The following is a 144179-nucleotide window of genomic DNA, read 5'->3' as shown; positions in this document are numbered from 1 at the left end:
TTGAGTCAAGTGCCCATCCCTAAACCAGTCAATTATAATCAGGAAAGGGAGGGTCACAATGCATGAACTTGGCTTTGATCATAACAATGAATGGGGAAGGGAGAATTTTCTATATATTGCTAAGAAGGCAGCTCTATAGTTGTCCAACATAGTATATACAATGATTTTTTCAGATGTCCAATGGTTGAATTTTTTCTTTTTGCTCTATTGTCTTTGTAAATCTAGTTCCTGAGACCATACAAATAACCTGTTAAATACTATATCTATTTTTACCTCATTACAAAAAGATGCTCAGTTCTTGATTTTGTACAGTATTTTAGAATTGCACACAAGGACTATGCAAATCACCAAATCAAGAGTACATTCACCTTAAAAAAATGTAATCTGTTGTCAATGCAGAATTGTGACCTTGGATTCATTACCAGTTAAATTTCAGTTCAATGTTAGCCTTGGAAACCTAGGTTGAGTGGCATATGGAAAAAACTTCTTACTATATTTCAAAGATAGGGCCAAATACGGAGGAAAGGAAAAAGGATCCTACAGATTTGATTGTGGGGAAGCATGGAGAACAGATTGATGTTTGAGAGGCACAAAAGGGAACCAAACAGCAATGATTATGATTAAAATAATAACAATAAAATATATATATAAAGGTTGCCTATAGAGCATTTTATAAAAACAGGTTCTATAGATTTGGTCTGTTTCACCCACTTAATGAAAACGTGTGTTTATCTGTTCTGTTTATTCATTCCTGCCACAGAGCAGGCACTTAATAAATATTTGTTGAATTAACAAATGAAAGAATGCAGGAGTAGAATGGAGCACAGCAAGTGTAGTAAAATAATAGCATGTTATGGTGTTTTGGATAGTTTCCCTTGAAAAATTCCTTCATGAATAGAAACTGAAAATAGTTCTCATCCAGGGTGGAAATGTTAAAAACGGATGAAATCTGTACTTCTAGCACTTCCTTGTCACTGGGGTCTCAGCGGAAATCTGAGCATGTCAACAGCGTGGCTTCACCTCTCTGGGGAAGATACAGTCAGAAGAACTCATTTCCAAAAGTACTTGCTGCTTAGAATTCTAAAACCTGAGGATGGGGGATTAGGGAGGAGACTTGTTTTTAAAACCTGGTACTTAAATCTTCTGTTTATCACCCTTGAAGAGTCTATTTGTTTTGACTGTTCCTTGCCCCTGACTTCCCCACACACTTAGGTGGATATTGTCACACTTGAGACATTTTAATCATTTACAGAAGGACCTAATCCTGAGGGACTGGCTGTGCTGCCCATGACTTTTTCATTAGCGTGCTTGTTTTGCGTTTTTTATGTATTACATCCTCGGAGCTCTTACTATATTTTGCTGGTTTATTTATTACTCATTAGTCATTGCCAGGATTTAAATTAGCAAATGTATTTTTAACCTTGTTTTTTCTCCCCCCTTGTCTTTCTCTGTGCTTAATTCTGAGCAGCAAACATATCATAGGGTTTTATGTTTTTGGTTCTAATCCGTTGACAACGTGGCTATAAAAACACGTGAATTCTTGTTCGTGCTTGTTTTGGTGAGGGTCAGTTTTCCACTATTCCTTTGTACGCCACAGTGTGTTGTGGTGAGAGTGGGGGTCAGAAGCCCTGACACTCATCTGGCTTATGTAATTTACCAGCTCTGTGAGTGTAAGCTAATCACTCAAACTCTCTGTGCTTTACTTTCTTTACCCATCCAATGAGCACAATAATACTATTCTTATAAGGTTGTCATCAAATCAACTGAAACACAAGGCTGGTAATATCTTTTGGAATGAACAAAGCATTTTATCAATCTAAAGCATATTGCCAGATGTCCCTTTCATGAGATTGGCCCAGTCACTGGTTTCGGTGTGCTGGCCCAGAAATATCTGCTATTCAGGACAGGAAGAATCATAGCCAACTCCCCTTGCGTTTAAAAAAAATTATTTAGCACTTACCATGTGCCCAACAATTTTCAAGGAGTTGCAAATACACTGGTCAATATACAGATAAAGTCTTTACTCCCATGAACTTATATTTGAATCAGTATTAGATTATAGGAAAAGGATAATTTGTATAGCACATATACACATATACAGGTATATTTTTACTTATACTGCAGAAATGATGGTGTGACACTCGTATTGCAAATTGTACATATAAATATTTTTAAGTCTGCCATTATTATTGTGTACATGCACACCTTATAAAATACATGCACATTCAAAAGAAAACCCAAATGATATTTAGAGTGGAGGTAGGGGAAAGCTTAGTTCCTGAGTCAGGGCCAAGCCATTGTAGGTACCTTCATCAATAACTGCAGGAAGGCCATTCTCATCTCAGATATAGCCACCTTCTCCCCATCCTGATCCTCTCTCTTGTTTTTTGTTATTTTTCTTTTTTTGTTGAGAGAAAACATGTTGCCTCTGACCCATGAAAGACATTTTTCTTCAAACTCTCCATCACCAAACTAAACAGCTGTCATACTATAAACATCTCCCATGTCCCTCATCCCACCCTAGAGACTGTTTATGTGCCCCAAAGATCCACTTGGGGTTTATTCAATATTTTTAGTAGAAAGCAAAAGCTAGCTCACGCTTTGCCCTTATGATGTGGCATTGTGGCAGAGAACACGTGGGTGCAAGGCTTGGATTCCAGGTGTGCATCTTAACAGCCATGTGAGTTTGTTTATTCATTTTTTAGAGAAGAGAGAGAGAGAGAGAGAAGTGGGGGAGGAGCAGGAAGCATCAACTCCCATATGTGCCTTGACCGGGCAAGCCCAGGGTTTTGAACCGGCGACCTCAGCATTCCAGGTCGATGCTTTATCCACTGCGCCACCACAGGTCAGCCATGTGAGTTTGGGCAAGAAAATTAGTTCTTCTGTGCCTGTTCCTTCAGCTGAAAAATGAGATAACAAGATTGCTCATCTCACAACATTTTTGTAAAAGTTAATGAGATAACGTAGGTAATGTACTGTCTGGTACAGAACAATCATTTAATTAATCTTAGCACATTTTTGACAGGGTAATTGATCTTAGTTTTTCCATAATCTAACAGAGAACCTGGTGACTCCAAGAAGATAAATAAAGATTTATTGGGTAAGTACAAACTCAGATTGAATCTTAACATAGGAAGCTACATGATATATAGATGCAATGTTTTGGACCCCGGTATCTGTAATTCCAAATAACATTTAATTTCTCTGGGGGATCATCCTTTACCCACCAATCACAAAAAAGGGTTAGCATTAGTTCTTAAAATGATCTGAAAAAAATTGAAGAAAAAAATTATTAAGAGGCAAAACTTGAGTGAGAACAGAATGCAAAAAAAGGTTTTGAGTTCGTGTAGGCAGGAGGAACAGAGAATAAGTAGCTTTTGAGTTGATTGACACAGCGCAGTGATCTAGACAGAAAAGGTGGCTGCAAAGGTTTCTGGGTCATGGAATAGCACAATTAGCTCTAAGTGTCATCATCCTGGATTATTGAGTGGATAAAATGACAATTAATTTTAAAGCATTTTGAAAGATAAAACTACTTCAAAAATGTAAGACCATTTCAATAACGAGCAGATATGCTCCTCTAATAATAGGTACTTAGGACTAAAAACAGCTGTCTGTGCTCATTGCATCCCCAGCCTGTTGCTTTTGGTTGATTTGTGGTATGGTATGGTGTGTCTAGTCAGTCCTTCCTTGCTTACTGTACACTTAGAACCCCAAAGAACTTATTTTACTTAAATAAATAGTTTTGTCTTTTTTTTTAACCAAAAATTTTGACCTTTGCTGTTATAATAGAATTTAAAAAGAAAAGAAAAACATTTTTCAATGCAACCTTGTGTATGACTACTTTTTACTCATGTCATTCCACATTCTATAGGTTGAGGAAAATTTTTATTTGTTTGTTTCTGGTTTTTACTTGAAATAAATCTCTATAATGGTCCAAAGAACAGTAGGAGAGGGGCAAATGCCACAGGACACTGAAAAGACAAGACACATCACTAGATTAAAATACTTAGATCTGAATTTTGAAAGTTATACATTTACAAATTATCTATGTCTCAGATTCACTTTTATGTCTTTTATAATGGTTCAAAACATTGGCAGCAATGGTATGCAGTGAAGGTTGGGTTACAGCCAAAGAAGATCTAATTATGCTGCTTTTGCAAGAAAAAGTTTTCAGGTCTTAAGACAGAATCCTTATGCATGGCTATTAGGAGGCAATAATGATGTTTCCAGATGTCTAGAGGTGGCTTTTAGAAATCACGCAGGTATAAGAGGCCAGGACAGATTAATGAGAAAATACATCTTTAAAAATCTTATTTTGTTAAACTGTCTATTATAGTATTTCATTTTATTGTGTGTGTGTATTTTTCTTAAATGAGAAGTGGGGAGGCAGAGAGACAGACTCTCACATGTGTTGGACCAGGATCCACGTGGCAACCCAATAGAGGGTGATGCTCTGCACATCTGGGGCCATTGTTCCTTTTCAACCGGAGGCAAAGCCATGGAGCCATCCTCAGTGCCTGGGCCAACTTGCTCCAGTGGAGCCTTGGCTGCAGGAGGGGAAGAGAGAGATAGAGAGAAGGGATAGAAGGAAGGGTGGAGAAGCAAATGGTCACTTTCCTGTGTGCCCTGGCCAGGAATTAAACCCGGGACTTCCACAAGCCGGACCGACGCTCTGTCACTGAGCCAACCAGCCAGGGCTCCATTGCAGTATTTCTTAAAAATATTTTAGCCTGTATTATTCTTTGAGTTATCCTTTCATGTCCCACATTATGTCCTATTTCAGTTTAATACACATGGGAAACCAAGAGGGAATAAAAATTTTCCAGAACTTCAAAGTCATTTAGGGGGGGGGAAATAAAAGGATCATATAATTTGGGTCCTGTTCTCAAGGATCTAACAGTCCAGGTGGTGGAGGAGACTAGTACAGAACTTTGAGTGTCCAATGGTGTTTGCGGTAGGTGGCCCCTAGTGACGACCCCCAGTATTGGCCCTCCATATTGATATCCTTTCGTGGTCTCCTCCACATCATAGAGAGTCAGTCTGTGTAACCAACAGGATATAACAGGGGTAACAGTACATTCTTTCTGAAATAGGTTATCAAAGATAATGTGGCTTGCATCTTAGTTGCTCAGTCTCTCATCCTTTTAGATATATAACTCCCTAGGAGAGAAGTCAGAAGCCACATGGTCAACCTCTCCATAGGGAAGCCCACAAGGCCCTGAGACCTCCATCCAACCACCAGTGAACTTGTGAAAAGACCCTGCAGACCAGCCAAGCCTTCAGAAGGCTACAGCCAACATCTGGACTGCAACTGCCTGAGAGCCTCTGAGTCAGAGCCAGCCCTCCCCTCAGGAACAGGCGGGGGTAGCAAATGTTAGTGGTTTTAAGCCTCTAAGTTTGGCAGTGATTTCTTATACGGCAATGTACTTCTAATGCAGTGGTCTTCAGACTACAACCGCTGTCAAAATTAAGAAAAAGTAGAGGTCAGTGAGCCCTCAACTCATGTCCAGAGGTGGTTTAGAGAAGATGGGGCAACAGTGAAGCCATTTCAGAAAGAATAGATTCACCTGCCCCCACCACCACCACCACCTTCCACCCCCAGGCCTGTATTCAGGAAAGCCACTGAGGCTAGTTTCTTCAGTATCTTTCCAGAGTGTTCTGAGCATTTCCGATGTTGATTTTGAACATCATGGATCCACATAAATGTTGAGACTTTCTCCTTATGGACGTGAAAAGCATGGAAGCTGGTGAAAACTTGCACCATGTTTTAAAACCATCTGCAAAGAGGCTTTGTTTTACAATCCTAATTTTGAACACCCATTGTCTGAACTTGATTCTTTTTTGTTCTCTTTTCTATTTGGCTCAGACCCACAGAACAGACTATTGAAAGCTGCATTTGGACTTGGCACTATCACAAAACCACTAGAGTAATAAGTTATCACTTCCATTTATACCACAGACTGGTTTCCATTAGACAGTTCTTCCTCCCTTTCTGGAAATATAAATATTTATTTAGCTTTCATTATAATTAATTATTTGTTTGAATGGAGCTCAGCTGAGGGTTCTTGAATATTGAATTAACAGCCTTTGAGAATTTGAAGGTTCCTTGTTCTATATGAAACTCACACATTAATTACTAGGGTTTTATTCTTGTATATGAGCCTCACAAGATTCTGAGACTTTCCACACACAGTCCATTCATGAGTTACACTTTTCTTCCTGGGAACTGATTTGTATTAGATGTCAGCTTTAGAATCACATTGCCTACATTCTGGCTTTTTTCTTTTTAAGCTTAGTTTTTAAAAAATATTTTATATAAAAGACTATCTGAATTAACACTCAAAGATTTAATAAAAATGTATTTTCGTTTCAAGTACACAAAAGAGTTCTTTTTTACTTGCTAACAAATTTTTCTTTCAAATAAAACATTTCCACATTTGTTTATTATCATTTCCATGGTTATGTTTTATGTCATATGTGTAACCACAGTCTCCTAATTAGCATGTGCTTCACTTTATTTAAAATTGGCTATAGCCTGACCTGTGGTCATGCAGTGGATAAAGCATCGACCTGGAATGCTGAGGTCGCTGGTTCAAAGCCCTGTACTTGCCTGGTCAAGGCACATATGTGAGTTGATGCTTCATGCTCTTCCCCTCTTTCTCTCTCTCTCTCTCCTTTCTAAAATAAATAAATTAAAAAAAAAATTTTTAAGTTGGCTATAGGCCCTGGCCAGGTAGGTTAGTTGATTAGAGCATCATCCCAATATACCAATGTTGAACAGGTTCAGTCCCCGTTCAGGGCACATACAAGAATCAACCAATAAATGCATGAATAAGTGGAACTACAAATCAACTTTTCTCTCTCTCTAAAAATCAATCAATAAATAAAAATTAATTAAAAAGTAAAGTTGGCTACAAACTTTGTTTTTAATCCCAGACCACAAAATATTCACATAATTAAACACACACACAGTGATCAAAATAGTCTAAAAATCATAAAAGCCATAGCTTCATGTGGTTATATTTAGTTAGCAGAGTGTACTTGTTTTTATTTTTATTTTTTACAAAGGTTAGTTTTTGCCTTCAGCTATGTGTTTCAGTACTTTTCTCATTTTAATTAATTTGTAACATGGCTTTGCAGAATATGCAATATGACAAAATTCACATAAATTTTCTCTAGCTTACCCTCATTTCCCTTGCAATGGTATAACAGTAAGCAATTAATTCTGGGTTCTCTCTTAGTTTCCTCCATCCAAATTTAACTGACTTTATTATTTGTGTCTGGCCCCTGCTCAGATGGCCAACCATTAACAGTCTATCTACTGTCTATGCTTTTATGTTATCTGTCTTATCATTCATCACTGTTCAGTTTTGGTCCACCTAACTACTAACTAATGCACAGTGCAAGTTTATCTTTCTCTGTGGAAATTGCCTGGATGGAACACACTTTGGTGCTTAATAAATTAATATCTTTAAAAAAAAAAAAGTCAACTACAAAAGTCTAAAGGCTAACCTTCTAATAAAGAACTACTATCAGCACAAATCCATAGAACCTCACCCTGTTCCTAGAATCATGGAGGTTATCACAAAGATGGCAGCACATCAAGACAAAGTCTACAGATTCATTGTTTTCTGCCCCAAGATGAGCTTTAATCATGGCCCCAAAGATGAGTCTTAATCCCCAGAACCCGAACAGCATGAACATGAACAGGGCAAAAGGGATTTAAGGGTGCAGCTATGAAAATATACAACATTAGATCAATACAAACAAAGAAATCACCCTGATTCTTGACTGGAAGACATAATGTAAAAAGGAAAGTACTAAAAGTGTATTTGTGCAGACCACAGGCTGGACTTCTTGGTGAAGAATTTCAGTTTCCCGATTGTATGATTATCTGTATCGTCTCAGTTTTCATTTCCACCTTTCACTTGTGTGTTCAATGAATGTTTGAAAATATAATACCACATCATTCTTTTGGGCATTAGGGATAGAATGACAAAGAAGACATGCATGGTCCCCTCTTTCTTAGAACTTAAATCCAGTGGGTGTTACAGGAGAGAAAACAGAAAACTCCAATTTGTGTTATTAATTTATTTATTTACCCAACAATTATTTGTGAGTTCTTAAACTGAGCTGGGGCCGAGAAATAAAAGATCTGAGGCTGTACTTTATGTATTTAAATGAGAATGATGGGGAGCCCTTCCCCACCATTTTAATTTTAATAGAATAGGTTAAATATGCATAGATTTTGTAGAGCTGAATGCCATTAGTTACTGAGGGCCCACTAAGCAACTTAGTTTTTCATCTGAAGGTTCTTACAGACTATGAACTTAAGCCTTCATTTGTAGAATATTTTTCACCCTGAAAACTTAGAATTGTTTCCCAAATAAATAAATCAAAATCCAAGCCTACTTTGCAGCTAAGAAACTTTAAGAAAGATGGGTTCTATTGGCTACCCACATTAAAATTATCTAGGAACCCTGGAAATTTCTGCTGAGTTACAATTTCGGTATCTGACACTCTGGAACTTGCATTTTTAACATGAACCTCAGGACTAAAGTATGGTAGTCACTTCCTTAGAAGTTCCCCAGTCTGTCTCACACTCTCATTTTTCTGTTATCAGTTATGGACAGCCAGCTCTTCCAAACTCAATTTTAAAGTCAAAGGACTTCCACAGGGATTTTGTGTAAGGTTAACCTCTTCAACTAGCAAATCCCATATATGGTGCATGAGATGATATCTGAGAAGTAAATGAAGGGGTTGTTTATAAATGTTTGATCTGAGAAGAAGGGAACACTCAAGTTCAACCATGCAAGGTAACTTGGATGCGATTTAGATTGGCAAGAAGGACTATTTTAGCAATCAAAATATGAAAACTGAATCAATTACATTGTGGCAGGTCTTAGAAAAGCTTGTTAATAAGCTACTCATTTCTTTGAAATCTCTCTCTCTTTAGACTTACTGTTTTCTAAATTAAAAAGAAACTGACAGTGTTACTCAGCATAGTTCAGGAGAGAGACATTGGATTTGATTTGGGAGAGAATAAACATTTGATCACTAAAAGAAACCTGTTATTTTTTGAGTTAGAGATGAGTCTAAAGATGACTTTACTGTGAGCTGAAGGAAGAATTCTAAAGACTATCTCAAGACTCTGGGCTTTGGGTCCAAAATCAGTCAGTTTTCTGATGGGAGCATGGAGTCCACAGAGATGTCAGTACAAAGAGGGTGCCCTGGTCAGAAACCTGTGGATCCCAGTCTCCTTAACATGTATTTCTCATTGTAAGTTCACATGTTGACTTGTTTATAATTTTTTTTTCTCTATTGAGTCAGAAAAATATTGGTTGAGCCCCCTGGCCTCAACAACCCCTCTAATTATAGTGTCAAAATAATTTCTTGATGACTGTTGGGCAAATGAGTTTGTAAAATTTGTGTTTTTTGAGTTTGCTCACTTTTATTGTTTAAAATGGTGCTAGGCAGCCACCAGTGTGATTGCCTTCAGAGCAGGGTAGTTGATTCCAAATTGCAGATTACCTTCCTGCTTGGGAAGGGCCATTGCTATGCTAATGTTTGCTGGAGGAGGGATTTCACACCAAAAAGTTTTAAAAAGAAAAAGAGAAGAAGAAGGAAGAAGGAAGCCAAAACAGCAGGGTGCTGAAAGAGAAGCCAGTTTGTGTAGAGAGAAGAAGGGGGAAGGTGTGCAGATGGGGAACCAGAGGTGACTGAGACTGGTGGGGCCCTTTGATTCTAGGAAAAAATGGAGAAGATTCTCCTGGTTGTGGAACCAGAGAATGTGTCAGGGTTTTGGAGCCCTGTGTGTGTTTACTTGCTGGCCGGTGCAAGGCTAGAATGAAGGAATGGCCCACCATTTTTTGGTCCCACTGTTTCTTTACCGGCTGCCCAAATTCAATGAGAATCTGAATGTGAATGGCTGCGAAGATGGTAGTGGCTCCTGGCCTTACAATAGGCAATTTACCAGCTAAGAGTCTGTGAGACTCAGCCTAATTGAGCAGCAGGATCCCTTCAATAACATTTTCAGGTTGTTTCTCAATAACTATAAAATGCACTACACACTTTTTAGGGATCATAGGAGTCAATATTTTATTTTACAAAGAAGGAAGCAGACTTAAAAGATGAAGTGACAAGCCAAGGATGGATACAGGGCAAGGACATGGATAAGTGTTGGGCGGATAAAATGTATTATGCTCACTTTGTTAAAGATGGTGCTGCCCACGTGGAGGCTGTTGCCCAGGTGATATTAATGTGTGTCTCTGTGGGCTGTGGGCAGGCAGGATCCTTGTAGCCTGGGGCTTGGTTTTAGGATTAAGCCTTTCCCACCCTTTTTGATGTGGGGTGGTACAATCCCATCATGCCCGAGATAAGTGACTTTGTATTAGAGACTTCCCTATTTTGTATATTGGATTAAAGGTTATGAATCTACACTATAAAATGGGGGCAGAACAGGAGCTTGCTCTCTTGGTTCCTGAGATTATCATTCTAGGAGAGAGCAGAGAAAGGCCACGTGGAGGAGGCCAGGAGAAGCAGCCAAGATGGCGGAGTGTTGAGTGAGAAGCCAGTTTGTGCAAGGAGAAGGAAGGAGATGGGGAACAGAGGTGAATAAGTCTGGTGAGCTAGAAACCTTTGATTCTAGGAAACTCAGGTAAGTCAGTAGCTTTGTGAGCACTGAATGAGTGGGTTTTGGAGCCCAGTGAGCCCTGGCTACTGGCTTTACAATAAGCATAGACACAGAACTTTTGAATCTAAGGGCAACATTGCTTTCATAACATGGCATCTCTCACAAACAATGTTTGTCATGAAGACTTTGTTTTCATCCATTTATGTGCTGTAAAGCCAGTATCCAAGGCCACTATCACAGCCGCCTGGGCCATGCAGGTTCGCATTGCATTCGGACAGTCGGTAAAGAAACAATGGAGCCAAGAACTGGTGGGCCATCATCTTTAATCCTAGCTTGCACCAGGCGGGCAAGTAAAAACACACACTGGGCTCCAAAACCCACTCATTCAGTGCTCACAAAGCTACTGACTTACCTGAGTTTCCTAGAATCAAAGGTTTCTAGCTCACCAGACTTATTCACCTCTATTCCCCATCTCCTTCCTTCTCCCTGCACAAACTCTGCACTAACTAACTTCTCCTTTAGCACTCCGCCATCTTGGCTGCTTCTCCTGGCCTCCTCCACATGGCCTCTCTCTGCTCTCTGCTCTCTCCTCTAATGCTAATCACAAGGAACCAAGAGAGAGCAAGTTCCTGGTCTGCCCCCATTTTATAGTGTAGGAATCAAAACCTTTAGTCCAATATACAAAATAGGAAAGTCTCTAATACAAAGTCACTTATCTGAGGCATGATGGGATTGCACCACCCCACATCAAAAAGGGTGGGAAAGGCTTAGTCCTAAAACCAAGCCCCAGGCTACAAGGATCCTGCCTGCCCACAGCCCACCCCCAACACACATTCATATCACCTGGGCGACAAGCCTCCATGTGGGCAGCACCATCTTTAACAAAGTGAGCATAATATATTCTGCCCAACATGTGCCCACTGGGCTTTTAGTGATAGTGCGCTTTTGTTAGGAGGTAAACCCTTCCATGGATAGAATGACTTCATAACTATAGAAGTTTTGCTTAGAGCAGTGGTAGTCAACCTGGTCCCTACCACCTACTAGTGGGCATTCCAGTTTTCATGGTGGGTGGTAGCAGAGCAACCAAAGTATAAATAAAAAGATTTCACTATAGTAAGTTGTTTTATAAAGATTTATTCTGCCAAACAGCAAAAATCCGACATAAAGTACTTGGTAAGTAATTATTATTATATGCTTTAACTTGCTGTAACTCTGCTTTATAAATTTTATAAAGTAAAGCTACTTCCCTACTTTATAAATCACCATTACTATGGAACCGGTAGGTGGTTAGAAAATTTTACTACTAGCAGAGATATATAAGTGGGCAGTAGGCATAAAAAGGTTGACTACCCCTGGCTTAGAGTAACTTTTCCTGGGGCCTTGTTGCTTCCAAAACCAGCGTGTGTTACTGTGTGATGATATCCTCTCAAGCTTGGAGCATTCTTTCTCTCTTGTTAGTCCTCCAGCAGTGCCTCTGCCTAAGTGGACTAAAAATCAGATACAAGAGGCCCTGGCCGGTTGGCTCAGTGGTAGAGCATTGGCCTGGCATGCAGGAGTCCTGGGTTTGATTCCTGGCCAGGGCACACAGGAGAAGCGCCCATCTGCTTCTCCACCCCTCCCCCTCTCCTTCCTCTCTGTCTCTCTCTTCCCTTCCCGCAGCCAAGGCTCCACTGGAGCAAAGTTGGCCCCGGGTGCTCTGTGGCCTCTGCCTCAGGCGCTAGAACGGCAGAGCAACGCCCCAAGATGGGCAGAGCATTGCCCCCTGGTGGGCATGCCGGGTGGATCCCGGTTGGGCGCATGCGGGAGTCTGTCTGACTGCCTCCCTGTTTCCAGCTTCGGAAAAATAAAAAAAATTAAATTAAATTTAAAAAAAAATTAGATACAAGATAAAACTCCTTGGCTTGAAAATTTGGTCTTCCCCATTTTGAAAATAATATTCAAACTTGGACAAACTGTTTATGTTTGTAAGGCCAGGAGCCGCCATCGTGGCCATTCACATGCAGGTTTCCATTGGATTTGGGCAGACGGTAAAGAAATGACGGAGTTGGAGGATGGTGGGCCATCCTATTTATTAGTGTCTCACCAAGACAGGCAAACCACAAAAGAAGACAAGGGAAAAGCAGAAAACCAGCTTTTTCCATGAAGGGCAAGAGATCAGGGAAGCCCCTGCAATCGTGATAGCAGAAACTGTGTGAGCCAGCTCCTAGTCTGTCCCACTTTATAGTGTAGAAAACCAAAAACCCTTAATCCAATATACAAATAAGTAAGTCTCTGATACAAAGTCACTTATCCGAGGCATAATTGGATTCCTTATGAGAGTGCACCACCCAGATCATACAATCAGTCAAGGGTGTGGGGAAAAGTTTAGTCTCAAAAACTAAACCTTAGGCTACAATGACCCTGCCTGCCTATAGCCCGTCCCTCACACCCAATATAAATCACAAGCGAGCAAACATATATATCATATTTACAAACTTATTTGACCAACAATGTTCCATTAAAAAAAACACACAAAAAAAATAAAACCCCACAGTCATTCATTAAACTTGGCTTTATACTTAAGAGACCCACCAATAAGAATCAAAAGGGAAGGTCAGGATGATCCGCTGATGGGATTTACTTCCTTAAGCATGTTTAGACAGGCCTCTGGCACAGAGAAATACCTTCCAATGTAATAGCTATATAAAATTCATTTTTATCTGTTTTGCCTCAAGTTTGTTAGGCTGCCTTTGCTTAGGGTTAATAGGGCTAAAGAATAACAGAAACCAGGCCAGAAATCACTGCATTTGCCCTGGGCTCTAAATGCCATGTGTAAAAACAGTCACTGGATTCCCACTAGTCCATTGACTGGATTAAGATTATGACCTCCCCATGCATTTGATCAAAACTACCATGAAGGTATGAGCTCGACAGTGTTCTGAGACAGTGTGGGCCCACGCTCTGTAAACAGCCCATGCTCAGAACTCAGGAACATCTCACCAACAGCCTAAGAAAATCTCTATCACAAAACGACTTATAAGTTGGAAATAAACCATGCTTTTGGTCACTTTGTGAAGCATTTATGCGATTCATTACAGTTTTCTGAACTAGACGGAGATAACATGTTCCAAAGGATTATACGAAACACTTTAAAATCCAGAGTGTCTCTGAACTGGTGTTAGGCTACACCACTGTTAGAGATTTGACAATGTAGGCTATTCTTACTTCTGCCTCTTACTTCTGTCTTTCAAAGTTTACTTTTCTGTACATCTAAAACTATTCTAAAATTAAAAGGTTATTAAAATTAGTATTTAAAATAAAAAGACTAGAGAGATAAGATGGTTGTCAACTGGGTAAGGAAAAGAAAGAATGAGAGGACATAGCCAAGTAATGTGATTGAGAGTTTCTGTCCTGGGCTTACATTGTACACGAAAGGTCCTCCTAGAGACCTTTCAACAACGAGAGATGGTGCCTGTTTGCAAGTTAAAAGGTAATGAGGGAGAGATGGATGTCAGGAATAGAATCTCTGCCTCGGGATTCTGAGAGTTCCATTTACTGATGGGCAGTTCTAGGAGTATGAGCCTGATTCTGGGAGAAAGCTCCTCAGGGGTCCTTTGCATAATTGGTGAGCATCTGTTAAGCATCTCCTCTGTGTCAGGAAACAAACATACAGAAATGAACAGGATGAGGTCCAAGGATCTAGGTGTCAGGAATTTCATTGAAGAGTTGGGGTAGGTTGGCAGAGCAGTATGAGGATTGCTCAAATAGAAGTAAACGTGGAGTGCTGAGAGGCCATAGAAAATAAGCATCTAGATTAGCATTGGGGTCAGTGAAGACTTGATCTGAGTGTTGAAGAGTGACCTGAGGCAAGGGGAAGTAGTGGAGCAAAGTCATGGAGGCATGAAGCAGGACGCCCCATTTGAAGAAGGGCAATGAGATCTCTAGGCTTGTGTGAAATAGCAGCAAGCAATGAGTCAGAGTGTTAAAGAGTGGGCAGAGTAAAGGCTTGAGGAATGACCTAAGGACATGCAATCTTTCTGGATCAAGACAAACAGGATCCTCACAGCCTCTCCTATCCCACTTCTGGGACCCATGGGTGCTTTGGAATAACACACTGAATACTCAATTCCACATGACAAATGGAGAGATGAACACAAAGCTGACTAATGTTACAAGATGACAGAGTGCAGACTGACGTCACGCTGTCATTCTTATTGTACTGCACATCTCAATGCTAGCATAAGGCATGGATTTTGAAGGAAATAAAAACTCCTGTGATGATGAATGTGCAAAATTTGTGCCTTGTGATGATGATAAAGAATGTGTGTGGGAGAGATCCTAAACCAAAGTGTGCCATAGAACATTTTTAGAAATGCCTACTTGACATTCTTGGGATGAACATCTTGCTATCCATCTTATCCTAGGTTTAATTTTTCCATGGACTATGCACATTTTTTGCATGCCTTCAGGACACAGAACACTGTACTTTAACCCCAGCCCACCCTTAGCAAGAATACAGATGTTATAAGAATTGGGAATGTTTCCCTTAGAGAAGAGAAGGCTGAGGGGCAATTTTTTTTTTTTTTTTTTTCATTTTTCTGAAGCTGGAAACAGGGAGAGACAGTCAGACAGACTCCCGCATGCGCCCGACCGGGATCCACCCGGCACGCCCACCATGGGGCGACGCTCTGCCCACCAGGGGGCGATGCTCTGCCCATCCTGGGCGTCGCCATGTTGCGACCAGAGCCACTCTAGTGCCTGAGGCAGAGGCCATAGAGCCATCCCCAGCGCCCGGGCCATCTTTGCTCCAATGGAGCCTCGGCTGCGGGAGGGGAAGAGAGAGACCGAGAGGAAGGCACGGCGGAGGGGTGGAGAAGCAAATGGGCGCTTCTCCTGTGTGCCCTGGCCAGGAATCGAACCCGGGTCCTCCGCACGCTAGGCCGACGCTCTACCGCTGAGCCAACCGGCCAGGGCCTGACGGGCAATGTTTGAAACAGCGCTTGTTACCAAGGGGATTGTCACCAGTTGTCAGGGGACCTAAGGGTTTCCTAAGAGCTGAGCAAGAGCTTTGTCTGTCTCCTACACCCTGTATCCCCTGTTCCCAGCAGATGGCCTCACTAAAGCAGGTTCTCAATAAGAACTGCTGGGTGGCTGGAAAGATGGACAGACGGAGGAGGGGACAGGTGGAAACATCTGGGGGTGACACTGACAACTGCACAGAGGTAGCACTCTTAGCAGAAGTCTTGGCAGGCAGCTGCCGAAAGCCCACCTGGTACCAAAGTGTAGCACAGTTCTGGAGTTCGGGTTCTGAAACCAGACCCATGGGTCTGCTTCCTGTCTCTGTCATTTCGTAGCCTGGTAAGAGGTAAGAAATGTCACCTTTCTATCTTGGGCTCCTCACCAGTAAATAAGGGACACTAAAAGATATAAAAATAATGTTTTGGTTTGATCTCTGGTCAGGGCACATACAAGAATCAACCAGTGATGACATGAATGAGTGGAACAGCAAATCGGTCATCGGTCTTTCTCTCTCTCTCTTTGTCCCTTTTCTTTCCTCTCTCCCTAAAATTCAATAAATAATTCTTTTTAAAATAATGTATAGAGGCCCTGGCCGGTTGGCTCAGTGGTAGAGCGTCGGCCTAGCGTGCGGAGGACCCGGGTTCAATTCCCGGCCAGGGCACACAGGAGAAGCGCCCATTTGCTTCTCCACCCCTCCACCGCGCTTTCCTCTCTGTCTCTCTCTTCCCCTCCTGCAGCCAAGGCTCCATTGGAGCAAAGATGGCCCGGGCGCTGGGGATGGCTTTTTGGCCTCTGCCCCAGGCGCTAGAGTGGCTCTGGTTGCAACATGGCGACGCCCAGGATGGGCAGAGCATCGCCCCCTGGTGGGCAGAGCGTCGCCCCTGGTGGGCGTGCTGGGTGGATCCCGGTCGGGCACATGCGGGAGTCTGTCTGACTGTCTCTCCCTGTTTCCAGCTTCAGAAAATTTAAAAAAATAATAATAATAATGTATAGATAATATGGTTGTGAGCATTAAATGACTTAAATGTATCACTTAATATATATGCATACACATATAAAGTCAGCATATACACATACACAAACTTAGTTGTAATGGCATCTGGCACATGGAAAACACTGAAACACTGTATCATTTATGTCAAGGTGCCTTTCCTTTGTCACACTTAGACTATTGAATACTAATAACAAGAGAAAAGAAGAAATAAGAGAGGGAAATATTACATGACTTCCTCCATTTTTCACCCTCTGAGTACAGAGGATTTGAATGAGAACCATGAGAAACAATTATTGTTGAAGGAATACAATAACAATGCAAAATGAACCTATACAGCTCTGGAAAGTATGGCATGTCTAACATTAACCTGACTTTCTCAGTTTGGTCAGATGGGTTTATTTGAAGTTGAATTCACACGGACAGAAAATGGAAACAACAAGAGGTGGCAGATTTTCAACACATACCAGGGCGAGAAAAATACATTCTCACCTAAAAATGAATCCTCTCCCTGATTTCATCCTTGAAAAGAAAGAGGGGGAAAATGCCTGGGGCTGAAAACCCTGAGCAGAAGCTGCTCTGTGCTTTCCTCTCGGGGCTGAATTACTGATGGGCATGCTTGAATTACTGTAGACATTGTCCTCACATCACAAGGATTCCAGGAACTTCTCACGGTCCCCAGGAAGAGGCAAATTAGCTACAGCAGGCAGTGCCTGAGTCCACAGTGACACTCGGCACTAGACTATTACAGGCCACTCTCCCTGCACGGGGCAGCAGTCACTGGGTCCCCTTCACAGCCAGCTAACCTCATCGGTCCTGAGAGGCAACTTTTGAGGTGGAAAGGATCAAGATGGTGATTCGGTGTTGCTGACACATCTCTGATTCTTGGAATTGTTTGGTAGGTGGATTTGCCAAACAACTAATTTCTCCTAAATTAAAAACAAGATGAGAAAAGAGGAACAGCTGAGAGATGTCTGATGATTCCTGGACTTTAGAGGTGGGCCCTGCTCGGTGTGCAGCGCTGTGCTCCACGGAGGAGACGCTGTGTGGGCAGTGTGGACTGGATGCAGAGCACAGTGGGTCCAAGCAGGGATTTTCTCTGCATACTAGGGTTGCCTCCCAAATATCCAATCCATTCTCTTCCACTAAATATGTAAATGCATTTGGGAGAATTGGGGAACTGACCTTCATTTTAATAAGGTAGGTTGTTACACGTTTTTCTCATCCCCTTGATGAACTTAGAATCCTGGAGGCTGTGACTTCCCCAGACTTCAAAGGCTCAGCCATCTAGTAGCTTCGAGGGGAGTCAGCTGACGCTGTGGATGGACAAGTGGCAGAAGGACGCTGAGCCTTGGTGGCATTGTGGAGCCACTGGAGTAGACCCCAAGTGTACTCTGCCTTAGAATCCCCTCCTATGGAACCTAATAAATGTTCTTGTTACTTTGAACCATTTGAGTGTTTTTACTGCTAAAATACCTTAAAAATACAGAAATCTACTTAAAATATATAATTTTTCTTTAATATTGCTACATTTTTATATCAACATACAGGATCAGCTTCATAAGGAATGCAGAGATGAATGAATGAATGAATGAATGAATGAATGAATACCAGCCTAACATTCAAATTTCATTTGTTAATTTTTCTAAGCCTTAGTGTAGTGTCCATTTGGGTCTAGCACTTTGCTTGACAGTAGGGTAAGTGGATAAATAAGACCCTGTCCTAATTGCTCATATCTGCTAAAAGGTAACGATATAGAGAAAGAACATGGAAATGCCATGTAATAAATGTGATAATAGGTCTAGCAAATATTCCTGGGTTTCAGTGCCTTATAAGATAACTGGTCACTAAGTCAGATAGAAAGGAAACAAAAAAGCATTCCAGGGACTGAAGACACTATGAACAAATGGTAGGGCACCTGTCACTCAGACTGTAATGTCAATGATAACCCTTAAAGCTGTCCAATGTGCAACCTGTACTAGTATGTGCAGCAGCCTTCAACAAACACAAAGGAAAGTGGGAAATGGTGTGAAAATCCACAGAACTATAAACTGTCATTCTTCCAGACAGGTCCTCCCAGGAGATAAAGTTGAAGAGGTATTTAGAAACGTACATTCTTCTTATAGAGTCACCTTACATAACATGTTAAAGTAAAGGAATCTCAATGGCCTCAATGGCTGGGTAGCTCAGTTGGTTAGTGTGTCATCCTAATACACCAAGGTTGCAGGTTTGATCCCAGTCAGGGCACATACAAGAATCAACCAATGAATACATGAATAAGTGGAACAAGTTGATGTTTTTTTCTCTCTCTCTCTCTCTTCAATCAATAAATAAAATTTTTTAAAAGCTTGATCTCATGGGTTAGTATTTCTACTAAAGTATATGCATCAGCCCCACCAGGTGAACAGTTTTCAAATGCAGACTTGCTCACCCAACCCCCAGAGACTGATTTCATGAGTCTGGGGTGGGGCTAGGGACCAGCATCTTTAACCTGACCTCCAATGGATCCTTCTACTTCATAAAATTGAAGAAACAGCCATGAAGGTGATGCGACGTGGTGTCACTGAAGGAGGTCAGTCAGTGAAGCGACACAGTCAAATTGGTTTCAGGAAACACTTCTCTGGCTGCTATGGGAGGAGTGGACTGGGAGCTGCAGAGGGGAGGCAGTTAGGAAGCTGTGCAGTAAGTAATTGAGATGAACGTGAGGAGACAGGGCAGTAGGGATGGAGCGGAAGACAAAGATGTATGCTGCTCCCTCAGCAGGCCAGATTCCTCACTTCCAGAGGAGCACGTGACCGTCCCTTGTTTCCTGGCTGGAGAGCCTCATTTAGGAAACTCCTTGCGAGTGGACAGAGAATGCCAGAACCCTGTGTGACAGCCTCTGAGATTGTTGCAGTCACTGACTTGACGGTTCTGCTGAGGACATACCTCTTCAGGGGTTGAGGCTGAGGGTTCATTAGGTACTGTGGTCCCAGGTGCCCTAAGCACCTTAATGGACCAAGAACGAACAAATCATAAATATGATCCAAAATATTAGCAAAATACCCTTTTAAATGCCAATTGGGATGACAAAAACTGAAGTTCAAGTGTTGTGAAGAGTAGAGGCACCAAGTAAAGAAACAAAGAGAAACTGGGAGACAGGAAGAGGAGTGAAACCCACAGCTTTCGTCAGACCTTCGCATCCTCGTCCCCCAGGAATCTGGGTGCTGGTTGAGGTGAATGAGCTCGTTCAGTCACCCAAAATCAAGTGTTTAAACACAACTCTGCCACATACGACTGCAGGGGAGTTACTGGTATTTATTCCTTCTCTTCCTCTGTTTCCTCATCTATAAAATAGGAATAGTAATTGCACCATGTCCGTGGATGGTTATAAGTAATAAATTCACCTTTGTAAAGCTTTTAGGGGACTGTAAGCACATTGTGTGACAGCAGTACAACAATGAGCAAGCCCTTGGAAGTGATTCTTAAATTTAATTTAAATAAAATATACTTAGTGAAACATATTTAAGATAAACTAAATTTGAATTTGAACCCAATGTGCCCACTGTATTTGCAATGAGTGCCGAGGGCCTGTGTTGAGCCAGAGTGTCTGCAATCTAGCCTTCACTTTTCTGCTGGGACTGATGCGAAGGCTCAAAGGTGCTAATACCACATAGCATTTTATTTACCTGGTCAGGTCACTGGTTTATTAGAGAAGGGTATGACTCAGGAACAGTCAGAAAGAAGTGATTCATAGGGCATTGTATATAGAAAGGGGTACAGAGCTTTCATGCCACTCTTGAAATTTCCTCGTGTTCTCCAACCAAGAAGCTCTCCGAACCCTGTCCTTTGGATTTTTGTTTGTTTTTTTTTTTTTTTTTTACAGAGACAGAGAGTGAGTCAGAGAGAGGGACAGACAGACAGGAATGGAGAGAGATAAGAAGCATCAATCATTAGTTTTTCATTGCATGTTGCAACACTTTAGTTGTTCATTGATTGCTTTCTCATATGTGCCTTGACTGCACACCTTCAGCAGACCGAGTAACCCCTTGCTGGAGCCAGCAACCTTGGGTTCAAGCTGGTGGGCTTTTGCTCAAACCAGATGAGCCCGCGCTCAAGCTGGTGACCTTGGGATCTTGAACCTGGGTCCTCTGCATCCCAGTCCGATGCTCTATCCACTGCGCCACCGCCTGGTTAGGCTCCTTTGGGTTTTATAGGGACTTCATTACATAGTCATAACTAATAAACTAATTGGTCACTGGTGATTGATTCACCCTCCAGGCCCTTTTTCCTTCCCTAAAATCAGAGTTGGGATCAAAAGTCTCAACCCTCTAATCACAGGGTTGGTTTTTCCTGGCCCCTCCTTGGGTGGGGTTCAAAGGTCACCTTATTAACATAACAAGAGATGTCTTTTTTCTTTTTTTTTTGCTTTCAGCATTTAGGAAATTCCAAGGGCTTTAAGACTTCTGTGCCAGAAATGGGACTAACATCAAATATATTTGTTGTAAGTGACAGTGCCATTCTGACAAACTGGTTTCCATGGCAGCTGCATCATTCGCATTCCCACCAGTGATGCTCAAAGGTCGAATTTTTCCACATTGTCTCCAACACTTGTTCTTTTCTGTACTTTTTATTAAAGTTCCCTTAGTGTGTGGGAAGTGGTCTAATTAATTTTTATTATATTTTTGGATTCACTACGTATTTGTTCTTGTAGTCCCATTATATGGGTAACTCATTTTTCGCATGACATAGGAGGTCCTAGGGACCTGGACCAGATGAACTTCTTGAAGGCGTGGTTCAATCATCCTCTGGTGAGATTACATTTCCGAAATTATTATAGTGCTGTATATATTGTGAGCAGGGAAACATTTCTTCCTAACTTCTGATGTATCCTTCACGTAGAGAAACTTCCTGTAACTCAACGCTCCTAAGCCTGTATACCCTGTTAGATATAACTGATGAAATTGATGATTGAGCTTGAATGAAAGGAGGAGGCATGGGTCACTGAGATCCTCCTTCCTTTGTCTTTTTTCTTCTACCTTAATGGCCCTTGGAGGGTCAGTCTTGCCTCTGTTCATGTGAGAGGGACCTAACCCTGCTGTCAGGGAGTTCTCCCTCAGTCCCATGCTGATTGTGTGTGTGTGTGTGTGTGTGTGTGTGTGGTGTGTGTGTGTGTGTGTGTGTGTGTGTGTGTGTGTGTGACAGAGACAGAGAGAAACAGAGAGAGGAACAGACAGACTGGAAGGGAGAGAGATGAGAAGCATCAATTTTTTGTTGTGGCACCTTAATTTCTCATTGATTGCTTTCTCATATGTGCCTTGACCGGGGGCTACAGCAGACTGAGTGACCCCTTGCTCAAGCCAGCGACCTTAGGTTCAAGCTGTTGAGCCTTGCTCCATGCTGATTTGTAAATTTGCCTGATCTCGTGGAGAAATCCCACATGTTTATAGATGTAGGCCAGATTGTCTAAAACAGCGGTTCGCAACCTGTGAACCGCTGGTCTAAAAGAATCTCTTAAACAAGAGAGTTACTTTTGGTCTCTATTTGCTAATCTTTTTTGTCTTCTCTCAATTATTTTAGAACTTAGATTGGGAAATTGCATGTTCTTAATTATATTCATTACTTGAAGACATGTCTATAAAAATAATTCATATTATTGTATTAATTTTATTTTATGATTAATCTGATCTTGCTATAAAACAAGAATACATGCATTTGTTGAATAGATTCTATGGATGAGAGAGATCCACCTTATTGGTTGATACCATTGAATAGAGAATTAACTCTTAGGTGTTTAAGCAGTTTGCTTAATGCATTTAGGATCACATTATTAAAAGATGGATCAGGTTCTAACTTTGTACAAGTATTATAGTTGTTATTGTTTAATTTTTAAAAACTATTTTTGTAGGATTGGAGAAATAGCCTGGGGTGAGATTTTTTCTTCTCTAAAATGAAATGCTGCTTTTCTGAAATAAAATGAAGAATATGAAAGAACATTAAAAAATGAAAGCATTTATAAGATTTGTGGACAAGGAGAGAATATCTTGAAGGGAAAAGTGGATTTGATTAAATATTTCAATTATTCAGTTTAAACTGGCCCTTTATAATGTTAATTCTCAACACTATTGCAATTTTATAAGAATTGTTCTTTCACTCATTCCTTTTTATCATTATTTTTTCTCTTGCCACTGATTATATTTCTCTGATACTTTCATGGTCCTTCTGAGTTGATGAATAAGTGTTCATCTTTCCCCTTGGGCAACTTTTCTATTATGACAAGGTCTTTATGTACAAAGATAATTTGTTCTCTAGACCAATACTTTTCAACCTTTTTCAACTCATGCACAGATAAACTAGCTACTAAAACTCCATAGCACACAAACATGAATCAACATTTTTCATGTCATAATTCCCTAAACAACACAGGTTAACAACTATTTATATATTAGGTATTATATGTTATGTAGAGATGATTTAAGGTATACAAGAGGATGTGTGTGTATAGGCTATGTATAAATATAGTAGTTGCCACTTCATGTATGGACTTGAGCATCCTTGAATTTTGGTACCCAAGGGGAGTCCTGGAACCTGAGAATGACTGTACTTATGTAAACTGCTACACTGCATTGCCTAGTGTATTAAATTTATAAAAATACATCACTCCCTATCAATCCTCTATTTATTAAAAAAAAATCTCTGAAATCCAGCTAAACAGGCTTAATTTTACAAAAATTCTAACACTGCTTCTGTAGTATAGAACACATCAGTTAAAATGAAGTATAATGTAGCACACACTAGGTTGTTTCTTATTAAAATTTATCAATATTTTATCAAAGTGTCTAAATTTTGTGGACTTTAAACATTTTCTCTTAGCATATTTGCTAATAACTGGCTTGCTTGACTCTGGGTTATTGTTTCTCTTTCTTTTTTCCTCACAAAATGTTGTTGAAGCTTTGAAATCAAAATTACTGCTTATTTAGTAAGTAATGCTAATTGTAATTCTCATTGAGTGATAACTTCGGTTATACATCTCCAAGGAGAACTCACTAGTTATTTGGAATTCTTCTCCAAAATCTTTAAATTATCCTAATTAAATACATGCTGAAGGATTCATTAGGTGATTTCCTCTGGAAGGGAATGTGTAGTTCATTTATATAATGTGTGGTAAATGCTGTGGTTGATTCCATTTCATGTGACTCTAAGTTTTTATGAGTATGATCCTCTCCTCTTGGAAAGGCTGGGCTAACTTTTTAGACTTGCACTGTTGATCACAAACAATCTCATCCTGCTGGTTAAAAGGCTTGCTCTGTGTTTCAAAGCCTTTGGCTTGGCTTCCTGCCATGATGTCAATTAGGGTTTGTTTCTTCAGTGCTGGTGTCATGTCAGGGTGCCAGTTCATGACCAGGGAAAGAAAGCCTTTCAGATTATAAATGCTTCTTCATTGAGATTTTAAGATCATAGTTTTCCATTGAGTTTCCTATGAAGTTGTATCTGATTTACTCTAGAGCCAAAGCTCTTAGAGACAGAGTTCAAAAGGTTGTTTTGCAGAAATAATGTAATGATCAAAATAGGTCTGGCCCAACCTGAGGACATTCTGAATGCTTTGTTCGGCTGAGTTTCTTTAAGATGCCAAATAAACTCCTCAGGATAGCAGTACTGAAAACAGGTTCCAAGGACGTGAAGTAACTATGGTATCTGGGAAACAAAGGTAGCCAACCTGACAACTTGGAAACAAGGTGTCAGGTTGACACTGACATAAAGAAGATGAATCTCAACTGGCTTCTAATTCTGCAACTACAAGGAACTATCCTTTCCCACGTGGTCATTCCTCCCGGAGGCCACATGTGAGCCACATGTGCTGAAAGCCTGCTATACCTACTGTGTCCTCCTAGTGAAACATGGAAAAGGTGCTTTGCAAACAAATTGTGCCTAGAATTTTATGGCCTTAGAAAGGCTGTACTTGGCTCTCCTGACTACATGTATTAGCTTTATCCATCCTTGAGCTTTATATAAAAGCATTAATATATACTTTTTAAAAAATCTCATACTCGGTGGCTCTCTCTGAGAGCCTATAGCCAGTGAAAAGCATGGCAAAGGGTGAAAAGCATGGAAAAGCCCACGCCTTTCCCCATCCCTTCTTTCCTCAGGGCATGTGCGCTCTCTCTCTCTCTATCTCTCTCTCTCTCTCTCTCTCTCTCTGGAGCATGCCCAATCCTCCCTGCCCTTTTTTGTCTTTCCAGGTGTGTATCTCTCTCTCTCTCTGAGACCATTTCCTGTACAGCTCACTTCTTCTAACTTTGTGATCTTCTAAATGAACTTTCTCCTATAATTGAAAAAAAAAAGAAATTTCATACTTAACTAAATCATCATTTTAAAAGGAAAATGAATAGAGAGTTTTGATAAAACAGACACTTCTTCTAATCATTGTGAAGACTAATGACAGCCTGACACACACATGCGCAGCTAGAAATGCAGGTTGTGTGCCCTGCGTTATGTAGACAAACAAATCCCAACAGATATTTTAAAACATGCACAGAATCACAGCTGCTGTTTAAGTTGCTTCCTAAGCATGGCAATCTGTATCAATTTTACAGTGATTTTTGAAAGAGGAAAATATTCTTACTCATCACAGATGCTGGAGACTTGAACTCAGAACTTAGCCACAAGCAAATGAAACAATTTCAAGGTTAGCTGACTGAAGCCTGAGTCTTCCAGATACTTTGTCACCAAAAATGAGAAAAAAGAAATTGTAGGAACATGTGGAGTTTGGTTAGACTTTGCTGTAGCGTCACAATCCTTGGAAGGTAGTACTGAATTCAGTTCCTTAGAAGTTATACTGAGATATTCCAGCATGATTTTCATCACTGAGATGTTTATTGATTACTAAGTTGCAGTATCTCCCATTGAAAACCTTGAATGCCATTAGACAATGGTAATACCTAGTGAGACCCAAGATGGCCTCCAATGAACTGTACCTCCTAGTATTTGTGGATAGTGTAGAAATGACACTGTGTGACTTCCAAGGCTAGGTCATTAAAGACATTGCATCATCTGCCTTGCTGTCTTGGACCACCTGGGCAAAGCCCGGTGCCACTCTCTGGAGAGGACCCCAGGGTGAGGAGGTGTGGCCACCAACAACCAGCGTTAATTTGCCAGGCATGTGAGTGAGCCATCGTGGAAGTGGGTCCCACAGCCCAGGTCACATGCAGGTGATTGCAATCCTGGCTTGCATCTTGACAACAAACTCAAGAGAGACCCCAAGCTAGATCCACTCAGCACAGCTGCTTCTTAATTCCTGACTCACAGCAACTGTATGAGATAATACGTGTTTATTGTTTTAAGACACTAAGTGTTGGGGTAAGAGTTTATACATCAACAGATAACTAACACAAATGGGACGTGTATTGCTCTCCATCAACCCAGTTTATCAAAAATTTGCTTCTGGCCAATACTGTCTATAACACTAGAGTCTAGGTAGTAGACGAGGACTGACGGCAAAAAATGGGGATAATGAATTCCAGTCCCACTTTAGAAACATGGTCCCAGTGACTAGAGGAAATTGACTACCCCGGGAAATAGGACTTGACTTATCATGCAGTGCTGGCACTGTGGATCCGCACCCTTTGCCATGTCTTTCACTGGCTATAGGCATCGGAGAAGCAAAAACGAGAAAGGCTATTCTCCTGGTGGTTCTGTTTGCCTTTCCTTCACCCAACCCTGAGGCCTGCAGATGCACTGTAAGGACAATCTCAGCTCTTCTCCGTCTGGCTTTGTGCCCTATAAGGCATGACCCAGAAGCCTGCGATCCCTGGGCATCTTTGTCCCCTGGCTTCCCATTGAGTCTGGTGGGAGATTTGAGGGAATGAGGAGAGAGAATGGGTTGGTTTTCCCCTTGTTTCCTTCCTGTTTCAGCACCAAGTTCTGAGAGTATCTGTGAACATATCTCTTGCCAAAGCACTTTTTTTTCATAACTCCAGCTCTACGCAGGCTCTGGAAATGCAGTCTTGACACCCTGGACTCCTCATACTGAGGGAAATAACAACTTTCTGCTAGTGCTAGACCCCGAGAGGCTCCTGATCACTTGTTGGTCTCCTTAAGCTGCCCATAGCCTACATGTAGTCTTCTTAATTCCTTCTCAAGGTCTCAGTTGAATGAGCCCTTTGTTTCCTTCCAGGACGTCTGCCTGATAGAGTCACTTTTAAAAAACATTTTCCCCAAAGTTTTAAAAAGGTATGACTTTATATCACAGTTCTCAACCTCAGCCCTAGTGATGTCTTGGTCTGGATAATTCTCTGCTGTGACAGCCTGTCCTGTACACTGTAGGATACTGAGCAGCCTCCCTGGCTTCTATGCCAATAGCCACTCTACCCAAAATGTGACAACTAAAAATGCCTTCAGCCATTGTCAAATGTCCCCTGAGTGGCAAAATCACTCCCAGTTAAGAATTTCAGCTTTCTATTAGTCTTGTCTCTTTATCTTGGTCTTCTGGTTATATTAACCCATGTATATAATTAAAATCATAATTAATTTTACATAATTAAAATCACATATAACCTTTATTAAGCCAAGCATCAGTTCATACTGATGTCTCCAGCTCTAATCCATAGCCACATGGATCACTGTAGCCAACTGCCCTTTACCTGTATCCTCACGCTGCAACTCTGAGAAACCTGCCTCCCACCATCTGTCATCCATTTGCTTTATTGTTTACTTCTATCATGCGTGGATGGCAATTTTAGCACTGTGAACCCATACCCCGTGTGAACTAGTTCATCAGTGAGAGCACAGTGCTTATGTACAGTTTATGTTGCCTTTGATCTTACACACTCCATTCATTTCCAGAATCACATGGGTCAGCATTTCTCCTACCATCCTCTTCAGTGAGACTCTAATGCATTTGTAGTACAGTTAGATTTATTTAGCCGCATTGTGCATTCCACGTGGGATCCCCCGACTTCCTAAATGATTTTTAAAAATTTACATCATTTAAGGTACACTCCTTTTGCTGTAAAGTTCTATGGATCTTGACAAATGAGTAGTTGTGCATCCATCATTACAGTATTGTTGTGGATCGTAAATGGCAAAAAGCCATTATAGATTCGAGGCTTAGCAAAAGGCTAAGTTCTCCCCCCTCCATCTCCATATTTGGCTTTGATGCTGAGTATTTGCCTCCACTCTACTTGCTTCCTTGGGTTGCTGGAAGCAATATTACACGCCCATCCTCTGACTCTCTGTTTGTTTTCGGATGTTGGTAGATTTCACTAATGCATCCTGTTTTATGCCTTGGGAGAGTTCCTGTCTTAGCCTTTGATGTGCAACTTTGTATCAGGGTCCTTGATTTGCATATGTCTATATAATAAAGCGAACTGGGGCTTTGAGGCAATCGGATACTGCCAGGCATTTTGGAGAGTCCTCCCGGTCCCATCGTTTTTGTTTTGATAAGTGTTTCCTTAATTCCACACCGTTATTAGGAGCCGCACTGGTCCGTGGCACAGTATCATACAGAATGGTCTCACTGTCCTAAAAAGTTCCCTGAGCTATTAACGCTTAAACCTTCACAACCACTGATCTGTTTAGCCTTTCTGCAATTTTGCCTTTCCAGGTTTTCATATAAGTGGAATTATAGAATTTGTAATTTTTAAGACTGCCTTATTTACCAATGTGCTTTTAAGATTCATGAATAAAGCTACTATGAATCTTCACATGCAGGTTTTTCTATACACAGTCATGTGCTACATGACTGCATTTCGGCCAGTGATAAACTACGTATAAGATGGTGGTCCCACACCCTTGCTGGATAGCTCAGTTGGTAAGAACATTGGCCCAAAGCACATAGGTTGCTGGCTTGACCCCCGACCCCGGTACAGGGCACTACAGGTATAGACCAATGTTCCTGTCTCAGTCTCTGCTTGGTATTATCTGAGTTTCTTGAATCTGTGATTTGGGGTATGTTACAAATTTTAGAAAATTCTTGTCCATTATTTCTTTAAATATGTTTTCCCCTCCACTCCTTCTTTCTCCTCCTTCTGCTATTTCTATTAAGTGTATGATATTCCTTTAGAAATACCATACTGTTCTTGTATGTTCTAATCTCCTAGGTTTTTGTTCTGTTTAGTTTTTTTTCTTTTGCACTTCAGCTTGGGAAAATTTTATTGAACTATCTTCAAAGTCACTGATTTCTTTTTCCCCATGGCCATGACAAGTGTACTGATGAGTCCATCAAAGACATTCTTTATTTCTATTACTGAGATTTTGCTTTCTAACACTTTCTTTTGATTCTTTCTGAGAGTGCATATTTCTCTTACATTTCCAATCTGTTCTTTCATGTTGACTACTTTCTCTATTAGAACACCTAGCATACTGATTATGATTGGTTTAAATTCCTTGTCTAAATTACTATATCTAGGTCATATCTGAGGTTGGTTCGGCTGATAGCTTTAGATTATCTCTTTAGATTATATTTTTCTTACCTTTTGTCATTCCTTATAATTTTTTCTTGAAAGCCAGTAAATTCCAATGTTTTCAGCTGTCAGTTCTCAGATACTTTACTCAGCTGCTCTGAACTTTAGACACCTCATTTCTAGAACAGGAGGAAATGATGCCTACTTATAATTCTATTGTAAGGATTGATTAAAAACAAGATGTTGTACAAAGGGTGAGACTTGTGACAGTCAAGGTGAAGTGCATGATTTGACATTTCTTGGAGCTTAACCTGCTTGATCTTAGGAAGTGGCAACTTTTCTCTTTTTATCAGATTTTCTCCCCAAAGCCGTCTCTGTTTGGGGATAGCAGGAATGGAGGGCATGCTGAGCATGAATCCCCAAGTCATATGTACCTATGGAGGATAACCTAGCCTAATAGTTACGTACAAAGTATTCAATCAGCCATCATTTCTGAAATGGTATGTGTTTCCTCACACTAAGTTCCAGGTTATTTCTTTTTTATTTTTCTTTCAGGTTATTTCTTAAAGTTTTCAGAATGCATTTATTTCTGAATGACCTGAGGTTTTCTGTGGCAAAGATGAGAGGGCTATGATGATAGTTATGGTGGAGGATTTGGAGTCAGGAGAAAGTACCATATTTTTCGTTCTGTAAGACTCACTCCCCCCACCCCAAAGTGAAGGGGAAAATGCCTGTGAGTCTTATGGAGCAAAAAAATATGGTATTTTATTAAATATTTTAACACACCATTTAGTTCAGAATATTTTTTTCTTATTTTCCTCCTTAAAACCCTATCTGTGTCTTATGGTCAGGTGTGTCTTATGGAGCAAAAAAACATGGTAGATCAAATACCATCAGCCAGTCTATGATAATCTGAATCAGACCCTTCTAATGAAGAGTACATTAGATATTTTCCAAAAGAATGTTTCAAAATAGCTTCTCAGAAAACACAGACAACACACAGATACACAAACACACTCCACAATCACAGTTATTTTAATTTCAAATTCCTCAGTGTGAATCGAAGGAATTTTAACGTGCAGTTCTGTTCCTCTAGACTTTAGTGGGGGGAAAGCTATAGAGTTGTGGGCTTGTGGAAAGACTATAGAAATAGTAGGTTCCTTACTACTAGAGATCACAGTGAGTCTATCTTGTGTGTCAGCTTTCTTAGTGCTGAAAATAGTAGCTGTGATAGGCAGAATAATGTCTCCCTAATAATGTTTATGTCTTAATCAGGGGTCGGGAACCATTTTGGCTGAGAAAGCCATGAATGCCACATATTTTAAAATGTAATTTTGTGAGAGCCATACTATATGTTTAACATTAAATACAAGTAAATGTACGCATTTTATGTAAGATCAACACTTTTAAAGTACAATAAGTCTCTGAATTCTTTTTAATAACGTTGTTATGCTGTTGCTAACCAATGATGAATAAAGTACCTCTTACCATTAATGCAACTTCTGGTGCTGCATGGTTTTGCTGATGGCTTTGTAGTCTGGTTGATATGTGGTGAGGTTAAACTTCATGCAGGCGTTAAGACTTCCATCCGTTAAATGTGATCATAGGTTGGTCTTAATGTTCTTTAGATGTGAGAAAGACTGCGCACATGCATACGTAGAGCCAAACATTGTCAGTACAGCAATACTCACACGCTACAGTGTGTGGTATGTGACGGGAAGCGCGTTCCAAGTTTTGACAATCAGCTGGTCCACGAGTTGGAGTTTTTTCATTTCTCCCCACTTGTGTTTGCTCGCCAACTCTGCTTGCTGTCATGCAAGTCTTTCCAAATCTTCATTCAGTGACTTGAACTTATTAACCTACATATCTGAGGCCTTCAGGTCAGCAGCTTGTAGCTCAAAATCTCTGACAGAGACAATGGGATGCAACTCAGGTCGGTGCTGTCCACTGCACACTCGTTTGGATGGGTGATGAACTTCAAAAGATGAGTGCGCTCACGAAATTCTCCAAAGCACGCTTTGAATGACTGCAGGAGATTAGATGTGAAGTCCACTAGCTGCTGGAGATCAAGATGTTGAGCAGGGTCACTTGCTGTGCATGCATCTTTAAACTCTACCAGTTTTTCAAAGTGTAGTAAATGACCTGTTTCAATGTCAGCAATGAAGAGTTCCAGCTTGTTTTCAAATGCAAACTCTGCTTGTTGAAGGGATAAGACTGTATTTCCAATGCCTTGCATTTTCACATTGAGCTGGTTCCGATGTTCAGTCATGTCCACAAAACAGTAGAACTTCAGGAGCCACTTAGTGTTAGCTAACTCAGGATGCTCAAAGTTTTTCATTTCAAGAAAAGTCTGGATTTCGCTCAGACAAGCTGTAAAACGGCTGAGTGCCTTCCCTCTTGACAACCAACACAAATTGCTGTGCAGAAACAGACCGGAATAATTATTCCCAACTTCATCCAGCAGTGTTTTAAACTGGTGATCATTTCAAGCTCGGGCAACAATAAAGTTGACCACCCGAATGACCAGCAACATCACCTCACCAAGCTGCTTGCCACACATCTGAGCACAAAGCGCCTCCTGATGTAGGATGAAGTGAAAACTTAGGATGGGTCTCTTTTCATGTTCACAAAGAAGCACTACAAATCCTCTGTTTTTCCCCACCATGCACGGAGCACCATCAGTACACACCGAAATAAGTTTATCCATTGGTAGATTTTGTTTTTTAGCAAACTCATTGAGACTTGAATAAATCTTCCCCTCTTGTTGTCTCTTTCATAGGCAAAACAGCAAGACTTTCCTCACATAGTGTGTCACCAACAAGCATACCTTGCAATCACACTGAACTGGGATAAATGGCTTACATCTGTTGACTCATCCAAAGTGAGAGAAAAGTGTTGGAATCCATGGGAGTCCGAAAGACCAGAGTCACAGGCTTTATTGAAAGGAAGAAAGGAACCCTGCTGGGCACTTCTCCCGGGGGAGAAGAGCACCGGTTACAGACTAGGGGCGAGTTATATAGTGTTTGGGAGAACCTGAGGGGATACTGAGGCAAAAGTCCTGGTATGTTCGGAATGCTCCTCCTTGGGGGGCTTCAAGCATGTGGGTGTTGAACCAAAAGTCCTGGTATGTCCGGAGCCCCTCCTTGGGGCGGGTTGTCAGCTTTTTGGAATTCCTCTGTCTCAGGGTCAATAGTCCAGTAAGGGTGAGGTCTGACAGATAAGCGGAACATCAAGAGGGCAGTTTGGAATTCACGTATCTATCAAAAAGAATGGTGCTGCATTTATGTCCTTCACTTGTATTGCCTCAATTTGATTTGCCATCATGATGGTATGATCGTGAACAGTTCTTGCCGACAGAGGTATGTCTTTTATTCCTTTGATTATCTTGTCTTTATCCGAAAAGTCATCAAAAAGTTTATTGGCAACATCAAGCATGAATGCTTTGGCATACTCCCCATCTGTGAATGGCTTTCCATTTCTCACAATTGCTAAAGCACCAGCAAAGCTAGCCAAATTCCAGTCACCTTGTTGGGTCCAAACATGGAGTTGCTGCTGACTAGCTTGTACTCTACACAGTAGCTCTTGACATGCTTTCTTCCTGCTGTACCCCACTGGATATTTTGATGCAAATGTAGTATGGTGTGTTTCGAAGTGCTGCTTTATATTTGACCGTTTCATCGATGCAATTTTGTCATTATATATTAGACACACTGCAGAACCTGCTCTCTCCACAAAGGTGAATTCCTCTGTCCATTCCTGCTGAAAAGTACGATACTCCTCATCTTTTTTTCTTTTAGCCATCTTCTTTGTCAAAAGGTTTTCTGCAATTAGCTAGCTGACTACTTGATTAAAAGGAGGGAAGTTTACTTCCTGACCTCACAATGACCCATGTACGTTACGCATTATCCAATAAAAAATTTAGTGTTGTCCTGGAGGATAACTGTGATTGGCTCCAGCCACCCACAACCATGAACATGAGCAGTAGGAAATGAATGGATTGTAATACATGAGAATGTTTTATATTTTAAATGTTATTTTTTTTATTAAAGATTTGTCTGCGAGCCAGATGCAGCCATCAAGAGAGCCACATCTGGCTCATGAGCCATAGGTTCCCGACCCCTGTCTTAATCTCTGGCTCCTGTGAATGTGTTACCTTGCTCGACAAAAAGAATTTTGCAGATGCAATTAACTTAAGGAAATTGAGATGAAAGATTATACATAATTCTGAGTGGGTAAGTTCTAATTAAAGTTTCTCTGGTCCTTAAATCAGAGAAACTTCCCTGGCTGTGGTCAGAGGGATGACCTTTGAAGGATGGGCAGAGAGTACTGATGTTGCTGGCTTTTAAGATGGAGAAAGGAGGCATGAGCTAAGGAATATGGGTAGAAGATGAAAACAACAGGGAAATGGGTTCTCCTCTAGAATCTCTTGAAAATAATGTTATTTGTTGACACCTTTGAGTTTGGCCTAGAGCAGGGGTCAGGAACCTATGGCTCGCAAGCCAGATATGGCTCTTTTGATGGCTGCATCTGGCTCACAGACAAATCTTTAATAAAAAAATAATAACATTAAAAATATAAAACATTCTCATGTATTACAATCCATTCATTTCCTACTGCTCATGTTCATGGTTGCGGGTGGCTAGAGCCAATCACAGCTTTCCTCTGGGACAACACCAAATTTTTATTGGATAATGTATAACATACATGGGTGGTTGTATGGTTCTCACAGAATTACATTTTCAAATATGTGGCGTTCATGGTGAGGAGCCACTGTGCCACCTCACCCGCAGGTGTTGTAAAGTACCAAAAGCTACAGAATTAATATTTTGGGAGGCTTGAAGAACATTTTATTAATTTGGGTTAAGGTGTGCGAGAAATTGTGAGAAATAGTCCCTGTACTGTATGATTGGCATGACCAGGATGGCCCTTGGCATTGTATTGTAAATGCAAAGGGGTGAATAGCTAGCCAGGTACAGGGAGAGAAAAGCCAAAATAAACCTTTTCTTATAGCAATGAGCCATTTTTGGGCATTTGTCCCCAAGGAAACTACCTCTCCTATGTAAATGCATGTGGTTAATATGTGTGACTCTGGACAGAGAGATGGCGGATAAACACTAGAAAATATAGGAATGCTTTTTAATATGTAAAGAGACATCTTTCTACCATTGTGTTGATTTATAAATTTTGTTTTCTCCAAAATGATGTATGGCTTGCAAATTGAACATGGTCCTATCATGTTAAAGGACATATGACTATAACCAATAGTGGTAAAGGGCTCCTAATTACAATTTTTGCTTCTGTACTTCCCACTTACAAAACTATAAAAACTAGGTAAAACAATGGGCCAGTGCACTCTCTTTCAGACCTCTGTCGGAGTTGCCGCGGCTTGGCCAAGCTAGACAATAAAGCTTTGATGTATAATCGACGAACTTTGTTCGTGTCTTCAGTGTTTCGGGTCCCTCCGGATTAGGCTTAACAATGGCCTTCTCAGCCAAAAAGGTTCCCAACCCCTGGCCTAGAGAGAGATCAGTGTCCTATTTCTAACCTACAGAATGGTAAAATAAATTTATTTTCTTTAAACCCTCTGTGATATTTTGTTTCAGCAGCAATAGAAAACCAAAATAGCACACATTTAAAAAGCTAATTGCATTATTTGCAGCAGTTCTACCACTATTCAAACATAAAAGCTTTACGGAAGTTCTTTCTTGCAAATTTTTTAGCTCTCAGTACTGTATTAAATAGATTATCACTATGACATAAGTGTCCTGGAAGTGATACTGGCCATTATTTCCATTTGAATATTAAAAATCCTTTTGAAAAAATATTAACCCTGAACCGTATGACAACCTGCCTGTTCATCGGGAAAGCAGTATACATACAGCAGCTAAAATGATTTCCAATTTTTAGGAGACAGGACAGGTAGCCAAGACCTTATATTTTCAGAAATGTGTAGGCTCTGCTCTAGCTGGGATTTTTTTCTGTGCTGTTATTGGCTTGCTGTATGAGGCATTGCATTTCCACATCTCAAATAATCTCGAGGTTTACTGAAGAAACTTATAAAAGAAACATGGGAGTATCAGTGCATTTTTTTAGAGCTGAAAACAAACACCAAAGAAATAGACCCATGATCTCATCAATCACACCACAGATCAAAGAAGGGTAATATTTCAATGTAATTGAAAAACAGCATCTAATACTTACAGAGAAATGAAATTATAAGCCTTTATAGCAAATAAAAAAAGGAAGCTGTCCAGCATCTAACAGTTCAAAGAACTAAAAGTCAGAGTCAGACTCATCTAAAAACTTCCTTACTTAGCTGCTGGGGAGGGGGGAGGGGGCTGGGGGATGTTTCAGTAAAATCTACTTCAGGGAGAACTCAGCCAATTTAAATAAGAATAAGCACAGATGCCCACACATTAAATGAGTGACAGCTTCATTTGCTGTGAAGCCCCATGTAGTTGACATTTTTAAAAAATGTACTTCTCCTTTATAAAGATTTCTTTTGGAAGGCAGTTACTAATACAAAGACCTTTATGGCAATTGAAAGTTCCTGCTAGGAAAGATATTCTTTAGGATAATTTAGCATTGCTAGTTCCTTAGTTTTGCTGTTAGATATGTTAATTTAGTCTATTTTTGTTTTAAAAATTAGACAAAATCACATTTGAACTCAACAGAAAATGTGGTAAAATAGCCAGTAATTCTTTTTCCCCAAATGGAAACATGAAAACAGGGAAGCTTAAGTTTTTATAGCAAGTAAAAAAAAAAAAAGTCTTTCTTTGTTGAGGACACTCAAGCAAGTCATTCTCAATTTTGTATTGTGCATCTTTACAAATGTAAATTTTACTCTATGATTTTTAGTCTGGTTTTGAATCTAAATGTATGTAATAGTTTTCAGTACTATTAATTATATGTTAAATGATATGGATTCAGAGGTCTAAGAAAGCCTCTATCTTTTATTGGATAATAAACAGTGAAGTGTTTTGGATAATTTGTGTCAAAGATAATTAGAATTAGAATTCATCAAATTTAATACCACTTACTCAATGTCTGCCATGTTGCTTGACCTAGTCCAAAATGAATCATGTTGATATTCCAAGAAAAAAAAAACCTCACAAGCAAATATAGATCAGAAAACGATGCCAATATATTATCTGACCTGTAGGGGGTAGCAGAAGGAGCTTTCTTGTCAACAAAAACATCACTTGCAAAGCTTCAAGCTACTTCTATTCTCAGTGAAATCGTGCGGTTGATTCAAATGTAATCAGCAAGTACTGACTGAAGCTAGTGTGATCGCTAAAGAAGAACATCACCCTCCCCCTCTTTTTGACCCCCATACAAGCAATACAGAACTTTGCAGTTAATACTTCCTTTCGAGAATCTACAGTTGGGCTACAGAGATTTGCAGTTATTAACAATTACACATATATAAATGAAGGACAAACTCCAGAAAACATTCCCTTTGACATCTAGTAATTGCAAAATGAACACTTGTTTTTTTAGCAATGTGATTTCTTTTTTTAAAATTAAAGGGTGACATTGGTTAATAAAATTATATACATTTCAAGTGCAATTCAATAATACATTATTTGTATATTGCATTGTTTACCACTCAGAGCCAAATCTCATTTCATTACCATATATTTTACCTCCTTTACCCTTTACTGCCCACCCCTTTCCCTCTGGTAACACCATACTATTTATTGCCTGTGTCTATGAGTTTTTGTTTATTTATCTTTTTTGTTCATTTACTGTTTTTAGTTTCATATCCTAAATATAACTGAAATCATATTGTTCTTAACTTTTTCTGTTTGACTTGTTTCACTTAGCATGATATTCTCAAGATTTATCCATGTTGTCACAAATGGCTATATTTCATATTTTTTATGGCTCAGTAGTATTCCATTATATATAGGAACCGCATCTTCTTTCTCCAATTATCTATCAAAGGACACTTTGGTTGTTTCCAAAGTGCCTTGGCCACCATGAATAATGCTACAATGAACATAGGGGTGCATATATCTTTGTGAATAAATGTTTTCAACTTTAGAGGGTTGATACCCCAAAGAAGGGTTGCTGAGTCATATGGTAACTCTATTCTTAATTTTCTGAGGAAACTTCATACTGTTTTCTGTAGTGACTGTACCAGTTTACATTCCCACCAGCACTGCATGAGGGTTCCTTTTTCTCCACAACCTCTTCAACACTTATTGTTACTTGTTTTGCTGATAACAAAATAAACACTTTTTTTAGAGAAATGTAACACCTTCTTTCATGCCTATTTAACATTAATTGGACCTTTATTATGTGCAAGACTGCGTTCTAAGCACTTTATAAATACTAACTTCTCATTACTCATAAGGACCCTGTAAGGTAACTATCATTATTGGACTTTTCCTAGGAAGAAACTGTGGCTCAAAGTCATTACCATTTACTCAAAGTTATGCAGCTAATATATGGTAGAGCTGAAAGGTGTGACTATAAATAGTCTGTCCCAATTACCACTGGACACCACCTCCATGAGGTGGGGAACTCGTTGGCTTTTAGTAATGCTGTGTCCAATTTGTCTGAGCCACAGGGCCACAGTCATATATTCACAGGCAGGAAACCCACGGTAAAGGGAAATTACATCTGCTACTGGCCTCAAAGAACTCTGATATTTTGCATTAACAAATCAACATGGAAGTCCAGGGAACTGAGTGAATGAATAGAGCCAAACTTTCTGCATGTCCTATTTGCAATAGCAACTTAACCATGACAGATTTAAAGAGAAATGAGGCATTTTCTTTCTTTCCTTTATTCATCCAATAATTTAATAAACATTTATAGCACCTTACTGTGCACCAGATAACGTTCTAGGTTCTGAAGGTCCAAAGGTGGCTGAGAAACACATTCTGCCATCAGAAAGCACAAAATCTAGTAAGGAAGCCAGCAAAATATGTAGTTTAGAAAGATGTGTGACAAGTGCTATGCTATGCTAAATGACTGCAAGGGAGAGGACTGTCTAACCTACTCTGGGGGGCTAGAAAGGTATCTCAGATAAAACTAAGTAATTTTAGCTTCTGGTATTTTAAGATCCTTAGTAAAAACAACAATGAATATACTGAACCAGATTTTTGGAGATTAGTTATGTATGTTTTGCAGGCATTGATAAAAACCTGAGTTACTCAAATCAACAAGCACACTAAACTCCATGAGCCCCTCAAGGGGCAGGACTGTCTTAGACAGATTTCTATTGTCAGTCCTTAACATGACAGCTGCACCCAGTGGGCTCAGCAAAAGCTAATTGAACTGAATCTAACAGCATTGTGGAGTGCAAGCACCAGGTTTAAGAAAGACGTGATCAGCAGGGAAGAAGCAAAGAGCATTAAAAGAATGACAGAAGTCTACATACAAAGTCTTGACCCCCAATTAAAATGTCTAAGTTTTTTCTGCAGACCTGCTTAACTGCAGGAACTAAAATGTCTAGAGAAGTGGTCTTGTTCTTGAACCTGACCTGCTTCCTTCATCGGTCTTGGGGAATATTAAAAATACAGGTTGTGAGGAACAGCTGACTGGGTTTGTGCTTCCCATTTAAGTAAAGAATTCTAATGTAGAATGGAAGCATCATAACTCTAAAATGCATTTATAGAGAAGTTAAGAATCACCAGCCTCCACGTTCATTTTAAGGATAAATACTTGAGCTAAACAGTAGAATTTAATTTAAAATGCATTTTTTCAAAATGATAAAAATGTGTGAAGGCTTCTATTTGGTCTCAGTTCTCCAATTTTTCTGCCACTGAGAGGTATGGGGTCAGAAATGGAAGAAGAGGAAAGAGGTCAAGGTTTGAAAGGTGAGCTTGTACCACAGATAAAGTCTCTGCAAACTCCTTGCAGAATTTAATTCCTGCCTGACAGTAAACACTTACATGCAAGAAGCAAGCTCTCAACAGTCCATTAAATGCCTGAAGATCAACTCTGAAAATTGAGGACACTCTCTTGTTTTAAGTTTTTGCAAATAGATTATTTTAGGTGGAGGAGATTGCACACTATCAGTGGTGGTAGTGTTTTTCTGTCTACTTTCCAGTCTAGAGCTGTTGTTTAGTATTCTTTTCTCCCTAGCTCATATAAACCTTCGACTGTCCTGTGAGCAAAAGCACCATCACACTGTATCTCTAAGACTGGCCAGAATGACAATTTTAATGTTTTGGTTCCCTAATTTTAACAAGCTGCTTTTAGGGGTCAATAAAAGTCAATGCTTTTGTAACACCAGAAACTGAAATGGTGCAAAAGAAGGATTCAGAAGTTGAAGGTGATAGCCATTGCTTTGGGAGAGGTAATTATTTAGTTTAAAAGTAAAATAAAAACAATAATTGCTCGAAATGCATCATGAAATTGTGAGAAGAAGCTCACATCATTTTGTGTCAATGTTGTAAGGAGAAGGCAGGTAAAACCACTCTGGAAATTTTTCATATCTAAAACACATACCTCTTGTCCCTAGTAGAGCACATGCCTGTTTCTCCACCCTCACGTGTGTCCTGAAAAACTCCCCAAGTGATCGTGAGAAGCTCCCACTACGTCTCTTATAATAGACGTGGTGCATTTCATTGGAGGTAAGGCGTTAAGTGATTAAGGTGAGGGGAGCAGAAAGCTGGAGTGGTTACTTTGAGGTTATAAGGTATATAGAAGAAAAAGAAGGTAACCTCAGATTCAACCAAGTTGCTAAAATGTATTAAAGTTTATTATGTGTCAGGGAGCACATAGTAAGCATTAGTCATGCACCAGTTCATTCTTTAATTTACTCTCTGTTCATTCAACAAATATCTAACCATCCATTATGTGCTTTGTATACAATGATATCCCAGAGATGTGCTCCCTAGCTTCACAGAGCTTGCAAGGTAGAAGGGAAAGACATCACTCAACTAGGAAAAAGATGTAGTTAAAAATTCCAATTTGTGTTATAAATGAAAAGAAAGCAATGGGGTAGAAGAGTGCTGGGCCTTATTTATACAGAAGGGGATTTCTCTGAGAAAGATTGAGGGTACAGAACACCAGCCACATGTAGCAGACGCACCAGTGCCCTGTTCCTGTCTCCTCCCACTCAATTCCAGCACCAGGACTGTGACTTACAGCTGCCAGCACCTGAATCTCTCTCTCTGAGGATTTTCTCAGTCCATAGAGACCCAGAGTGCAGCAGGCACAAATGTTCAGGATTAACACCCACACACACAACCCCCAAAGTGTGGGACTCATACACACTTGCAATTCATGGACTCATGCAACTCTGATGGAAGTTGATATGTGAATACCTCAGGCTTTTCATCTCTGGGTGGGGTAATCTGACATGCATGTTCCAAGCCATTTTCCAGGGCTCCCCAGCGGGCATGGGTTCCAATGTCTCACAGCTGTAGCTGGCACATCGACGTACTCTTATTTGCTAATTGTCCTTCCTTGTCTCTGTCTCTGAGTCCCTTACCTGTGTTTCCCAAATACCTTCCCACATAAATGACTTGAAGTCAAGAACTTATCTCCGGGCCTGCTTCTCAAGAGCCTGAATGAAGACACCAGGAAAAGTCCTCTCCAAGCAGAGGGGCAGATGGGAAGACCTCGAGGCAGGCCGTAAAGAAGGCCAGGTGACCAGAGCACAGGGAGTAGGGGAGGTGCCTCAGGAGACCTAGAGGAGGTGGCAGTGGCCAAACCATGCTTCTACACCCTTGCATTGCTTCCTATCACCATAGGAACAAATTACTCCAAACTTAGTAACTTTAACAACAAAAATATATTACCTTATAATTCTGAAGGTCAGAGGTCCAAAATGGGTCTCATTGAGCTAAAAACCAAAGTACTGATAGAGATGTGTTCCTTCCCAGAGAATGCCTTTTTTGCCCAAATTCTTTGGTTCATGACTCTCTTCCATCTTCAAAGCCAGCAATGGTTGATCACTCTGACTCCCTTTCTTGTTCCCCTCTTCCACTTGTAAGGATGTTTGTAATGACATTGGGCACATCTGGATGATCCAGGCTAATTTCCTCAACTTAAGGTCCTTAATTCCTGACCTTAATTCGGTCTGCAACCTCAATTCCCCTTTGTCTCTCACCCAACATATGCACAGGTCCAGAAGTTAGAATTTGAACATCTTTGCAAGGGAGGCGTTATCATGGCTACCGTGGCCATGTAAAAGAGTTTGGGTTTTTCAAAGAGCTAGAAGCGAATGAAGAATTTTAAGCTGTAGAGTGATACAATATAATTTGTGTTTTAAACCCCCCCCCACTTACCTTTTGTGTGGTGAATCACACAGTTGGAGAGGCACAAAAGTGAAAATGGGGGAGATTGATCAGAAAACTATTGAAAATATTCAACGAAAATTAGTGGTGGGAACCAAGGTGAGGACAGCAGAGTTTTGGAGGTTCAACCCTCAAGACTTGGCTTCTACTTGGATCTGAGGAAAACGATAGAGAAAAAGTTTTTTAAATGATGCTCACCTACAAATTGCTCTGTTACATGGAATTAAGCAGTTCATGTTTTGTGAGCAGGAGGCATTGGACTTTTTATTAGTTTAGTTTCAGGAAAGGATGTCTAATTTTACTCTTAATCAATTAAAATAGATATTTGACTCTTTATATCAATTACATTTTAATAGCTCACTTGTACAATTAAAAAAAATAAGTAATGACATATTTTTAAGACATCCTACTGGAAGAGAGTGGAAGGAGGCAACTAGAAGTAGCCTGCATTTGGAAAAGTAGATCTAATATTTTAATATTCAAAGCAAAATAATGCATATATGAAATCTCGGTTGTAATAGCTTGACCAAGTCAGAAAAGGGGTCGATTTTTCTATCTGAAGTCATGTAGCACATACATGTGAGGCTCCACTTAAGAAAGAAATGACTCTTCAAACTTTTCTTATCCAACCCTAACATACAAAGGAGGAAAAAACTTTAATTATGTGGACCAAATGTAAAGGCTGCTGAAAATTTTTTAAAAGGAAATAGTGGTGGTGTGACTGGCATTAAAATCAGTAATACAAGCTTGGATAGGAAAATAGAGGATTCTGCATAAACATTAAATCATATATGGAAAAATAAAAGGAAAGTTGGGATAGGAAGAAAGAAAGTCACAAAGCCCTTTATATTATCAGCAAAAGTAACCAAGACATATTAAGGAGAGAGCATTGATGGGATAGGAAGAAAGAAAGAAAGTCACAAAGCCCTTTATATTATCAGCAAAAGTAGCTAAGACATATTAAGAAGAGAGCATTGATTTCAAAAGCTTGAGTCAGTGAAATGAAATAACTCACATGCTTTACAAAATGACAATTTTAATATGAAGATACTATACTATTGTATTATTTAGAACACTGTTAGATTTTGTGACAAATAAAGCTAGAAATGTAAAATGACCCTGTGAACAATAGAAATGGAGTTCTTCCTCATGTTTAGTAGGTGGGAAACCTGAGGTTGGCTAACACTCTTTAGCAGTAATTTAGAGACACAAGATGATGAAAGTCCTGCCGTCCGCAACAGGTGGCCAGTCCTGGGCCATCCACGACTCTTTTCTATTCCAATCAGAAGAAGCAGAAGAACGTGGAAGTGCACTTACAGAAAGTTTATGTGGTCCAGGTCTGTGATTGGAACTCATGTCCATTCATATTCTTTGACTAATGCTCAGTCACAAGGACACACTTAACTGCAAGGGAAATTTGGACATAAACTCTTGCCCAGGAAGAGCAAGAGAACACAAATTTGCTAAGCAGTTATTGTACATAAGTGTGAAATAGAATTACATTCTCTCTAGATTATTTCTAACAGAATAGCTCTTCACCTGACTGCAGTAGTATGTGCACAGTGCCATCCGTGTCGGAAGCAGGCTTCACTAAATGGGCTCTAAACTTTAGAGTCTAAAGGACTCTTCAAGTCCTCTGATTTTTGGAAGGACCCTTGTATTTTTGTTTATGAAGAAAAGAACAAAGAAGTACGTGTGTAAAAAAAGTATAAATGGCAAGTATACTAAAGTGAAATAAGCCAATCAGAGAAAAACAAATACCATACCATCTCACTTGTATGTGGACTCTAATGAACGAAATAGAAACAGAAACATAGATACATCGAACAGATTGACAGCTGTCAGAGGGGAGGGGATTGGCATTTGGTGAAAAAGGAGCTGAAGGGATTAAGGCTATATATATGTAAAACACACAGACACAGGCAACAGTGTGGTGATACAGAGCGAAAGAGGGTGGGGGTAAGTGGAGGTAGGCAAGAAGAGGATAAATGGAGCCGGAAAGAGACTTGATTTTGGACAATGGGCACAGGGTGCAGTGTGCAGATGATGTTTTGTTGAAATGTACACTTGAAACCGACATGGTTTTGTTAACCAATGTTATCCCAATAAACCAAATTTAAAAAAAGAACTAACAATAGAGTAATTGGGAAATTATATAATGTTTTTCTGCTGATAGGGGATGAGGAAAAAGGAAAGTTATAGGGGGAATTACAGCAAAAGAGAGAGAGAATAAGGAGAGGGGAAGGATATGTTAACAGTGAGAGAGAATTCTCTGATTTTTCTGTGAAGTGCTGAGAAAAAGGTTAAAACAAGAACAAACAATATTCCCAAAAGTTAAGAGAAAATATTACAGTTCATTCTATTCCACTTATTCTTAACTCTATAAATGTTATGAGCAGAAAGAGTTACTAACGTGCAGACCCCCACTTGGGAAGCTTCTGCTATCCTGGCCTCAGGGCTGTCCCCAGTGGGTAGTAAGACAGAATAGATATAACTTTGATCCAGTACTTATACTTGGTTAATATGTACTTAAATCACCTGCTTACTGAGACAATTTGAACTTCCTCTGAGCCGTGCTGTTTACCATTTCTACATCTGCTGGGCTAGCGCAGTATTGCATCACTCTTATCTGCTACTTGGTTTTTATTAGGCAGGCATCAAAATGATTATGTGGCAATAGAATCAGAATGGACCCTTAAAGTGCATCCTCAGACCATTGCTCTCTAGCATCTGGTACTTTCCTTCGATTGTCATCTTACAGCCCAGACATCATCTGCATCTCTGCAGAAACCATAAAACTTATTTTAATTCTGTCTACAACAAGAAAGCAAAATGGAAGACCGGTGGAAGATAGAAACTTTTATATGGCACTCCTTAGACCTATCTAACTTTGGCCTTTTATACTTTGGACAACGGCAGCCACTGCAGCCTAATTAGCACTGATGATATGACATTTCCTTGAAATATAAGAAAATGGATTACATATCATATTTCATTTGTAGATTAATACTACAGTTATTTAATAGAAGAGTTTTGTGTTTTGACTGAATTTTTCTACCTGTAGGTTTATAGAAGAAATTAGTTTGGTCACCCTTAAAAGTGAGAAATCAATAAATTAGGTATGACAATGTCAGTTTTGTTTTGAGCCATTTGGTCTCATAGATAAATGCACAGACCTGGTCTTTTCTGTGTATGCCTAGTTTGTGTGGCTCAGGAAAGGTCAGATGGGTAAACAAATCATTTATTTCTCTTTACCTTACGAATTTGAGTTTACAAAGATTGGATGTTGAGAGTTGCCTTTTTTTTAAATGAACTTTCTCACGGTGTTAATCTAAATTGCCATCAGAGGATGATATGGTATGCAGAATAGTGACCCCTCAACATTGTCCAGGTCCTAATCTGAAAAGTAATGAATTCATGTTGTTTCAAATCTAGAAGTCTGAGATAATTTGTTAAGGCAGCAATAAGAAACTAATACAAATGCTATAGGATATCAATACTTGGGGAGAAAAATTAGATTCTGGCCACAGTATAGACTGAGGTAACACAGCTAAACTTCATGCCACTTACTTTGAATTCTGCATAAAATATTACAGACCTTTAAAAATGTACACAACTAAGCTTTGAAGAAAGGAAAATAAAATCTTTTGGGGAAGGAAATAGAAAAAAATAGTTTAAAAACCAGAGGAAAAAAATCTCATAATGGTGGGATTTTGAACCAGATACAAATGTTTTACTGGTAGTGGAAATAAAATGGTCCAGGAAAAAAAAAAAAAGAAGGGAGAAGTTAGTTAAACTTTGAGTATGCAAGAAAGACTTATATAGATTGTTAGGTAAATTGGGCCCAAAAAGGGGAGTGGAATTTCACCAGGTTAATAAGCGAACGCAAAAGGGCACTGTAGACAGAGTTCAAAGACAGTTGGCGTGAGAATGGAAGGAGTGTCCCAGAGACCATGGTGTGCTTGGCCATGGGTAACCTAGAAGCTTAAGGGCAACATAGATGCGGTTCAGATTATGCAAAGTCTTGGATGTCCTCCCAAGAAGTTTTGACTCACCTGTGGGCCTAAGGTTACATTCTGGAGGAGGACAGCAGGTGTGTTTTAATTGGTTCTCACAGTATTCTGTGTTTATGTTAGGTTTTGCTTGGAATTTAAATTACAAAAAAAAAAAAAGAAAAGATTAAAAAAAATTAAGAGACAACATAAAATTCTAGACATTCAGCTTCTCTTGGGGAAAAACAAAACCAAAAACAAATGATTTGGCCACATTGGGCCTCATTTGACTGCAATGGCTAGAGCTTAGTAGTGACTGACCTTTTAGTCCAGGCATGTCTCCTCCAGTCCGCCACAATTTCCAAACCACCCATCGCCCCCTCCAGTACGATACCTGTCCACTTCACAAGCATTTGTACCTGCCGGACTTCCATAGGCACCAGAGTTTGCAGCCTGTGCAGTAAAGCAGGTAGTAACCATTAAGAAATTTTAAAGTCAAAGGATGACGTCAGAGTAATGGCGGGGTAGGAAGCGATACCGATAAATCTCCCCCAAAACTCAACAAGATCTTCAACCAGAAACAGAAAAACCTATACTTGGAGCTTCCAGATTCTTCGCAATACACCCAAAGGTATGATTGAGTGAAAAATTGGCTAAATATATAACCAAACCCCGAAGGAAATAGGGAGTAAGAAATGCTCCTCCTTCCTCACTAACCTAAACAGGGCGGCTTTCTCTGGTAACTGTGAATATAGAAACTGAGGCGGGCAAAGGGGGTGAATAGATCCAGGCCGCCGCGGCACAAACGGCCGAACCAGGCTGTGGCACGAAGATCCAAGCCGAGGAAAATCTGATCCTGTGGCAACCCGGGCAATACAAGCTAACACTCGCGCCAAACGCAAACAAAGAAAGACAAGCGGAGCGGCCATTTTACCCGGTCTCCTGGTTGGTGCGCAGTTGGTGGGCGAGAATTTCTTCCTGGGAAAGCCACGCACGGGAGGGAGTGAGAACTAATTCCAACGGTGGAGATTTTCCGTGCTGGAGGGTGTTTCACTCAGAGGGAACCGCGGCCGGCCTCATATCCTGGTTTGCGCGCGCAGATAAGGAGTGAGCAATTCCTCCGAGTGCCTCGGCAGTGCGCGCCCGTGTTATCGCACAGAGGGGCAGAGTCAGGGGCCTTTGTGTGGGCCAAAGCGGAATCTCGAGCCACCCCAGCGCCTTGCAAAAGCCGCGCACGGGGACGGAGTGAGACTCAATTCCAATGCTACAACTTTTCCCTGCGGTTGGGGGTTTCACTCAGAGTGTGAGACTGCTGGCCGGATATCCTGGTCGCAGACAGTGAGTGAGAGTTTCCTCCAAGCGCCCCGAAAGTGGGCGCCCGCTTGTGTTACCGGACAGAGTGGCAGAGCCAGAGGTCTTTGAGTGGGCAGAAAGCCCGCCTGATTATGCTAGCAGCTCTGACTGACTGAGCCTTACCCAGAGCCCTGTGCTGAGTGGAAATAGAGTGGGGAGTTGCCAGCAATTTGAGCCTCTTACTATCCAGGCAGAGGCAGCAGCAACCCCATAGCTGGATTATCAGGCTACTAATTGAGGAAGGAAAGACTAGGAGAAAGGCTCCAGGAACACGGACTCTCTCACTGTCGGAGCCTATAAATGCTATTGAGCTTCGACTGCCAACGAGACTAAAGCACAATACATGACATTGCCATAGAGACTTATCAACTGCAAACCTCTACCTGAGCGTGCCAAAGGGGCAGAACCCGGGGTACAGAGTCACCGACCAGGAAGAGGGAGAGAAAAGAAAAAGCAAGAAGATAACCTCTCAAAATCAAGAATAATCTGCAGACTTTATAACCTATCCCATTTTATTATATTTGTTCGTTTGTTTCTCTTATCTTCATTCTTGAGACTTTTTTTTCCTCCTCCAATTTGGCCGATTAACTCTCTACCGGTCTTACTCTCTCCTCTCCTTGAACTACACTACCCATAAGTGTTACATCTCCCATTATCTTTTCTCTTCTCTTCCTTTCTCTCTATGAGGGTTGCACTCCAAAACCCTTAACTCTCTCTCTCTCTCTCCTTTCTTTTTTCTTCTTTTAGTGGTTACCTCTTTTTTTCTCTCTCTCTCTTTCTTTTCTCCCTCTATATTAGTTTCTTCCTTTCTCCTTTACATCTCCTCTCATTCAAACCTCAATAACAAACAAATTATCTTATCTGGGACTCAAACCTATGTTTGTGGCATTTTGGGGGGTTTTTACTTCACCTTTTTAACTCACTAGCAGTGCTCTCATCCCTGGCTCTCCATATTATCTAGTTCTTGTTCCACTAAATACAATAGTAAGTTTTTAATTTGTCCCCCCATTTTTCCGTTTTCCTCTTATTCCTCTCATCATAACTCTTAGACAACCAACACCTAAAAGCAAATCATTTCATTCTTGACCCAAATTTTTTCCTTATTTGCTTTTTGTGAGTCCATACGCTCTTTTTTTTTTTCTTTTTTCTTTCCTTTTTTTTTTTTTTTCTTTTTTTTTTTTTTTTTTTTGCCCCTTTATTACTTTTCCCCAATTCAGGCCCTCCATCACAAGCATTGTTTGTTATAATTCACAGTCCACCACAAGATTTTCTCACAAAAGAGGGGAGAGGAGAGGAGAGGAAAAAAGGAGGGGGGGAATAATTTCCTTTTTTTTAATTTTTATTTTATTTTTCTTTATTTCATTATTAATTTTGTTTAAAAAAAACAACTCTTTCGATTTTTTATTTTTTTATTTTTATTTTTTTTAACTTTTTATTCTTTATTAAATCTCATTAATACTATCAACAAAACCACCCTCAGATGCCATTAAGGAAGAGAAAATCGAATATCATGGATACAAAAGAAAGAGAAGTAACACAGCTAGATGAGGAAAAATCTATGGAGAAAAAATTTAATATATTGGAAACCTTGGAGCTAAATGACAGAGAATTCAAGATAGAAATACTAAAAATCCTCCGAGATATACAAGAAAACACAGAAAGGCAATTTAGGGAGCTCAGAAAACAACTCAATGAACACAAAGAATATATGTCGAAGGAAATTGAAACTATAAAAACAAATCAAACAGAGATGAAAAACTCAATTCACGAGCTGAAAAACGAAATAACAAGCTTAGCTAATAGAACAGGTCAGATAGAAGAGAGGATTAGTGAAATAGAACACAAGCAACTTGAGGCACAACAGAGAGAAGAAGAAAGAGACTCAAAAATTTAAAAAAATGAGATAGCCCTACAAGAATTATCTGACTCCATCAAAAAGAATAACATAAGAATAATAGGTATATCAGAGGGAGAAGAGAGAGAAAATGGAATGGAGAACATACTCAAACAAATAATAGATGAGAACTTCCCAAGCCTGTGGAAAGAACTAAAGCCTCAAGTTCAAGAAGCAAACAGAACTCCGAGTTTTCTTAACCCCAACAAACCTACTCCAAGGCATATCATAATGAAATTGACACAAACCAACAGCAAAGAAAAAATTCTCAAGGCAGCCAGGGAAAAGAAGAATACAACATATAAAGGAAGGCCCATTAGATTATCATCAGATTTCTCAGCAGAAACTCTACAAGCTAGAAGAGAGTGGACCCCAATATTTAAAGTCCTGAAAGAGAGGAACTTTCAGCCACGAATACTATACCCATCAAAGTTATCCTTCAAATACGAAGGAGAAATAAAAACATTCACAGATACAGAAAAGATGAGGGAATTTATCATCAGAAAACCCCCACTCCAGGAATTACTAAAGGGGGTTCTCCAATCAGATACAAAGAACAAAAAAAAACAGAGCCACAAGTAAAAGCTCCAAGAAGAACACAATAAAACCAAATTTAAACTGTGACAACAACAAAAAGAAAGAGGGGGAGAAGATGGAGATTAACAGTAGCAAAGGACGATGGAGTGCAAAAGTACTCACAAAATAGTTCGCTACAATGAACAGGGTAGGGACCCTTTTCATTACTCAAAGGTAACCACCATTGAAAAAACCACCACAGAAGCACATGAGATAAAAAAGATAGCAACAGAGGAAAGATGTATGGAATACAACCAAATAAAAACAAAAGATAGAAAAACAAAAGAGAAGGATCAAACAAGACACAAAACTAACAGAAAGCAAGATATAAAATGGCAATAGGGAACTCACAAGTATCAATAATTACACTAAATGTAAACGGATTAAACTCACCAATAAAAAGGCACAGAGTAGCAGAATGGATTAAAAAAGAAAATCCAACTGTATGCTGCCTACAGGAAACTCATCTAAGTAACAAGGATAAAAACAAATTCAAAGTGAAAGGCTGGAAAACAATACTCCAAGCAAATAACATCCAAAAAAAAGCAGGTGTAGCAATACTCATATCGGATAATGCTGACTACAAGACAGGAAAAGTACTCAGAGACAAAAATGGCCATTTCATAATGGCTAAGGGGACACTGAATCAAGAAGACATAACAATTCTTAATATATATGCACCAAACCAAGGAGCACCAAAATATATAAGACAGCTACTTATTGATCTTAAAACAAAAACTGACAAAAATACAATCATACTTGGAGACCTCAATACACCGCTGACGGCTCTAGATCGGTCATCCAAACAGAGAATCAACAAAGACATAGTGGCCTTAAACAAAACACTAGAGCACCTGGATATGATAGACATCTACAGGACATTTCATCCCAAAGTGACTGAGTATACATTTTTCTCCAGTGCACATGGATCATTCTCAAGAATTGACCATATGTTGGGCCACAAAAACAACATCAGCAAATTCAGAAAAATCAAAGTTCTACCAAGCATATTTTCTGATCATAAAGCCTTGAAACTAGAATTCAACTGCAAAAAAGAGGAAAAAAATCCCACAAAAATGTGGAAACTAAACAACATACTTTTAAAAAATGAATGGGTCAAAGAAGAAATAAGTGCAGAGATCAAAAGATATATACAGACTAATGAAAATGACAATACGACATATCAGAATCTATGGGATGCAGCAAAAGCAGTAATAAGAGGGAAGTTCATATCACTTCAGGCATATATGAACAAACAAGAGAGAGCCCAAGTGAACCACTTAACTTCTCACCTTAAGGAACTAGAAAAAGAAGAACAAAGACAACCCAAAACCAGCCGAAGAAAGGAGATAATAAAAATCAGAGCAGAAATAAATGAATTAGAGAACAGAAAAACTATAGAAAAAATTAACAGAACAAGGAGCTGGTTCTTTGAAAAGATCAACAAAATTGACAAGCCCTTGGCAAGACTTACCAAGGAAAAAAGAGAAAGAACTCATATAAACAAAATCCAAAATGAAAGAGGAGAAATCACCACGGACACCGTAGATATACAAAGAATTATTGTAGAATACTATGAAAAACTTTATGCCACTAAATTCAACAACCTAGAAGAAATGGATAAATTTCTAGAAAAATACAACCTTCCTAGACTGAGTCAAGAAGAAGCAGAAAGCCTAAACAGACCTATCAGTAGAGAAGAAATAGAAAAAACCATTAAAAACCTCCCCCAAAATAAAAGTCCAGGCCCTGACGGCTATACCAGCGAATTTTATCAAACATTCAAAGAAGACTTGGTTCCTATTCTACTCAAAGTCTTCCAAAAAATTGAAGAAGAAGCAATACTTCCAAACACATTTTATGAGGCCAACATAACCCTCATACCAAAACCAGGCAAGGATGACACAAAAAAAGAAAACTACAGACCAATATCTCTAATGAATACAGATGCTAAAATACTAAACAAAATACTAGCAAATCGAATACAACAACATATTAAAAAAATAATACATCATGATCAAGTGGGATTCATCCCAGAATCTCAAGGATGGTTCAACATACACAAAACGGTTAATGTAATACACCATATCAACAAAACAAAGAACAAAAACCACATGATCTTATCAATAGATGCAGAAAAGGCTTTCGATAAAATACAACACAATTTTATGTTTAAGACTCTCAACAAAATGGGTATAGAAGGAAAATATCTCAACATGATAAAGGCCATATATGATAAACCATCAGCTAACATCATATTAAATGGCACTAAACTGAAGGCTTTCCCCCTTAAATCAGGAACAAGACAGGGTTGTCCACTCTCTCCACTCTTATTTAATATGGTACTAGAGGTTCTAGCCAGAGCAATCAGACAAGACAAAGAAATAAAAGGCATCCATATCGGAAAAGAAGAAGTAAAGGTATCACTTTTTGCAGATGATATGATCCTATACATCGAAAACCCCAAAGAATCCACAAAAAGACTACTAGAAACAATAAGCCAATACAGTAAGGTCGCAGGATACAAAATTAACATACAGAAGTCAATAGCCTTTCTATATGCCAACAATGAAACAACTGAGAAGGAACTCAAAAGAATAATCCCCTTCACGATTGCAACAAAAAAAATAAAATACTTAGGAATAAACATAACAAAGAATGTAAAGGACTTATATAATGAACACTATAAACCATTGTTAAGGGAAATCGAAAAAGATATAATGAGATGGAAGAATATACCTTGTTCTTGGCTAGGAAGAATAAATATAATCAAGATGGCTATATTACCCAAAGCAATATACAAATTTAATGCAATTCCCATCAAACTTCCAATGACATTTTTTAAAGAAATAGAGCAAAAAATCATCAGATTTATATGGAACTATAAAAAACCCCGAATAGCCAAAGCAATCCTAAAGAAAAAGAATGAAGCTGGGGGCATAACAATACCTGACTTCAAACTCTATTATAGGGCCACGACAATCAAAACAGCATGGTATTGGCAAAAAAATAGACACTCAGACCAATGGAACAGAATAGAAAGTCCAGAAATAAAACCACATATATATAGTCAAATAATTTTTGATAAAGGGGCCAACAACACACAATGGAGAAAAGAAAGCCTCTTCAATAAATGGTGCTGGGAAAACTGGAAAGCCACATGCAAAAGAATGAAACTGGACTACAGTCTCTCCCCCTGTACAAAAATTAACTCAAAATGGATCAAAGATCTAAACATAAGACCTGAAACAATTAAGTACATAGAAGAAGACATAGGTACTCAACTCATGGACCTGGGTTTTAAAGAGCATTTTATGAATTTGACTCCAATGGCAAGAGAAGTGAAGCCAAAAATTAATGAATGGGACTACATCAGACTAAGAAGTTTTTGCTCAGCAAGAGAAACTGATAACAAAATAAACAGAAAGCCAACTAAATGGGAAATGATATTTTCAAACAACAGCTCAGATAAGGGCTTAATATCCAAAATATACAAAGAACTCATAAAACTCAACAACAAACAAACAAACAATCCAGTAAAAAAATGGGAAGAGGATATGAATAGACACTTCTCCCAGGAAGAAATACAAATGGCCAACAGATATATGAAAAGATGCTCATCTTCTTTAGCTATTAGAGAAATGCAAATCAAAACGGCAATGAGATACCACCTCACACCTGTTCGATTAGCTGTTATTAGCAAGTCAGGTAATAGCAAATGTTGGAGAGGCTGTGGAGAAAAAGGAACCCTCATACACTGTTGGTGGGAATGTAAAGTAGTACAACCATTATGGAAGAAAGTATGGTGGTTCCTCAAAAAACTGCAAATAGAACTACCTTATGACCCAGCAATCCCTCTACTGGGTATATATCCCCAAAACTCAGAAACATTGATACGTAAAGACACATGCAGCCCCATGTTTATTGCAGCATTGTTCACAGTGGCCAGGACATGGAAACAACCAAAAAGCCCATCAATAGATGACTGGATAAAGAAGATGTGGCACATATACACTATGGAATACTACTCAGCCATAAGAAATGATGACATGGGAACATTTACAGCAAAATGGTGGGATCTTGATAACACGATACGAAGCGAAATAAGTAAATCAGAAAAAAACAGGAACTGTATTATTCCATACGTAGGTGGGACATAATAGTGAAACTAAGAGACATTGATAAGAGTGTGGTGGTTACGGGGGGGGAGTGGGGAATGGGAGAGGGAAAGGGGGAGGGGGAGGGGCACAGAGAGAACAAGACAGAGGGTGACGGAGGACAATCTGACTTTGGGTGGTGGGTATGCAACATAATTGAACGACAAGATAACCTGGACTTGTTATCTTTGAATATATGTATCCTGATTTATTGATGTCACCCCATTAAAAAAATAGAATTATAGACTACCACTTGAGAGAAAAAAAAAAATAAATAAATAAATAAATAGTTGGTTAAAAAAAAAAAAAAAAAAAAAAAAAAAAAGAAATTTTAAAGTCAAATGTGTGCTTTGGAAAGAAAACCCTGCTAGTAACTTTAAGATATCTTCTGCATCCTGATGACAAGTTACATGTATTTATGTCATTATACTGACCACATTGAGTTAAAAGGATCCTCCTTGCTAGATAATGAAATATTGTTACGGGTCAGAAATATTTTTTTAACCACCTATGATTCTATGACCTAACATCATATAAGGGTGGGTGAGACCCTAGAGGCAGAGAGATGAGGAGGATATTTTTGACCAACATGTAAGGGAACATGTTGATGGCCTGAATTAGGATGGGCCAAGGACCATTTTAAGAAAGATACAACTGCCAAGATATTTAGAAAGTGGAATTAATTGGATTTGGCAACTACTGCGGAGAGTGAAGAAATGAAAGGAATAAAAAATGTCTCTGAGATTACTGTTCGACATAGCATATATGGGATAAGTTCTCATAATTTTGTTCACCAATCTGAAAAGAGTAATTATCCCATCCAAAGGCTTGACCGTCCCCTGTTGCATTAGCACATAGTACAGAGTGTTCCTACTGAAACACGGTAGATTTAGAAAAACTGGACTGACCAAGTCCCAGGTCCCCCTCTTGAATGGCCTTGGGCAATAACTTCTCTGATGCACAGTCTCCTCATTTGTAAAAAATGATGATTGCCTAATAATACCACACTAACCTACTAATATGGCTATTTAAGGATCAAGCTAGTTTATCTAAAAGTACCTTGTAAACCATGTTATATTATTCAAATGTCATTTACCTGTCAAGTCTGTGTCTAGTCACTAGATACTCAAGAATGAATAAGGCACAGAAGTAAATACTCAGTTTTAAAGAGGCTGTGATATTTAAAATGTAGTTAAATAAAATGTGGCAACATTTAAAAATGAGAATGAATACAAATATATTGAATATATTTTCATTCAACACTTTCTTGGCATTCTTCCTGGAAAAATAGATTTACAATATTGTTTTGCAGCCTAGGATCAAGTACGGTGGGCTGACTGAGTTTCCCTGGCAGATGGTTGCCTTGCCCCAAATTTGGGTTACGTCTTTTGCTGTGTGCACTGAGGGATAACTTGCTGTTGATATTACTGGATGGTTGTGAAATCATTTCTAAAGATTTTACAGCACTAGAGGAATGTTTCATAAACACGTGAATTTTAAGTGTTACTCACTCAGATTCTTCTAACCATAAGCAGATCCTCGCCCATGACAGCCGCCATGCTGTGTATCTGGTGAGTCTATGACATTGAACAATCCCCATGCAAGAAAGACTGAGGTATGCCATAACAGCAGCAGCAATTTAGTTAGAATAAATGTAGCTGTTCGGATCAATTCCCTGGTCATCTCTCTGCCCTTTTCCATAGATAATACACAAATACATTAAAATCCACTTCATGTGAGTGCTTCTATGATAATAATGTGCTATATTGCTTTAGTAATTATATAAGGAGTGAGAGTAGCTCAATCAAAAGACTGGCTTATTTGAAGCTGCAGATAAAAATAACAGCAAGTGAAAATAAGATCATACTGTTTACTGACCGTAAGTCTGTCTACTCACCTAAATAAACCAAATTACTTTTTGATTTATCATGGAAAAAGCAGCTTTAGATTATTTAGCCACAGAGAAAGTCACATTATTTGAGAATTGAACTGAAAACAAAGCTAGGAAAGCAGCCCTACCAGTCTTTGAATTTACATATGCAGGTTTAAGTCAGAAGAACTGAATGACCATTTCCCAAACATTAATATGCATATTTATGAAATATTATTAAATATTAATGCATATCTTTTCAAAGAAGCTTTTTAAAAATTCTGAGGCACTTAGAAATGGAATCTTTTGTCAAAGTAAAAATAAATACTTCTTGTTTGCACATACAAAAAAAATATACCAAAAAACCCTCCAACACCTCAATATGTAACTCCATAGTGGTGCATCCACAAATTACACAGCCATAAAAAAAGAATGAGGAAGATCTTGAAATTGACATGAAAATAACCCCACAATATGTTGGTTCTAGACAGTGTATAAAAGACGAAGTGGTCAACCACTCTACTTTGCCCAGGGATAAGAAATTTCCCAAGGCACGGGACTTTCAGTGCTAGAACGAGAAAGTTCTGGGCTGACAGGCACTGGAGGTCTTCCTTAGTTGAAGCCCTTGTTTCTTTAAGAGATGTGGGAAGTAGAATATAAATTCACACTCATTTGTGTTCTATGCATAGAAAGCCTGCGGAAGGACACAAAGGAAGTAACAACAATGCTTGCCTGTTTGATCTTTGGTGGGATGGGCAACTGAGTAAGTGGAGAACTGAGATTGAAGAAAATTATTTCAGCTTATGTATATTCCAAAGTTTTTAACCTATGTGCACTTGATAGCTGTTTAAAAATTAAGCAAGCAAACAAATAAACAAAAACAAATAAAAATGAACTAAAATAAAGACCCAGAAATAAAAAGGCTACCTGTGTTTTGGAGGGGGGGGGGGTGTTTGTTTTTGTTTGTTTTTTTCGCAGGGGGAGAGAGAGGCAGGGTGCTGATGATATGTTATTTTCCTAAGTGAAGAACAAAGTGTCTAGAGCAGTGGTAGTCAACCTGGTCGCTACCGCCCACTAGTGGGCATTCCAGCTTTCATGATGGGCAGTAGCAGAGCAACCAAAGTATAAATAAAAAGATAGATTTAACTATAGTAAGTTGTTTTATAAAGATTTATTCTGCCAAAATTAGCAAAAATCTGACATAAAGTACTTGGTAAGTAATTATTATTATATGCTTTAACTTGCTATAACTCTGCTTTATAAATTTTATAAAGTAAAGTTACTTTCCTACTTTATAAATCACCATTATTGTAGAACCGGTGGGTGGTTAGAAAATTTTACTACTAACAGAGATACAAAAGTGGGAAGTAGGTATAAATAGGTTGACTACCCCTGGTCTAGATAATTTGTAAAGTTAAATGGCTTGGGGACTTTCTTGCAAAATATATTTTTAATAACCATTGCCAGACAGCTTTGGGATAATGAGCGCAAGCAGTGTTCTGCCTTTCCGAAACAAAGCCTTGCAGATTGTCTTGCCCTGGTCAGAAAGTAAGCCTGAGCTTCCCTTAAATTTCTAAATTGACCAGACAATTGCAACACAGGCTTATAAAACTACTATCTGAAAGAAAATAAATTGTACGCAAACCAAATCAGCCTGTGAACAAATGCATTTTGCCTTCGATTTGAAAGTGCAGCCTGCATGACAGAGCTTGCTTTATAATTTATACATTAAAGTATGCCATAAAGCCATTGATGTTCATTGCAGGAAGACTATAAAACATTCTGTGATAAGAAAAATTCTCAAGAAAATTTAACTTTATTTGAAAATTCATAGTTTTTCCAAATATGTTTGTTTTTCTACTCTTTTGGGCAGTGCAGAGGGAGGAAGGCAATAGAAATGGTAGAAATAGTTCCTAGGGCAATTTGTGGATGAATGTATGTGCGTGCGCACATGTGTGCATTCTTGCTGTTGAAGCCAGAGCACCCCTGGAATGAATACCAGTCTCAACCAGTCAGGCCGAGAGAGAGCATGTATTTTCCCTTGCTTTACATTCTTTGTTCTATTCAGGCCCTCCAGGGATTGGCTGATGCCCACCCCCTTTGGGGAGGCAATCTATGCTACTCAATCTACCAACTTAAATACTTATCCAGGAACACCCTCATAGACATTCCCAGATATTAGTTAGCAAAATTTCTGGGTGTCTCATGATTCAGTTGGGTTACACGTAAAATTATCATCACGAGGGAGATCATAGGGCATGAAGAAATGGCCAAGAAATAAGCACATGAGAAGATGCTCAACATCATTAGTCATCAGGAAGATGCAATTTAAAGATATCTCAAAATTTAAGACTATTGGCTTCATATGTGGGTTTGTAACAATGAGGGATTTAATGATAAAATTAATCTAAAGTTCATGTAGAAGAGTGTCCAAAAACAAACAGCCAAGAAAAATATTTTAAAAGAATAGTTCAGGAGAATTGTTTCAATCTTCTCAATCAAAATAGTAAGGCAATGGTAGAAAAAAAGAAAAATATAACTGGTTTAGACTAAAATATCCCAGAAACAGGCCCTCGCCAGATACTTAGTGGATTACAGCATCGACTCAAAACACCAAGGTTATAAATTCAATCCCCGGTCAGGGTATGACATATAAAATTCAACCAATGAATACATAATCAAGTGGAACAATGAATCAATATCTCTCTTTCCCCTTTCTTTTCTCTCCTTCCAAAAATCAATAGCCTGACCAGGCAATGGCGCAGTAGATAGAGCATAGGACTGGGATGCGGAGGACCCAGGTTCGAGACCCCAAGGTCACCAGTTTGAGCGCTGGCTCATCTGATTTGAGCAAGGCTCACCATCTTGAGCCCAAGGTTGCTGGTTTGAGCAATGGATCACTCGATCTGCTGTAGCCCCTGGTTAAGGCACATATGAGAAATCAATCAATGAACAACTAAGGAACCGCAGCGAAGAATTGATGTTTCTCATCTCTCTCCCTTCCTGTCTGTCTGTCCCTATCTGTCCCTCTCTCTGACTCTCTCTGGCTCTGCCATAAATAAATAAATAAATAAATAAATAAATAAATAAATATATTTTAGGAAGAGTTATCTGGAAATATATTTGAAAAGAAAAATCTTAATAAGGCAGAAAAGGGATAATTTACTAAATAAACATTTCTAGCAAATTGGCTGCATCTAATTAACATAACTAAATGCAAATAATGGTAATAATTTTCAGAGAAAAATCAAGCATAAGATTTGTAGCCTTAGAGTAAGGAGGACTTTCTTTAGCAAAACAGAAAACTTAGGAGACAAGATGAAAACAGATATATCTGACAACATAAAGTTTAATATTTCCCCATTGGAAAAAAAACTGTGCCATACAAAATGTCAAAGGAAAAATGCCTGTAACATATAAATCAGTCAAATATTTAACCTTCCTATAATAAAGAGTGCTTACAAACTGATTAAACAAATACATATATATACATGCTAGTAGAAAATTAAGTAACTGTAAGAACCTATTTGAATAAATATTTGGAAAGATGATCACTCTCAAACATTTTTAAAAATGTGAAAAAAGCCTGACCAGGCAGTGGTGCAGTGGATGGAGCATCGGACTGGGATGCGGAGGACGCAGGTTCAAGACCCCGAGGTCACCAGCTTGCGCACAGGCTCATCTGGTTTGAGCAAAGCTCACCAGCTTGGACCCAAGGTTGCTAGCTCCAGCAAGGCATTACTCAGTCTGCTGTGACCCCACAGTCAAGGCTCATATGAGAAAGCAATTAGTAAACAATGAAGAGGTCGCAATGAAAAACTAATGATTGATGCTTCTCATTTCTCTCCATTCCTATCTGTCTGTCCCTAACTATCCCTCTCTCTGACTATCTCTCTGTCTCTGTAAAAATAAGTAAATAAATAAATAAATAAATAAATAAATATTGAAAAAAATGAGGTGATATTTTTACTCAGAATCAAAAGTACTAGAATATTCAGTCCTCATGCATACATATGGAATGTGCATACTCAGATACTTTGAGTATGGTTTGTCACATTCTTTCAAGGAAAATGGCAATTTTTAGCAAATTTTAAAAAAAGAATATATATATGTTTATATTCATATTCATAGCCATAAGCATTGAGAAGGAAACCCCAATTTTAGAATGTAGCATAAAGAAATAAAAGCAGCAGTATATAAGAAAGTTTATTACAGCATTGTTTATGGTATAGAAAATACATCAGAACAATTCTGAGTGTTCATTAGTAGGTTAAAAATTATGATAATTCTATCCCATAAAATACTGTTAAATAATGAAAGAAAAGAAGCTATAGTTTCTGACTTGGAGGGGAACAATATGAAACCACGGCCTAGGTGACTATGTGCCCCACCACCCATTTATGACACTTTAGGTGTTTCATGTGGGTTTCCACCCCCAAGATAAGGTAGAGTACATGACTTTGGTGGCAATATTCTGAGCTCAAGAACATAAAGTCAGTACAGCCAAATCGAATCAAATGTAACAGAAGACATTGGGAATGCTAGGAAGGTTGGGCTTACAGCAGGCATGGCAGCCTCCTTCTCACAGGACGCGGACCTACGGAGGAATGGCCCCCATGGTGAAGCCCACCCAGGAAGAAGAACAGAGCCAGGTTGAGGATGAGATGAAACTGAATTATGAAGCTATCACTTGAGCCACACCTGGAGCTACATGAGCTCTTTCAGCAGAATGAGTTTGGGTTGGGTTTTCTGTCACTTGTAAAAAATGTCCTTATTGATACATTTGCATTTTTTGAAAAATGAACATGGGAAAGGTGGGGAATGACAGAATGACAGATTCTTTATACTCATTGCCTTAATGTTTGGAAATGGAGATGAGAGAGGAATATAAATTATTGTTAATTATGTAATTAGTGTAATGTTATTATATATAATATTTCTATATTATTAATATACTGTGGGTTTTCATTTTCTTATTATTAATGTATATAACATTTAAAATGAAAATAAATCTTACAAAAACCCAGTGCTTTGGCTATTGGTGTCAATAAATCTATAGTTTTTTTTAAAAAAAATAGAATATAAAATGCAAATATATCTGAAAATTCAAGCATGAATTTTCTCTTTTTTAAATTTCTTTTACCTTAAAATAAAAAAACTATTTGCAGTTGAAGTTTATCTTTGACAGCAGAATTGAAATCAGAATATTTCGATTATTTCTGCTAAGTTTTTTCCTCTATATAATTACTGAATACATATAAAGTACCTAAGCCAACAGATCACAACCCATGTGAAGAGATTTGGGGTTCCAAGATGAAGGAGTAAGAACTGGGTCATGGTAGAGGTTTAAATGGAAGCAATAGGCAGGGGTTGGGTGACCTGGGACTTTGTAGAGTATACTGGGTAATTTTGTGGTTTATCCTGAGCTTGATGGGGAGCTGAAAGTTCCTGAGCAGTTCAGGGACACGGTGAGATAAGTGACTCTGGTAGTTGTGGCAGATGAAGGTGGGCCAATCAAAGTTAAATGCCCTAACGCAGTGGTCCCCAACCCCCAGGCCGCGGTGGGTCATTTGGTACCGATCCGCAGAGAAAGAATAAATAACTTACATTATTTCCGTTTTATTTATATTTAAGTCTGAACGATGTTTTATTTTTTTTAAATGACCAGATTCCCTCTGTTACATCCGTCTAAGACTCACTCTTGACACTTGTCTCGGTCACGTGATACATTTATCCGTCCCAGCCTAAAGGCTGGTCCATAAAAGTATTTTCTGACATTAAACCGGTCTGTGGCCCAAAAAAGGTTGGGGACCACTGCCCTAATGTATGGATCTGAACCCCCCCCCCATGCTCAACTCTGCTTTAATTCCCAAATGATGGAAATATCATTTTGAAATAGTTCCACAGGCCAGCAACTTATTTTCTACTTCTGTTGTCATTCAAACATTCAAATCATTTTATGTTTTATACATCAAAAAACAAGTTTTTAAAAAAACTATTAAAATGTTGCTAATTGTTGAATGCATCTATGTCTTCATAAATGAAATTAAGTTACCGAAGATATGAGTTAGTGTTTCCTGTCCTGAACTTATATGTCTGTCCTATTTTTTCTCAGTTCTCAAGTACAACTATTATTAATAAATAAGACTCCAAAACCTCCACACTAAAGTTCCAGGTTATCTACATATTTATTTATTGATCATCTATGGGTCAACATGACCTGTAGAATTTCTGTCCTTTAGAATCCCAGCTAGCAAATGAAGACATCTGTTTTTGATAAGACTATTTGATCAATATCTAGTATAACCCAGGTCTCTTAGGGCCCATGGTAGAAATTTCTCCTGCAAAATCAATATCGGGTTTTTCTCTCTTCTTTTAGAGAGACAAGAAATTACACTTCCCACAACCGAGTGTTATTAATGGACTAAAATAAGTGGGAGTGACCACGTCCCTTCTGGGAAGAAGCATAGCCAAGCAGGTATGAGATCTTTTTTTCTGCCATAGTAACCAAGAAAGTCATGATCCCCATGGTCAGCGGTAAGATGGTAGAGCTTCTATAGGCTGGATGGTAGAGCTTCACCCAGTGACTGTGTGAGAAACTGAGTGCTCCTTCCTGCCCCTCCCCTTAATCAAACTGCTTTTCATGTGTATTCATGAGCAAGAAATAAAACATTGGTATGCTAACTAAGTCATTAATATTCTAGGTTTCATCTGTTACTACAACATTCCTGGCTCATCCTCTCAAATAAAGTTTCAAAATCCCCTTTGAGAATCTGAGGCACTCGTTCCCAGCTAGCTGCATATTCAAGCATTTTAAATAAAGAATATGAACAAGTCTCTCCCCTAATCTCCCATCACGAATGAATATTTAAAATTAGAGAATATTCAGTTCCTTCTTAGCATACAAAATAATATAATGTGTATGTGTGCATGTGCAAGTGTGTAGAAATGCTATTATTGCTTTATGCTGTAATGGTTTAGAAGTGTTCTAATTGTGCAACTAAATATTGGTGAGTTGATATCAGAAAATCAGTTGAATAATTTCTAAATTGTTTATGAAGAAAGCCTCTGTTTCTAAGTACACTATGTCTGATTAAACTAAAGCTATAGCTTACTACCCAGGGGAAAGAAGGAACAGGCATTTGCTAAATGCAAAGGCTTACTATAGTAGATAGAATTGTCTGCTTCACCTACTGGTTAAAGTAAATGAACTGAAAACAAGTACCTTTAGGATTCTGATTTGGTTACTTTAGAGAAAGTGAGTAACTTCCTGTTTCTCAGGGAAAAAAAGAAAGAAAACGGAAAAGAGAAATCTTTTCAAGAGTCACTTAGAAAGGGATCCTTAACATCAAAGGGCTTTTCTCAAAAACTATGTTGTTGAGAGAAATAAAAAAAGTATCAAAACTCTGCAGACAGATTAAATATTGAGAGGTAGAAGTGGTTTTGCTAGTGTTTTCAATTCACCAAGCCAAATCCCAAACATTTAATTCATAGTTTTGAAGTGTTCACTAAATGAGTTCATCGCATTGTATTTTCGGTGTAGCTACTTGTACTGAGGCTCCCATGTGGCTGACCTGGGAAGTGACATGTCTTCCATGCAGGGCCTCATTTTGTTGTATCCCGTTTTGACCCACACTGTTCCTTTCTTTCCAGCTCTGCCTTCTCTGCCCTGCCTTTCCTTTGGAGCACCTACTCTTGCTTTTCTTACTACCTGGTAAGGTGTATAGGCTGTGCCTTGGCTAACCAGGGCTGTCAGAACTTCACACCCTCCTTCCTGTCACCAATTAAAATGTAACCAATACAGAGCTTAATTTCTAGCTCTGCAGAGCTAGGCTGCTTCTTTACATTAAGGCTGATAATTTGTTGATCTAAGAAAATTGCAGTTCTTAATTCCAGAGTACAAGGACATCGCAGGTCTTCTGCAGACAACTGAAGAGTGTGTGCATTTGTGCAATGTGATTGTCCTAAGACGATCAGCTTTGCAGATATAGCTCACCCTTCCTGCTAGCAAAGAAAGTGATAGTGATAGTGATAGATGAGCCTCAAAATGAGAAATTTGGCTTTGGTAATTGTAGCTTTTTAGTTGTAATGCATAGGAGATATATAAGTGTTAGAAAATAGTTAACATGCTTGCTATTCTCTGTTAATGGCTCCTTGGCCTGTACTTTGAAATGTAGTGAATATGTGCCACATCTTCTTTATCCAGTCTTCTATGGAATACTACTCAGCCATAAGAAATGATGACATCAGATCATTTATAGCAAAATGGTGGGATCTTGATAACATTATACGGAGTGAAATAAGTAAATCAGAAAAAAACAAGAACTACATGATTCCATACGTTGGTGGAACATGAAAACGAGACTAAGAGACATGGATAAGAGTGTGGTAGTTACCAGGGGTGGGGGGAGGGAAGACGCAGGAGGGAAGGAGGGAGAGGGTTAGGGGGAGGGGGAGGGGCACAGAGAAAACTAGACAGAGGGTGACGGAGGACAATCTGACTCTGGGCGAGGGGTATGCAACATAATTTAATGACAAGATAACCTACACATGTTTTCTTTGAATATATGTACCCTGATTTATTAATGTCATCCCATTAACATTAATAAAAATTTATTTTAAAAAAATGCGAAAAAAAAAAAGGAATGTAGTGAAAAGTTTACCTTCACAGGAATGTCTGGGGAAAGCTTACATGGGGAGGGATCTGACAATTAAGGAAGATTAAATCACAATAGTTGTTTGTAAAAGCCTAGCCCAGACATGGCAACATACTGCCCACAGGCCGATATCCGGCTATGGAATGAGTTTATGCGGCCCACGATTAAATTTTTAATATTCTCTGCATGATGCACTGTGGAAATAAAATAAGTGGTACTTTTAAATCGTTATACATAAACTATGATATCCAACATTGTACAACAATGAAATTTAAAATCTCAGCTACTCAGAAGCGGAAGTGTCTTTGATTATTGGAAACCGAGATATTTAAGAAGATAGTGATACACAGAAAAGAATTCCACGTGTGACTAATCTAGGGTTAACTTCCAATAATTGGTCGAATGGATTCATGATATTTCTTTATTTTTTAAAATAATTTCATTTTAAAGATTTACAACTTTTGTAGTCGTCTGTGCAATTTTTATAAGCAATTGAATAATGGAAAATATGGAAATTTTAAAAAACTTGCCAAGGAATATTTAGTAATCTTCAGCTCAACTTATATTTGTGAACAAACTTTTTCTTTAATGAATCTAAATAAAAGTACAACAAGATCAAGACTGAATGATTTACATTTGGAGGCTGTGTTAAGAATAGCTACTACAAGTATAGAGCCAGATATTAAAAAAATAATAGGCGATGCAAGCGCCTCAACATGTCACATTAGTTTTTTTGTTAATTGTTGTACTAAATTAGTTACATTTATTCATAAACAAATTACATAATAAAACTTTGTTTACTTAAATTGTTTTTGTATTTAACATTTTTTTCATTTTAATATTTCGTCCAGCCCGTGAAAAAAGTTTTCTTTCTAATCTGGCCCGGGGGCAAAAACTATTGGCCATGCCTGGCCTAGCTGCAGGATTTACTGTGAAAAGTTAAGGGCTATAAATTAATTATAAACTTAGCTCACCAATGTTAAATCTTTACTTGTTGCCTAAGTAATACAGGAAGATCTGTTGCAGAAAGTTCCCAACCGTGCCAGACCCTGCCACTCTGGAGCCACATCAAGGATACCAGGTAGATCAGGGCCTGTGTCAAAAGCACATTCCGGGAGGCAGCCCTGCACTCTGCATTCCCGCCTCCCACACACCGCTACACGACTGACTACATGCTCTGTAATGAGTCATTGACCTCCCAAGGAATATATAAACTGGCCAGTAAGCCAAGAATGTTAAGACAGTCCTTTTGGACAGGAGTTTTCTGCCTTCTCAAATTGCTGCAATTTTAATTAAAGATACTCATTCATACCTATGCAGTCAGTGTCTCTCGTGAAATGGGCAAAAATAGGGCAACAGACAACAGGAATCTGGGCTTGCTCTGGAAATAATAGAACAGAGATAGAATGTTTTTTGGAGAAATAGGGGAAATAAAGACATTTAGTTTACAGATGAGACTATACACAGGGTGGATCAAACAATGCAAAGCAATTCTTGAATTGTATTGACATTTTTGAATCAATACAATATAGATTTTGTTGTTGAAACTAGCAAAATATTGGAGAGATTTCTAAACTTAAATGTGGAGGAAAAATAAGGAAAATCATTGCATAAACCATAAAGCAAGATGTCAAAAAAAAATCAAATAAGGAGGATTAAGAAAAATAGACAGCATTCCTTGAACATGTTATCATTTGTCCAGCACAAATGACTGAGTCTCACTCATTTTAACTCAAACAAGCTCTTTTCCAAAATCCCAAATAACAGATCTTTTTGTTATCTTCGTTATCATGATACAGAAGAGGATACTTAGGCAGAGAAATTAAGAAAAATGTTCATCATTACCTAGTAATTACTGCAGCTGGGATTTTGAAACAAGACAAGCCTAGTTCCAGAGTCTGTATTTTATTTAGACTACTATTGAGAGAGAAAAAAATAGACTGAAATGTATAGAAGAAAACAAATGCAAAGATGTATAAGAATAAGATGACTGGTCCATAAGCAAAGTATAGATAATAAATAAAATAACATATAATATAAATATCAACAAATAAGCAAACAGGCTCATAAATGTCTCATAGTCGTGATGGAATGGCTTGATATGTGCCTGGAAGAATTATTTATTCCTTGTTCAAAAGAAACAGATTGAATTGAAGGAAAAAAAAAATAGAAATGAGTAAAATTTGCTTGTTCTTTACATCTGTGAAGTAGAGAGGAAGCTCGCAGAGGTAAGGGTAAAGGGCATAACCAGAAAAAAGATTTTTTTTAATGGTGCATATCACAGAGGTAAACTATTAAAAAGTCGACGGAGGGGTATCTAAATACTAGTTGGCATATGGACTTAAATTCTTGACTTCATGAAAGCTGGTTGCTCAAAGGTAAAGAAAATAATGAGATTTAGGTCTACTCTGGTCTTAATTTTGGTCAAGGAAAATTTAGCAATGTGGAAGTGGAAGGCTCTTTGCAAGAAAGTGGCAATGCAATAATGGAATTTGTAATATCAAAGGAAGTTAACACTGGGTACAGTTAGCCATGAAGCTGGGCTTAAGAAACACAGTTTCAGAACTGACCTCATGCATGCTTCTTGACAATTATACAGAGTATTAGTTTGATCATTTCCTTCATAAGGCTACAACCTCAAAACACTTTATATCTACTTACATCTTCTTGCCTTTTGTGTTATTGCTTTCATGCACTTTAATGCAATGGATATTTTAAACTCCAAGAAAGATCATGAGGTTGTTTTGTATGATCAATTTCATTTATATTTACCTATATATTTACTCTTTCTCATATTTTTTATTCTCACTGGCATTTCTGTTTTCGTCTAGGTTCATTTTCCTTCTACCTAGAGAAATTCTTTTATTGTTTTGTTTGTTAAATATTGATGACAATAACACAGAAGTCACTATAAGGATGACAGAAGTCACTATAAAGGCGTTTTCTCTGGATGTAGAAATCAAACTTGGTAGTTATTTTTTTCTAGCACTTCAAATGTATTTATTCAAAAGTCTTCTTTTCTTATTATCACTTCTGACAGGAAGTTACCCATCAGTATTATTGTGGTTTCTTTTAAGTGTAATTGTCTTTTTTCTCTGTCACTTTTAAGATTTTCTCTGAGTCTCTGATTTTCAGCCAGTTTAGCTATGATGTGCCTTGTATGATTTTCTTTGAATTTTTGCTGCTTGTTCTTTTCTAAGCTTCTTGGGTTTATGATTTGAATCTTCTGTAAATTACGGGAAATTCTCTACCATTATCTGTTCAAAAAATGCTTCTGTCTCAATCTATATCTTTTTTCTTTATTTTTTAATCCAGTTACAAAAATGTGAGAATTTTTTAGCATGTCCTACATGATCCTTACATTGTTTATTTTTTATCTTCATATTTGTTTTCTTTGTCTATGTACTTCATTAGTTATTTTCTATTAACTTATTATCCAGTTTACTAATCCTGTTTTTCAGTGTACCCAATCTATTATTAAATGCACTCACTAAATTCTTCATTTAAGAATATATTTTTTAGTTCTAGAATGTGAATTTGATTCTTTTTTATAAACTTCAATTCTGTGAAATATTTTATCTTTTTATATATTTTCTCCACCTTTTTCTTTTTTAAAACATATTGATTAGAGTTATTTTAAAGTCTGTGTTTGTTAACTTACATTCTGAATCACTTTGGGGTATGCTTCTATTGTCTATTTTCTTTTTATTGGTTATTAACTAAATGGTCTTGCCTTATCTCATACCAAGAATTTTAATTTTATTAGGTACAAAAGAACAATAGAGTTTCCAGGTGATACTACCTTCCTCAGAAAAGGTTTAATCTTCTCCTCTGATAGGCAGATAAAGTAGGTCATACATCACTGTAATATAATCAGGGGCTAAACTAGGTGAAGGCTAGATTACAGTTTTGGTGAGCTTCAGGCTATATCTGTCTCATACGATTCCAATGATATGGGCTTTCAGGACCTCCAGGATGTCTGTTGTCAGTCAGTTATCTTTGACTCTTTGGCTTTGAAATTCTGCAGGTGATCTGGTTCAGGCATACTCTCTCAGAGTCAGTTTCATGAGGATGGAAAAGATTTCACTCTGTTTTCCAGAGGCTTTAGACTTCAGTCTCTCACACAGCTTCAAAATTAAGTAAATATCTTGTGCAAGCAACCAGTCATACCTCTGAGACCTTTCCATTTCCCAACATTGTCATAGTAACCCTGAGCAACTGTTAAAAGCTTTGTTGGTTTCCTCTACTCCCAGCAACGTGGATGAGGTCCCAATATTCAGCCTCTACCCCATGCCAAGAAATAGCAAATATTTGCAACTCGTTGGCTGTTCTGGGTTTTCTAATTGTAGTATTCTTTTCCCCACTGTTCTGTAAATGTCTGTGTTCCTTTGTGTTTGGCACTCATATCTCTAGTACTTAACAGAGAACCTTTTACCTTTTTATGAGCGTTTGATATGTCTACTTGATTAGAAAAATGATTTGCACTTTTAAAAAGTGTGAGGATATATATATGATATAAAATCAGCAATGAATATAAGTGAATGGCTTAACCCTATGGTAGAAGAGAAGCAGGCAGATTGGTGTCAGAATTACACTAGCCTTTTTTTTCAGAGGAAGAAAATGAGCAAAGAAGAATAGAATCAGTGCCTGGGGCAGATTTACTGTATGCTAAGAAAATCTGAATTGGGGGTGGGCACAAATTAGCTGATGTATTCTATTTCTACCTCTTCAAGGATCTCCAATCAGGCAACAGGAGAATAATTATAATCAACAAAGACTGGAAGTTCCAGATGAGAGTTCAAAAGGGTTCGTGTTTGTTGCCTCCCAAAAAAGTTTTGCATCGAACTGAAAAGTATACAGTTGGAAAAGAAACATGCTTATTTTTATTTTTTTTTATTTTTTTTATTTTATTTTTTTCATTTTTTCTGAAGCTGGAAACAGGGAGAGACAGTCAGACAGACTCCCGCATGCGCCCGACCGGGATCCACCCGGCACGCCCACCAGGGGGCGACGCTCTGCCCACCAGGGGGCGATGCTCTGCCCATCCTGGGCATCGCCATGTTGCGACCCTCCTGGGTGTCGCCATATTGCGACCAGAGCCACTCTAGCGCCTGGGGCAGAGGCCACAGAGCCATCCCCAGCGCCCGGGCCATCTTTTGCTCCAATGGAGCCTTGGCTGCGGGAGGGGAAGAGAGAGACAGAGAGGAAGGCGCGGCGGAGGGGTGGAGAAGCAAATGGGCGCTTCTCCTATGTGCCCTGGCCGAACATGCTTATTTTTATATCAGAATACTCTAAAACTTTTGATTAAAAAAATTTTTTTTTCATTAACATCTATTCACTTATCAGGCATAGACACATACTAATGTTTAAGGACCTTAAAGATATAGTTATAAAGTAAAGCAGTCAGCTATACTGAAAATATTGACAGCTTAGTCTTTGTATCTTGTATAACACCAGACTATATACCAAGATCAAATACTCCCTGAACATACATCAACCAAGGGAGTGGGCAATGCCCCAGAGTTATACTCAGAAAAGGACATCCAGTGTATAGTGTGTGTTTTATATGGTTTCACAGAAGTCTGTAAAATAGTATTAATTGTTCTCATTACTCATTATCTATTGAGTGTTTATGACACAGCACCAGAGACAGAGACCACGGAGACCTGACAATGTCCAGAAAAGGAGTGTCTCGAGCTATGCATGTTGTGCATGAGGAATGGTCACTGAAGCAGAGTCCAGGGGGCTAGATTTTATAAGGAAAGATATGTTCAAAGTCCAGACAACTGACAATGAACTCTTCGCTTCACAGTAGGAAAAAAAAAAGACTTCATTTCTCTGCTTTCACACTTTATTTACACTGTCATCTCTGATTCTGATGTTCAGGGCAGCTGGCTATTATAAGACAATGCTAATTGTTTCCTCTTTACATAGAATACAGGGGAAGTGATATCGGTGTTGCTTGAGCTTTGTTTTTGTTCCCTATACAGAATCAGACCTGTGCCTAAAGGAGACTGTGCATTTTTAGGGTATGTCCTAGAGTTATCTCTAAATGATCTTTTCTCGTTCCAGAGCAAGCTGACAGTAAAACCATGATACATCAGGAGAATTGAAAATTTCATAACTCTGTGTTGTCGGGTGACATTGACATAATGTAAATCACATAATGGAGAAATGTCACCCTCCCCACGTGTTTTCAGTAATGTTTATGTTTATAAGCACCAGTGGCCATGACTCTGGAGACCTGACATTGTAAAGAGATCAGACAAACAAACGAGGTGTACCTGGCTGGTCTGCCCTCCATTTCAAGTAGGAAGCAACGTGAATATAGTCCACATTGACCCCATCACACCCTAGCTCAGACTTCTGTACTGGCCCCCTTGTCTACTGAATGATCAGTCTTGCTTTGAAGATTCTGGAAAATATAACCCCAAACTTATTTTCCACTATTTCATCTCATGAACCCTATCTATACTTGAGACACACTGGACAATGGTTCCCTTCCCAAACAAGCTTCTTGTTGTCTTTTAAACCAGTTAGCAGATATGTATCGAGAACTGGTACAGGCATTGTGTCAGGTGATGGAGCCGTGTGGAGTTGCCCTTCTAGAGTCTAGAAGGAAAGACTGACATTCATTCCCAGTGTGTTGAGTTCTGTGAAGTAAAACAGAGCACTCTAAGAGGATAAAAAAAAGAGGAAAGCAGTCTTGTTTGGGTGTAAGGAAAGGCATCTGTGAAGAAATAACTTTCAGTTATAAGATTAATAAATTCAGGAGACCTAGTGTAGAGCATGGTGACTATAGTTAATTGTACACTTGAATTTTGCTAAGACAGTAGATCTTAAGTGTCCTCACCACCACTCCACCCCACACACAAAGGTAAATATATAAGCTGGGGGATCGGTTAATTTCCTTGATTGGTGACAGTAATTAACAATGTATATGTATATCAAAACATCACACTGTATACCTTAAATATATACTATTTACATATTTGTCAATCAATATTTGAAACAGATTATTTAAGCCAAAAGAAACAAACAAATAGAAAAGAATTGATACTCCAGAAGGCCAGATGATGGAGGAGCTACCCTTCTGGTTTTCTGATTCTGACTCTGTACGTTTGCTTTGTAACATCGCTGCTCCTTCTTCCCAGAACACGAGATGGCCACTGCGGTTTTTCAAGACCAAATGACTTACAGAATTGTATGAGGTTATATTAAATTCTTCGTGCATGTGACAAAGGGTAAGTAAAGCTGTATTTCTATACAAGTTGTGCACATTTTTCTCCATTTAATTTATTTCTCTGGTGGGCTAATTGGGAGAAATGAATTTGTTTAGGTCATTATTCCCACTTTGAAGAACAGGTTTCTGTCCACATGGAAGAGTATAAGACACTTTGTTCACCTGGAATTATGTTGGTTCTCTGCTACAATTCAAAGACTTTTTGAAAACAACCTAAAGTAATAGCTTTTGTGCTGGGCCACGCGGAAGCCTTGACATCGGATGAGTCTGTGGATGCTGTAGCAACTGCAGTTTTGTAGTCATGGTAACAGCCTTGTGGCTCCAGAGACAAAACCAATGAGCATTAAGCATCACTACACTCTACCTAAGCTCCTCTGACTTCATCAGGAAGCAACAAGATCTGTATGTTCTTCCAAGTGCACGTGCCCCTCAGCAGGGAGGGAAAAGTGTGCATAATGTACCCGATTCAAATGTCATACTTGGATTATTCAAGCAAGTGAGTCCTTATTTTACTTTGATGGATTAAGTGGTAAGTATTTTTGTTTTAACTGGATTGTTGATTTCAGTTACCCAGGAGTATTGTTATGAAGCAGGGCACATACCATGCATGTTGTGAACGTTGTGATTACTACATATTTCAGAGGAATAAAACATGTAGATTTCCCTTTGATGATACAGATCAGAAACCCCAGAAGACCTGGAAAATAATTTTCATCTGTTTTGTTAAATGTTTTCCTCTTATTCAGGATAATAATAAAGAACAATATTATCTTCAAATTTAATACATCACACTAAAGTTACAGTAGCAAGAAACAAATCGTAATTCAGCCTGCACCTGGCCTTCAATGCTTAGAAACACTTGTGACTTCCCCTGAACACTTCCTTCCTACAACTGGGCAACTTCCTCAAGCTCGAAAGCACGAAGTGGAGAGGGCCAGCTAAGCGACCCATTCACCAAAGGACACGAATAATCGCTTTTCGGTTCAGCTTTCTTAGCTCTTCTTAGATATATCACATATAATTGCATAACTTCGTATGCAAAAGTGTAATAAACAAACCAAATGGGTCCCCCAATCACATTTATTTAATTCCTGTTGTTTACCAGAACTATTGTATACTTCACATCAATATTTCATGTAAAAAATGGTAGCTTAAAATATTAATCTTTTTATGCTATTTTAATTATATTTATCCTTTTTTTCCTCCCGAGTCCATTTCTAATTCATTCTGTTCTACTAGTATTTCCAGTCCAGGCCAGTATAAGACAAAAATTCTCCAAGGAAAATTATGATTTATAAATTAGCTCTAGTGAGATAAATTTCTAAAACTTCTAAAAGATTTCAATATACAAGAGCTATTTCTTATTTCCTATATTCTACTAATGTGTATAGAAGGCCTGTCATGTTTTATGTGAGATTCCACTGAAGACTCAAAATGAGCAAGGCATGGTTGTCACCCTCAGGAAACTTGCAAACTGGGCTCGTCATCTTTGGCGCTGTCCAGTCCTCTTCAGCAGTTTAAAGCCACCAACAGTCCTATCTTCACCTCCAACACAATATAAGAAGTGAAGGTGTAATTCCTTTTGATTGTCATGAGTTTATGGGTTTGTTTTGCTGGTTTTATTTTGTTAACTTTAAAAGCTGAAGCATTTTAAATTATTTTGTAAAGCAAGCTATTGTGTTTGAGATAAATTTTATAGCATGCATTTTGCAAGCATGTATGTGCTACTGATGAGAATTGTTTTTTATCACCAGTTTATGAAGCAGCATCTTAGATACTGTACTGGAATGGAAAATTTTAGCATCAGGGGCATCACAGTTGTGTGCTTCATGGCATCCTGGGTTCCATGGTCCATACCAGATGTAGAAGGTGTCATTGGTAAATACGCTGGAACTGTCATAAAATGGGCAACAAAGGGAAAATTTTAAGTGAAAATCAGATTTGGTGAACTAAACTTAAAAGAACTCATTATCCAAGAAATGACCTCACACTTCAATTTTGGGCTGGCTGTATTAAAAATAAAAGCCAAAGGAAGAACACTGAACACTGAACTTATTTTTGGAAAATGACCTGACTTAACACTGATTCCTCTTGATCATTTAGAATTATATGCTTCATGTCATTTGGCCATAATAATCTTTGCTCATATCTTATAAGCAAAAAAATTTAAAGAGAGTTACAGCATCATAAATATTTACAAAATAATATGGCTGAAAAAGACATTAGATTAGTGAAGTCCAACCCTATCATTTTGTAAATTGTGAAACTGATGTCTTTAAGTTTCCTTCTAGTTTTAAATTTAAGATTTTAGCTTGACCTGTGGTGGCGCAGTGGGTAAAGTGTTGACCTGGAATGCTGAGGTCACCAGTTCAAAACTCTGGGCCTTCCTGGTCAAGACACATACAACAAGAACTATTAAGAGCTGGTGTTTCCTGCTTCTCCTCCATGCCTTTCTCTCTATCCTCTTTCTCTAAAATCAATAAATAAAAATCTTTAAAAATTTTGCAGATTGTACTATTTATTGACAACCCAAGCTCACCAAATAATAGTTTTGTTTGGCATCAGTGTTGACTTGCAGTCAAGTAAAAGTTCTCTGCTTTTAGGATCCATTTGATTTACTTACTTTAATTATTTCTCATTTCATTGTTTTTCTTCAGTTCATTTTATTTTTAGTTTCCTCCATGTCAAAAGATGGTTGAAGTTTATGAAGAGTAATGAGAAAATAACTGTTCAATAGTACTCTCCAAGGTGACATAATCTTAACTGCCCGATTGGGATTTAAGTAGAACATGGGGAAGAAATGAATAAGAGTGGTATCAGGGTTTTTAAAACACATTTGAGTTTTCAATATCTACGATTTCTTCTACATTTAGGATTTCCTTGACCTCTGTTATCTTGTGGCTAGTCTCCACTGCCTTCTTATTTTCAATTTATTTATTCTCTTCATTCTTCAATTCTTTTTAACCACCTATAAACTCATTCATCTCCTCAAGAACGTCTTAGGGGTAACCCAGTGAGGTATCATTTAACTTTCATTATCTGAATATGAATACAACTCAGGGTCTAGTGTGACTGTTCTGATTCTGTAGAGGACATTTGTGTGAGAAAATAACACACACAAGACACACACACACTGATTCAGTAAACTAGAGACAAACAAATCTCTTCTATAGGAAACTGTGATTTGAAAATACTTGCCTTCAGCATTCTCTGTCAGCACGTTCATTTGGCTTAGGGGTGGCGAGCTTCCTATTCAACTCAGTGACCACATAGCTCCGTCTCTTTATTTTTTTGGAAACTGTGTGGAGGAGTTTCCTCACTCACAATACATTATGCACTTGTGCTTTCCTCCTCCCTCTCCCTTTTGAAAACTTATTTCCTCTGGATATTATCATTTCAAAATCCTGGTCTCTAGAACTAGCTCCAATCTTCTAAATTATTAGTCTAAAGATGATAATGGAGGATAATGGCTTAATGTGCATCTTAAAAGGTCTCTTTAGTGCTTTAACCTCAATGAGCCAGTACTGCGATGAGCAGGCTGGGGATATTTTAAGAATTCAGACTCTGCTATGTATGCCCTTGAATTCATTCAATGGATAGTTACTTCCCACCAACTATGAGCCAGTCCTGTTTACCCAGTTTAGACATTTATTCAATATATCTGGTGCTTGGATGGAAAAGCTACCAATAATAACTCATCCCTCAAGAGTCTATTATAAGCCTGAATTAGTTTGCTAGAACTGTTATAACAAAATACCACAGGCTGGGTGTCTTAAGCTACAGGAACTTATTACCCATAGTCCTGGAGACTAACAGTCCAGAATCAAGGTGTCTGCAAGGTGGGTTTCCTCTGAAGTTTCTCTCCTTTGCTTGCACTTCACCTGGTCTTTCTCTGTGTGTGCTCATGCCAGGGTCCCAATCTCTTCTTCTTGTATGGGAGAATCTACCAGTCATATTGGATTAGGGCCCACCCATATGACCTCATTTACCTTAATTACCTCTTTAAAGGCACTATTTCCAAAGCAGCCATGGCAGGTTAGGGCTTCAACATAAATGTTGAGAGGATACAATTCAACCCATGACAGTTTCACATTGTGTTAAATAATTTACACGTGTTCTCTTTCATCATTAACAAGATCTAGAAAGGTTTATTTTTCAAGTTTTTCTGCTAAGAAAATTGAGGATCAAGGAAGACAAGTAACTTTTCCAAAGTCACATAACCACGAGGTAGTGAAATCGGAAACTGACTAGAGCTCTAAAGTTCCTATCTTTCTGCTATACCACCCTGCCTTCAGCTGAGATTTATAGCCAGTCAGCCTGCTCCAAGGCACGTTCTTGAAATACTTTACTCCACAGAAGACTGGGACTTAACTGATAAATGGGCAAACATTCTCCTAGAGAAAATGTGCTCAAAAATTAAGAAATAAACTATTTTCCTATAGTGAAATTCCTTAATGTGATGAACATCAAAAAGGATTTGGCTATTTTTTTTTTGTTAACAAAAAAATTTTAGAATCTTAGTTTCTATACCAGCAACAGTGATGTTGTGAGAAATATCCATAGAAATGTTAAAATCAATAAAATGGCATTAATTAGCATATGTCTGTCTAGTCTCCAAACCCACCAAAGCAGGCAAGATGAACTAACTTGGAATCTTTAATATTTTATGAGAAAGGAAAGCCACAAAATCCTTAAATTTTTTCCCAATTCAAACATGTTTTTGAAAGGGAAGAGCTGTCTGAGTGTAAACCAGGCCCAGAAATCTTTGCTTGTCTCCTTTTGCACCACTGGAAATATAGACAAAGTGCTTCCTTCTTCATTCTAATTCTTTCTTTTTCTCGTTTTTCTGTTATGGCATACAGAAACAAGAAACGTTGTGGTAAGAGCTATGGGACATGGTAAGAAAACTGTGATAGGTCAGTTCTTTTATTTATATTTTCTGCAGCACAGAATGTTTACGTGGGGAAAAAGTCTGTAACTGTAATTGAATGACAAAATGATGATAATAAGGAAGATAATAAAAATGAAATTCTTTTATTTCAACTTATAGTTAAGAAAATTTGTATTGACATTCTAAAGAAAGGAGAAGAAATTGAGGAGGGAGAGAAGAATAAAAAGTTAAGGTTTAGATGGTGATAAATTTGAAGGTGGCAGATTTTCACAATTATAATAAAAATCTTTCTTTGTAGTACTATCCTTATAAAAGAAATACTATTTCCTGCATATAGGTGGTAATGTTCACAAAGTTCCTTTACTGTCGTGTAATTATTACACTGGAATAAATATACTGCTGTTGAGTGATGATGAAAATATAATTTAGCAATACAGGAAAAGAAAGGGGTTGGGTTACACAGATATAATAATTAAAAAGTTAGTAACTTTACCAAAGGTCAACTGTATAACTGATTGTAAAGTCTCCCATAGAAGTATAGCCACCCTGCAAAGGTATACCAAAAACCACAGTTATCTTCATGCATGGTCTGGCACATAGTAATAGTGAGTGGCTAACCCTATAACTTCCACTTCATGTGAATTAGTTGGTCTCCCTTTAGGTCTTGGCCATGACCTCACTTCTAAACACAGTCAGATTGCTCTTAGGCATTCTTGATCCACAGGTGAATTGATGAGATTATGGATACTTAATGGTCAATCTTATTCAAAGAAATAGCTAGACAACTGTTTCTAGCATCAGAATATGTGAAGGAGAGCCCATATGCAAGAACTCAGCACTGTGGTTTGGCATGGTAGTCACACCCCTGGAAGTGAGACACGTGACCATGAGACCTCTCAAGTTTTGTAGATTGGGACAGTGGTCAAGAGGACTTGGGATAAGTCATTACTGGACAAGAAAATTAAGTTTATGCCTTATAGACCAGAAATTTCATTGCCAGATTGAGCCAAAAGGAGATTATTTTGTTAATCAAATTTATAAGAAACTGGTTTGCAAGTCTTGGTATCTGTCATAACACAGAGCACCATGCCAAGAATGTGGAACATAGTAAACATATTTACAAAGCATAGCATCCATCTAATAAATAGTTATGAGCAAGATTGTGATTCATTAGTTCACATTAAGCAATAATGTTTAACCTGTTTGGGGGTCATGAATTCTTTGGGAATTTTTTTTTATTTTTGTCATAAAGCTTTCTCCAAAAAATATAGTACACATGCATCCAAAATGTTGTAGACAATATTAAAGTGTTCACAGGGTCATTAGCAACCATTCATGGATACCAGTTTAAGAAGCTCTGATTTAAAGTGACATAAATTTCCAATGATCATATATTTGTATCATCAACTCAGGTATTGGTATTTCAAGGAAAATAAACAGGTAGAAGGATGTTTACCTTGGCTATCACCAGAGAACTGAGTAGTGAATGTCAGATTACTTCATTCAAAGTGAGAGACAGAGTCAGTCATTCTGCTCACTGAAGAAAGTTGCATATTGGGAGTAAGCAGCCTTGGATGCCCTTTGTTGAGGTGTCAGTAGTAAATGCCAAGTCCAAAATCAAACGCTCAGAGCAAAAAGAACATACTGTTCTCTCTGCTTCATATGGATAAACTCTGGATATGTAGAAAATCAATTCTTTTAAGATCATATTATACCTTTATGTTCTCAAAAATGTTTGTTTAAGCCAAGCCTACCCCCTCATATGGGCATACTGATTTCAAAATATTCAAACAACAAGCAGTTTTCAATGTAATAGGTGGTGATGCCGTATACAAGAAAGATAGCCCAACACAACCTAGGTCCTGTGAAGAAAGGAGGTATGGTGTGCTCTGGATCCCAAGGGCCATGTTGAGGCTAGAATCAAGGGTGTCAATTTAAAGAGAGTTAACAGGCCATAGATAGATTCCAGTTAGATAAACTGGTTTGGTATTTCAAAAAACATATCAAAAAGAAAAAATGAAAAATGTGAAAATGGACTGAATTCAAACCAGGCAAAGTAAGGTAAGAGAAGGAAAGCTCTATCCTGCTAAATCCTGAGAGCTGCCCAAGCGAGTGGATGGTCCTAAGACCCGACAGAAAGGAGAGATTGGACTGGGTGACCGGTGCAGAGTTAAGCAATTTAGGAGCACATTTGCTTTAGAAGTAAGCATCCTGTGTGTACTTTTGGCATGTATTGTCTGTCTGAAAGTAAGCAGGTATCTGCCATGAGCTGTGCCCATTTTTCTCTCTATTATTTGCTTCCTTCTCTTTTTCTCCCTCAGATGATGCCACTGGGATCACCCCGCGCAGGCTCGCTGTTTGTTCTTCCAGGTTTCCATGTTCTTTGTGGGTAGCATGACCCTGGCAGGTAAGGGGATCAGGTCACATCTGGCTGATTCAGTGACTCAGTAATTACTCTGCCTGGTACCCCCCACTGTGTCTCTGCTCCATCTCCTTGAACTCAGTGCCAGCCTGCTGAGCCCCTCCTGCTTGCAGCCCCACCGTTTCTCTCTCTGTCTGTCCGTTGAGCCAGTTGACCAGAGTCTTTGTCATCAGATCTACTCCGTGTGGCTGCGTGAGATCCTACCTTTCCACTCCAGATTGTAGGATGTCTTGTTTTCATTTGGAGATGTGGAGATTGCATGTTTGACAGCCCACCTTGGAGGCTACTAAGCCACACACTTCTGCTCTGGATAGTATCTAAGAACATAGACATTTGAAAGCAGCACCAGGAAATAACAAAACTGTGTTATTGCTACTCCAGAGGCTGCTGACATCATAACAGCTTTACTTCTCTCTGCCAACTGCCCATTCACTGTCTGAACCACATTCTTGGCCCTGTGCTGACATTTTTAACAATTGCAGAGAAACAATGACTGAAAGGAGCAGCAGACGGTTCTCATCTTGCCAAATGAAGTTGCTTGTTTTCTCAAATGTCAAGGCTTTGCCTCTTCATGTTTCTCTCTCCTCCTTCAACATACTCCGCACCAAAGGCTCTGATTTTGATCCTCAGGCATGTAAAGCTGACTGGGTGAGGTAATTCTAAACACCCTTGAACGGTTTCCTGCTTGGTTATATTAACTGTCGAAACTATTATAAACCTTCTTAAGAAATAATGTTTTTGGAAAGGAACTAAATTTGAAGCTCAGGTATTCCTGGTTCATTTGAAAACCACCAGACACAACCATGTGGCATTTAGTGACAACATTCTAATGAGGTCCCAGTGGGTTACACTGATCAGCTGAGAATTCAGATAAAGACATCTGTTTGTCAGAGAGCTGTCCAGCTAAATTTAGACTGATTCTAGAATCATCTTTCTGCTTGCAACATTTAGAGCAAAAAAGAGCATATATACTGGCCGTCAAATACTCGACAGGTAAAACCTGAAAACATATAGTTGTTTTTTAAGTATCTTCACTGATTGAGATAAAAAGAAAGAGAAAGAGAGAGGGAGGAGAGAGGCATCAATTCATTGTTCTGCTTAGTTGTTCTGTTTAGTTGTGTGCCCATTGGTTTTGTATGTGCCATGGCTGGAAATGGAATCATGACCTTGGAGCACCAGAATGATGCCCTATGCACTGAGCCACCCAGCCCAGGCCAATAACATACCATTTTGTTCTAAATATTTTCCAGAGATGATCACTTCTGATGATGAAAAAGATAAGAAAAAAAATAAGTCAAAAAAATAACCCATATAAAGTTAGTGTTAGATAAATATGCCTGTTCATGTGTTAAGTGTATACGGCTATATATGTGCAGTAAATTATTAATGGGGTAAAATATAGTTATTCGTCCCAATTATGTTGTCTTATGGCAACCATTGGCTTCAGCCTAAAAATGTTCTAGTGTAACTAACTATAAATCAGGTTAACCTGGCAAAGTCTTGTTTTTCAAAAAGGGTTAATTACTGGTGTCTTTTCTCTGTTTCACTTACTACAAAGGCATCACAGTAATTGACGTTAATATCTCAACAAGGCTAGAAGACTCTGGGTGGGGTCAGGGCAGGCACAACAGAGAATATCCTGAATATCTTAAAATCCTTCATATCCTTAAAATTGAAAATATACCTGAACTCATAGCAAAGCCATCATATTGTATAATACTAATGGGCATCCTGGTCTGTTTATTTATTATGTAATACATATGTACAAACAGCTCCATTGAGCTATGTAATAATCTGGTACTTAGTTTTGAAGAATGTTTATGGGTGTACTATAATTGTACTTTCAAAGAGAATTCTTCATAATGTTCAAATCAAGTAAGGTAAGTAACATATTTATTTTTTTGTTTCTTAAAGATTTTATTTATTGATTTTGAGAGAGAGAGAGAAAAAGAGAGAGAAAGAGAAATAGAGGAGAAAAGTAGAAAGCATCAACTCTTAGTAGCTGCTTCTCATATGAGCCTTTACCGGGCAAGTCCAGAGTAAGCATTCAGCAAATAAAGCATCTTGTAGTCACTTTATTTTTATGTTGTATCTCCAATGCCAAGAATAGTTTCTAGCACATAGTAGGGACTCTTAATCTGTTAAATCAATAAATGAACCCTCGTCTTTTATTTCAGGTACCAAAGCATAAATTTTGTGCCAAGTTGTATTCCCTGATCATAAAGAAAAGATGAGAAGAAATGTTTAGCAAGGATGGAGCCTGAAGGTAGCATATAAACCTATAGAGCAGTAGTTCCTAGTCTTTTGAGGCCATTGGTTTTGAGAATCCAGTGAGAGCTGTAAATGCTCTATCCACAAAGTTGCAGATAGTTACACTGACAGCTGTCCAGTGATCTGCAAGGCTTTCCACAGCCCTCATGTTGGGAACTCTTGCTCAGAAATTTAGGAAGACAAGGAGAATGAAAGGGAGAAAGAAAGGACCTCAAGAAACTGGATCTTTTCCCCTTCCCTCCCCCTTTACACACATAGTTTAAACCAGGCAGTTCTAAAACATGGACCCTAGAGTGTGAGTCCAAAACTTTGAGTTAACAAAAAGACTATAGAAAGAATGAAGAGCTACAGTCTTTTAATTAAAAAAAAAGACATGAAAACTCAGATTTTGCATGAAGAAACTCTAGAATTGGGGAGTCAGATCATCTTGTGTCCAGGATATGTTATTAGGATGAACACCTGGAAGAAAAATTAATCGCACTGGAGGTACCTGAAGATTTCCAGTCATAAAAGAAGTGTTGCTATTCCCTGTGCTAGTATTTTAAGTGATGGATTTCAGATTCCAGGCACAGAAGGACCCCTGGGTTGGAGTTATAGAAGCTGAACATGTCAGAACTCCTCACTGCAGTGCTGGTGCTCTGCCCTCACCCTTTCCCAAAGACTCTGTGCTCAGCTCAGGATCCAAAGAGCATGTTCTTTTATGGAAATGACGGGGGGGAGGAATTGTCAATATCTGCATTTCAGATTCAGGAATGCTCAGCCCCAGCTCAGTTTGTCAAGATACCTCGGGGTACATTGGCTTATTTTCCATCATGATTTGCTAAGGAGATAAATTTTTTAGATTGTTTATAATTTTCTTCTCAAAGTGAGTTTTAATCTCCACCCTGATCCATAAAAAATAAACCCCAGTATCATTAATAATTTTCCCATGTCTAAAGGTAAGGTTTTACAATTTTTAAAAGTTATACATTAACAACTATTTTGAGAAATATAAAAGAAAAAGAAAGAAAGAAGAAATAAGAAAAAGAGAGAAAGTAAGAAAGAGAACGAACAAGGGAGGGAGGGGAGGGAGGGAGAGAGGAAAGAAGGAAGGAAGGAAGGAAGGAAGGAAGGAAGGAAGGAAGGAAGGAAGGAAGGAAGGAAGGAAGGAGAAAGAAAGAGAGAAAGAAAAAGGAGAGGAGGGAGGAAGGAAGGAAGGAAGGAAGGAAGGAAGGAAGGAAGGAAGGAAGGAAGGAAGAAAGAAAGAAAGAAAGAAAGAAAGAAAGAAAGAAAGAAAGAAAGAAAGAAAGAAAGAAAGAAAGAAAGAAAGACTTGAAGACATGGTCTGGCTTTCAGATTGACAATAAGTCAGAAGATGTTTTTGAATTAAATGCTGTATGCCAGGAACTGTGGGATACAGTGGCCCTTGAGATACAATGTGGATGGATTAGGTCGCTACCATAAACAGAGTTCATGGCCCAGTAGGGAAAGAGACAAGCAAGTGTGGTGAGTGCTGCTATTGAAAAGCACAGGGTGTACTAACATACAATTTGGGGGCCTGACCTAAATTGGAGGTGGAAGGTGTAACTGGAAAAGGTGCTTTTAAAGAATTGATGTTTAAAATAAAAAATCTTCAGTTAACTTGAAGAAATAATATAACTGCTCCTGACACAATGTAGGACTCTAAGTTGCACTCTATATAGAAGAGGACTAAATTGTGGAAAGGAGGAGGCCAAAGGAGAGACACAAAAGTGAACATGATCAGAAAGAAAGGAAGGGTTTGAGTTTGTTTTGAAAGAGAGGTAAATGGAGACAGAAGGGGTTCAGTTTTTCTGAAACAAAATGATCTAAGATACAATGGAAGAAAGAAATGTGATATGTAGGTAGAAAGGAAGGATGTCTGGTCTTACAAATACACGGATTCCAGTCTGACGAGAAGTGATAAATGCAACAGAGATCTTGTAGCTACAGTGAAGATTCCTGAAAGCAACATGGAAAACTAAGATTTAATAGGCTGGGAAATAGAGAGCCAATGAAGGTTGTCGGGAATGACAAGATGAAATCAAGATTTTACAAAGCTGAAGGTAGAATTGATTGCAGATGATGAAACGGAACTAAATAGTCTGCCTGAAACATTAGTGTATAAAAGGGCAAGGATCTAAATAATGGAAATGGATAAAACTAGGGAAAAATAGTGTTTTGTGATCAAGGTGATTGTGTATAAACCAAGAAGCTTATGACAAGACTTCAGGAACCCTGACCAATTAGAAGGGCAGACAGTGCAATTGCCAGATTTGGAAAAGGAGGGCATAAAAAGGAGGGCATAAAAATTTTTGTTTTGGACATTCTGAGTCTGAAGCTTACTCTTATTTACTTCTTTGGTTATTCTTTGTTAAATTTGCTAATGACAACGTCTCTGAGGCACACTTTAGATTGTGGGGTAGGGAAGAGGTCTCTTTTGTATACTATAAATGAAGTTGTGAATCATAAAAGAAAACAAATTTTGGGAAAATTTTATGAATAATCTCTTTTGGGGTATATAACTCAGTTGCTCTCATATTATATGTGAAATAATGAACCTCTGGGTTTTTTCCCTACAAGTCAGTGTGCTTCTCACATGTATTATAAATGTTAGCAAATTTAATTTAACCAATATTTATTGAACATATATGGGGTACATAGATTGGGATTATTTTTGCTGCATGGCAACTGCTTGAATAAAAAAAATACCATTTTTTTAAAATTTGGTGGTTTAATCACCTCTAATTTTGTTTTTATGATGATCATTCATTGAAATGTCTTTGTTCTCAGTGAAAAGACAAACCTAGACTCAGACCTAATCTAATAGTGTGGTGTAAATTAGTGAGGTTTAGCTAACTATGCCAAAATATTTTTTTTCTTTAAAAATAATAAAGAAAAGAATTTCAAATGCCTAACAGGATTCACATTTAAACCAGGCTTTTAAATACTGAGATAAAAAGGAATCTATTTGAAGGGTTTTCCTGAAGCCTTCCTCCCATAGGATAACTATGTAGAGAGTTTACAAATGGGTCATTACAGATGGGTTGCTGGACTATAACACACGGTATTTTTTTAATTTAATTAATTGTGTTTACATAGATTCTAGGGTTGCCCCAAATGCATCCTCCCACCCCTTGTTCCCCTCAACATCTCCCTTGCCCCCCTCTTACAGTACCCTCCCCCCTTCCCTTCAGGTTTATCCCATCCTCTCATCCCCTTTCCCTCTGTCCTCTTTTCCTCTGTTCCCTTTGATCCCTCCTATATCTCAATTCTGTTCCTCAGTTCACATTGTTCCTTGAATTCCTCAAATGAGTGAGGTCATATGATATTTTTCTTTCTCTGCCTGGCTTATTTCACTTAACTTAATAGTTTCCAGGTCCATCCATGTTGTTGCAAAACATAATATTTCCTTCTTTTTCATGGCCCCATAGTATTCTATAGTATATATGTACCACTGCTTTTTAATCCACTCATCCACTGATGGACACTTGGGCTGTTTCCAGATCTTCACTATTGTGAACAATGCTGCCATAAACATGGGGGTGCATTTCTTTTTTTCAGTCGGTGATATAGTGTTCTTGGGATATATTCCTAAAAGTGGGATAACTGGGTCAATAGGCAGATCGATTTTTAATTTTTTGAGAAATCTCCATACTGTTTTCCACAGCGGCTATACCAGTCTGCATTCCCACCAGCAGTGCAGGAGGGTTCCCCTTTCTCCATATCCTCGCCAGCACCTATTCTGTATTGTTTTGTTAATGAGCGCCATTCTGACTGGTGTGAGGTGGTAGCTCATTGTGGTTTTAATTTGCATTTCTCTAATAATTAGTGATGTTAAGCATTTTTTCATCTGTCTATTGGCCATCTGGATGTCCTCTTTGGAGAAGTGTCCATTCATTTCTTTTGCCCATTTTTGATTGGATTGTTTGTCTTCCTGGTGTTGAGTTTTACAAGTTCTTTATAAATTTTGGTTATTAACCCCTTATCAGACCTATTGTTGAATATGTTCTCCCATTGTGTAGTTTGTCTTTTTATTCTGTACATATTGTCTTTAGCTGTGCAAAAGCTTTTTAGTTTGATATAGTCCCATTTGTTTTATCTTCTTTTATTTCACTTGCCCATGGAGATATATCAGCAAATATATTGCTGCGAGAAATGTCAGTGAGCTTACTGCCTATGTTTTCTTCTAAGATGCTTATGCTTATGGTTTCACGGCTTACATTTAAGTCTTTTATCCATTTTGAGTTTATTTTTGTGAATGGTGTGAGTTGGTGGTCTAGTTCTTTTTTTTTTTTTTTTTTTTGCAGGTAGCTGTCCAATTTTCCCAACATCATTTGTTAAAGAGACTGTCTTTACTCCATTGTATGATCTATAAGAACAGGCATATAGATCAATAGAACAGAACAGAGAACCCAGAAATAAACCCACACCTTTATGGACAATTGATATTTAACACACAGTATTTAGCTCACTTGATGGGCAATAGGCCTTTCTATTATCTTCTTACATTTGCCTCTGACTTGACTTCTTTCAATGGCTTTAGTCTTTGCAGGCTTTGCTTTATTTTACTTTGGTTAGGTCTCTTGATTTCCCACTTAGGTCATGAGGGTAAGAACCTTTTATTTATTTATTCATTTTAGATAAGGAAGAGAGAAAGAGAGAGAGAGAGATAGAGAAGGAGGGGAGAAGTAGGAAGCATCAATTCCCATATGTGCCTTGACCGGGCAAACCCAGGGTTTCAAACTGGCAACCTCAGCATTCCAGGTCAACATTTTATCTGCTGTGCCACCACAGGTCAAGTGGCATTTCTGCAATACTAGCCTCATCTCTCTGCTGTGACTAACTTCTTGTGCACTATGCTCATACTTAAAGGCCATATGGGGTCACTCTAGGACAGCTGGAGGATCCAGGAGAGATTAAAACTCTACTCTCTCAGCACATAGATCTACACAGGAAAGCATAATTCTTTCATTCTGAATGATTTTCTCTTGAGATATTTGAAGAAATTTTCTGGTGAGTAAGTTTTTATGTTTTGTATGTATTTCTATACTTTCATACACTTTATTATTTCTATAAATCCAGTTTTTTCTTCTTAGATAAACATTTAAAACTTCATGTAAAAAATACATGCATATTTAATTGAGGGTCTTCACTAACTCAAAACAAGTCTTCCCAAATTAATAACAATTATTGAAGTTTGTTCGCTTCCAAAAAAGGACATGGTACTTATATCATGTATTAAAATTTTTTTTAAAAAATAAGGCATAATTAAGCATATAATCAAAAACGTATACAAGTAGTAGGACTAAGGTAAAAATAGTCACAATTACAGAACATAAAGAAATAACAACATAATTTAGTTCAGTAATTTTACATTACTATTTGAGAGTACTATTGAAAAGTAAGAATTTAAAAATAGTCGTACTGTAAATGCTATATACATTTTAAAAATACTGCAATTGCTTGTGACCTACCACTGGGTTAAAATGAAAAATGGAAAGGACAAGTGTCACTGGGGAAGAGTTTACAAGGATTAGAATAGAAAAGAAAAACGGAACGGGACACGCTGCAGTGAGAAGGAGAGGGAGATGGCTACCAAGAGAAGTAAAGTGAAGCTGGACAACGGGGAGGTGAGCGAGCGACGTCTTAGATGCTACTCGACTTTCATTGGTCTGAGTTCTTCACTTGGGTTGTGACTTAAAAAAAAAACTCTGAGATTTGAAATAAGCAGTATAATTATTGTTGGCTGTTCTCTAACTGCTCTTTAGCCTTAACTCTTCAGATAATCTGTTCTTGATGACTTAAGCAATAGGTCTGGGAAACTATTTGACGTATCCAAAAACAAGAAGCAAGATAATAGTATCCTTTGGACTAGATTTTAGATCAGTTCTTGGGATATAGCAAGTCCAAGGCAGATATGTCCAGTAGGCTGATGACTTTTCACTTCTGTCTTAGTGAAATAAACTATAAGAGAGAATACAATAGTTGACATATGCCTGTGTTGTTGATTGTAATGCAGTGTGACATGTGTACACACACATTCACCCTCCCTCGTATCCATACAAACCAAAGATGCCTTTTTTCTGGCAAAACTAGTAACACATATGGGACCAGTGCCAAGTTAGCTATCTCCTTCCTTAGTTCAGGATGTGTTCTCATACTCCATGTCAAGGACAAAGCTAAATGTTTGGCGGAGCCCCAAGAAATGATGAAAAACAAATGTATATTTAGAGACTTAGCTCAAGTGTACAGAGACAGAACTAAGATTTTATATTTGAAAAAAACTCATTTAAATACATCTTTGTGGGTCTAGCAATATTAGTAATACAAAGAGCTAATGTATGTTGATGCTTATCCTGTGTAAGGTACTGTGCTTGGTAGTTCACAAATCTGATTTTCTGTGAGATAAAGAATACAAGTGTTTGCAAACTTAGAGTACTAGTTTTAAAAATAACTCTTGATAATATGTGTTCAAGTCTTCAATTTTGCAGGGTCTGTGAAAAGAGGCAATGCAGTCAAGTAAAAAGACGTGGTATTCCATTGTTGAAAAATTCAGTGGTTTAAAAGAGCCATTTTACTAGGATGATGGTTTTGTGGGTGAATTTTAAAAAAAGCTCAACTGTATAATTTGTACATGCATCTGTAGTAAATTTAAAAGTATCCCCCAAAATCCATGTCCATCTAGAATATTAGTATATAACCTTATTAGAAACAGTGTCTTTGTAGATGTAATTAGTTTAAGAATCTCAGAGTAAAATCATCTTGGATTTAGAGTAAGCCCAAAATCCAATGACTGGTGTCCTTATAAAGAAAGGAGAGGACACAGAGAGACACACAAACAAAAGAGGGCCTTGTGAGCAGAGATTGGAGTTATGCTGCCACAAGCCAGGGAACACCTGGGACCACTAGAAGTTGAAAAGGCAAAGGATTCTTCTCTGGAGACTTCCAAGGGATCACAACTTCTCTGACACCTTGATTCATACTTCCAGCCTCAAGAAATGTAACAAATGCTTGTTATTCTCAGCCACACAGTTTGTGGTACTTTGTTACCACAACAGCTGTAGGAAATGAAGTGTCTCATATGATATCAGCTAAAGATGTCATCAAATATAAGCTAGGGCTGCAATCTTTTGAAGACACAACAGAGCTAGGAATCATCGAGGATGAATCAATGACATTACTGGCAAGTTGGCATTGGCTGTTGACTGGGAGCTCCACCAGGACTGCTAGCTGTGGGCCACAATTAACCTCCATATAAGTTTCTCCACAGAGCTACTTGGGCTTCCTCAAAACATGGTGGCTGATTTCTGAAAGAGAGAGAGTGTCCTAAGAGGGAACTTCCTGACAGCAAGATTTCTCAGTTGTCTCAGTAGAAACTGCAAAGATTCTAATGACCAAGCTTCAGAAATCCCAGAACATAACTTGCACTACATTCTATTTATCAATAAAATCACTAAAACTAGCTCAAATTCAAAGAAGGGAAATTAGGTTCCTCCTCTCAAAAAGACTTTGTGGTTGTCTTTAATCAGTTCCATAGACCTCAGTTCACATCACAACACTACCATTTGCTAGCTGAGGACAAGTTACTAAACTTCCCTTAGCCACTTTCTCATCTAAGACAGGGAGATGACAGTATCAACAATAAGTAGGAGGTTGTTGCAGTGATCAAGTTAAATTAAATTAAGTAAAGCTGTTTCAGGTCTTGAAAGTTACATGATGTACATGCATATATATAGATACATGAACACCTGTAAATAAATAATGAATATTGGGATAATTCTGTGAGGATATTAATAGATAGAAGCAAAGTGCTAGTTTCAGAGGTGACATTTTGGGAATCCCCTACTCATGTATCTGTTGCAGTTTCTGTGTCTAGAATTCAAATAAGAATCATTCTTAGCTTTATTACAACAGGGAAGTTGAGAGGGAAGTATAATAGGAGTTTACATTATGGCTCTCAAATACCCAGGAATAATCCTTATACTACTATGAAAATTCATCAGCCAGGGACTCCCCCAACCCCACCAAAAAGCAAAAGAATTGTCAAAACCTTAATTCTCTTGCCCTTTAGCTAAGGTTCAATTTTGTTTGTGGAGTATTACACCACCTCTGATTTTCCCAGGTTGCCCCTGAGTGTCATAATACATTTCCACTACCTTTCTATATTATAGTCTTGCACAATTAAAGCTTTCCTTCCAGTTCACTGAAGTTTATTCAGGAGAAAGGAAGCTTTGTTTCTTAACATCTGAGCAAATAAACGTTATGAGCATGACAGGATGCAAGAACCTTTGAGTTCACATGTTGTATTCCTTTCTGGCCATGACCTCTTTTACTCGGTCTGCCTCAAACTTCTCTTTGTTCCTTGACCTCAAGTTAGTGGTATATTCTTGGGTAATGGGCCTAAAGCAACAATTCTCCATCCCCTCCCACAATAAATTATAAGCATCAGTCAGTTTGGGCCTTGCAGCCATAAAATGTCTTTTTCCTTACACACTTCATCATAGAAACTTACTTATGATAGTTCTCAAGCAGGAACCTGGGCTTTTAGAGTCAAGATGTTGCCTATGGTTGTGGCAAAATTCCAGAATTTTGTTTGCTTGTTTTTACACAATCCAATAATGGAGGCCCCTAGTCGTTAAAAGTAGACTCTGAAGCCAGGCTGCCTGGGTCCATAGCTCTAGCTCTGCCATTGATCAGCTATGTGTTCAATGAGATTACCAAAATTTGCTGTGCCTCAGTTTCCTCATCTATAAAATGGGCATAACATAAATATCCACTTATAGTGTTGTTATGAGAATTAAGTGGTTGATATACGTAATGTACCTTTCAAAGCATACCTGGCAACTAGTAAGTGCTCAACAAATATTTGTTTCTAAATAAAATGATGTTGGGTGTTTTACAGATGAATTATTTTTTTTAATTTTTAATTTATTGTGTTGACATGATTTCAAGTGTCCCAGTCAATATAACATCCTCTACACACCACTTCATGCTCTCCTATGCCCCATTCAAAGTCTCTTTTCCCCCTTCATCTCCCCTTTACTCCTCTCCCCCTCCCTCCACCTTCCCTTTCCCTCTGGCTATTGCTACTCTGTTGTCTGTATATATGATTTTGGCTATCCCTTCACCTTCTTTGATCCCATCCCTTCTTTCCCCTTTCCTCTGATAGCTGTCCATCTGTTCCCTGTGGCCCTGCCTCTGTTTTGTTCCTCGGTTTATTTTGTTCATTAGATTCCAAATATAAGTGAAATCATATGGTATTTGTCTCTCTCTGCCTGGTATTTCACTTAGCATAATAATCTCCAGGTTCATTCTTGCTGTTACAAAAGATAAGATTTCCTTCTTCAAATAGCTGCATAGTATTCCATTGTGTAAATGTATCACAGTTTTTTTATCTACTTGTCCACTGAAAGACACTTGAGCTGTGTCCAGCTCTTGACTATTGCAAACAAAGCTGCAATGAACATGGGGGTGCATATCTTCTTTTGAATTAGTATTTTGGGATTCTTAGGATATATTCCTAGAAATGGATAACTGGGTCAGAAGGCAGTTCCATTTCTAATTTTTTGAGGAAATGCCATATTGTTTTGCACAGTGGCTGCACAAGTCCACATTTGAACCAGCAATGTAGGAGGTTTCCCTTTTCTCCACACCCTGACTAGTACTTGTTGTTTGTTGATTTGTTGATGAGCGCCATTCTCACAGGTATAAGATGATATCTCATTGTGGTTTCAATTTGCATTTCTCTGATGATTAGTGATGTTAAGCATTTTTTTCATATACTTGGCTATTGTATCTCCTCTTTGGAGAAGCGTCTATTCAGTTCCTTCACCCATTTTTTATTTGGGTTGTTTGTCTTCCTACTGTTAAGTTTTATAAGTTTATAAATTTTGGTTACAACTCTTTATCAGATGTATGGACCAATATGTTCTCCATAGAGTAAGTTGTCTTTTTATTTTTTTTAATGGTGATTTCTGCTGTGCAAAATTTTTTTTAGTTTGATATAGCCTCATTTGTTTATTTTGTCCTTTATTTCACTTGCCTGATATATAATTTTGTATTTATTTAATGTATACCTGAAAAATATAACTCAGACATTAAAACTATAATTTTAGATTTGTTTCTGTTTAGGCTAAATAAAATCAATAAGGCAACTAAAAAAGTATATATAATAGGTAAACTAGCCAAGGTGATATATTGATAAGACAAAACTCACATGGTGGGTGGATAAATGACCAGAATTTGGGAAACACTTTTATATAGAAAAAAGAACTAGAAACTAACCCAGAAAAATGACTCTCCTTGCTTCAGTTACCTGTCAGTCACTCCTAGAGTGTGCTCTCACTTACACCCAAAGCTTATTGGCTCCCCCCCACCCCTTTGTAATAGGAACTTACAGCCAGATCCCTGTGGTTCTCTTGCTCCAGTTTTTGGCGATGGAGTTCCCCTGAATTAAGATAGGATTGTTCTAAAAACTAGGCGTGTGAACTCAGAACAAGTGCTATGTTGCTTTTGGCCACATTCAAGTAATAAAATGCCGGAGACAGGGAACAAGCCAACTTCTTTTGCCTTTTTTTCGCTCAGCAAATGACTTATTCTTTCTGGCTTTGCATTTCCTTTATCTGTGAAACAGAGATCTTGAGAATAGCTTTTCTTCCTTATAAGGATGTCATATCCAGTAACATATGGCATGTGGGAAAGTTCTTGGCGGATACCGAAAAGAGCTATACACACAGACGTAAATATTGAGTATGCCATAAAGCTGTGAAAAACTGTTGCTAGTGGCACTTTTAAGGGAAAGTTGACAACACCTAGAATTTTTAAAAGAGAGCACAGCATAGTGTCCTAGCACATATCCTCTAGAGCAGTGGCCCCCAACCCCTAGGCCGCGGAACAGTACCGGTCTGTGGGCCATTTGGTACCGGTCTGCAGAGAAAGAATAAATAACTTACATTATTTCCGTTTTATTTATATTTAAGTCTGAACGATGTTCTATTTTTAAAAAATGACCAGATTCCCTCTGTTACATCTGTCTAAGACTCACTCTTGACGCTTGTCTCGGTCACACGATACATTTATCCGTCCCACCCAAAAGGCCGGTCCGTGAAAATATTTTCTGACATTAAACCTGTCCGTGGCCCAAAAAAGGTTGAGGACCACTGCTCTAGAGAGAGCTACACCATGGCATTCCCATCCAAGCCATACCCCTAATGGCCTGCATGAGCTATGTGCCTAGAGTTGCTCACCCATAAAATGTGGATAATAACATGTCCATTTTACAGGGATTTTATGAATACTTAATATGTTAATGCATGAGGCATGCTTGGGACAATGGCTTATTCTCAGTATATATATTCAATTAACTATTAATATCAAACTGCTATATTGAGACACAGTTGGTGACACTTTCAAGTACTTACTAGGCTAATTTTTGTTGAAACATACATCTGGATTCTTTCTTGTTGTGCACTTCCATTAAGATATAGCCTCTAAATGGATTTAGAAAAAAGATTTTAGAACACACTTTAAGTGTTCTTTCTTTGTGCTTAATGTATATGTGATTTATCCCAGTGATTATTTTTTTAATGTTAAGATTTGATGTTATAACATATGAGGGTTAAATTTCTCCCCAGAAAAATTCTTGATCCTAAAAGGTCATTGATATATATATATTCATTTTGAGCAGTGTTAGTGGAAAAGAGAATAGTGATTAAGCTCTAGGGTCTGGAATTGTGCTTCTTGGGCTCCTAGTTCTATGACTTCCTGAGTGTTATGACTATCTTAGACAAATTAGACAAATTACTTAAGCTCCCAAATATCAGTAAACTCAAGTATAAATTGGAAATAATAAGTGCTTGTCTCATGAGATTATTGAGAAATTTATAGGAAAGGATAGTAGGGATAAAAGTATTAAACAAATGAGTGTTGCTGTTATTCTTGGATCTTTTTACACTAGAATCTATAGAGCTACCTTTCAAGTCACTTCCCTGGTGGAATTAGCAACAGGGTCAAGCTTAGAGTCAGAAGGATATATAATGAAGGAATGACACTGTGATCCAGGTTTTCTCGCTCCTGGTCTAGTTACACCCCCACGATGGGCTGTCTCTGGTGGGAAAGGGTGCTCACAGACAGGGGAAACATGAATGGATGTGAGCTTACAGTCTTCTTTTTCTGCTGGAAGGTTCTCTTAATCTCACTACTTCAGTAAGATTCCAGGGCCTCTGTGCCTTCGGTCTTTACTTGTCAACATATCATCTTGTTACTTTTCCATGTTCCTACAGAGCACATTGTTCAGGTGGCCAACTTGTGAAGAGTCAAATGTTGATCTATGGTTCTAGGGTTCTGTCTCAAAGTATGCAAAATGCTTAGCAACGGGGTGCCAGAGTCTTGGTTTGTTAAAACTGGGTGTTGAGAGTTATTTAATAGTAGATGGCCCAGGCCTCACACTGCAGGGGCCACTGGGGGGCTTTATCCCACATTGACTTTGCCATCTGTCTTCCATTTCAGACTCCAAGTAAATCAGTAATTTTAATCAAAAAACACGGTATCACATTTCACAACCAGAGTTTTAAGAACAGTGTAGAAATTTCAAAGCCTTGATCCCAGAAGGTCATTGAGATAAAAAAAAAATACGTTCATTTTAAGCAAACCATGTGTTTGAATCCATGCCCTAAAAGTCAGAGTGGACTGTGTCATCCACGTTGAGACGTCACTGCCCTGCGTGCTGGAGGGATTTGTGGAGTACACTGACCCTAGCCAAACCTTGTAAAACGAATTAATAGCAAGTGTTCCAAAATCTTCCCCTTTCGATATGAATTATGTGTTTGTTTTTTAGTGTATAACATGTGATACACTTAGAGAAAAAACTCATAAGGACAAAATTCTGTAAAGAAGGACGAGAAAGAATGTGCTAATAAAATAGTAGCCACAATAGGGCTAGTCAATATGATAACTCTTCACTTATAATTATCTTATTTAATTACCACATAATATGAAGTAGTTTTTAATCAAAATCCTAAAATTGTAACTCTTTACAAATGTTATGTTGGATTTTAGTTCCCCTTTATAAAGAAAACAAAACAAAGCAAAAAACACAGTTGTCAACCATGGCAGCCAAGAAAATAGTTCTGATATAGTTCAGTCTGTACATGCCCGCATCTGGATTTTAATCTCAGTTGTATCTGGTCCACACAATCCAAGACTCCTTTTTACCTATCACCAATCTATCCTAATTAGTACTAGGATATCAGCGATTGGCATGAAATCCAGAGGAGCAAAGTACTTGAAAACTTTGCTATCACTTGCAGGACAACTTGCAACAGGTTTTAAATTATAAATAAGTTACCAAATCCATGGGACCTGGTTTGCTCAGAAAACAGAAGGTAATAAGACATAATAGGGAGAACTACAACATCCTGAAATGAACAAGTTCTGCAATGTGCCTTTGTTGTTCAAATGGAGTCCAGAGTTTCAGAACCAAATCCAGACTCCTCAGTCTGGCACTACAGGTCTCTCAGAATCTTGACTTCCCCCATCCCTCCTTCCATTGGCATTCCCAGGTCAATACATCTACTCAACTTTCTCTTCTTCTATCTTCTCTCTCCTTGTTTATTTTAACATGGGTATTGAGTAATTTTTATGAGCAAAAATTAACATAAAACAATTTAAGACCCTCTGAATATTTATTAAAAGAAACACACACTCCAAGAGTGTTGATAAAAATAATGAGATGACTTGCTGCTTATTACTGAAACCAATAGTTTATAATAGGAATGCTATCTTTGTTAAAACATATTGAAAAGATAAAATCATAATCCTCATAAGATATAAAATAAACATAGGTTAAAGATTTTGTTTAAAACAACTAATAAAGATCTTAAGTCACAACCTATTCTAAGGAGAACCTGAAGAGAAGACACATACATAGACAATTAAAAATGCTGAGATGAACTTATAACAGATGCATAACTGATTGGTATCAGTGGGGTCTTAATCTATGGCAACTTCACTGGGAAAAATCATTTGCAGTTCTCTGGACAAGAATAATTTGTATTAATAGCAAGCTCTATAATTTATGAAGTTGTAAAATAGCTCAAAGTTAATAAATGTCACAGGTATACACAGGAGGGTACATTAAGTAAGACAGACAGTAATTTTACTTTTTTTATTTTGGCATTTCATGATTTTCTGTGATTCTTCTTGACATATATATATATATATATATATATATATATATATATACACCTTACAAAGTTGTATGCAGTAAAATAATAGCCACAATAAGTGCTAGCCACTGTGATAAACTTATTACTTAAATTATCTTAATTATCTCTTTAAAGTAGATGTTAATTGAGGCTTTAAAATACATTAAAAAAAATTTTTTTCAGAAATGTCATATCAGTTGTTATTTCCTGCTCACCAAGGAACAGTTGATGACCTAGGCAGCTAAGGAAGTCATTCCTACATAGATTCGTCTTTTTGATATGTGTCTCGGTTTGCTCTGGCCTTGGGCAGTCTGGTTAACAGGTTTGGGATCTTCACTTCTTCCTGCTCTAGGTGTGTGTGTGTGTGTGTGTGTGTGTGTGTGTGTGTGTGTGTGTGTTTTAATTTCTTTTTAATTTTTATTTATTGATTTTATCCAGAGAGGAAGAGAGAGAGAGACAGGAACATCAATCCATTCTTGTACATGCCCTGATCAGGGATTAAGCCAGAAACCTCTGCTTCAGGCTGATGCTCTAACCCAGGGATGCCCAAACTTTTTACACAGGGGGCCAGTTCACTGTCCCTCAGACTGTTGGAGGGCAAGACTATAAAAAAAAACTATGAACAAATCCCTAGGCACACTGCACATATCTTATTTTAAAGTAAAAAAACAAAACAGAAACAAATACAATATTTAAAATAAAGAACAAGTAAATTTAAATCCACAAACTGACCAGTATTTCAATGGGAACTATGGGCCTGCTTTTGGCTAATGAGATGGTCAATGTGTTCCTCTCACTGACCACCAATGAAAGAGGTGCCCCTTCCGGAAGTGCAGCGGGGGCTGGATAAATGGCCTCAGGGGGCCGCATGCAGCTCACCGGCCCGGACGTAGTTTGGGGACCCCTGCTCTAACCAATGGAGCTATCTGGCTGGGGTTATGTGTGTGTGTTTTAAACTAATCACTAAAAGGTATTTTTTAAAATTCATTTTAGAGAGGAGAGACACACAGAGAGAAAGAGAGCGAGAAGGGGGAGGAGCAGGAAGCATCAACTCCCATATGTGCTTTGACGGGCAAGCCTAGAGTTTCAAACCAGAGATCTCAGTGCTCCAGGTCTACACTTTATCTATTGCGCTACCACAGGTCAGGCCTAAAAGGTCTTTTGTTGTTGTTTGTTTGTTTTTATTGATTTTAATTTATTGTGTTTACATAGATTCTAGTGTTGCCCCGAATGCATCCCCCCTCCCCCGTATTCCCCTCAACATCTCCTTTGCCCCCCTCCCCATAGAACCTTCTCCCCTCCCTTCAGGTTTATCCCATCCTATCATCCCCTTTTCCTCTGTCCTCTTTTCTTCTGGTTCTAATCTTTGAGCAACTCCAGAAATGCCAATCTAATGCTGGGGCCCTGTAGTCCAGCTCCTCTCTGTCTTATCTGGGTGTTCTTGGACTCCTTCTCTGTATACTGACCAAAGGAGGGGATATTAGGTCCTTTTGATGGGCAAACTGTTGCTTTCAAAGCTGAAAATAGATACCTTTTTGTGTAGAAACTTGTTCTTCAAGATGCTTCCTACAAAGTGCTGACTGCCCCTGAACCCATGCCCCAACCCTATTGTAACTCTTAGTGTTCCAATTCGATATTTTCACATTAGCATAGAATATATTTTACATATTCAGTCCTTCATTCGCTGGACAAATATATATATTTATGGACTGCAGTGAACAAACCAAACAAAAATCCTTGCCCCTGCAACTTAAATAAACAATTTTTTAATAAGAAGTGGAATCTTTGATATGTTAAGTGATAAGAGTACCATAGAAGAAAGCAAGAAAAGGGATGGAAATTCTATGAAAATGTGGCATAAGTTGAGGAAACATGGACATTTTAAAATGCTTGCAAAGATCAAAAGGTGAGAGGATGAGGGGTGTGGGCTTCCTGGAAGAGAAGGCACATTTTGCAAGTGCAAAAAGTGGGGACATACCTGGGGTTTTAACAAGAAGACTGATGTTAATCAAGAGAAAAGTCACATTTTTTCTCTTCTTAGTCATTGAAGACACACCTTATTGGTACATCTCCAGTCCTCTTGGGAAACATTACAGAAGTACAAAGATAGACTGTGTATAAATAAATAAATGAATGAATGAGTGGAGCCCCATGTGCTTTTCTTCCAGCGCAGGTCACAGCGTATTAATGTTAGAGACCTGTGAGCTTCTTTTTCCTTCTCTGAAATTCACAAGGCATGAACAATTTTTAAATTCAAGAAATCTCTTAAATTCACCCTTTTGGCTAAGTTGTTTCTTCTTATTTTTTAGATAGTTAATTTCAGAGAAAATTAAGCCCTTGGTTTTATAATCCTTTATATTTAAATATTAAAATTAATGTAATGACAGTGTTCACTGACGTTGGAGGATGTGTATTAGCACTCTAAATTAGCCCTTTAAAAGCTTGACTCAGCTGCTTTGCCAAGAATAAGAATCTTCAAGAAATGTTTGGTTCTAGATACAGATCAAAGGCACTGTTTTCCCTGAACTTTCAAATATGGCCAAATATTTAACAAAATCATACACATTTTTAAAATTTTCATTTTGCCAAATTATTTGCCTTGCCTGTCTGATTCAATAACACTATTATTTTAAGGCACTGCAAGTCAGATAAGCTACTGAAAATTGTTCTGATTATTTTATGTTTACCATTTATACAGCAGTTAAAGACTTGCTAAGTGCTTTCTAGGTCTTCTTTGTTTATTCCTCAGTAAGCTCTACACTATGTTAATTGTCTCAAATAAGCTCCCAAGTGAAAGATATATAATAAGTATGTGCGATGAGCACCTCAGCATTGCTGTACTATAAGAACGTGGAAGTGCCTGACCTGTGGTGGCACAGTGGATAAAGCGTTGACCTGGAAATGCTGAGGTCGCCAGTTCGAAACCCTGGGCTTGCCTGGTCAAGGCACATATGGGAGTTGATGCTTCCAGCTCCTCCCCCCTTCTCTCTCTCTGTCTCTCTCTCCTCTCTCTCCCTCTCTCTCTCTCCTCTCTAAAAATGAATAAATAAAAAAAAAAGAAAAGAACGTGGAAGTAAGAGAGTAAGAGCTGTCAGTTGCTTGCCTCCTTACACTAGGTGGATTTGTGTCCTAGGGTTGCCTTAAAAAAGCATCAAAAATGAGAGGCTGCGGACAGTGGGAATGTATTACCCCATAGTTGTGGCAACTAGAGGTCTAGACCAGTGTATTGGCAGGGCCCTGCTCCCTCTGAAGGCTCTAGGGGAGGGTCCTTCCTTGCCTCCTCTGGCTTCTGATATTGGCTGGCAGTCCTTCCCTTTCCTTGGCTTGGAGACACATTGCTCTAGTCACACGGTCACCTCCACTTTGTGTGTCTCCACATCATTTTCCCCTTGTGCATGTCTATTTCTGTGTTCAAAGTACTCCTTTTCATAAAGATTCCAGGCCTACTGGATTTGGACCCACCTTAGTGACCTCGTTTAAACTTGATTACTTTTGTAAAGATCATACATCCAATAGGGTCTCATTCTGAGGTCATAGGGGTTAGGACTTCAATATGTCTTCTTAGGAGGACACAACTCAACCCATAACACTAGGTTGTACTGCAAAGTGTTGGCCCTGTCAGCTTTTTAACCTGGTTTATGCACTCAGAAGGGAAACAGGATAAGATAGCCAGATTTACCAAATAGAATATGAGATGCTCAGTTATCAACAATCAAAAACTTTTTAATGTAAATGTGTCCTAAATATTTCATTAGACATTTATATTAAAAAAAAATCCCAACCTGTGGTGGCGCAGTGGATAAAGCGTCTACCTAGAATGTTGTGGTCACCAGTTTGATACCCTGGACTTGCCTGGTCAAGGCACATGGGAGTTGGTGCCTCCTGATCCTCCCCTTCTCTTTCTCCCCTCTCTAAAAATGAATAAAAATAAAATCTTTTAAAAATATTGGTTTTCATGGATGGATCTAGAACAGCGGTTCTCTGTGTTTTGGTCGTTCGACCCCCGCCGGGGTCGCGACCCACAGGTTGAGAACCACTGATCTAGAAGATATTATTTTAGGTGAAATAGGTCTGTCAGAGAAAGACAGATACCACACAATTTCACTTGTATGTGGAATCTAATGAACAAAATAAATGAACTAACAAAATTGAAACAGGCTCATGGACACAGAGAACAGCCTGGTGTTTGCCAGAGTAGGGGGGGGGGGTGTCAGGGATAGGTGAAAAGGGAAAGGGATTAAGAAGTACAAATTAGTAGTTACAAAGTAGTCACCAGAATGTAAAGTACAGTCTAGGGAATACAATCAATAATATAATAACTAGGTATGGTGCTAGGTGGGTACTGGAATTATTTGGTGAGAACATTTTGTAAAGCATATAGTTATTTAACCACTATATTGTAAACCTAAAACTAATACAAAATAATACTGAATGCAAGCTATAACTGAAAATTAAATTTTAAATAAAATTTAAAAGGAAAAAAATTATTTTTTGATATGAAACTCAGGTTTAACTGAGTGAACTGTGTTTTACTTGGCAACCCTAAAATGGGCTTGTAAGCCTTCCTTCTCCCAAAGCTTCTAGTTTCTTTTCCACCCCATCAAGATAGCAGATGCGAGGCTCCATAGCAACGGCACTGCGCTGGAAGTTAGGAGCCTCCGATTCCACCTCCCTGGGGCCTGTGGGCGTTTGATGGGACCACGCATTTCACATCACCAGGAGTTAGTTTTTCATCAATTAAAATGGAAATAACTCTGTTATACCTACCTTAAATTATTACTGTCATGCTCAAACAAAATAAAGGAAATGAACATTTCTAAAATATTCAAGTAGTAGAATGTTGTAACTTGTATAGCATTGAATTTGGGAGCTTGAAGTTCAGCCTTGTTCCTTGCTCTGAAAGCCAGTTAAAATCAACTGATGAATGGAGGGCGCCTCTATCTCTTACCTGTAGGAAATGAAATGTCTCCTTCAATGTGTCACAGGAAAGGGCTGACGAATAGGAGTAAGGAAGGTTGGCCGTATGAGTGACCTCCTGATTTGCGGACCAGGACATTTTGCTGTCAGACCTCTGCCCTGAAACATAGAAAAGCTTTTTACACCAACACTTGAATGCATCTCTTTCTCCAAGGATAGAATTATTGTCTATGCTGCAATAGGCAAGAATTCACTTTTTAAATTCTGAGAAAAATCTCATAAAAAAAGATAAGGACGTCAGAGTAATGGCGGGGTAGGAAGCGATACCGATAAATCTCCCCCAAAACTCAACAAGATCTTCAACCAGAAACAGAAAAACCTATACTTGGAGCTTCCAGATGCTTTGCAATACACCCAAAGGTATGATTGAGTGAAAAATTGGCTAAATATATAACCAAACCCCGAAGGAAATAGGGAGTAAGAAATGCTCCGCCTTCCTCACTAACCTAAACAGGGCGGCTTTCTCTGGTAACTGTGAATATAGAAACTGAGGCGGGCAAAGGGGGTGAATAGATCCAGGCCGCCGCGGCACAAACGGCCGAACCAGGCTGTGGCACGGAGATCCAAGCCAAGGAAAATCTGATCCTGTGGCAAGCCGGGCAATACAAGCTAACACTCGCGCCAAACGCAAACAAAGAAAGACAAGCGGAGCGGCCATTTTACCCGGTCTCCTGGTCGGTGCGCAGTTAGTGGGCGAGAATTTCTTCCTAGGCCCCGAGAGTGGGTGCCCGTGTTGCCCCACGGAGAGGCAGGGTCAGAGGCCTTTCTGTGGGCTGAGGGCAGAGTCTCTGGGCAGCCCCAGCGCCCTGGGAAAGCCACACACGGGAGGGAGTGAGAACTAATTCCAACGGTGGAGATTTTCCGTGCTGGAGGGTGTTTCACTCAGAGGGAAGCGCGGCTGGCCTCATATCCTGGTTTGCACGCGCAGATAAGGAGTGAGCAATTCCTCCGAGTGCCTCGGCAGTGCGCGCCCGTGTTATCGCACAGAGGGGCAGAGTCAGGGGCCTTTGTGTGGGCCAAAGCGGAATCTCGGGCCACCCCAGCGCCTTGCAAAAGCCGCGCACGGGGACGGAGCGAGACTCAATTCCAACGCTGCAACTTTTCCCTGCGGTTGGGGGTTTCACTCAGAGCGTGAGACTGCTGGCCGGATATCCTGATCGCAGACAGTGAGTGAGAGTTTCCTCCAAGTGCCCCGGAAGTGGGTGCCCGCTTGTGTTACCGGACAGAGTGGCAGAGCCAGAGGTCTTTGAGTGGGCGGAAAGCCCGCCTGATTATGCTAGCAGCTCTGACTGACTGAGCCTTACCCAGAGCCCTGTGCTGAGTGGAAATAGAGTGAGGAGTTGCCAGCTCTTTGAGCCTCTTACTATCCAGGCAGAGGCAGCAGCAACCCCATAGCTGGATTATCAGGCTACTAATTGAGGAAGGAAAGACTAGGAGAAAGGCTCCAGGAACACGGACTCTCTCACTGTCGGAGCCTATAAATGCCAATGAGCTTCGACTGCCAACGAGACTAAAGCACAATACATGACATTGCCATAGAGACTTATCAACTGCAAACCTCGACCTGAGCGTGCCAAAGGGGCAGAACCCGGGGTACAGAGTCACTGACCAGGAAGAGGGAGAGAAAAGAAAAAGCAAGAAGATAATCTCTCAAAATCAAGAATAATCTGCAGACTTTATAACCTATCCCATTTTATTATATTTGTTCGTTTGTTTCTCTTATCTTCATTCTTGATACTTTTTTTTCCTCCTCCAATTTGGCCGATTAACTCTCTACTGGTCTTACTCTCTCCTCTCCTTGAACTACACTACCCATAAGTGTTACATCTCCCATTATCTTTTCTCTTCTCTTCCTTTCTCTCTATGAGGGTTGCACTCCAAAGCCCTTAACTCTCTCTCTCTCTCTCTCTCCTTTCTTTTTTCTTCTTTTAGTGGTTCCCTCTTTTTTTTCTCTCTCTCTTTCTTTTCTCCCTCTATATTAGTTTCTTCCTTTCTCCTTTACATCTCCTCTCATTCAAACCTCAATAACAAACAAATTATCTTATCTGGGACTCAAACCTATGTTTGTGGCATTTTGGGGGGTTTTAACTTCACCTTTTTAACTCACTAGCAGTGCTCCCATCCCTGGCTCTCCATATTATCTAATTCTTGTTCCACTAAATACAATAGTAATTTTTTAATTTGTCCCCCCATTTTTCCATTTTCCTCTTATTCCTCTCATCATAACTCTTAGACAACCAGCACCTAAAAGCAAATCATTTTATTCTTGACCCAAATTTTTTCCTTATTTGCTTTTTGTGGGTTCATACGCTCTTTTTTTTTTCCTTTTTTTTTCTTTTTTTTTTTTTTTTTTGCCCCTTTATTACTTTTCCCAAATTCAGGCCTTCCATCACAGGCATTGTTTGTTATAATTCACAGTCCACCACAAGATTGTCTCAAGAAAGAGGGGAGAGGAGAGGAGAGGAAAAAAGGAGGGGGGGAATAATTTCCTTTTTTAAAAAATTTTTATTTTATTTTATTTTTATTTATTTCATTATTAATTTTTTTAAAAAAAAACAACTCTTCGATTTTTTTTTATTTTTTTAACTTTTTATTCTTTATTAAATCTCATTAATACTATCAACAAAACCACCCTCAGATGCCATTAAGGAAGAGAAAATCGAATATCATGGATACAAAAGAAAGAGAGGTAACACAGCTAGATGAGGAAAAATCTATGGAGAAAAAATTTAATATATTGGAAACCTTGGAGCTAAATGACAGAGAATTCAAGATAGAAATACTAAAAATCCTCCGAGATATACAAGAAAACACAGAAAGGCAATTTAGGGAGCTCAGAAAACAACTCAATGAACACAAAGAATATATGTCCAAGGAAATTGAAACTATAAAAACAAATCAAACAGAGATGAAAAACTCAATTCACGAGCTGAAAACGAAATAACAAGCTTAGCTAATAGAACAGGTCAGATAGAAGAGAGGATTAGTGAAATAGAAGACAAGCAACTTGAGGCACAACAGAGAGAAGAAGAAAGAGACTCAAAAATTTTAAAAAATGAGATAGCCCTACAAGAATTATCTGACTCCATCAAAAAGAATAACATAAGAATAATAGGTATATCAGAGGGAGAAGAGAGAGAAAATGGAATGGAGAACATACTCAAACAAATAATAGATGAGAACTTCCCAAGCCTGTGGAAAGTACTAAAGCCTCAAGTTCAAGAAGCAAACAGAACTCCAAGTTCTCTTAACCCCAACAAACCTACTCCAAGGCATATCATAATGAAATTGACACAAACCAACAGCAAAGAAAAAATTCTCAAGGCAGCCAGGGAAAAGAAGAATACAACATATAAAGGAAGGCCCATTAGATTATCATCAGATTTCTCAGCAGAAACTCTACAAGCTAGAAGAGAGTGGACCCCAATATTTAAAGTCCTGAAAGAGAGGAACTTTCAGCCACGAATACTATACCCATCAAAGTTATCCTTCAAATACGAAGGAGAAATAAAAACATTCACAAATACAGAAAAGATGAGGGAATTTATCATCAGAAAACCCCCACTCCAGGAATTACTAAAGGGGGTTCTCCAATCAGATACAAAGAACAAAAAAAAACAGAGCCACAAGTAAAAGCTCCAAGAAGAACACAATAAAACCAAATTTAAACTGTGACAACAACAAAAAGAAAGAGGGGGAGAAGATGGAGATTAACAGTAGCAAAGGACGATGGAGTGCAAAAGTACTCACAAAATAGTTCGCTACAATGAACAGGGTAGGGACCCTTTTCATTACTCAAAGGTAACCACCATTGAAAAAACCACCACAGAAGCACATGAGATAAAAAAGATAGCAACAGAGGAAAGATGTATGGAATACAACCAAATAAAAACAAAAGATAGAAAAACGAAAGAGAAGGATCAAACAAGACACAAAACTAACAGAAAGCAAGATATAAAATGGCAATAGGGAACTCACAAGTATCAATAATTACACTAAATGTAAACGGATTAAACTCACCAATAAAAAGGCACAGAGTAGCAGAATGGATTAAAAAAGAAAATCCAACTGTATGCTGCCTACAGGAAACTCATCTAAGTAACAAGGATAAAAACAAATTCAAAGTGAAAGGCTGGAAAACAATACTCCAAGCAAATAACATCCAAAAAAAAGCAGGTGTAGCAATACTCATATCGGATAATGCTGACTACAAGACAGGAAAAGTACTCAGAGACAAAAATGGCCATTTCATAATGGCTAAGGGGACACTGAATCAAGAAGACATAACAATTCTTAATATATATGCACCAAACCAAGGAGCACCAAAATATATAAGACAGCTACTTATTGATCTTAAAACAAAAACTGACAAAAATACAATCATACTTGGAGACCTCAATACACTGCTGACGGCTCTAGATCGGTCATCCAAACAGAGAATCAACAAAGACATAGTGGCCTTAAACAAAACACTGGAGCACCTGGATATGATAGACATCTACAGGACATTTCATCCCAAAGTGACTGAGTATACATTTTTCTCCAGTGCACATGGATCATTCTCAAGAATTGACCATATGTTGGGCCACAAAAACAACATCAGCAAATTCAGAAAAACTGAAGTTGTACCAAGCATATTTTCTGATCATAAAGCCTTGAAACTAGAATTCAACTGCAAAAAAGAGGAAAAAAATCCCACAAAAATGTGGAAACTAAACAACATACTTTTAAAAAATGAATGGATCAAAGAAGAAATAAGTGCAGAGATCAAAAGATATATACAGACTAATGAAAATGACAATACGACATATCAGAATCTATGGGATGCAGCAAAAGCAGTGATAAGAGGGAAGTTCATATCGCTTCAGGCATATATGAACAAACAAGAGAGAGCCCAAGTGAACCACTTAACTTCCCACCTTAAGGAACTAGAAAAAGAAGAACAAAGACAACCCAAAACCAGCCGAAGAAAGGATATAATAAAAATCAGAGCAGAAATAAATGAATTAGAGAACAGAAAAACTATAGAAAAAATTAATAGAACAAGGAGCTGGTTCTTTGAAAAGATCAACAAAATTGACAAACCCTTGGCAAGACTTACTAAGGAAAAAAGAGAAAGAACTCATATAAACAAAATCCAAAATGAAAGAGGAGAAATCACCACGGACACCGTAGATATACAAAGAATTATTGTAGAATACTATGAAAAACTTTGTGCCACTAAATTCAACAACCTAGAAGAAATGGATAAATTCCTAGAAAAATACAACCTTCCTAGACTGAGTCAAGAAGAAGCAGAAAGCCTAAACAGACCTATCAGTAGAGAAGAAATAGAAAAAACCATTAAAAACCTCCCCCAAAATAAAAGTCCAGGCCCTGACGGCTATACCAGCGAATTTTATCAAACATTCAAAGAAGACTTGGTTCCTATTCTACTCAAAGTCTTCCAAAAAATTGAAGAAGAAGCAATACTTCCAAACACATTTTATGAGGCCAACATAACCCTCATACCAAAACCAGGCAAGGATGGCACAAAAAAAGAAAACTACAGACCAATATCTCTAATGAATACAGATGCTAAAATACTAAACAAAATACTAGCAAATCGAATACAACAACATATTAAAAAAATAATACATCATGATCAAGTGGGATTCATCCCAGAATCTCAAGGATGGTTCAACAGACGTAAAACGGTTAATGTAATACACCATATCAACAAAACAAAGAACAAAAACCACATGATCTAATCAATAGACGCAGAAAAGGCTTTTGATAAAATACAACACAATTTTATGTTTAAGACTCTCAACAAAATGGGTATAGAAGGAAAATATCTCAACATGATAAAGGTCATATATGATAAACCATCAGCTAACATCATATTAAATGGCACTAAACTGAAGGCTTTCCCCCTTAAATCAGGAACAAGACAGGGTTGTCCACTCTCTCCACTCTTATTTAATGTGGTACTAGAGGTTCTAGCCAGAGCAGTCAGACAAGACAAAGAAATAAAAGGCATCCATATCGGAAAAGAAGAAGTAAAGGTATCACTTTTTGCAGATGATATGATCCTATACATCGAAAACCCCAAAGAATCCACAAAAAGACTACTAGAAACAATAAGCCAATACAGTAAGGTCGCAGGATACAAAATTAACATACAGAAGTCAATAGCCTTTCTATATGCCAACAATGAAACAACTGAGAAGGAACTCAAAAGAATAATCCCCTTCACGATTGCAACAAAAAAAATAAAATACTTAGGAATAAACATAACAAAGAATGTAAAGGACTTATATAATGAAAACTATAAACCATTGTTAAGGGAAATCGAAAAAGATATAATGAGATGGAAGAATATACCTTGTTCTTGGCTAGGAAGAATAAATATAATCAAGATGGCTATATTACCCAAAGCAATATACAAATTTAATGCAATTCCCATCAAACTTCCAATGACATTTTTTAAAGAAATAGAGCAAAAAATCATCAGATTTATATGGAACTATAAAAAACCCCGAATAGCCAAAGCAATCCTAAAGAAAAAGAATGAAGCTGGGGGCATAACAATACCTGACTTCAAACTCTATTATAGGGCCACGACAATCAAAACAGCATGGTATTGGCAGAAAAATAGACACTCAGACCAATGGAACAGAATAGAAAGTCCAGAAATAAAACCACATATATATAGTCAAATAATTTTTGATAAAGGGGCCAACAACACACAATGGAGAAAAGAAAGCCTCTTCAATAAATGGTGCTGGGAAAACTGGAAAGCCACATGCAAAAGAATGAAACTGGACTACAGTCTCTCCCCCTGTACAAAAATTAACTCAAAATGGATCAAAGATCTAAACATAAGACCTGAAACAATTAAGTACATAGAAGAAGACATAGGTACTCAACTCATGGACCTGGGTTTTAAAGAGCATTTTATGAATTTGACTCCAATGGCAAGAGAAGTGAAGGCAAAAATTAATGAATGGGACTACATCAGACTAAGAAGTTTTTGCTCAGCAAGAGAAACTGATAACAAAATAAACAGAAAGCCAACTAAATGGGAAATGATATTTTCAAACAACAGCTCAGATAAGGGCCTAATATCCAAAATATACAAAGAACTCATAAAACTCAACAACAAACAAACAAACAATCCAATAAAAAAATGGGAAGAGGATATGAACAGACACTTCTCCCAGGAAGAAATACAAATGGCCAACAGATATATGAAAAGATGCTCATCTTCTTTAGCTATTAGAGAAATGCAAATCAAAACGGCAATGAGATACCACCTCACACCTGTTCGATTAGCTGTTATTAGCAAGTCAGGTAATAGCAAATGTTGGAGAGGCTGTGGAGAAAAAGGAACCCTCATACACTGTTGGTGGGAATGTAAAGTAGTACAACCATTATGGAAGAAAGTATGGTGGTTCCTCAAAAAACTGCAAATAGAACTACCTTATGACCCAGCAATCCCTCTACTGGGTATATATCCCCAAAACTCAGAAACATTGATACGTAAAGACACATGCAGCCCCATGTTTATTGCAGCATTGTTCACAGTGGCCAGGACATAGAAACAACCAAAAAGCCCATCAATAGATGACTGGATAAAGAAGATGTGGCACATATACACTATGGAATACTACTCAGCCATAAGAAATGATGACATCGGAACATTTACAGCAAAATGGTGGGATCTTGATAACATGATACGAAGCGAAATAAGTAAATCAGAAAAAAACAGGAACTGTATTATTCCATACGTAGGTGGGACATAATAGTGAAACTAAGAGACATTGATAAGAGTGTGGTGGTTACGGGGGGGAGGGGGGAATGGGAGAGGGATAGGGGGTGGGGAGAGGCACAAAGAAAACAAGATAGAAGGTGACAGAGGACAATCTGACTTTGGGTGGTGGGTATGCAACATAATTGAATGACAAGAGAACCTGGACTTGTTATCTTTGAATATATGTATCTTGATTTATTGATGTCACCCCATTAAAAAAATAAAATTATTAAAAAAAAAAAAAAAAAGATAAGGCAGTGGGGGTGGGGTGGGAAGGTGGAGGTGGAGGGTGAGGGAGGAAAAAGAGGCCCTAAAATGCTAAGTAGATCACAGGCTTTCATGAGTGAAATGCAACCAGTTCTGGAGAAAAATTTCAAATCAGACCTGGAATCATCACCCACACTTGCTAAATAAACACTCAATGTGATTGCTATCAACATGAAAATCCAACATTTCTATTTTGACTCAAAGGGACTATAATTAAGTCGGCATGGCAGCTGTTTAAATCCACGCACCTATAGAGGCAAATTACATGCTTTATCCAGTAGGGACACTGGGGTTCATATTTTAAATTTCGTCTCTAAGAGATTTTTTTTACCAGGAGACGAAAGATTATTTTTTCTTCATTTGTTTTAAACAAAGTGTTCTTGTCAGAGTTTACAAAAAGTATCTTAAAGTGAGAATGAATTTTGGTAGATTGCTGTAGCTTATGGAGCATTTCAGGATATTTTCTCTTTTAATTATTTTCCTCCAGTGTGCTGTAATTAGTATCTGAGTGTCTATGTAAGTGTATCAATGTAGTATCATTGCTTCAATTGGATGTTTACGTGGGTTACTGGCAAGTGTTAAAAATCAAACCAATTAATTGTTTTGCTTTTATGAAACCTTTATTTTACTTGAAAGTCTCTTTTGCTTCCTGTGAGACCAGTGTGCAGTATTAGCAGTATGCATCATTTATACCTCTCCTTGTAGACTGTGCAAAAGCTACCTTCTGTGATATTAAATGTCAAAAAGAACAATGTTAAAATATTTATGTTGTCCAGAAAAGCTAACACTTTTTATTTTAACTGAAACTTTTGTTGCTTATTAAAATTTTTCTTGTTAATTTTGTGTTCAGTTTAGAACATGGTCTTAAGATGTTAGCATTTCATAATAATCAATGACTTTATAATAAGCAGCAACTGCTCTTTCCCTAAAGGACACATCACTTAGAGGATGACAGCTAAGGAAATGCCGTGTCAGTCTGTCTGTGTTGCTGGAGGGAATTGGAAGTGGAGAAAAATAGGCCTGGACAATTCTGGCTATTCCACTGCTGGCCTAGAGCTTCCCAGGACAAAAATGACTCACTGAACCTGCCCAATGGACCCACAGTGCGAACACGCCCACCGATGGGCATGACAAACATCTGTCATCTGAGAACTCCAAGTAGCTTGTGCACAAGCCACAGGGTCTTAGACATTGATCACTGAACCTTATAGATGGTCTTGAGTTGTTCATCAGAGTAATCTAAATGTGGTTATTCTCCAATGTGGAAATATCTAGAAACTTTTAAGGTTCAGAAAGCCCCCTTCTTTGAGGTTTGCAAGTCTTTGACAGACGATAATGTCGTGGGTCACAGCACAAGTAAGCTTCAGGACTAAGAAAATGTTGGTTACTACTAGGAGATTACGTCATCTTCCTAGAAGTGAATCATTACTATCTATTTTCATTTTACTGTACTTCCCCTTATTAAGAACTATTTCCTACCTTTGTTAAAAATAAAGCATAAACTTTACAAAGCATTTTCACACTAGTTATCTCAAATTTCTTATCCCCATTGCATAACTCAGGCCCGTGTGTCTCAAAGAGATGGGGTAACTTGCCCAGAGCCCTACAGGGAATAAATCTTCCTCCCTGAACTACCATGTAATCAATTATTCATTGGAACCTAATACATGCCAAACCATAAGGTCGGTTCTGGAATCAATTGGTGGTGAATCAAGAAATAATACATGCATGATCCCTAGCCTCACAGAGTCTGTGGTCTGCGAAGGGAAATAGTACGTACACGATCGCAACCCTGCGTGATGAATGCATTCAGGAGTGAGGCTGTTGAAGGCCCTACGTCATCACCACCTCCAGTGACATTTGGGGTGCACTTACTGCACTCCCGGCAGCATGCCATTGCTTTGCAAATACCACCTTTCCTAATACTCTCCCGGAGTTAGGCAGCTGATAGATGAGAAAAGTGATACACGGAGTGGTTAACAACCCACCCAAGTCAAAGAAAGGTGGAGCCCAAATGCAGGCAGACAGCCTGGGTCGAATCCGCACACGTAGACTGCCACCTAGATCGATCATAACCTTCCCGAAGGTTATGATGGCTAGTGAGGAACAAAGGGCTAGACTAATGAATGTTTTGAAATAAAATCTATTAACAATTTCTTTTTTTTTAAAATTAATTTATTTATTTATTCATTTTTAGAGAGGAGAGAGAGGGAGAGAGAGGAGAGAGAGACAGAGAGAGGGAAGGGGGAGGAGCTGGAAGCATCAACTCCCATATGTGCCTTGACCAGGCAAGCCCAGGGTTTCGAACTGGCAACCTCAGCATTTCCAGGTCGTTTTATCCACTGTGCCACCACAGGTCAGGCCTATTAACAATTTATAAACAAAATGTCTTTCAAAACTGAAATAGACCCCACAAGAAGCTCCTAAGCCTCAATCATATTAAAAACTTTGTTAAGTGTCTGTATCCGGGTCATAGAAATAATTATATGTTCCCGTTGGCCCACAGCTAAGTTAGAAGGTTTGGCTGTAGTCTTCCCTGTCATATTTGTAAGCTGGGTTTTTATTTTCTATACATCAATCAGGACTGTAAGAATCACTAAGGGGTATCATATGACCACAGAGCACTTAATAGATGCAGCTTTGAGTCTTATTGCAAAAAAACCAAAACAAAACAAAACAAAAAAAACCTCATCTTCAATCATATTAAAGTTTCCCCTCCAGAAGACTGGGCCGGGGTCAAGTCCGTGATGGCACAAGGAGTAATCTATTTCTTCATTTCTTTCCAGCCTCTCTTGAGTTTCATTCTTTTGTTATTTTTATTTCTTTGAAATATTCATCCAGGCATATCTACGGTAACTTCCCATTCCAAATGGTTATGATGCTTTTCTCTCGGATAAACCATTTATGTTTTGGTTTTGTGGCCTAGCTCATTTTTGTTGTTCTGGCTGCTAATTGGAGTCTAAAACATTGGTAGCAACCGAGAGTTAAGGACAAGTGGCAAAAAAAATATTTTGGCAGCCCTGAACGGCTGGCTCAGTGGTAGAGCGTCGGCCTGGCGTGCAGAAGTCCCGGGTTCGATTCCCGGCCAGAGCACACAGGAGAAGCGCCCATCTGCTTCTCCACCCCTTCCCCTCTCCTTCCTCTCTGTCTCTCTCTTCCCCTCCCGCAGCGAGGCTCCATTGGAGCAAAGATGGCCGGGGCGCTGGGGATGGTTCCTTGGCCTCTGCCCCAGGCACTAGAATGGCTCTGGTCACAACAGAGCGATGCCCCGGAGGGGCAGAGCGTCGCCCCCTGGTGGGCGTGCTGGGTGGATCCCAGTCGGGCGCATGCGGGAGTCTGTCTCTCCCCGTTTCCAGCTTCAGAAAAATACCAAAAAAAAAAAAAAATATATATATATATATATATATATATATATATATATATATATGTGTGTGTGTGTGTGTGTGTGTATATATATATATATTGGCAACAGCGGTACCATTTTGTTTTGCTTTGCAGTTTGAAGAAAAGGAAATTGCATGGCTTTTGAAAATAAATGTTGTGAAGTTGTAAACCATGCCGCTTCTATTCTATGCCTGAACCGAAACCCTCTGGGGCAGACAGCGCACACAGTCCTGTCTTTAATCAGCTTCAAGTGCTCTACACTGGAACATTGATCCCGTTTACAGTAACATATGGGTTGGCAAGGTAATGAAAATAAAATTACTCTGAACTAGAATATATTGCTCAACTAAATATATTCAGCATTTACAGTAGCTATTTGTAGTCTGTTTTTTCACAGATACTCCCAACACATAAATTTTTTCTTTGTATGCCAATTTTATCTGTTTGTTAAAAGACACACTTGCTTTTATGAAGATTTTTTTTTAAATGTTTGTTACTTCATCGGATGTTAGAACAATCAGCCTATCTTTCTATACATCTTTATACTAAAAATGTCATTATTCATTTTGATTATTCCCTTTTTATCAAATTTTGCTCCAAATGTCTTTTGTGTTTTTTCCCAAAGATTTAAAAATCTTTTTGTTTTTAATTTCAAGACTTCTATTTTTAAGAAATTTAGAAATGAATATTCTAAACTCAAAAAATTTCAAGAGAGGGCTACATTGATGTTTATCATAGCAATAGTGTTAAAATACATAGTTCTTATGACACAACTATTATAAAATACAGCTTTTGAGGGACTGCATAATGTGAATTTTTGAATTGATATCTTAAGTCCACACACGTGCACTTTCCCATCAAAGAGGGGGAAGACCCCTTAGCAAAGCAGCTTGTCCCCAATTATGCCTAGTTTACAAGAGAGGGTACACAGAGGGAACGTCCCAGGTGGAGTGCAGAACTGAGTGACAGGAGACAGTAAGAGTTTCCTAAATGAGCACAATATAAAAATAGAAGCTTTGGCAGAACCAGAGAAAGATAAGAAACAAGTAGAATATACTAAGGAGAAAAAGTAGCCACCCTTCAGAGAGTGCTTATTCTACATTAGACATTCTTCTCGAGAGATTACAAGTGACAGCTCGCTCCGTCATCTCACCAGCCCCTCATATCAAGGTCAGAAAACTAGCCAGTTGCAGCCATGCGTGGAGGAGACAGTGAAACATCAAGAAGAAAGCAAGAGCTTTAAAGCAAATGTTTACTGAGAAGCGAAGGTAAGTGAGCATGAGGGAGTGGGCAGAGAGAAATGGGGAGCAGAGGGACAATAACAAAGGGGCTGTTGGTGACAAATAACTGGAAATAAGAAAGTCAAAGAGTCCATCCTGAGGAGATGCAGAGGGGAGTTTAGGGAAGATTGAGCAGTTAGAAGTACCATTGTCAGGCCAAGGTCAGGCATAATTTTGTTGAATTTTGCTACCAGGTCTTTTCCTGTCCCCTCCCACATCCCAGGCCCTGCTGTCTGTCTGCAGTACCCCACCTGTGGACAGTGGTGAGCCTGACTTGTCACCGGTCTGCAGGCCCGGCTCACACAGGCTCCATGGAAGGGGCAGGAGACAGGACACCCTTAGCTAGGAGGTGGACACACCAGCCCATCAGAAATGGTCATTCCCACCCACCTCTTGGCTGAAATCCTGTCTGACCTTCTCTCCTAAAGGAGTTAGAATTAATAGATAAGTTAAATGCAGCTTACTGTGTGGGGAGAGGGAAGAGAGGACAAACAAGCAGAAGACTTGAAAGTAAGAGCCCTGGGTTTTAGCCCCAGTGCTAACAACGTCTGTGTGGCCTTGGGCAAGTACTCCCTGGTGCCTTGTTTGTTCATCGCAACTGTGGACATTAGAGCAGATGTTCTCTGGGTTCGTTTCAGCTGCGCTGCGATGTTTTCTAAGGCATCCTGACATAACAGATGCAAATCTACTTTTAACACATAAAACTTGTTACTATTGATTCATTTAATAATAAAATGCCAGGTCTTCAATCCATACCAGTTTAGCTTGAACTCTGAGGGGCTAAACTCAGGCAGCGTGATGGAGAGATCAGTCACCCAAACAGGTGGTTAGGGGTTTTTAAGCAGGGGCAGACAGGTCTGTCTGGGTCATCTCAGCCCCTCTGCAGCAAAACTACAAACAACAGATACTCACGGCAGGGCAATGCTTCCAGATCAGCATACCCTGACTGACGATTAGCAGCAGCAAAACTGTTTGTCTTAAATGAACTTTAAGTCTGTTAGCTGAAGCCTAATTAAATATTGGCAGTTGTTTGGCAAAACAATTTATAAAGTCACTCCACAATGTCATCTTGTTGTTGCAGAAAGCTTTAATAAGGAAAACTTGCAAGGCATGGTCTTTCCTTCAAGCATGTGTTGCTTTCGGAAATAGGGAAGGTATTCATCTAGAATAAAGCCTTGCAAGCTGTTCTCTCAGTGCAGTGCTGAGGAATATCAGGTTAGGCTTTCCCTTCAGTTGGAAGTCAGTGGAAAAGAAAAAGGTAGAAGCAAATTTTGTTTTGTTCATCACTGCAGGTGGAGGATGTATGGACCACATCCAACCTACATAACAACAAACATAACCCAAATGTCCCCAGTTCCACATCCTTTCTGTAATCCCAGAGGCCTCCTCTTATTTTTAGGCATTTGGTGGGGTTTTCTGACCCACCATTTTCCTGACCCGTTATTTCTGGCACATGAGTGCTCCTGAAAAATTCAAAAGTGTCCCCCTCTTGGTTTGGTGCTTAAGATTCTGAATTTAAAGTGCTCTGAGCAGCACCAGCCTGGGGCTTTCCGTGAATGGTCTAGAGAGTCTTAGGTACAGTCTCAGTTCCTCTTGTTAGGGGCTGATGCCTGTACATTTTCTAAAATACTCACTATTTAGAGCTGTGGTTTTAAAAGTTTCAACTTCAAGCTGATTCTGTAGTAAATAAAAAAGTAAAATCACTGTTCTTGAGGCAAAGCAGTGATTGGTGGACAACTTAACTTCCTCCACAAAGCCTTCCAGTGGTTTGGCTCACTGTTTTATGGTTTCAAAGAACAAGGGAAAGAGTGACTCTTTCAACTTCTCTTGCCTCTGTTCTGAACTTGGTCAACTGAATATTGAACCACCTTTCTGTTGCTCAGTCTGAGAGTGGCATAGGGTTTGGGATATTGAATATGTTTCCAATGGAAGTTTTCCATTCAGCAGTGGCCACTGTTGTTCCTGTATAAGGTAGTTTTCTCAGAAAGTATATGAAGGCTAAAGTTGGGGGGAGGGGGCATGTAGATTCTTTGTAAGGATGACTTAACCATGGAAAAGAAGAAGGGGCAAGAGTAGGACACACAGGCCCTGGCCGGTTGGCTCAGTGGTAGAGCCTGGCATGCAGGGGTCCTGGGTTCGATTCCCGGCCAGGGCACACAGGAGAAGCGCCCATCTGCTTCTCCACCCCTCCCCCTCTTCTTCCTTTCTGTCTCTCTCTTCCCCTCCTACAGCAAGGCTCCATTGGAGCAAAGATGGCCCGGGCGCTGGGGATGGCTCCTTGGCCTCTGCCCCAGGCTCTAGAGTGGCTCTGGTCATGACAGAGCGATCCCCCCGGAGGGGCAGAGCATCGCCCCCTGGTGGGCAGGGCATTGCCCCTAGTGGGCATGCCGGGTGGATCCCGGTTGGGCGCATGCGGGAGTCTGTCTGTCTCTCCTCGTTTCCAGCTTCGGAAAAATACAAAAAAAAAAAAAAAAAAAAAAAAGAATAGGGCACAGATCTGGTGTAATATCTTATTGTCACCCATAGATCACATCTAACCTCTGTCTTGAAAAATCTGTTATGTTGAGACAGAAAGAGTCCCTGACAGTGAGTAGTTGTGGGTCTCAAGGCTTCTTGCTAGATGTATCTAAGACAACACGAAATAAGGTAAATCAGGAAAAAATCATCCCGTGAATGGTGATAGGTGCCCTGGATTAATCCTTTATGCCTACATTTGTATTTTGGGGATTTAATATAGATATATATATAGATAGATCTTTATTATATGCGGCTTAAGTGTCTGTTTGTCGCCAATAGCTTATTGGTTGCTTGCATAACTGTACTAGCCAATGGGGTGAAGTTGCCACGGCATTCAAATAGTCCCACCTTCTGGCATGCCACCTCACAAGTTGAGGTTAAAGATTGAAGCAATTATTATGCGGCTTAAGTGTCTGTTTGTCGCCAATAGCTTATTGAAATCTTAACACCAGAAGGGGTCTTTGCAATGGTACAAGACTAGAGGTTCTCCAATTGAAAAATAATAGCTAAGTCTTTGACTGGCTCCTCTAAAGGTGAAATACATGTCATTCCAAGAATTGATTTGGCTTCATCTCAAAAAGGGTTGCCATTTCAATTGTAGATGTAGACAATTTCCTGTAAAACTTGCCTTTGCTATGAACATCAATAGGTCTCAGGGCCAAATGCTTAAGCGTGTTGGCATTTTTTTACCTGAGCCTGCATTTGGACACGGTCAACTTTATGTTGCCTGTTCAAGATTTCATGAAAGAATGGACATAAAATTAAAAATAATTGATGGTCCTCTGCAAGGCGAGCTTAAAAATGATGGAAAGACCTACACAAGAAATGTTGTGTACAAAGAGATCTTTGACATGTGAATCAACATTTTATTATTTAAATCACCTTTATTTATTGAGCTAGCGGTGGCTCTTAAGAAATGTACCGCCAGTAGTTTCCTTCATTGCACTCTACTTTAAGCAATTAAGCAAGTAGAAGGGGGAAACCCCGTAAGCAAAGGGGTGTCCTCGCCACCTGCCCTGGGTAATTCAGTTTGAATTAGCAGACACCTTTGCATAAATCATTTTAATTATAATTTATAATATCTAGAACAGCGGTCATTTCGTATGACCGCGGGCTTTCTAATATATATATATATAATTGATGGGTTGGGATTGATAGCTACCTAATTTTCCAGGATTTGAAATTATGACAGTGGCTCTGGACACTTATAAATCAAATGACACAATTTTTCACTTGGACCAAGACCACATCTTCTGGATTTTGTGCAGCTTGCTGCCGTCCCCACATTGTATGAATTTTTAGAAAGAAATCTAAGGGCTATATAAGTCAATCTTCTGAAATGCGAGGCTACTGAAATACTTACTCAAGTACTCAATCCTCAAGGGCCTATAAAGAAAAAGTCATTGCCTGACCAGGCAGTGGTGCAATAGATAGAGCATAGGACTGGGATGCCGAGGACCCAGCTTCGAAACCCCGAGGTCCCCAACTTGAGAGCAGGCTCATCTGGTTTGAGCAAAAGCTCACCAGCTTGGACCCAAGGTTGCTGGCTCGAGCAAGAGGTTACTCAGTCTGCTGAAGGCTCGCAGTCAAGGCACATATGAGAAAGCGATCAATGAACAACTAAGGTGTTGCAATGCGCAACGAAAAACTAATGATTGATACTTCTCATCTCTCCGTTCTTATCTGTCTGTCCCTGTCTATCTCTCTCTCTGACTCTCTCTCTGTCTCTGTGTAAAAAAAAAAAAAAAAAAAGAAAAAGTCATTCAAATTGAAGCAAATACCCAAGCTTCTACTTAGGATATTGTTTATAGCCAGCATGTTCCAAGTCACAAGAGGTCCCTGAACTGTCTTTCCACAAATTGTAAGAGGAAAACTATAAAATTTCTCCTTTATCTATATACTACTGACATACTGGTATAACTACTTACAACATCATTCCTATGATGTAGGACGATGGAATGATAACATTTACAAATCTGTTGGTTCGGGTACAGGAAAAGTTCTGATCCAGGAACATGTTCCCTGGGCATATAAAAATGATCATTGGACTCTTAATTGTTTAAGTCACAGTGTTATCAGCTATTTGGGACCACAACAAAACTATTAAAGTCAAGTGTGTCACTTGTCTAGGTTGTTCCTTCCATTCCATTGTAGCCAGCCTCTAATGTGGCCCCACTTCTCCATGTTAGGACTTCGTGCATTTCTCTCCCATGTTTTATAGGGTTGGTCTACGTGACAAATATGATGTGACAAGAGTGATGGTATTTTACTTCTGGGATAAGTCAAAAAAGACCTTTTGACTTTTGCCTCATGCTCTTTTTCTGGCAGATGCTAGCAAAATTCCTTATGGAGAGGCCTGTGGGTCAAGTCCAACTGAGGCCAACAGCCAGTGAGGAATTGAGGAGTCCTGCCAACAGCCAGAGGAGTGAGCCTACGAGCAGATCCTCCTGCCCTGTCTAGCCTTGGATGACTGCAGCCTTGGCCGTTATCTCAGTCACAATCTCATGAGGCACCTTGAACCAGAACCAGGAAAATTGAGCTTCTCCCTAGTGCCTGGCTCATAGAAAATATAAAACAATAAGTATGTATCGTTCTCAGCAAGTAGGTTTTGGGAAGACTTATTATATGGCAGTAGATAGACTAACAGACTATCTTTTCTGGTCTTAAATGATTTAAGACTGATGCTTTATTATTTATTCCTCTAAACTTATATACTCCAAAGTAGATTCCATGGTTTTAAAAAATGCAAGTTCAGGAATTTCTTTAACCAACTCAAGTAAAATGTAAGATCTTACTTTAAGGATATGCTTATATAAGAAAAAACTTTGGTCTCGTTAGCTATAGAGATTGTCTCACAGGCTTTAAAAAAAAATCAAGTCACACACAAATAGACGTATGTGATTTATTGATTTTTGTTGCTACAAATCTTATCAAGATACTAAACTGGGACTGAGAAAAAAAAGAAAAGACAGTAGTAGTCACTTTAAATGTATTATCTGCTAACACCAAATCACCTCACAAAATTCCTTCTAATGCTTTAATTGTATAAAGCTTCTGTACCTTCGTGGCACAGATTATTAGCATGTAAACACACTGAGTCTGCAACATTTTCTGTGCCGGGATTCTACTTATCTAAATGGTAAACACTGAGCATGACTCATCCACCGCCTTGTCTCCCGGTAAATCCTTACTACAACTAAATACACGAACTCTCAGGGAAAGTTTTGCTGAAAATCTGCTCCTAAATCTTGCAATATTTCCCAACATGCTAGTATCACCAGGTTCTCATCATCTTAAGATATCTCCAGATGAGAAGCACGACCCTGGGCCTCTAATTTTTAATCCTCTGAGTTGTGTTTATCTTAAAATCCTGTAGCTGACCAAGTCCAATTGATCACATTTACAGTCAAAACAGCTCCCATTCAAAGACCAGTAACTTGAGGAGTCCGCTGGTGAAATTTCTCTGGGTTTCTGGGATGTTTACTGAAAAGAAAATTGGGTGTGTACATAAATGATCTTTGCTAAACTTCTCTGTGATTTTGTGAAATAATTCTCTAATGAAAATAAATGGTGTGTCACTAATCAGAAAAGAAAAAAAAATGCAGTGTATTCTTATGCTTCTGTTTTGTTAATAAAAAATGCCAGTAGCCATAAGTTATACAATTTGTACCCAACATTTCTTTATTCCCAATTGTCTTCTTGCCAAATGAGATAGTCAGTGATGGAGAAAGCAAAAAAGGCCACAAATCTGAGCTGACCCGTCAGCATCTAAGACACAAAAAGACATGTCCAGTATGGATTAATGACCTCCATATGTAACGCCAGCACTGTGACCACATAAAGACAAAAATATCCTGCTCATGTCTGTCAACAGTCTCTAATTCAAGATAATGACTATCAATCAGTTTATCCCACATCAATTATTTAAACTTTAGTGTTTTTTTTATCTTAATTATATGCTAAGTACTTTTTACAAATTTTTCCCTAGAACTTATTTATTCACTTGGCTTCTATTTTATGAGCAAGGGTCATCTTATTCAAGTTTTTGATAGCTTATTCCTCACATTAATTGCCCTTATAGTTTTACTAATCCAAGCCTAATGAGCCCAATGGACTCAGTCTTCAAAAATGCATGTATTAATGATGAAGACCTCACCAAAGGTCCACACATTTTCAAAGGTGAGACTCCAGCTCTGCAAGATGCTCAGATGTCATGTGGCTATAAATAACAGACTCACAGCACTGTCTAATAGCATCATCTTCAGTGATAGAAATGTTCAATATCTGCCTTGTCCAGCACAGTAGCCACTAACCACATGGGACTTTTGAGCTTTTGAATGTGGTTAGTGGGATGGAGGGACTAATTTCTAATTTTATGTCATTTTAATTCATTCAAACTTGGCTACAATATTGGAGAGCACAGCGGAGTCTCGTGAGTGAGCCCATTTGGCCTTTTGAACTAAAGGCATTTCAAAGCTGAGAGTGCTGTAAGTGGGCTGTGTGAAGTAAGATGACATTGAGCAACATCGAGTTTGGAGCACAGGAGCTGTGGGAAAAAGGGTTCTAACATCTCTGCAAACTGGTTCTCAGTTGCATGGCTTTCCCAGACCTTTTGAACCATGTTTTCTGTGGGTCATTTGAGACATCCTTTCAAAAATTTTGCAGAGAGCTCCGAAGTCATAGAGATCTGGACTCGTGCTCACTCGCTCACTCTTTGATGTTGCTGAAACTGGCTCTCATCCAAACCATCTCCTTCCCAGAATTATGGTCTTACTTCCCCCACTTTACTCATTGTGAAATAGATGCTCAAATTATTTGTGATCCCACCATTATGAAAAAAACACTCTGACTTTTGGTCCAAAAATGTTTCCCTTTCTCAATCACTGGAAAATCCTGGAGCATTATTCTCACCCTCTGCTGAAGTTAGGGTAATTCCCGAGAACAAGCTTGGGAGCCATCAGCAAAGAACAAACAGGCAATTTTTGAATGTTCCCAAAGCTAAGACATTTATTATTGTAAAGATCAGTGATATGGGCCTTCATATTTCAGTACTCTGATCTTTTGCAGTTTGATATTTTAAATGTTGTCCATAAGACTAAATGTGCTGAGTGAGCACGAATTGATAAGTAATATTTCACCAGATATGTGAGTGTACAAATTTACAAATTAGATCTTGGTGCGTTACCATTCCTTTTATAAAAGAATTTCTTGCTTTTGAAGGGATTGTATTCACTCCTTTAAATAGTGGTGCTTATAAAAGGTAGACCTAAATGCTCACCAAATCTAATTTTCCTGTTCTATACTCTGGTTCTGGGTAGCTTAAAGCTTACTTATTTATCTCATCTGTCTACTAAACACAATCTAAAGGGAAGACAAAGCATGCCCCATATTATAATATATTGATGAAAAAAATCTAATTAAAGTTATAGACATTCACACATCTTTGTAGAAGCAAAAACTTTATTTAAAATGATAAATTCTAGATTTTTGAATAAAGGGATATATATTTTTAAAATGTTACTTTATGAGTGCTTATTTTTATGAGGACCACCCACTTCTACCTTTGCTTTAGAAGTGAATGTAATTTCTAAGGAGAGATCAAAATTATTCTTGCATAGTCGTCAGAAACTGTCTTATGCCAGACCATTTCTCACTTTTTCTTAGGATCAGGTCCCCAAGTGCACCAAGGTACTTTAATGCGAGTCAGAATCCCAAGTCTTACAATAGCCTGCTTGGCTTCATTCAGGCTGCTGGTGTTTCCTGCCCAATCCCTGGACCCTAGCCTTAGATCTTGACCTTGCTCTCTGTATTCTTTGCTTGATCACATTTCTAGCTGAGGCGTCAGACTGAATTCCAGTGCTTTTTTTTACTTAAGTTTCCCGGGTTCTGGCATATTGTTTAATGACATGTAATCTTTTTCCTGCCTGGATTCTTTTTTCTGTCTGTTCCTTCCTGCCCACGTTGAAGTTCACAAATGTGATTTGCTTGCTACCTTGACTTGCGTCTCTGCACTTCCTCGTCTGCCTTATTTGTTGTTGTTTTCTGCAACTGACTTACAAACCTTAAACGCAAGAGCAAACTGAGGCTCAGAGAGAGAATTTGCCCAAGGTCACACAGCAAATAAAGAACAGGTCACCAAGCATCTGTCCCCACCTACCTCTCCCAATGCTTACTGACCCTGAAACACGCAGCCCGTGCTAAGGGTCACAATCTGTACTGTAGTGGGAATCCCGGCGTCCCCCACCAGCAGCTCAAAGCTGTGTCTTTCTATACTATCCTCATTTGAGTAAAGATGCAAAATGTGAGAAAGCAACAGCTACAAACCAAGAACTACTTTAAAAATTGCAAAACATAATGAAAAAAAGATGAGTTTGGATTTACAGCTCCTTGATCTTAATAAGACCTCTACAATGATTTATGCTTTACTGAATTTGTTATACAAAGGGTTTTTTTTCCAAACATTGCTAAGCAACATATAATACTTTTATAACTGAAGAAAGAGTTCCATTTCAGCTTCTGATGATCTAATGAGGTAATTGAGAGACATGTGGTGACTGAGTAATTTACTTTTTTCCTGACCTTAAATAAGTAACATCATCTGGCTAAGTCATCAGAATTTATTATTAGCTTAACCGATATATTTTAGTTTTGACAATCTCAGGACAACTTGTTCTTTAAGAATGAGTCAAACCTGATGACTTATGTACTTTGGAAAGGTGAGTAAATGATCTAAACATAGTCTCTCTCTCTCTCCTTTCTCCGGACACATGAATTTGCCAATCTTGAGAATATGCACCCTCTGCCTAACTTGACGAGCCATATACACAAGACAACCAATTCCAGGGGCAACACCTAGAATCTTTAAGCCTGACCTCTCATGGAATTTCGCTAAGCAGTGCAAAATATTCATATTGAGATAATGCACAGACTACACCGAAGGGCACTCCAAGTGAACTCACGTATTCATTAGAAATGTCTAAATGGAATTGAGCTAAGCTAATAGCTGACTTCATTCCACTAAAAATGTCTAAATGGCAGGTGTGGGGTGCAGGCTGCAGGGTAGATATCAAAGAGGATTTCCAGAGGTTAATGAATGAAATGAAAAAAGATGCCAAATATATTTGGGAGAATCTAATGTTCAAAATGTATTTTATAGTAAAATACGTGTTGAGCCTTTCTCAGTTCCACAGCTGCTTTACACACCAGGGACAAAGGATACTGTGACAGCAGTTTTTGCTTTCTGAGTGGGCAGTTCAGTAATACAAAGAAGACAGTCACGCTCTTCTCGGCTCCATTCAGTCTGCCATTTACTTCAGTGCTTCACAAAAACCCATGCTCCACAACTGCTATTTCTGGCTTCTTTTATTATCAGAAGGCCAGATTGGTGTAAGCCAAGATGATCAGCAGATGGACACAACAACATATCAAAGGCACCCACGTCCACTACATGCAATTTGGGAAAATAAAAAGCCACCTGGGGAAGAGGACTCTGGGCATCATTCCACTTATTACAACTAAGAAAGGAGAGGAGCTGCTTATTACAAGGGTGTCAATCTCAGCAAGGTGGCCACAGAAGCTGATGCCTCCATCAATGTTGTGGAATCAATCTCATTGGAAGTAAGGAGAGTCCGGCACTGCCATGGCAACCACAGGCTGCTGCAGGAAGGAGGGAGAAACGCCTCTCAGGAGGCCCAGTCGCTAACTGGGAGAGTCCGCTCTCTGTGAAGGCAGCCCTCAGGACCTGCTTCTGGCTCCAGCCCCTAGGGAGGTCACTTTCCCCTAGCAGTAGTCTCCATTAGGGAAGATGGCCACTCCTTCCATTAGAAAAACTAGTTATAATTGCAGCCAAGAGATATAGAGAGCCCCAGGCAGGAGGGCAGGGGCGTCCATGTGTGCTTTCTTCTTCATGGAAGAACATCTCTCATTTCTGCCCCTTCATGTGACAGTTCACCCAAGAAGTCAGAGATGGAACAACAAGGGATGCCGCTGTGACACAGACAGTGACACGCACGAGACATTATTCAAGAATGTTCTATTGGAGTCCTCCCCCCTCAGGGACCAGTCCTCTAATTCAATAGAGACTATCACAGACTTTTTCCCCTTAAGATAAAAAGGTTTTATACATTTCTTTCAACTACTCATATCCACCAACTTCCTCCTTCCTCTCTTTTCAATCACCACGTTCCTGCTTATGTCCTTTCTCACCAAGTTTATGCTGGTGACAAAGATGTATCAGTACCACTCACCTATGTAATAGACTAGAATATATAATTGGATGGTACAATGAAAGAGAGTTCAACTCAGGCAGGCCAAAGAAGCAAGGCCAAATAGTGGATGGGACTTTTTCTTAAACCCCTGCAGTGTTGTGTCACGGTCAATGGGATATTTCTAATGGCCAATGAAAGTCTCTATGGCTTTCATTTTAGTCCTTCTTCATCCCACCCATTCAAACTCCAGCGGTCCTACGGAACCACTACCTTCATCTCTATTTTGCATCTTTGTTCATTTTTCCATCTTTATCAGTAGGGTGTTAACTTACAGTTATTGAAAAATGCTACACATGTTATATCAGCAGCTAACCAATGGAAGAATACATTTATTTACATAAAGCAGAACCCTCTACTTGTCCCTTAACATCCATTCTTCCCTTTCTTTGTTCTCGGAGTAATAATGCCCCATTTTTTGCTAGACATAGGCCACATAGAGTAAAGACCACTTATCCCATCTTCCCATCTTCCTGTGTAGCTAGGTATAGCCATGTTACTAAAATCTGGCCAAAGAAATGTGAGAAGAAATTATAGAAACAGCTTCCAAGTTGTGTCCTTGAAAAACAAGCTCTTCCCATCTTCTCTATCTGTTTCCAGGCTGCTATTGAAAATAAGTTCGGTGTTAAGCCACGTTAGAACATGTGGGCAAAGTCAATACTCTAGAGAAGGCAGCACAACAGAAAAGTTTCTGACACTCCCAGGGGACACAGCCACTTGGCCAGCCCTAAACACAAGAAATGAAATGAACTTCTGTCTTGTCTGAGCCAGTGCTATTTTCACTTAAATGTTTGTGGGCTGCAAAACCAAATAAACATGATTATCCTCATTTGGGTCCTATGTTATCCACCTAGCCAGAAAACTTGGATGGTCTATGCTAATGTAGGTCCAATGGCAACTGGTCAGAGGCTGCCCCAGGGCTCTAGAAACTTGATCGCAGAAGCCAAGAATCAGCAAGAGCTGAGGTTTTAATAAAAGACAGTAGGGTTAGAGCCAAAAAAGAAATAAATAAGTAAGGATTCAAGATAAAGTAGGTCAACTCTAACAGTCACCTGCAGTAGAGAGCCCCAAGGAGAGTCGCCAAGTTGGCAGAGACAGGAGTTCACTAGCACAGTGGTTCGAGTGGGTAGAGAACACAGCTCCAGAGTACATCATGTGACTGTTTATCCCCTGGCTGCGGGCTTCTCATATCTTTCGTACTGAAGTAGTCCAGACTTACTGGATTAGCTGCGCCTCATGGTTCTCTAGTCTCAAAAGAACTTTGCCTCCATCTGAGCAGGAAACTCATTGTTTACATCAGAGGTTAGGTTGTATCCTTGCAGTGAACTGGAGTGAAAACTAGACCATCCAGATTTTTCTGGAACCAGCTGGAAAGAAATCTTGAGTTCAGAGTTCAGATGACACTGTCTGAGATGGTGGCCATCAAGCCATACATGTCTACTGAACACTGGAGATGTGGCTACCTGACATTGAGATGTGCTATAAGTATAAAATACACATTGGACCTTGAAGACTTAGAACAAATTAAAATAAGAGTGTGAAAACATTGCATTGATGTGTTTATATTAATACATCTTGAAATGCTGCTTTAGATAGATGAGATTAAATAAAATATATTATTTAAAATTAATTTCTTGTTTCTTTTTTTTCTTTTTTCTTTTGCATTTTTCTATAGTTGGAAACAAGGAGGCAGTCAGACAGACTCCTGTATGTGCCCAACCGGGATCCACCCATCATGCCCACCAGGGGGCGATGCTCTGCCCATCTGGGGCATTGCTCTGTTGCAACCAGAGCCATTCTAGCGCCTGAGGCAGAGGCCATGGAGCCATCCTCAGCGCCCGGGCCAACTTTGCTCCAATGGAGCCTTGGCTGCGGGAGGGGAAGAGAGAGACAGAGAGGAAGGAGAGGGGGAGGGGTGGAGAAGCAGATGGATGCTTCTCCTGTGTGCCCTGGCTGGGAATCAAACCCGGGACTCCTGCACACCAGGCTGACACTCTACCACTGAGCCAACCGGCCAGGGCTCTTCTGTTTCTTTTTACTTTATTTTATATGTGGCTTCTAAAAAGTATAAAATTACATACATAATTCATAACATATTTCTATTAAACAGCACTGGGCTAGACCCTGGGTTTCTAATGCCTAATAGGAACTTTAATTTTCCCAGGTGAGAGAAGGTTCAAACTATAGACACCTGACACCTGAATCTCACCCTGTTCATTATAAAATAGCATATAGTCTATTTGACTCCAGGTATTTTCCTGCTTTTCTTGCATGATAAGCCCAAATATTTCTGACTATGTGATGTCCCACTCCTAACAATGGAATTCTATACACTGTTTCCAGAAGGAGATCATTACTGACAAAATTCTTGATTTCTCATAATTGTTAAGAAGCAATTCTAGCCATTTAAAATTGACAATTTTATTTAGAGATGTTGAAAAAATAATAGGAGAAACTTGTTATCTTGGCTTCTCTCATTGACTTAACCAAATATTCATTGCAGTCTGTCCCAAAGCTGTAGTGTCCGCTGCCACAAAGAAGGATGTGTCTTTGTATCTGAAATAACAGACCAAGGAGGATAGAAAAAAATTTAAACAGTAACCCTTTTCCGAGAAAAGGAAATCCATTTTTCCTTGATTATCCTAAAGCACATACTGGCTTTTCTAAAAATGTATTGTGTTCCCCTAATAAGCCATGGCTCACCTCCAAATCAGTAAACCAATGAACATTTGGCAGAAAATTGGAAACAGGTAAAAAGTTCAGATGAGCAGCTTTACCAGACTGCACATAATAGTGCTAATAAGTTTTATATTATTTACAAAAATGTGAAAATGATTGCAACTGCTCTATATTGTTGGATTGGATGAGTTAAATGACCTTCCTCTTCCCTTTGGGTCTTTTTTTAAAAAAAATTAATTTATTGTGCTTATATAGATTCTAGTGTCACCTCGAATGCATCCCCCCTCCCTTGTATTCTCCTCAACATCTCCATTGCCCTCCCTCAGGTTTATCCCATCCTATCATCCCCTTTCCCTCTGTCCTCTTTTCCTCTGGTCCCTTTGATCCCTCCTCTGTCTCAATTCCGTTTCTCAGTTCACATTGTTCATTGGATTCCTCAAATGAGTGAGGTTATATGATATTTTTCTTTCTCTGCCTGGCTTATTTCACTTAACATAATAGTTTCCAGGTCCATCCATGTTGTCAAAAAATTAAGATTTCCTTCTTTTTCATGGTCCCCATGGTATTCCATTGTATATATGTACCACTGCTTTTTAATCCACTTGTCCACTGATGGACACTTGGGCTGTTTCCAGATATTGGCTATTGTAAACAGTGCTGCCACAAACGTGGGGGTGCATTTCTCCTTTTGAAACAGTGCTATGGTGTTCTTGGGGTATATTCCTAAAAGTGGGATAGCTGGGTCAAAAGGCAGATCGATTTTTAATTTTTGAGGAATCTCCATACTGTTTTCCACAGTAGCTATACCAGTCTGCATTCCTACCAGCAGTGCAGGAGGGTTCCCTTTTCTCTACATCCTCGCCAGCACTAATTCTGTGTTGTTTTGTTAATGTGCGCCATTCTGACTGGTGTGAGGTGATATCTCATTGTGATTTTAATTTGCATTTCTCTAATGATTAGTGATTTGAACATTTTTTCATCTGCCTATTGGCCGTCTGTATGTCCTCTTTGGAGAAATGTCTATTCATTTCTTTTGCCCATTTTTTGATTGGATTATTTATCTTCCTGGTGTTGAATTTTACAAGTTCTTATTAATTTTGGTTATTAACCCCTTATCAGACGTATTGTCAAATATATTCTCCCATTGTGTAGTTTGTCTTTTTATTCTTTTCATATTGTCTTTAGCTGTGCAAAATATATATATATTTTTTTGTATTTTTCTGAAGCTGGAAACGGGGAGAGACAGTCAGAGAGACTCCCGCATGCGCCCGACTGGGATCCACCCGGCATGCCCACCAGGGGCAACGCTCTGCCCACCACGGGGCGATGCTCTGCCCCTCCGGGGCATCGCTCTGCCGCAACCAGAGCCACTCTAGCGCCTGGGGCAGAGGTCAAGGAGCCATCCCCAGCGACCAGACCATCTTTGCTCCAATGGAGCCTTGGCTGCAGGGGGGGAAGAGAGAGACAGAGAGGAAGGAGGGGGGGTGGAGAAGCAAATGGGCGCTTCTCCTATGTGCCCTGGCCGGGAATCAAACCTGGGTCCCCTGCATGCCAGGCCGACGCTCTACCGCTGAGCCAACCAGCCAGGGCTGTGCAAAATATTTTTAGTTTGATATAGTCCCATTTGTTTATCCTGTCTTTTATTTCACTTGCCTGTGGAGATAAATCAGCAAATATATTGCTGTGACAGATGTTGGAGAGCTTACTGCCTATGTTTTCTTCTAAGATGCTTATGGTTTCACAACTTACATTTAAGTCTTTTATTCATTTTGAGTTTATTTTTGTGAATGGTGTGAGTTAGTGGTCTAGTTCCATTTCTTTGCAGGTAGCTGTCCAATTTTCCCAACACCATTAGTTAAAGAGGCTGTCTTTATTCCATTGTATGCTCTTACCTCCTTTGTCAAATATCAATTGTCCATAAAGGTGTAGGTTTATTTCTGGGTTTTTTATTCTGTTCCATTGATCTATATGAGTGTTTTTATGCCAGTATCAAGCTGTTTTGAGTACAATGGCCTTGTAGTATAACTTGATATCAGGAAGTATGATACCTTTCATTTTATTCTTCTTTTTCAAGATTGCTGAAGCTATTTGTGTTCTTTTTTGGTTCCATATAAATTTTTGAAATATGCATTCTATATCTTTGAAGTATGTCATTGGTATTTAAATTGGTATTGCATTGAATTTATAAATTGCTTTGGGTAATATAGACATTTTAATAATGTTTATTCTTCCTATCCATGAGCACGGTATATGCTTCCACTTGTTTGTATCTTCCTTGATTTCTTTTATCGATGTTTTATAATTTTCCGAGTATAAGTCTTTAACCTTCTTGGTTAAATTTACTCCTAGGTACTTTACTTTTTTGTTGTTTCAATGGTGAAGGGGATTGTTTCCTTAATTTCTCTTTCTGACAGTTCATTGTTGGTATATAAAAATGCCTCTGATTTCTGAGTATTAATTTTATATCCTGCCACCTTGCTGAATCCATTTATCAGGTCCAGTAGGTTTTTGACTAAGACTTTAGCATTTTCTATATATAGTATCATATCATCTGAAAATAATGATAGTTTTACTTCTTCTTTTCTAATTTGGATGCCTTTTATTTCTTCTTCTTGTCTGATTGCTGTGGCTAGGACTTCCAGAACTATGTTGAATAAGAGTGATGAGAGGGGGCACCCCTGCCTTGTTCCTGATCTTAAGGGGGTTGCTTTTAATTTTTGCCCATTGAGTATGATGTTGGCTGTAGGTTTGTCATAGATGGCCTTTATCATGTTGAGGTATGTTCCCTGTATTCCCACTTTGCTGAGAGTTTTTATCATAAATGGGTGCTGGATTTTATCAAATGCTTTTTCTGCATCTATTGAAATTATCATGTGGTTTTTCTCCTTCCTTTTGTTTATGTGATGAATCACATTGATTTGCAAATATTGTATCAGCTTTGCCTCCCTAGAATAAATCCCACTTGATCATGATGTATGATTTTTTTCATATATTGCTGGATCCAGTTTGCTAATATTTTGTTGAGGATTTTAGCATCTAAATTCATCAGGGATATTGGCCTATAATTTTCTTTCTTTGTGTTGTCTTTGCCTGGTTTTGGAATCAGAATTATGCTCGCCTCATAAAAGGAGCTTGGAAGTCTTTCTTCCTCTTGAATTTTTTGAAATAGCTTGAGAAGGATAGGAGTTAGTTCTTTGAATATTTGGTAGAATTCACCTGTAAAGCCATCTGGTCCAGGGCTTTTGTTTGTTGGGAGTTTTTTGATAACTGTTTCTATCTCATTTGTTATCATTGGTCTGTTTAGGTTTTCTGATTCTTTCAGATTGATTTTTGAAAGGTTATATGTTTCAAGGAATTTGTCCATTTCACCTAGGCTGTCTAATTTTTTTTGGCATACTTCCCTTTGGGTCTTATCTAAAGATCTTTTGCCTTAAGAAGAGAACTACCTTGTCTTTGTTTATGACAGCTGCCCATTTCATGCCAACTGCTGAATCCTATTGGAGAACAGTCCTTCTTTTTAGCTAAACAACATATTTAAAAATGCATTAAACAATACATGCTACAAACATAAGCCTGTTGACTTATGGTTCTTCTTTTCTCTGAGCTTCTTTAAACTTTTGTGTGTATTTTATTCTTTTAGTCTCTGCTATGTTTTTCTTAGATTTACAAAAATAGCAAGACACATTTGGGTTAAATTAAGGTAATGGGGGTCTAACATGAATTAACCTTAACTTAAGGGCATTATGCTAAATAATGTAAGTGAAACAGAAAAAAATAATACTGTATGATAAATGTGGCATTTAAGAAAGCTGAGACTCATGGAAACAAAGAGTAGAATGGTGGTCTTCAGGGGCTGGAGAGATGGGGAAATTGGAGAGATGCTAGTCAAAGTTAGATGAATAAACCATGGAGATCTAATGTACAGTATTGTGGTTACAGTTAATAATACTACATCATACACTTGAAAACTGCTAAACGGGTAAATCTTAAATGTCCCCACCATACACACACAGAAATGACAATCATGTGACATGATGAGGTATTAGCTAATAGTAATCATATTGCAATATATGAGGGTATCAAATCAGCACATTGTGGTCTTTAAATGATTATGATGTTCTATGTCAATTATATCTCACAAAAGCTATGAAAAATAAGTAATGGAGGGATCTATTGTGATGAGCAGAAATAAGAAGGACCAGCATGACAGATGCTCTCACTAGTTCCCCCATCTCCCTGAATGCAAATGAAGTCTTTGGGGAACAAGAAAGTACACTGAGATTCAGTACAGTTAATGCAGTACCACCAACTGAGTTATGTCATCGTTCCTCTGGGAGCAAAGATAGCTTCACTGCCCACCTTTGAGATGACTCAGAGACCCCTCCTGCTCCCCCTGCTGCTCTGGACTCAACACATCCACCTTCTCTGCTTCTAGATTTCCAACTCTGTCTTTTTGCAATGGAAATTATTAAATTTGATTAAATACCAATAGTCTAGAGTTATAAAATGGAAATTAACAAATTAACCTTTATAGTACCTAAGGACATTAAGCATGACTTTTTCACAAGTTAATTAGATGCATATGATTTAATGTGCTTTAAACCAGTTAAGAGAAATATATGATTGACTGAAGAATTTATTTTAAAGAATATTACACTATATTTAGTTTACATATTAAGTGTAAATGTAAATGTAAGTTTTTTACAATTACAACTGAGAAAAATGTTACTAAACCATGAATTATTTTGTTTTATGAAAGTTTTTTATTCCATAAAAATTGATAAAAAGTACTATTACAACCATGAATTATTTTGTTTTATTTTACAAAAAAAATACTAACTGGCTTATTTTTATATATTTATGCTTTATTTCAAATGTTCAGATAAAATACAAAACTTTTAAGAATTTTAATCATCTTTTTTGTAAATAACTCATTAGAGACATTGATAATATTTGCAACTATTAAATAAAAATTCAAGTCAGATTTACTTATATTTTCTATTTTTAATGTAGATTTTGGAAACATTAGAGATGATTTTATGTCTCTATGTTAATTAATAAAATGAATACAATTTATAGAGCTAAAAAAGTCATCTTGAAGTGAAGTTGACAATATATGGTCACTTTTATATTCTTCATTAAGTTTTATTTCAAGTTTAATACATCCGATTCTTCACTTTAACAAATGGGCCACTATAGGTATAAACTAAATATAATATGAGTAAGAATATACTAAATAATTTAAAATCTCATAATAGAGCCCTATTTCTTTAATATGGCAAATTAGATACCCTGAGTGAATCCCTTGATGGAGAGAACTGAAATGCTGAGGAATACTTAAAAATACCATTATGAATGTATTGTAGAATTATCACAGAGAAGTAGAAAATGTGCTAATCACATACACACACACTCATAATTGTAAACAGGACTCACTCTTAGTGGGCAAGTGAATAAGACAAAATCAGCTTTGCCCTGAGGCTTTTTGCTCAACCGTGTAGATTTGGGGCTGTCTGCACATGGTGTAGTGTACCTAAGCTAGGAGGTCTCCAGGAAATCTAGAAAGCTCCATATAAACCCAGAATCTCAAAATGTGACCTGCATTATCTCAGTCTAGGGCCCAGATGAAGGAAAAATCTCCTATAAGGATTCATGTTTTTCCAAGTTGACTTTCATACATATTTTGTTTTGGCTTTACCTTTTACGATCTAAACATGCCAAATGGAGAATTTAAACCAGGTGTTGCTAGATTTAGTGCATCAGAAACTCTTGCAAGTTGGGCAGAATTACGTGACTAATTCTGGCAAGTTAGCTATGGGTGGAACAGGCACTAGAGACTTCTGAGATGAAAGAAAGCAGAGCTGATGAGACATGGCTCCAGCTCTCTCTTCCCCAGCAGTGCTGACCAAGGAAGACATTTCATCCTTGTAGACAAAGCATCTACAAGATATTGGAAATTCAATGGGCCTGGATGGAAATCACATGCCCTGGAGAGTTCCCTGAATTTATAGCAGATATTACATGAACAAAAACAACAATAAAAAACACCTTTGTTAAAAAAAAAAGAAACAAAAACACCTTTGTTAAGTTATGTTAACCGAGATTTAGGTGATGTTTATTACTTCAACTAAATTAGCTTAATCTGACAGATGGAGTACAATGGCTAGGGTGATTGACAGAAGAAAATACAAATAATCTCAGAAGGAACTCAGTTTACACCAGTACTCAAAGATGGACCAATTTTTTCTTCTCCCTAAAGAATTTCTTTAACATATCTTATAATATAGATCTGTTGTTAATGACCTCTTTGAACTTGTTTGTGTGTCTGAAAGATATCTTTTTCTGTTTTGCCATTATTTTTGAACTGTGTATTCACTAAATACAAAATTCTAGATTAAACTTTTTTTAGTACTTTAAGAGTGTGCCACATCCTGACTGGTGGTGGCACAGTGGACTGGGTATCAGCCTGGGACCCTGAGGGTACTGGTTTGAAACTCCAAGGTCACCAGCTCGAGAGTGAGCTCAACAGCTTGAGGACAGGAATTTCAGCTTGAGTGGAGGTCTCTGGCTTGCTTCAGCATGGGATCATCGGCATGATCCCAAGGTTGCTGACTTGAGCCCATGGTAGTTGTCTTGAGCAGGGGATCACTGGCTGGGCTACAGCACCCCCCTCCCAATCAAGTCACATATGCAACAATGAGTAGAAGTTTCTCATCTCTCTCCTCCACCTCTCTCTTTTCCTTCCTTCCTCTCTCTCTCAACAACAATAATAATAATTAATAATAATATTTTGCCACTAGTTCCTTAATTGCATTATTCTCATACAAAATCTTCTGTCAAATTAATAATTACTTCTCTAAGTGTGGAGTGTCTTTTTTTCCTTACTGCTTTTAAGATCTCCCTTTAACATTTTTTCAGCAATTTGAGTATCATGTGTTTTGGTGTGGTTTGTTCCTTTTGTTTTAGGGTAAGTAGAAATTGCTAGATCTGAGGTTACAGAATTCATGAAATTAGGAAACACTTTTAGTCATTATGTCCTCATGTCTCTCTCTCTCTCTCTCTCTCACACACACACACACACACACACACACAAACATACACACACATCACATCACATTTCTCTCCTTCTAGGACAGCGGTTCTCAACCTGTGGGTCGCGACCCCAGCGGGGGTCAAACGACCAAAACACAGGGGTCGCCTAAAGCCATCAGAAAATACATATTTCTGATGGCTTTAGCTGCTGAGAAGTCACGCTACCGTGTGCAGCAGCGCTTCTCAGCTGGAACTCACGCTGTTATGGACGTGCATTCCAAACTGAATGCCTGCGGTCATGCGCAGACGTGATTGCATCATCCGTCGGGGGGCCTAAGGGGCGGGGGAAGCTGGGGGAACACTCCACAGTCCATAGCACCGTGGCTGCTCATCCATAGCAGCCCATTACGTGTGTCCGACGCTTGCTGACGTCATCAGTGGGCGGGTGCAGCAAGCGCCAGAGGACAAAAGCCTAGGAGGCGGAGAACCAAGAGAACCTGCGAGACAGCCTGCTGGTGTAAAAAAGGTTAAAAAATGTAAAAACAGTACACACACCATACACACAATACTGTGTAAGTGTAAGGTGCTTTGTGTGTAATCATTACACAGTACACAAAGCAGCTTACACTTACACAAAGCACCATACATTTACACAGTGTGAACTACATCGGTCTTATATTATAAGAAACCACTATAATATGTAGTTCACACTGTTCCCCAGTGTATAATTATCTCCCATATCTCCCACTATTTTCCCATATTCTGAATGAGGAAACTGCTGCAATTTCAGCAGTTTCCTGCATTGAATCCGCCTCCTATTGATTTCATTGGGAGTGCGGTGGATTTTGTGGAAGAGAGCTCCCAAGAATCTCGGGTTACCACATAATCTGCCACAGCCTCCTTTTGATTTCAATAAGAGGCGGAGAATTGACAGTTTCCGACACATTTCTTCCTCTCCTATTCAAGTCAGTGGGAGGCCGCTCAAATATAGAGCACGTTGCTTAATTTTTTCCACGCTAGAACTTTTCCTAGAGCAGAAAAATTCCAAAGGTGGAATCCGCCACCCCAAATAGACTGTAAGAGGCCTCACACTGAGGAATCTGCTGTGCGGATTCTGCAGTGTAAAAGATCTGCCTCCTATAGAAGTCTATTGGGGGTGGCGGATTCCACCTTTGGAATTTTTCTGCTCTAGGCAAAGTTCTAGCATGGAAAAAATTAAGCAACGTGCTTTATATTTGAGTGGAATCTGCTGCGGCCTCCCATTGACTTGAATAGGAGAGGAAGAAATGTGTCGGAACTGCATTTCTGCCATACAGGGGATCTCTCTTCTGCGGAATCCACGGGTCTCCCATTGAAGTAAATGAGATGTGGATTCCACCACACAAACCGTTGCTTTATAGTGTGAAAGAGCCCTGAAAGATACCATGCTGTGCAGAAACTGCAGTGTATCCTATGATGTAGTTCACACTGTTCTATATAGAAAACTTGCCACTAATCTGGAAAAAACAGATCCATTAGTTAAGCAGCTATTTATGGAATGGTAGCCCCAATACACTAGGTAAGGAGGTCCATTAGTAATAAATATTTCTCAATATATAATTAAATATTGTTTTGTCATTAATCACTATGTTTAAATTATGTTTGATTTGTAGCAATGAGAATACATAATGCATATCAGGTATTTACATTCTGAATCATAACTGTAACAAAATTACAGTTATGAAGTAGCCACCAAAATTATTTTTTGGTTTGGGGTCACCGCAACATGAGGAACTGTATTGCAGGGTCACAGCATTAGAAAGGTTGAGAACCACTGTTCTAGGACATCATTTAAAAATATATTAAACTGCTCTATATTTATCATCCTGCTCATTGATGCACTATGGACGCTCAATTTTTTTTTCCAGTTTTTCAGTTTGAATAGTTTCGATTCCTTTGTCTTCAAGTTTGCTAATCTTTCCTTTTACAGGATATAATCCCCTCTTAATCCTATCAAATGTAAATTTTATCTCATATAATATATATATTGTTTCTACATGTTCAGTTCAGATGTTTTCTATATCATTTGTTTTTCTTTCTTTATAATATTTGTACCTTCTTTCACTTTTCTGCACATAGAGACTATATGTACATATAATATATATAATACCATAGCTGTTACAACATTCTTGCTTACTAATTCTATCATCTGCATCATTTCTGAGACTGTTTATACTGATGTTTTTCTCGTGATTATTGATCAATCCCTCTGCTTCTTTGTTTACTGGATAATTTTTGATTGGATGTTGGATCCTAGATATTATAGATTTTAAACTTTGGGTGGTGGGTTTGTTTTATTTATTTAAAAGACTTTGATACTTTGCTCTTACACTTATTTACTTAGAAACAAGTTTATCCTTTTAAGAATTGCTTTTAAGCTTTGATAGATGGGCCAAAACACTTTAGTCTCGATCCCATGACAGAGGGAATACTCTTTTCAGGATGTCACTCTGGTACGAGGTCTTAGGAGGTGTTTTCATGTTAGCTACAGGAAGCACAAACTATTCCAGCCGTGTGTGTGTGTGTGTGTGTGTGTGTGTGTGTGTGTGTGTTTCCGAAGCTGGAAACGGGGAGAGACAGTCAAACAGACTCCCGTATGCGCCTGACCGGGATCCACCCGGCACGCCCACCAGGGGCGACGCTCTGCCCACCAGAGAGCATCGGCTCTGCCCCTCCGGGGCGTCGCTCTGCTGCGACCAGAGCCACTCTAGCGCCTGTGGCAGAGGTCACAGAGCCATCCCCAGCGCCCGGGCCATCTTTGCTCCAATGGAGCCTCGGCTGCGGGAGGGGAAGAGAGAGACAGAGAGGAAGGAGGGGGAGTGGGGGGTGGAGAAGCAAATGGGTGCTTCTCCTATGTGCCCTGGCCGGGAATCGAACCCGGGTCCCCCGCATGCCAGGCCGATGCTCTACCACTGAGCCAACTGGCCAGGGCTATTCCAGCCCTTTATAAACCACAACAGTTAGTCTGATTGTTCCCCCTGCTTGTTTTCTGTGATTCTTTGCTTTATTGGTAGTTTTCTCACAAACATGCATTGATCAATATTTAACAAAGACTTGCATAGAATGCTTCTCTCCAGAATAGTGGTGCTTTCTCCCTCTCCCTCCCTCTCTTTCTCTTTCTCTCCCTCTCCCCACCCTCACCTCCCATCTCATCTTCTTTCCTTGAAGCTATACTCTCTGGTACTTTACTGACAAATTTTAGTCATCTTGGCCTCCTTGTATTCTCCACTTTTTCACTTCAGCTTGGGGAAATGACTGTGCCTCTTTAAATCTGCCACTGTGACTTGGAAAGTCTCCCTAGAGAGTAAGCTGAGTGATCACAGGGTTCACCTCACTCATTTCCCTTTTCTCAGGACTCACTGTCACGTGCTGCCTGTTGTCCTATGTCTAAAACCATTGCTTTATATATACTCTGCTACCCTCCACCCCCACAATTTATTTCTGTCATTACCCAATAATATTGCTAAAAAGATTGCCTCTTAAAACCTTCTAAAAAATATTTAAATAGACCTTGCCCTGGACACTTTGAAGTATAATGTGGGCAGATTTGAACAAACTCTGTTGGGTAAGCTGGATAAATTCCCATGTCCCAAGTTTCCTATGAAGAGTTTTTAGAAGTAGAAGTTCACGTAATCTCTGTGGCCAAGAGAAAATACAATCATAGGTAGTATTGACCTGTCCTGCAGACAAGTTTAACAGAAATTGAGGTTAAAAATGAGAGTGACCTGTCCAAATACACACATTTAGTTAGTAGAAAAAGTGAGTCAAAAATCCGAGTCCCATGATTCTCAGTCCACTTTTTTTCTTCACTATTTTTCCTTTTAATAAGATAGCTGTGTGCACCTCTTCATCACTTATAAATCTGAGGCATACAGCATTACTGTTCCCTCAAACACAACATCTAGAAGATAATAATTCAATCGGATGCTAAGAAAATATTGGTATTGAATTTTTGCTAACAAGTACTACAGCTCCTTGGCAGGACTTGCCCCGGATACCATCATGGTTACCTAGGAACAAAAATTCTTTTACTCTTGGGCTACAGAGCTTTACCTAAGCAAAAGTAAATGGGCATACACACAAGAAATGACTGCTTTTGACTTTCTAGGAGAGATCTTTCTAATCTTCAGGTGTTAAAAAGCACTCTAAGGAAACGTCATATTAAAATGATAATATTGAACGTTAGCTGATTTCTCACTGAGATTCAGATTAAATGCTAAGCACTTCAATGCACTGAATCATTTAATCCAAACACTTTTTTTTTAATGCTTGGGCACCTCTGAATATGTACACCCTAAGAATGTAATGCTCTTTTCATTAAATACTGTGAAATCTGTAGACATCTTGAAAGAAATGCAGAAAACTATGTGAACCTCATAGTGAAAAACAACAAACAGGTCAATTGTAGGCTGAGTAAATTATCACTCTTGATGACGCTGGTTTTGTGGAGTTCCAATAAGTTTTTTGCCACCTGCTGTACTATAAATTAAGTGAGCTGGCCAATTTTCTTTCCAGCTGAGAAAGACATGCTCTGTTGTCTTCAGTACAAGCCAAAGGCTTGGACTGTTGGCTGTTCGGTTATGCACCCATAAAACTGCCGGGCACCTTCCAACGGCTTCAGCAGTTCCTGACGCACATGTCGAGTCACTGCTTGTGAACAGCAATTTGGGACTGTTCTTTTGAGTCACCCCTGGCAATGGCTGCCAGCAACCTTTTTAAACACTGCATTACCAGCAGGTATTCTTATAAGACAGGTAGAATATTCTGGGTAATAATATTGTGCTCTCAGGATAGGCTTACCACCATTAACTTAGTATTCCTTGAGCAACCACTGACCAATTCTTTTTGTTAAAAAAATGTAAAGGAAAGCAATTTGTTAGGACAAAGCAACCACCACCTACTCCTAATCTTGTTCCCAATCACTTTAATGGAGGAACATATTGATTATAGTGTTCCTAAATCTCTAGTGTAACCTGACTCCATAATTAGCAGAGAATAGCAGAGAATTAGAAAATATAAATGTAGTCTCAGTAAAAACTGATGATATAAAACAATCATAATTATTATAAGGACTAAGAAAAGATTTAACCAGCAAGCATCAGCCTAGGTAAAAAAAAAAAAACCCACAAAAAAACAAAAACCAATAAACAAAAGACAGCTTGATGAACACAAAACATCTCCATTCTAATTCTAATTCAAATTGCTATCAAGTTGTCTTGGTACAAATGGGCAGAGCCGTTTAAAAGCCATGTGTGATGTGAGTAACATGCTCTGGATAATGTTTTCCTACAGCTAACACACCAGGCTGTGAATCCTAGCATGGAATTCTCTTTTAGGGATGTGCATTGTCTCTTTTTACGTCATTAGTTTGGCATGAGATGGAATCCCTGTAAAAATTAATACACGTCAAGGGAATACAAATGCTTTTTAACTAATTAATCAGAGCCCATTCCAAGGCAGAGAAGCCTTTCTATCAAAATGGAGAAAATACACAGCCAGCTTGTTATCTTTGTATTTATCTTTATGGATCATTGAAATGAGGTAATACAACCTCTTGTATGCTGTGAGCATAAAAATGATTACTTCTTTCAAAACACATTGCTCTCACTCTGAACCCCTGTTTTTTTTCCAACTTCTGTTTATTTTTTATTCAGTGAGAGGCAAAGAGGCAGAGACACAGACTCCTGCATGCACCCCAACCAGGATCCACCCAGCAAGCCCTCTATGGGGAGATCGATGCTCTGCCCATCTGGGACTGCTGCTCAGTTGCTTAGCAACCAAATTATTTCAGTGCCTGAGGCAAGGCCATGGAGCCATCCTCAGCACTCGGGGCCAGCTTGCTCCAACCATTTGAGCCATGACTGAGGGGAGAGGAGAGAGAGAGAGGGGGGGGGAGGGAGAGAAGGGGGAGAGGACTACCACATGCAGGCCAATGCTCTACCGCTGAGCCAACTGGCCAGGGCAAGACTTGTGTTTTTTTAAACAACTGAGTTATAGTTTGTGTGTGTAGATGTAGGAGTGCACAGAGACATGCATGTATGTGAGGTGTGATGCTCTGTGATCATAGCAAACATTTACTGGGTGCTCCTTTACATGTATTTTCTCACTTGTCTTCACAAGGCTCATATGAAATGCAGACTATTGTCCATATTTATTTTATAGATGAGTAGAAAGAACAGAAAAATTTTGAAGCATGTAGCTTTTTCAGTCATAGCATATATCATCTGCACAGAATTTTATAAGTGAATTTTATTCTTACTGGCTACCACAATCTCCTTTGAGTAATTGGGGAGGGGCCAGCCAGTTTATATGTCCTGGTATTTAAACAAGATCTAAATAGATTTGTGAGAAGGCCTGAACAGTACTCTCTATGACAGTGATGGGCAATCTTTTGAGCTTGGTGTGTCAAAATTCACCAAAAAACCGAGCATAACTCGGGTGGTGTGTCTCTTCGAGAAAAAGACCATAATTTCACAATATTTATAGTTTAAATAACAAAAATGTATAATTATAATATATAACTGTATTTAATAAACCAAAAACTAATTATTTAACTTACCTACTTAGTGACTTCTTTGTTCATCTGTCAGTCGGTTCTTTTTGTTGGTCTTGATATTATTTAACTTGTGTGGGGTTCCGTGAACTAAGATAAGTGAGGGGGAGGGGGAATTCTTTAACTAACCTGCTTATTAGTGACTTTTTTGTGGCTGAATTTCATTGGCTAAATCTTCAACTGAAGGTTGGTATTTTGTACACTTCAAGCCCAAGCAAGCGCTACTAACTTTATCTGTCAATCTGTTTCTTTTGTTGGTTTTGATATTATTTAACGCTGAGAATAAGGTCTCACAAAAGTATGTAGAGGGAAAAATTGTGAGTAAAGCCATTGCTATATTTTTCAGGGTGCTAAAAGTGTCTGGTAATCGGTTCCAGGCACTCCAAATTTCCTGTTCATAGTGGCACTCCTCTTGATTCTCCAAGCGGCACCTTTCCAGATTCTAAAGCTTTGACCTCAAGTTGACAAACACCTGAGCCCAGATGCTATCTTGAAATTCTGCAAGTTGCATCTTATGTAAATTTGGATGGCTGCTGCTATTTCTAATGGCAGGAAATGGCACCCATAGCACATGCCCTTGCCTCTCCCAGCCTCCCCCTCACTTATCTCAGTAATGATGGTCAATTAGAAATCCACGACATCCCAGAACAGTAGACTGGATGATGGTTGCTGTGGTTATGTGGTCGCTGGTAATGGCAATCACAGGGCCCCCAGAGTTGTGTTCCCGGCAACATTCCTTTGCTCCCTACTCCACCGGCCGGAGGTGAGGTCAAAGGTCCCCTAATGGCCTAACCAGAAGTCCCAGAACTAGATGCTCTGTGCCAGAGTTTATTTGTTTTGGCCTACAGACCTCCGACACAGAGTGTCTACACTACAACAAATGTTTTATCCTCGGCCACTGCACCTGGCCATGCCGGAGCCGAGGATGAAACGTCCTTCTCAGCATGCAGCCCCATACTTCTCTGGTATGCGGCCACATGTGGCTGCGTGTCATCGAAAATGGCTACGCGTGTCAGTGCTAACACACGTGTCATAGGTTCACCATCATGGTCCTATAAGATTCACACTCATAAATAACAATTTATAAAAAGTTAGGAAAGTTTTATATATATTTACTCTTCTTTCTGTTGAGAATCAGATGATGCCCCTTGTCTTCTGGGTTCATCTGGCCATTTTCAACTGTCTCCTAGGCCTTCCATGCCGTCTTGTGGGAACATCTGCTTCTTGCTTCAAGGACCTTAAATAACCTGCAGTACCTCAGATTTGTTGAAGAGTTCATCAACAATTTCTGCAGAGGTTTTGTTTTCTTCCAGTTCATTTTAGAAAAAGCTAACTGCTGCCTTTACTAGTTACAGAAAATGTTCTTTCAATACTGAAGCTCTCTGCCGCTCTCTAATCTAAATCATTTCTACCCAGGCCTGCTTTGGTTGCACATTCTCTTTTTTTGTTTTTAAAGGATTTTAATGGGTGACATTAATCAATCAGAGTACATAGGTTCAGAGAAAACATTTCCAGGTTATTTTGACATTTGATTATGTTGCATAACCATCACCCAAGAGTCATATAGTCTTTTATCACTTTCTATCAGGTTTTCCTTGTGCCCCTCCTCTTCCCCTAACCCCTCCCTTCCCCTCCCCCCCCCACCCCCATCCCCTGGTAACCACCACACTTTTGTCCATGTCCCTGAGTCTCATTTTTATGTCCCACCTATATATATGGAATCATATAGTTCTTAGTTTTTTCTGATTTACTTATTTCACTCAATATAATGTTATCAAGGTCCATCTATGTTGTTGTAAATGATCCGATGTCATCATTTCTTATGGCTGAGTAGTATTGCATAGTATATATGTACCATATCTTCTTTATTCAGTCATCTACTGAAGGGCTTTTTGGTTGTTTTCATGTCTTGGCCACTGTGAAAAAATGCTGCAATGAACATGGGGCTGCATGTGTCTTTATATACCAGTGTTTTTGAGTTATGGGGGTATAATTCCAGTAGAGAGGTTGCTGGGTCATAAGGTAGTTCTATTTTTAGTTTTTTGAGGAACCACCATACTTTCTTCCATAGTGGTTGTACTACTTTACATTTCCACCAACAGTGGATAAGGGTTCCTTTTTCTCCACAGCCTCTCCAACACTTATTACCTGTCTTGTTAATAATAGCTAATATAACAGGTGTGAGGTGGTATCTCATTGCAGTTTTGATTTACATTTCTCTAATAGCTAATGAAGATGAGCATCTTTTCATATATCTATTGGCCATTTGTATTTCTTCCTGGGAGAAGTGTCTGTTCTTTTCTCTTCCCATTTTTTATTGAATTGTTTGCTTGTTTGTTGTTGAGTTTTATGAGTTCTTTGTATATTTTGGATATTAGGCCCTTATCTGTGCTGTTGTCTGAAAATATCATCTCCCATTTAGTTGGCTGTCTGTTTGTTTTGTTGTCAGTTTCTTTTGCTGTGCAAAAGCTTCTTAGTCTGATGTAGTCTTATTCATTTATTTTTGCCTTCACTTCCCTTGCCTTTGGAGTCAAATTCATAAAGTGCTCTTTGTAACCAAGGTTCATGAGTTTAGTACCTATGTTTTCTTCTATGTAATTTATTGGTTCAGGTCTTATATTTAGGTCTTTGATCCATTTTGAATTAATTAATTTTAGTACAAGGGGACAAACTGTAGTCGAGTTTCATTCTTTTGCATGTGGTTTTCCAGTTTTCCCAGCACTATTTGTTGAAGAAGCTTTCTTTTCTCCATTGTGTGTTGTTGGCACCTTTATCAAAAATGATTTGACCATATACATGTGATTTTATTTCTGGGCTTTCTATTCTGTTCCATTGGTCTGAGTGTCTATTTTTTTTGCCAATACCATGCTGTTTTGATTATTGTGGCTCTATAGTATAAATTGAAGTCAGGTATTGTAATGCCTCCAGGTTCGTTCTTTTTCCTTAGGATTATTCTGGCTATTTGGGCTTTGTATAGTTCTATATAAACCTGATGATTTTTTGTTCCATTTCTTTAAAAAATGACATTGGAATTTTGATGGGAATGCATTAAATTTGTATATTGCTTTGGGTAATAAAGTCATTTTGACTATATTTATTCTTCCTATCCAAGAACAAGGAATATTTTTCCATTTCATTATATCTTTTTTGATTTCCCTTAACAATGCTTTTGTTTTCATTATATAGGTCCTTTACATTCTTTGTTATGTTTATTCCTAGGTATTTTTGTTGTTGTTGTTGCAACCATGAAGGGGATTGTTTTTGTTTGTTTGTTTGTTTGTTGTATTTTTCTGAAATTGGAAACAGGGAGGCAGTCAGACAGACTCCTGCATGCGCCCGACCAGGATCCACCTGGCACGCCACCAGGGGGCGATGCTATGCCCATCTGGGGCGTTGCTCTGTTGCAACCAGGGCCATTCTAGCACCTGAGGCAGAGACCATGGAGCCATCCTCAGCACCTGGGCCAACTTTGCTCCAATGGAGCCTTGGCTGCAGGAGGGGAAGAAAGAGAGAGAAAAAAGAGGGGGAGGGGTGGAGAAGCAGATGGGTGCTTCTCCTGTGTGCCCTGGCTGGGAATCAAACCCGGGACTCCTGCACGCCAAGCCGATGCTCTACCACTGAGCCAACCAGCCAGGGCCAGGATTGCTTTTTTGAGCTCGTTTTCTGATGTTTTGTTGTTGGCATATAGGAAGGCAATGGACTTTTGTATATTAATTATGTATCCTGTGACCTTACTGTATTGGTTTATTGTTTCTATTAGTCTTTTTGTGGAGTCTTTGGGGTTTTCAATGTACAGGATTATATCATCTGCAAAAAGTGAAACCTTTACTTCTTCTTTCCCAATATGAATGCCTTTTATTTCTTCTCTTATCTGATTGCTCTGGCTAGAACTTCCAGCACTACATTGAATAAGAGTGGAGAGAGTGGACAACTTTGTCTTTTCCTGATTTTAGGGAAAAAAGTCCTCAGTTTTATGCCATTTAATATGATGTTAGCTGATGGTTTGTCATAGATGGCCTTTATTATGTTAAGATATTTTCCTTCTATACCCATTTTGTTAAGTGTTTTAAACATAAAATGATGTTGTATTTTATTGAATGTCTTTTCTGCATCTATTGATAAGATCATATGGTTTTTGTTCATTGTTTTGTTGGTATGCTGTATTACATTAACCGTTTTACATATGTTGAACCATCCTTGTGATTCTGAGATGAATCCCACTTGATCATGATGAATGTTGTTGTATTTGATTTGCTAGTACTTTGTTTAGTATTTTAGCATCTGTATTCATTAGAGATATTGGTCTGTAGTTTTCTTTTTTTGTGTTGTCCTTACCAGGTTTCAGTATGAGGGTTATGTTGGCCTCATAAAATGTGTTTGGCAGCATTGCTTCTTCTTTAATTTTTTGGAAGACTTTGAGTAGAATAGGAACCAAGTCTTCTTTGAATGTTTGATAGAATTCACTAGTATAGCCATCTGAACCTGGACTTTTATTTTTGGGGAGGTTTTTAATAGTTGTTTCTATTTCCTCCCTGCTTATGGGTCTATTTAGGCTTTCTGCTTTTTCATGACTCAATCTAGGAAGATTGTATTGTTC

This window comes from Saccopteryx bilineata, chromosome 1 (assembly GCF_036850765.1).
Source record: "Saccopteryx bilineata isolate mSacBil1 chromosome 1, mSacBil1_pri_phased_curated, whole genome shotgun sequence".
Taxonomy (NCBI): domain Eukaryota; kingdom Metazoa; phylum Chordata; class Mammalia; order Chiroptera; family Emballonuridae; genus Saccopteryx; species Saccopteryx bilineata.
The sequence above is the reverse complement of the archived record's forward strand: the minus strand, read 5'-3'. Positions refer to the sequence as shown.